Here is a 131,747-nt window from a genome sequence, read left to right on the forward strand (position 1 = left end):
CAGACCAGACCAGGTCTACAGACCTGGACGGACGGGTGATCACAGTAGATGGTTTTTCATGATATTCTCTTAGATGCCTTGTACGACTCCTGCGGAAAGACCAGTGCACTCTGATCTGCCATCACCACACGGCACAGATCGACATGTAGTGTGCATTTTTCCGGAATAAAAAATAATTTGTAAATAAATATACTACGACAATACACATCGCCATCTAATCCCAAATAAGCGTAGCTTGTGTTATGGGTACTAAGATAGCTGATGAATATTTTTATGAATATTTATTTATTTATTCCCATCTTACATTTTTGTCATTACAGGAAAAAGTTATCCTAATACGACAATGCAGCATGTTATGTAAATTATAATACAGATAAACACCCAGACACTGAAAAACATTCATGTTCATCACACAAACATTTTCCAGTTGTGGGAATCGAACCCACGGCGTTGGACTCAGAAAGCAGGGTCGCTGCCCACCGCGCCATCCGGCTGTCGACGAAAAGAAGCCTATGTTTCTCTCTGACCCATTAAATATCTTTAGCAATAGCAGAGCTTTTTGTGACAGAGCTCATCCGTGGAAGTACGACCGCCATGCTTATTTCTGCCGCTAAGCAGCATTGTTGCAATGCTGTGTTCCGGTCTGAAGGGTGCGGTTGCCGGTGTAATTACAGCTACATGAGGCGCTGGCGCTTAGGTTGATGGGCGGCGTGTTGCAGGACTTAGACTCGGAAAGTAGGGTCGCTGCCCACTGCGCCAATCGGCCGCCAACATTTTATTTAAGATGGACCCGTAGTGATAGTTCAGCGGGCGATGGAAAGAGAGGATTATTGTATATAACTAAATGACTTTATATAATTTATTGATACCTTGATACGGGCAGTTACCTTGGCCAACGAATTAGTTTGGCCATCCAAAGGGGCAATGCTGCCAGCATCTTATTATTAAATTAAGTTTTTAATAATTAATATTTTATAACGATTTTGATTTTATTTGACATAAAATTAATACCGAATTAAATTGAATTGTGTTAAATTTTAAGTAATTAATTTATTTAATAATGATTTTTGTTATCATTTGAAAATCTGTCATATTTTGCTACTGTTTATAAACAAAATAAAAATAAACTAAGTTAATCGCCTCGTACGATGACCGCAGGGGGAGGGGTGTTGACAACTGTTCCGGTCTGAAGGGTGAGGTTGCCGGTGTAATTGCAGGCAACTGAAGCTTAACACCTTAGGTTGATGGACGGCGCGTTGCAGGACGTGTGCATAGCAAGCGGTGTGTGCAGTGTTGCTCTGTATTTAGGCGAATATTGTCCACTTACCATAAGGTTGGTCATCTGCATGATACGTCTATATATATATATATATATATATCTATAATATAAAAGAAAGTTGTGTTAGTTACACCATTTATAACTCAAGAACGGCTTGACCAATTTTTATGATATTAGATTTTTGGGATTATTCTTAGTCCGGAATAGGATAAAAAGTATTAAAATTTAGTATTCATAAAAAAAAATGTTTGGCGGTACGAAGTTCGCCGGGACAGCTTGTATTTTATAAATGCTAAAGTTTGCGAGGATGGATGTATGGATGGATGGATATATCAACGTAATCGTATCAACTAAAATAATCACAACTTACTAACTCTGTATACCACGTACAATAATAGTACCTACAAAGCTAGCCGCGATGATTATGATGTTAGCATAAGATCTATTCTAGCTTTTCGATTGACTCATACGCGGACGAAGTCGTGAGGGTCCGCTAGTATATATATAAAAGAGAAAGTGTGTGGGTATGTTACGTATAGGCTCCGAAACGGCTGGACCGATTTCAATGAAACTTTCAGGGAATCTCCGGATTGACCTGGCGAGTAATCCTGTAAAGTTTGGTGACGATCGGAGCACTCCTATTTTTGGTGTACATGTGTGTGTAGATAATGATCTTCACCCGCTCGAGAAGAGAATAGAAGAGAATGAATACGGAGAGAAATAAATGATTTAATATATTATGAGACTTAAATTAAAAATTTAATGATGTAAGTTTATTGTTTAAATAAAATAAAGCAAAATCTAGCCCGGCGAAGCGGGTTGGGTACGCTATTACTACTATAAAACCCCATTAATAAAAAAAAATAGAAATAATAACATCAATCCATTACTCTATTCATGAAAGACAGAAAATAATTTAATATTAAGATAACTTTGTTTTCCTAATTCTAAGGTTGCCTGGCAGAGATCGCTACAAAGCGATAAGGCCGCCTTTTGTATTCTACTTCTATTTTTATGTTTCTTTTTTTCTTGTATAATTCTTAATGTGGTGTACAAATAAAGAGTTATAATAATAAAATAATAAACACCTTCCTTTTGACTACCTCCCGTTTATAATTTCTGAATCCAGTCTTTATCTTTTTTTTCTATTTTGGTGGGAGGCTTCGGCCATGGCTCATTAGATAGGGTAATCTACAAGAATTAAATAGTTGAAACAAACTAAAAAAACATGCTTGGTATAAAAAACTAAACTAATTTATACCTTTTAGTTTAGTTTTTTTATAAAAGCGTTTTTTTTTAATTTTTCTTGATCTATTCTTTTTATTAGAGCAAAATTAATCGGTAACCCATTCACCATCAAAGAGTTAATTAAAGCTCTAAGAGAGAAGTTAAAGATAATGGTTGGAAATTAAAATGAACATCATACCTACATTAGTGACTATGAAAATTGGAATAATCTTCTCAAATTAGTGTATTGTCATCGGTCCTCGATATGTCTACAAAGTTTGAAAGAAATCTGACCGTTTAAAGAGTGTCAAAATAGCGTCCAAAGAAGTCGGTTAAAAACATGCAAACATAAAAACATACAAGTGAAGCTAATATAAAGGGTGTAAAATATCCTCTTGCCTCTTGGTGTGCTTCCTTTTATAGCTATATCTGTTTGAGCATATCTTATAATGTACACAAACAATATTGAGCATTCATAGCTCGTTATAGCGCATTCAAACATAAACTGCATATTCATACTGCGTGTAACTAGCTACTTCATGTTATTTTACAAGTACGAGTAGATTACTTGCAGTACACGTGCCACGTGTTTGGAGTTATTAATTGACAGAGCCCTGTTTTTAATGAATGCTATTTAAAAAGATACCTTCCTAGATTTAAATAAATAAATAAATATTATTATAATTAAAGCCTCTTTATTTCCATAATACATTTTTATCAATTATTAATACATTATAATATGCGCATGCAGAAAAATGATGTCTATCTAATATCTATATATATATTAAATTCTTAGTAATAAATAATAAAATCAAGATTCAATATATACGGGTGAAGGCCTCCTCCATTTTTCCCCACGACTGTCTGTCCTTTAATTAACCAATATTCACCGGCTTTTCTTATTATTTCGTCAACCCATCTTTCTTTCGGCCTTTCGGTCGGTTCCTTTTGTTTGTTGGACCTTGCCAAGTTACTCTATTTGTCCATTTTTCCTTGTCCATACGTGCAATATGACCCGCCCATTTAGATTTTAGTTTTTGAGAATGTTCTAAAGCATCTATTATTATTGTTGTTTTTCTTATTTCCGTATTTATTATTCTGTGTATTCGTTTTATATTCAGCAAACTCCTTTCCATCGCTCTCTGGCATACTTGTATAAATAAATAAATATACTACGACAATACGCACATCGCCATCTAGCACCAAAGTAAGCGTAGCTCGTTTTATGGGAACTAAGATGACTGATTCATATTTTAATTAATAATATTCATAAATACATATAATATACAGATAAACACCCAGACACTGAAACACATTCATGTTCATCACACAAACATTTTCCAGCTTTGGGAATCGAGCCTTGGACTCGGAAAGCAGGTTCGCTGCCCACTGCGCTAATCAGCCGCTAACATTTTAATTAAGATGGATCCGTAGTGATAGTTCAGCGGGCGATGGAAAGAGAGGATTATTGTATATAACTAAATGACTTTATATAATTTATTGATACCTTGATACGGGCAGTTACCTTGGCCAACGAATTAGTTTGGCCATCCAAAGGGGCAATGCTGCCAGCATCTTAGGAACTGTGCCTCGCTGCGGTGGTTTCGAGGACGTTTTAGATTTTATTTAGTTTTAAATAGTTTAGTTTATTTTAGGTTATATTTGTTAAATTTATTTAATTAAATATTTACTTATCAATATTTTATAATGATTTTGCCATTTGACATAAAATTTTATTGACATATTAATATAAATACCGAACTACCGCAGGAGGGGGGGTGTTGTCAACTGTATTTTGATCTGAACTCAAAGAATGGTTAAAATAAGAACTTTTATACTGTTATGGATCTTTTACAACAAAATGACATTTTATGCATTATTTGTAATTTTGCACACTAAAACCTTTTTCAATATGTAACAGCTGTAAAACGTGTAATTTACAAATATATAAAGATACGATTATTTATCGCACACACATCATATAGCGTATAATAAATAGTCATAAAGTAGCTGGCCTATTTCACCGGCAAAATTTATTATAATTTCAAACAAAGAAATTTCCCTACAACACTTTTATGTGCCAAAAGTTTTACTTTCTACAGTTTGCAACAGTTGCTGTTCGCCCAACGCCGGTAAATGTAAATGCCCACAGGTGCGCGTAAGACAGGTGGCGATCGGATTTGCGACCGATTTCTATTTAGTCGATCGGCGCGATAACGCCACGCTTGTACGCGGAATGATTTATGGACTAGCCGCGGAATTGAAAGCGAGTTCACCTTGTTTCTTTAGCCCTAGTACAATATTTGCTGGCTCGCAATCGATAACTCGTTTTCGCGTATCGAACTTTGTACCGACGAAGTAAAATAAATAAATAAATATACTACGACAATACACACATCGCCACCTAGCCCCAAAGTAAGCGTAGCTTGTGTTTTAGGTACTAAGATAGCTGTTGAATATTTTTATATAATACATAAATACTTATAATATACATAGATATAAACACACAGACACTGAAAAACATTCATGCTCATCACACAAACATTTTTCCAGTTGTGGGAATCGAACCCACGGCCTTGGACTCAGAAAGCAGGTTCGCAGCAAACTGCGCCAATCGGCCGTCAATCTATGTGGATCAAAGTGGATCAAAATGGATCCAATGTGACTAGGTTTTGGAATCCCAAATCCTGTACTTCTGATTTATTGTTTTACATTCATTCTGTCAAAAGCCAGAGCTAGCCGCTTGTAGGCAAATCTGTTATAGCCATATTAATAAAATAAGACTCATTTAACTCTTATGTTCAAGTATTTCTTTACTCGAAAACGACTTCTCGATAGCAAGCTAACAAATCTACCGATTTCTGTTTTTCTAACGTGCTATCAACAGCCCGGGCTAAAGAATTGTAGGAAAATTTGAGCTTTTATCATCATCATGTCATCAAACCATTACCGGCTCACTAAAGAGCGCGGGTCTCCTCCCACAATGAGGGGCATAATGTGGTTAAGGCCTAACACGCTGACCCAGTGCGAATTGGTGGACTCCACACACCTTTGAGAACATTATGTAGAACTCTCAGGCATGCAGGATACTCACGAAGTTTAGCTTCACCGTTGAAGCAAAGAAAGGTTTTCCTAAGGTTGCCTGGCAGAATTCGCTACTTAGCGATAAGGCCGCCTTTTGCCTCCTGCTTCATTCTTCGTGTTTGTTCTTTTTTTTGTCTCTTTTGTCTGAGTGGTGTACAAATAAAGAGACAACCTGAAATCCCCAGCCAAATTCCCGAAGGTCCTGTAAAACCTGGGCGTCTAGGCTTCCGGAACGAGATTGGGTGGCTGCAGTAGCGAACAAATACAGCGGATAAATTCTAGATACAACAATTTTTGATCCAACCCTAATTCTCGAAAAACTCAGAACCTCGTTGTCTGTAATTAACATGTGAATCACTAGACCCTGGGAGGAAGAAATTCCTGCACAATTGGATTTCCTTTTTCTGAGAGGGATGTACTGAGGCAAGCAAGCCCGAGCTAAAATGTATGTATGTTAAAAGTTCTTAGGTTGTAAGGAAGTTACAAGGTAAGCACGGAGCAAGGAGGTTAAGGGTGTAAGCACGTATTGCAACTCCATTTAATTATTATATTCAAATTCAAATTCAAATTCAAATTCATTTATTTCAAGTAGGCCTACTTTATAAGCACTTTTGAAACGTCAAGTATGCATGTTTGTGTGACTCTACCACCGGTTCGGAAAGCAGATTCTACCGAGAAGAGCCGGCAAGAAACTCAGTAGTTGCTCTTTTCCAACATCAACATTTACAATCATTTTGCTATCTTGCGGGAGATGAGAGCGAGGCTGGCTGCTTCCATTCTACCTTGTCATTGAGGAATTCATCAAATGTATAGTAACCTCGCTGTACTAGATGCGTTTTTACACATTTTTTAAATGTATGCATTGGTAGGTCAAGAATTTCCTTAGGAATCATGTTGTAAAAGCGTATACTCAACCCCACAAAGGAGTTCTGCACCTTTCGCAGACGATATGCAGATATCACTAATTTATGACTGTTTCTGGTAAGTCGATTGTTAATTTCAGCTTTTGATTTATAAAGAGTAATATTTTGCCTCACAAAGACTATATTATTATAAATGTATTGCGAAGCTACTGTAAGAATACCTATTTGTTTAAATTTTTCACGAAGCGATTCGCGTGATCCAAGTTTATATATTGATCGTACGGCTCTTTTCTGTAGTATAAATATACTTTCAATTTCTGCAGCTTTTCCCCACAGCAAGATCCCATAGGACATAATACTGTGAAAGTATGCGAAATAAACAAGCCTAGCTGTTTCAACATCGGTAAGCTGTCTAATTTTCCTGATTGCATATGCAGCTGAGCTGATTAACATGATTTTGTATCAAATCATTCGTGATGGAATTTATACACAATCCCAATATTGTGTACTCCCTGTGACAGCCCAGGCTACCTAAGGAATCACCGGCAGTACTCGAAATAAAGGATATTAATGCGACCCACATATATAATAGATAGACCGTGTTTCACAAGCAGAGACGCGCCGTGTACAGTGTTATCGCACGCAGACGAACTATATATATAAGAAAGACCACATGTATCCATACTGAGTCATTTATAAACTAGATGTACCTAATGTTATTTAAGCTTAAAATAATAATTTAAATGTGTTACAAAAACAAAAGAAAGCCCTCTTATGTTACATTGTATAATGAAATTGACCTAAAATGTATTATCCTAAACATGCGAAAGTGTGTTAAGTTTGTTGTTTTTTGTCCTGCCTTCATGCCCTAACTACGCACCCGCTTGATTTTTCGCGTAGAGTTAGTTTAGACGGAGAGTAACACAATTTTTGTCTCATGAGAACGAACCGTTTAATTAATATCGACGAATCTATTGAGAAAATTAAAAACTCGAACTACGAAGTAATAAAAACCAGTCGCCTGCGGGCACTTAACATTTGCATCTCGCATACGATTCTTGCTCATAAATTATGAAGGGCGCAAGAACGCCACGTTTTATAGAGAAGAAAATAAATTGGTGATAATAGTATTAGTTACGTAAGCCTGGTATAGTCAAGGGCTTTTTAAAGATCCAATTTATATATTACTAGCTTCTGCCCGCGACTTCGTCTGCATGGACTTCAGAATTGGGTCTGATGCTTCGCTCGTAAACAATTTTTGATCCTACCACGGGAACTATTTGAGAGATCGGTATAGAAAGTACAAGTATTTTTCCATAGCATCAAATCTGTCTGCCCGCGGCTTAGCTCGTTAAACAATTTTTAATTTTCCCTGGGTAACTTCTTAAGGGATCGAGATAAAAGGTAGCCTATGTTCTATTCCTATGTCTACATGCATGCCAAATTTCATCCAAATCCGTTCAGCCGTTATTGCTTGACTGAGTAACAAACATCCACATTTTCACATTTATAACATTAGTAAAGTAACGTACCTAAATTGTACCTATACGTCAAACCTTTAAGGTAACAGCGCATAGACGTTTCTAGGCGACCAAACATGTGAAAATATAAGGAGAAGAAATTTCATACCCGACATTGGGAAAGTAAACTGCCGTGCAGGCATGACAAAAAGCCATTAACCCAAAGAAGAAGAAGAAGAAGGAATTTCATAAATACTTTTTTGATGTTTGTTTTGATAAAGGCGCTAGTGGCGCGTTTTAGGATCTTCGGCATATTATAAATGAATAATTCATCAAAATTTGTTTTGCTCCAAGCGGAACATTAAATATTTATGGATAAATAATTTAAAAAATATCGCAAACTCTAAACTTTTAGATACTTCCAATTAATTTTAACCTTCAACAAACGTATACTAACTGTTATAGCATATGCATTATCATCTGTGGCCATAATTTAAAAGAACTGGGATTTGAACCGCCAGAACCTCGTGATCTGTAAAACGCTAACTACTAAATTATAATATATTTTAAACCCGTTGTCCTAAGTGTCTACAAGAACAATACTTCCTTTTACAATCCCATCCTTCGCATGTGCCGCCTTTATAATGAATTAGCATCAAGTAATCGTAATATTGTCATTTTTAACAAAAGGATAAATATTTTTAAAAATCAAATTATTAAGCACTATTCCACATAATCTTCAGGGAAATTATTTTTAAGTGTTTATTTTTGTTTCAACTTTAATTTTATATTTGGAATCTTAAAAATTATCATAATATTCTTAGAAATTATCTTTTTGTTTAATTTAATTCCAAGTTGTCTACATACTTTGGGTTGTAGCTTAGAACAAAATTTATTATTACTTATATTTAGCTCTACTTTTAGTTTTTACCTGTTTTGTGTACTTAATAACAATAAACAACTAGACCAACGAGACAGTACGAGTATATAGTTTATATTTACTTAGCTGGATATATATTGGTAAGTGGCATATTTTTCTCGCAAAAACGCGCAAGCACCAAAGTAATTCAAAATAAATTAATTTCAAGTGTACCTTCTTTATGAGCTCCTCTGAAACATAAAGTCTGTCTGTTTGTAGTGACCTTGACCTTTACCATGTACCTGATGGTAAATGACTATGCAGCCTCAGGTGATGCGCGCTAGTCTAGAAGATTCATATTGGCTAATGAAGGTACTCATATCATGGTGATGGGGAAAATGGAAGCCGTAAGGTTATTTCATTTGTCGTGCCCCGTACACGTCTTCCCGCGGGTGCCGTACGAGGCGATTAAAAGAATATAACAGAGAGCGGGCAGCGGCGTCTTCCGGCTACTACTACTTACCGTCTACTGCGGTGAACAGCCCTTCCCCCCAGCACAGAGATTATGAACATACCCCCCTGTTGGGACGTTGCCTCGGGGGTCGGTGGTGAATAGGAGAGGGGAAAAGAAAATCAATACTTTTAAATAAAATAATCAGAAATGCAGCAACCAGCTTTCTTGCTACCATTCCACGCTATAATATATAGCATAATATTTTTTGCATAATGGGTCATTTCTAAACGTTCAAAGCATACAGCCGGCAGCAAGTCGCGGCCCGTGAAATTATCTCGACGCTTTCCTATATTATTTTTCTTATATTTTTATACTTTTTCATCCCTCAAAAGCATAATAAAGTGTGTGATGGGATGGGAAGGGAAGGGAGGGCTGACGGATTCGGTTAAAGGCTTGAGTTTAATGCATAAAATATTAAACGTGATGCTAGAATTAATTTGAGATTGTTTACTTGGTTATTTTTAGCTGTGACGTCACTCGGATGTAAAAATTAACTCATCCGCAGTATATACGTCCCACAGCTGGCAGAAAAGTTAAGCAGGCACAGGCCTCGTCTCTCATATTAGAGACGATTTTAGTGCGTAGACCCACCGTGCCGGTCCAATGAGGGTTGGTGGGCTCTAACAATTACTATCACAAGTTAGTGCTAATAGTGGAATAGCCACGGCTTAACTTGCTCTCGGCCTGAAAATTATTTTACAGAAAAAAACACTATACTCAACCTAACTTTTGGCCTGCCCTGGATTTCGAATCCTGGACTGGATTTAAACCGACGAGGCAGTTACTCACATTATGGTGAGTGCAGAGTTGTGTTACAGACGGACATCGTGTTTCGAAGTCAAAGTCAAATATTTCTTTATTCAAATAGGCACATAGATGGCACTAGTTACATATGAATGTAAAATACGACATAGGAGTGAGTTGATAGCGATAACCTAAATTTGTCTAATTAAAACTAAAGCTACGAGCGAACCAACGCGCCCTGGTCTAAGAAGAAGGCCATAAGAAACTTAGCCAGTTTTTTTTGTTATCACCATCTCACATTATCATTTAAAACTATTAAAGAAGCATCCTGGTTAGAGCAATAATTTACACCCAAGATTGTTTTTTTGACGTAGTCCTTAACTATAATAGGACTTTTGTAGAAGCTTATGTTTAATGCAAGCTTTGAAACGTTTCCGAAGTTTATTTATGTACTTAAATTTCACCTGTTAAAATTGAAATTGAAATTCAGAAATTCTTTATTCTATCCTGATGAAGCGATCATTCATATAAGTTTCCTTCATTATTGTGAGGTGATAACTACATTTATTAACTCAATCGAAAAGCTAGAATGGTTCCCGGCACGCCTTGGTTTAAGAAGAACCTACGACGAACCAAGCTGGCTTATTCGGTTCATCCAATTTCCTCGAAGAGACAGCTATGTACAGCGATAAGGCGAAATAGCTCTATTTACTCTATTGTGAAAGTAGATTTTGTTTGCCATTGCTTTACGTCCTAATTGAGCTACCCACCAACTTGATTTTTGGCATAGAGTTAGTTGGAAGGACGGAGAGTAACCTAAGTTAAATTTTATCCCAGAAAATAAACGGTGGACACAAAAGCACTCAGGGCTACTGAAGACAGCGCCACTCACGCATAAGTAGAAAGTAGAAGGAAAGTTAAGGCAGTTAAGGCAGGAAAGTTAAGCAGGCAGGCAGTTAAGTAGAAGGCAGTAACAGAAAAAAAAAAGCAATGTAGCTTAACCATATTACGACAATCGTGAGCTGGCACTTATTCAGGGCTAAAGCCGCATAAAGAAGGTCTCTGACAACATAACTGAGTGCGAAACAAAAAAAAAAAAAAGAATTGTTGACACAGTTTTTTTGCATCAACCTGTAATAAATTCGAAAATACCGCGGACAACCGCTAGTATAATTACATTATGTTGTTTGAACCTCTTTTTTGGAGACACAACATGTTAAGAGGTCGTCGAACTTTCGTCCTGAAAACAAGATGTGTTTGTCAACGTGAAGTACCAGGGATACGATGCCATCGTCACGTAGTATATTGCTGAGGCACGTGGATGAGTACGTTGGAGCGATGTAGAAGGGTTCTCAGCAATAACGCTTGTGCCAACGGATTGTGTCTTCGAAAATTTACATATGTAACGAGTAATATACATAAAGTTATAAACGTGACACTATACTGCATCCTTTATAATTTATATTTCAATGCACTTAAACACTGGCTTTAAACGGTGAAGTAAAACATTGTAAGAAAACCTGCATGCCTGAGAGTTCTCCATAACGTTCTCAAAGGCGTGTGCACTCTGCCTATCCGCACTTGGCCAGCGCGGTAGACTACGGCCCTTACCCTTCTCACTGTACTTAAACAATCATTCATTTATATTTTTTGTAAAGTGTGTTTTGAAAATATAAAATTTCAAGTGTAAGAGTTGAAAAACAAACAAAATAAAATTGATTCTATTTATGAGTGTTGTAATTTTCCTGTTAATTATTCTCTCTCTATGTGTTTATATGTACGAGTATATTCTAAATATTTTTGAATTTTATTCATACAAATATCCATTAGTTATCTTAGTACCCATAACACAAGCTATACAATTTGGGTCTAGACGGCGATGTGTTTCGTAGTATATTTATTTATTATTAATATTATTAATTATTACTATAAAAAAGAGCTTTTTGTGACTCGTGTGCTAAGTATTCTGCCGATATTGCATTGCTGTTTTACGGTCTCTGTGGTTGCGGGTGTGAATACAGACACAGCTACGCCACAGGTTGACGGTCATATAATAACCGCGTTATAGAGTGGCACAATATAGCATTATCATATTAATATAGCAAAAGGTTCTACCACTACTAAACTATATACTATAAACTATATAGTCAAACCTGGATAAGCGAGAGTTCAAGGGAGCACAATCTCATTCTCGCTTATAGAGGTTTCTCACTAACCCGAGTTTCTCGCTAATGCAGGTACATGGGTAGCGTTTCTCTCTTATAGAAGTACGCAGCAATAACAAGACATATTTATGCACTATGTAATTTTATTTTACTTAGAACTTATTTACATTTAAAAAAATCCGTGAATTTCTTTTGGGTTTCTGTTTTTGTATTTTTAATGTTTTTCTCTAACTCATAAATTTTGTCGAATATTGCTTGCTCGACTGTCGCTTATAGATAAGTAGCAGTCTCACTTACGGAGGTCCGTGAGGGAAAAACGAATCTCTCTTACAAAGGTTTCTGTTTCTCGCTAATAGAGGTTTTGGGAGCTTAAAATGACGGGTCCTGGCTATTACTCTCACTTATAGAGTTTTCTCACTTATTCAGTTCTCACTTACCCAGGTTTGACGTAGTAGAAAACACAGCGACACACAACTTATTAAATATACATACGTAATCTTCTTCTTAGTCGTGCACTCTTGGCAGAGTGGTCGTGGCTGCTGAGATGAATTTCATGGCGCTAGACATCACTGGATTGCACGCGCGAGTCTTCTCCACTTTTGGCGGTTGGTAGCATGTCGAAAACATTCTACCACAGTTGTCTGGGTCAACGATTTCACCGTATCTATCCAACGAGTAGGTGACCGCCCTCTTGCCCTTTTTCCTTCAACCTGTCCTTGCACCACCAATCGTTCAATCGACCCCTCATTCCTTGAGATGTGGCCAAAAAACTTGAATATGCGTAACTGCACCGTAGCCTACCTACATACGTAATACCGTCTACATTTAGTCGCGGGTGTAAATAAACTAAAATGATTAAACTGCCAACTGGGTGGAAAGTAGTTTGTGAGCTATAGCGTCACGAACAAACTCATATTTCGACGTTTACTGGTCGTTACGGGGTAAATAACTTTTAATTATAAGCTAACTGCACTCCGCCCCCGCGCGGGCGAATGAACTTTAATTCTGTCGTTGGGTTTCATTACTGTATTAATTATATAGAAGGAACTACTTCTATTACACGCAATTTCTAACGTATCTTCTATTGTAGTAGAATCACTCCAAACAGACCGACTTGGCATTTTAAAAGTGCTTATATTATGCCTACTTGAAATATATGAATTTTGAATTTTAAAGCGGTGATAGCCTAGTGGGTAAGGCTTTTGTCTCCTTTCGTGGTGACCGAGTTCGAGTCCCGGCATGCACCACTGACATCGGAGATATGTGCGTTTTTAATTAAAGCAATTTAAATTTCACTTGCTTTGAACAGTGAAGGAAAACATAGTGAGGAGACCTGCATGCCTGAGAGGACTCCATAACGCTTTCAAGGGCGTGTGAAGTCTACCAATCCTAACTTGGCCAGCGTGTTAGACTACGGCCTAACCCCTTCTCATTCTGAGAGAAATATGACCACGTTTCCGAGTTTCAACAAAAACTCAAGTGGCTCCATATTCGCCGTCGCCGGGATTTTCATGTACTTTGTCTCCTGTACTGTATATTATTTATTTATTAATAAGATTCGACAATAGATTATACACTGAAACTAGCTTAGGAACTACAGAATTGAGAAACATATAGTGTAAACCCAATTACTGGCAAACCGGCATGCGTACCTGAAAAAATACAAGTGCGGGTTCGCAATTTTACTGTGATAATATTGTTGTAACAAAAGAAACGAAAACAGAAACAAAAAACATAACTTAAGTTAAAACAAAACTGTTATTAATAGTTGTACTAATATATTGTTGCAATTCATTTCAAAAATTCTTACCTTACGGAGAAGTTTACATTTCTGGGAGTGCAATTCGATCTAAGATCGTGTCGTGCGCTGACTTTGAGAATGCCCTTTTTTTTTTTTTTTTTTTTTGTTGACGGGGGGGAAATCTTCTCAAAAGATGCCCAATTCTCTGTGGGAGAATTTGGGTTATGTGGGATTTCTACCCACTAAAACCCCCTCGGTTGCCAGCCTCAGTACATAATGGAAGGCTCCGGGATCTCCTAGGAACGCACCGGTGCCTCCCTTGCACAACGCTTATAGCTCGTCCCGGGAAGATTTATGATTCCCGATTACCTGTAGGGCGCTGTCTTCTACGAGCAGGATTGGCTCGCTCTCGATCTCGCTCAGCAGCCTCCTTCTTGACTAGTACAGTTTCGCAGAAGGAGACTACCGCCTTCCACGCTCTATCCTCCGCGAGCATTGCTGCTATCACTGCTGCAGGAGAAAGATCTCTTCCAACGTGGCTGATCAGTAGATGGCGCTCCTGGTCCCAGGCCGGGCACTCTTCGAGTGTATGCTGCGCGGTGTCCCGGTCTCCTCCGCAATGGTGGCATTTTGGTGTCGCCTCACGACCAATCCGACACAAGTACTCCCCGAAACAACCATGCCCGGTGAGTACCTGAGTCAGTCTAAAGGTTACACTTCCACTTTTCCTTGACAACCAGGCCTCGAGGTTTGGTAGTATGGCACCAACAGCGCGTTGGCGTACGTTTTTCTCCTCTTCAAGACGCGTACGCCAAAGAATAAGGGCTTGTCGGTGCGCTAGTTGCCTCAGCGCTTCGGGTTCTACGTCCATTTCTCTTCTTCTTTCATATATATTGGCGTCCACCTCCGCCAATATGTCAAAAGGCAGACAGCGGGCCAAAATGGTAGCCGCCTCAAAGGATATTGTGCGATATCCTCTCGCAACCCTAATGGCGATCTTGCGTTGCATGCTGTTGAGCTTCGCTCTGAGTCGCTTTACTCTTAATAGCCTTTGCGACCAAACAGGTGCCCCATAAAGGGCTATTGATCGCACAACACCTGCGTAAAGGCGGCGGACTTCTTCCTGAGGTCCCCCGAGATTGGGCAGCAAACCGTGCATTGCACCTGCTACTTTTTGAATTCGGGGGACCAGGCACTCGAAGTGTTCCTCGAAGCCCCATCGGCTGTTCAGGGTCAGGCCCAAGTACTTCAGGTGCCTGCCAACCTGCACATCAGCATCGCCAACCCGAATCGTCGAGCAGGGTGGTTCCAGCCGCCTGGGAAGCTTATGGAACCATAGTGCCTGGGTTTTCTTAGGCGCTACCCTGAGGCCCAGCTCCTGAATTTTGGCAACTACATTTGCCACGCTTATTTCTGCGAGCCTTGAGGTTGACTGGAAGGAGTCTCCTTCAGCAAGCACTACAGTATCGTCAGCGTAGCACACTATATGGGCACCAGGTAGGAGACTTACGCGAAGCACCGCATCGTATGCTAAATTCCACAAAAGTGGCCCCAGTACGGAGCCCTGTGGAACTCCGCAACTGACTTCCCTTATTTGCGTAAGGCCATCCCGCCCTATGTACTGTATGGACCTGTCATGCAAGTAGGCTGCTACTATGTTGCGCAGGTATGAAGGCACGTTGTGGTGAGTTAGGGCTTCCTTGATAGGCATCCAGGGTAGCGAGTTAAAGGCGTTCACAATATCTAAACTCACCGCCAACGCCACTCCACCCTCACGAACAACTCGTTGTGATATAGTGCGAACGCGGAGGATCGCATCCACTGTCGAGCGGCCCTGTCGAAAACCGAACTGACTTTCTGATAAGTCAGGACCCACATGGGTTAGATGGTCGCTAAGGCGGGAAGCAATAATGCGCTCAAACAGCTTGCCTACCTCATCCAGCAAGCATATTGGACGATAAGCGGAAGGGCAATCAGCAGCCTTGCCATCCTTCTTTAAAAGTACCAACCTGGATTTTTTCCAGCCGGATGGGAATACACCTAAATGGAGGCAACTGCTGAAAAGGCGCCGTAGCCTATTTCCCAAAGCCTCCACAGCAAGCACCCATGCGCGGCCCGGTATACCGTCCGGCCCCGGTGCGGTGTTCCTGTTTGCGAGACGTTTAACGGCTCGTTTTAGCTCATCCTCCGACACTTCAAACTCCTCAGACCAATCAGCGTGATCAAGTGGTGCTTTTAAGGTCAATGGGTTTTCTCGGAAGCTAGGAAAGAGTACATCAATCACCCTCTTCACCAAGTCAAGGTCCATGGTCTCAGTCAGTGGTGGTATCCACGGTCTAAGTTTGCCGAGTACGATTTTGTAAGGGCGCCCCCATGGATCTCTGTCAAGTCCTTCGAGCAGTTCTTTCCAGCTCTTCGCTTTGGCATTTGCTATTTCAGTCTGGAGCGCCCTAGTGGCTTCTCTGTAATTTGTGTATGCCAGAGTTATTTCTTCGTTTGTGGCTCTCCGTCTTCTTCTGGCCCTCGTGTACTGACGTCTGAACCTAAGGCAGGTATTGCGCAGATGCGCGATATTATCAGACCACCAGTAGACTGCCTTAGTTTTAGTTCGTCCGGCCCGAGGCATAGAGGTGTCACATATAGATGTCATTGTACACTGAAACCAGGCCGCTTCCTCTTCTGGATTGGGTAGGGAATCCTGGAACCCCACTGCCCAGTCCGCAACATATGCAGCAGCAACCAGCAAGTCGCTGTCAAGTTTCTTAAGTGACCATCGTCGCATCTGGCCGCTACTTATATGCTCGGATGTGTGCAGAGGTCGATGTGCTACCGCAAAAATGATATGTCGGTGGTCTGAAAGTGTGACCACCTCCTCTGCAACTCTCCATCCTGACACCATGTGAGATGCAGAGGCAGTCGCCCACGAAAGATCGACGATCGACTCACCTTGCCACCGCACACAAGTGCTTACAGTGCCTTGGTTTAGAAGTTGGAGGTCAAGTTCAGCTGCCCACTCTTGAATGATTTCTCACCTTCGGTCATTTCGTTTGTCACCCCACACTCTAGAATGCGCGTTGAAATCACCCAGAATTAACATTGGGCGAGGTAGGCATCTGCGGATGCAAGCAGCCAACCCGTCCAAATATGACTCGTACGCGTTTTGACCGGAGTTGGGAGAAATGTAGCAGCCTATTACTGCCAGCAGACCCCACTCCACTGCCACATACCCTGGACCTCTCTCTAGGATGGAGCAGGAGGGATTACCTTGTACTCCTCCCCAATATATAGCTACGGTGTTCCCAAGGCTTCCAAACCAGCGTGGATGTTTGGGGACTTTGTAAGGCTCAGCCACCACTGCTAGGGCAACTGACCACTCCGCGAGGCATTGCTGTAACAGGTCTTGCGCCGCGCGGCAGTAATTAAGGTTGCCTTGAAGGACCCTTAGCTCGTTGAATTTTGCAACATTGTGACCTCCTCCATCAGCTGATTTGCTGACTGGGCTGTTTTGCTTTTTGTACACGACTCAGAGGGGTTCTGAATCCCACCTTTCGTAGTTTTCTTTTTCGGTGGGTTACATTTATCTCCGCCTAGCCTATGGTCTGCTGGTCGACCAAGATCCGCGCATAGGGGGCAATTTGGCGCTTGCGCTTTGCATTCGCGAGCTCTATGTCCCTGTTCACCACAATTATAGCAGCACAGACTTCTGTCTACTATATTTTGGCATTGCCTCCGGACATGCCCCGTTTCAAGGCATCTGAAGCATTGCATTTTTCTAGCTGCCAGGATTCGTACCCTTGCACTGACCCATCCCACAAGCACGTTCTTCTCTTCCGCGAGCTTGTGTACAACCGTGAGTGGGCATCGGACCCAGGCAGTTCCTAACCTGAAGTTGTTAAAGCGAATATCACCTACCTTCACTTGCTCTTCGAGACATCCTCCAGACCTAGCTATTGCCGCCGCTACATCCTGCTTTGTAATGGATTCGTCTAAGTCCATTACTCTAATCTCCCCTGTTTTAACGGGCCGTGCAATATGCACACCCAAATCGGCAAGAGCTACACGAAGTCGCTCTAATAGAGCGTCTGCTTTTTTGGCACTATCAGGCTCTGGGACCTCCAGTATCAACCCGCCTGTGATTGCCTTCTTTTGACGAATTTGTGAAATTCCACAATCCGCCAAATTTATCCGTTCTCTGGCAGCTGCCATGGCTGCAGCGTAATTGACTACAGAGTTGTCAGTCAATGTTATGGTAACTGCCGCGGTTTTAGGAGCAACAGATGGCTTTTCGGCCGTTTTATTGTAGTTGGAGGAAGTTGGTCTGACCTGAGCCGCGCCTTTCGTTGAAGTAGATGCTTTCTTCGCTTTTCGTCCCACAACTTTGCTCCAAGTTGCTGTAGCTGATTGCTCCAGCTCCGGATTATTCTGTAGTTTAGAAGGTTCCTCTGAAGCAACCGATTGTGATACTTGAGCCGCCTTAATTTTTTGTGTTTTCCTTGCATTTTTTTTTTTTCTTTTCCTGTATTTATCTGAGACTCAGTGCGTGTCTCTATCCTTATATCGGATAATACCTCGGCTCGAAAGTCGGCCAACTTTTGGTCAACTAGTTCAGCAATGTGATGCGCTAGTGGGTGTTCGACTATCTTTAGTCCAGATTCTTGTATCGGATATTCAGTCCGGCTGCCTTTTTGGTGTAGGCTGTTTACTTCCGTTGTCAGCCTGGTTAACTCAGATTTTAGATTGGTTAGTTCTGATCGGAGTTTGTCGTTTTCCATTTGAAGCTGCTGTATCTCTACGGTGGAAGTCCTCAGTGCCAGTTCCGAAGCAGCTGCTAACGCTGAACGAGCTGCTATGCGAAGGCTTTGTGCATGCGATCCCCTAAGGTTGCGGGAACTATCTACAACTTTCTCAATGGTGGACATAGACTCCACAATACGATTCCCTATGTCTGCAGGAGTGCAATTTTTGAGCTCTTGCTGTAAGTCCTCAACTGTGGGGAGGTCTTTTTTTGCCCTTGCCTTTGGCGCAATGTCGTAGGGGTCGAGAATGTCCACCTCGTCTACAGCTGGTTTCTTAGCCATTCCTGGCTTGCATAGATAGGGCTGCCGTCTTTTTCGCGCTTGAGCTCCTGATGCGGTCGACGCGCTTGATGCAAGTGAGCAGTCGGAACCGTCTGCCTCACTTTCCTTTTCCAATGGACGTGACAAAACGTACGTCATCTCCTCCTCATCTAGCGGGCCTTCTAACCCTCTCGTATTAATTTTTGTTTTTAAATTTGCCATTTTCGTCCCACGAGTACGGGGGATATACATGGTCCATCTGGGTGGTGCCCCCTGCACCCAGGTAAGCCTAACGTAACTCGCCACGGGGGTCGGCCGGTACCCTGGCGAGGTACGCACTAGCGACTGAACATCCCATCAGCCATGCATCCCTTCACGGTGCGCCGCCGCTTGGGATTCGGGGTAGTTTTTTATAGAGGTTTTCTTCCTCGTAGTCCGGCCGGTTAAGGCAAGACCATCGGTCCCACTAGAAGTCGCCAGACACGTAGGATTCGGGACCCTCCACAGTAGGATTACGAAGATGACAAGTGGTGTTTCTTTTTCCACTTGTGCCCGCCCGCGCAGCTGCAGAGTAATTGCAAGCTAAGCCCATTCTTGTTCTACTACAGTGTCCTCTACTAATCAAGGAAACACCAGGAGAAACTTCTCCTCCTCCCTCCCTGCCAGGTTTTTAGCCACCAGTCAGTAGCAAATCACTAGATGATGATAAGTTACTGACTGGTGCCCAGGATGCACCGCGTGGAGGTAACCTGGCACAGCACCCCGAGAGAATGCCCTACCATAGAACTAAGTTCTACAGGCAGTCCTTTACAGTGCAAGCCATTTAACTGGGGAATGAGCTCCTAATAGACATACGGCAGTCTAAATCACTAAGCTAAGCTATATTCAAACCAGCTGTTGAAAACCAATCATCATCATCATCACATTAACCGATAGACGTCCACTGCTGGACATAGGTTTTTGTAGGGAGTTCCAAATTCCACGGTTCTGTGCCGCTTGGATCCAGCAGCTACCTATGATGCGCTTAATGTCGTCTGTCCACCTCGTTTGGGGTCAATCAACGCTGCGCTTACCATTTCGGGACTGCCTTTCCAGCACCTTAGGACCCGTCCATCCTTTCTCCGAACTATGTGCCTGGCCCATTGCCACTTCAGCTTGTCGGTAACTCTCGTTCTTCTACGAATCTCCACATTTCTGATTCGATCGCGTAGAGATACTACGAGCATAGCACTCTCGATCGCACGCTGAGTGACTCTGAGCCTTCTTATGAGGCCCATAGTTAACGACCATGTTTCAGAACCATAGGTCATCACTGTAAATCCCAATAGTATACTACAATAAAGACAACGTATAACTGTTTTTACTGTTATTTATGTATTTATGGTATGTGCATTTACGATATGTTATATATATATATATTAGTTTTTGTAATATTTATTATATTATTTTCTACTTTATTAGTTTAATCTAGTTTAAATGTTAGTATTTAATTATTCGTTAGTATTTTTTTTCTTAATTATTATGCACCGCCTGTTTTTCTCATGTTTTCCTAACCCTAAAGTGCCTGGCAAAGATCGCTACTAAGCTATAAGGCCGCCTTTTGTATTCTGCTTCCGAAGTTCCGTGTTTGTTTTTCTATTCTTCTTTTGTTTTTCAACCGTAACCTACTCGTATTATTTACTGCCTTATCCCCACAAGTAAGGTACCTTTTGTGCTGAAACAAAGCTTAAACTAAGAATAGCCTCAAATATGACGTCAATATTACGTGGTTAAAAAGGTGTAAAGGTATAATAAAGGCATATTAAAACATTTGCATTCGTTACCCGGTGTAGGGCGGATCGCGTGCCGGGGAATAGTTTCCCAGTTTTACTGCTTCGAGAAAATTGACTCCGCACAATGGGCTAATGCACGCAAGTTATAAATGTACACGGCCTTATGTTTAACTTGACTTTCGATACTACTTGTAAGAGCTCTTGTATTATGCATGGGTAAAACAAAACAATTAACATTTCCCTTGTTTTAAGCAATTAAAATATCACTGGCTTCAACGAGGAAGGAAAACATCGTGAGGGAACCTACATGCCGGAGTTCTCTATAATGTTCCACCTGTCCGCACTGGGCCAGAGTGGTGGACTACGGTTTGTTAGAAGTAAAAAAAAACTCGTGCAATTTACTAGGCTACGTAAAAAAATACATTCAAGGGAAATTTTCGTTTTTTTTTTTATAACAAATTAAATATTCAATATTTTGAATTCAATTCAATGTTTGAGATGTCCCTCAACAAGTTCAAAGTTTATATAAAACGTAAACTTAATTAAAAATTCTATTATAATATCAAGGATTACTTGAACGATATTAGCTTGGAGCGAACTACATACTTCATAATGTTACAGTTATTTTAAGTGGATAAATAATTACACTTTTGATAACTATAAATTCATATTGGCCAGATATTTTATTAAATTGGTTAGGTTTTTTACAAATACGCTAATGATTATTATTTAAATAATCAATAGTTTTCAAGAAACAATTAAAATTATTTTTGATTTATGTTGTTCATGACGCTGAGTTGGTGGGTATTTCGATAAAAATACGACTGAATTATCGATACACTTCAGTCCTACATGGACTCGAACGATGCAAAGATACACCTCCCAGTGTCTTAGTCGTTATCACTAAATATTTATTGACTGTGAGATGGTGATAACGTTCAACGCTGCGCTTGTCAGTACACGATCTCCACTCAAAACACGTCTACCCCAAAGGTTAGATTTTTAATTAGATTAGTTAGATTAATAAACTTTTATAGTTCATCTACTGGGTCTCTACTCTTAAACCGTTAGAGTAAGTGAGAGAGGAGTTCCCAGCTGTGGGACACACCTCCACTGTAGACATAGGTACTTCAATATTCCACGGGTTGGCTGGTTGCTGGTTGGAGTCGGTCCGCCTAGTTGAGTAGTTTCTAGCACCTTGGGATTCCAGAGTCTATCCGTTATTGATTTAAAAAATCTACGTTAGATCCTATTTCAAAAAGTCCAAGTAGACGATATTTAATAAAACGGTTCATATTTGATAGAGGTATGAAGGCCACAGTAGTAAAAATCAAACGCGTAGAATGGATTTTGGAAATAGTTAAGTCCCAGTAAAATCATTATCTTTCCTCTTTTACTTTTACGGTTCCGTAAAAAATAACAAAAATATGAACCGAAAACCATTTTTGATATCATCGGAATCACACGCTATTACTTCCTATGACATCCTTTTACACCGAACCCCTTTTACGCTCAAAAATAACCATAAAACTATATCACGTCGTAGCTCAGAGAATGCGCAATTATTCCCGGCCCACTAGCGGAGTAAAATATAGGAATAATATTAGGATTTTATCGTCCCCCATATTGCGAGGGTAACTGTGTTGCCAGCTGGGGTATGTCTGAGTACCCTAGAAACATCACTTTTCCCTACCAAATGCTATAATCTAATTTCTAACTCTTAATACCCGAGACAACATACTCACAAATTTGCCTTGGCAAAGGCGTTTTAAATAGTCTATTTCTAAACTGGATAAATCAAAGTGACAAGAATTCTAAGGATATCAGACATTTTACTTAAATTTTCTTTCGAGTATTTTGCATTAATTCTATGTTTTAATGTAAGTAATGAAGCGTAATAACTAAATAATAGGTAGAGTCACCCTACTAGGAAAGTCTTTCACAACAAGTACCCTCAAAAATACTCTGATAGAAAAATAGAATCATGCAATATCATTGTTTTCAATTTAAGATACGTCGCTGAAGTATCTTAAGTACATCGCAGTTTTTCAGCATAAGTTGCTACCGCAGAACTATCCAGATTAGCATAATTCCATCAAACTTATCGCTTTAGATACTGACTAAGGCACCAGAATTTAAGAAGAGCATTTCGTGATCACATTTCTTCTCATTATTTATAAAGCAAATTAGATTCAGGTAGCTGTTATAGTTTAGACCTATACTTCGAAGATAATGTAAGTGCTTTAAAATCAATGCACTAATATTTTCTCGATAGCGAATTTGTAGCGATAGCCCAGTGGGTAGGTCTTTATCTTCACTCGCGGGGGACAGAGTTTGAATCGAATTTTAAGCAATTAAAATACCACTCGCTTTAATGGTAAAGAAAAACATCGTGAGTAAACCTATGCAAGTTTCCTCACGATGTTTTTCTAGTGCGTGGCCAGCGTTGTGGACAACGGCTATAAAACCTTTTAATTGTGGGAGGAGATCCGTGCCCTGAATCGGTTGACATCATGATGATGAAAAATTTCTCTGCGATCATGCGACATCCTTCCGGTATCTTTTGGTAAGTATTTTGTATTTATGTAGGTATATGTACGTTCATGCGCCACCTGTATATAAAATCCCACAGCTTTAGTAACATTATTATTTACTATAATAATAGTTGTTTACATTGTTAACAGCAATAATAATTTTACCTGAAACTAGGGTAATCACATGACACATGGTAACACTGGAGCGTAGGCAAATATGCACCGAAAACGTTAACTATGAAAGGAATATGCTTCCTCTGCGTAGCGAAGTTTTACTACGGGCGCACGGGCGTTATAGGATGAATAAATGTTGTATTGCCGCTTCTGCGGTGTTTATGGCGAATATTGTTGATTTACGGCGCACTTTGGGGTAGGTGTTGAGGAATGATACCTAATGTTTATGTAGTCCTAGTACTTGTTTGAGTTTTTGCATCATAATAAACCTCAGCCTATTTGCGTACCATTGTTGGATACCGGTTCTTTTTATGGAAGAGAGAGAGATTAGAACTTTGAGCCTCTACGCCTTTTTAAAACTAGTAATAAACACCGTTACCGTTCTAACGACCTCTTTGGCGCAGTGGTGCGTCGTTAGTGGAGGTTCGGGGTTCAATAACCGATCCGCGGCTAGTTTTATTAAGCGTAGAATCCGATTGGGGTCTCATAGCCATAACTATCCTAAACAGTTTAGCCCACTACTCACTACTTACTTACTTATCTTGGACTGCATAATCACTTAACATTGGTCAACTATAATATATAACGCGGTATAACTTGTGAGGGAATAAAAAAAGTACCTAAGGCCAAACATGCTCTCCGTTGCATGAAATTAGACCCAAAACTGAATAAATAGCTAATTAAAGTTTACACGAAACTTCTTCAAGCTATATATTGAGGTGGATGTAGAGTATCAGAACTATTAGGATAAATGTAAGGTTTAATATTTCCATGGTAAACAGAATAGGTAAAAAAATGTATAATGTTTTTTATCTCACTCTGTCTTTGTTGTACTATGTTTTTGTTTCTTTATCTAGATATTATTCGGTTTCCTTGGTAACTTAAATAGAAAACATTCATCTCATTCCCTCGCCGGTTGAATCTTATACATTTATATGTTTTTGTCTCCATGAACTTATTTTTTCGTTTCATCGAGTTTGAAATCACAAAGATTCTAAAGAAGTTTCACTTCAAAATAGTGCTGTAATTTTGGGTGCCTCAGAAATGATAAAGTCGTCGGAGCGTGACTGAAAATCGTGTCTCTCAAACAGGGGATAAACGTGGCGCGGTGGAATGGCGTCACTTTATTTGTTTTTCAGCCTTGAACGGCAAACGCCGATGGAATTTCATTAGAATATCTTTATTACGCTATCCGTGAACAAGACACCGCGATCGGAGCCTACACTTGCCTGGGCATCCTTTATCAATCTTCATTCATTGACCGAGCAAAGTTGTTAACATATTTCTTGGCAATCTCTTCAGCAATTTCCTTTGTTCCCAGTAGTTACGAGTATGTAGCCTTACTGTAATTTTTCGTTTAAACTCACGTCGAAACAACGTAAGCGTAAATGTGACATTTTATACATTCTTATTCTTCTTCATATGCTTTTCTGACAAGGCGGCCTTATCGCTTTGTAGCGATCTCTTCCAGGCAACCTTAGGAAAAGGAAAACAAAAAAAAGTAAGTTATGTGTAAGTTGCGTTTCAAGTAAATAAAATATCACTTGCTTCAACGGTGAAACATAACATCGTAAGGAAACCTGCATGCCTAAGAGGTCTACGTAATGTTCTTAAAAGTGTGTGGATTCCACCAATCCGCACTAGGCCAACGTGGTGGACTGCGGCTATAACCTCTTTTCATTGTGGAAAGTATTGTTCCGGTATTGGGTTGATGTGATGATGATGATGATGATTAAAGTCAATCGATATTGTTTTACTACAAGCTAGCACTTGGCTTCAATCTCTTCGACTGGGTCCCTCATCACCACGTGGCGGTGATGAGACTCTGAGTGATATTGCAGTATAAGAGGCTAACCAGTTATGGGCATAATACACCCAACGACTAATCAGTGTTTACACAGCATCGAAACACTAAGTCGATTTACACCACGTCTTTGTCGGTATGGTAATAAATGGTAAGCCACGACGGAAGCTTCTCACCCGACAAACTAGACCGAAATAAGTAAGGATTTAATTTTAAGATGATTACAGCCACACCAAAATGATATCTATTCCATTCCGAGATTCCCTCCCATCGCGTGACATAACCCATCTACCTACATTCCGAGATCAATTATTCAATAAAGCTGAAAGGGTTTCAAATCCGCCGCGCAAATTAATTGACGACCCTCGCCCCGGACATGCCGGGACATGTCCGGACAACCATCTATCAAGGTCCACTTTTGTTAAGGAATGTTTCACATTCACTTCCCTTAATTCGTAAATACACTGGCGCTGAAATGTTAGTCATAAATATTGGAACTGTCCTTTTAAAACGACTTTGAATTAAAGGAGGAAGTTCAGTTCATTTTTTATCTACGTTAATGGAATGTTTTTTTTTTATGTAATGTTTGGTCTGACCCGTATTGAACCCGGGATCTCGGGATTCGTATTTGAGCGTGTTAACGACTAGACTAACGCAGTTACAGGTAGTTTAGGTAAGTAATGAACATAATAAGTATTTATTGTATTGTATATTTATATAATATAACAGTTAGACGGCTTATGTTTATTGTAAATATTAATTTTAGTTTGTAATTATTATTTCCCTAGAAAAATATATATTTCGATGGTTTATTATCCCTACTAATGTTATAAATGTCAATGTACGTTTGTTTGTTACGCTTTCACGCAAAAACTATTTAACCGATCCTCATGAAACTTTGTACACGTATTCTTGTAAGTGTGAGAAGTAATATAGGATACTTTTTATCCCGACATTAAGCTCGGTTCCTTTCGATTCCCACAGCTAGAAAATATTTCTGTGTCTAATTTTCACATGCTTATTTTAATAGGTGTTATTTATAAATTTTAATGTTTGTTATTTATAACAATATTCATTATCTTAGTCATCTTAGTACCCATAACACAAGCCACGCTTACTTTGGGGCTAGGTGAGGATGTGTGTATTGTCATAGTATGTCTATTTATAAAATATCACTTGAATCCGATGAACGATCTAACGAACGATGAAGGATAAGATCGAGAGGAAAATGCATGCCTGAGAGTTCGCCGAAGTGTTCTCAAAGGTTTGCACAGTCCACCTATCCACATTGGGCCAGCGTTGTGGACAACGGCCTTCTCATTGTGGGAGAAGACCCGTGTCCTGTATTTGGCCGATAATGGGTTGATATGATGATAATGATGTAATATGGTGCAAGGATATTAAACCGTTGCTAAATACCACCTTACCGACATAGACGTGCCGCAAAGCGACTCAGCGTTACGGAGCGATGTCGCGTCGAAATTACCTGATTAGGGGAAATACCTTAACAGGTTAGCCCGCTAGCATCTTAGACTGCATTTTCACATACATCACATCAGATTGCAGTCCAGGGCTAACTTGTAATGGAATAAAAAACAGGATTTTATTTTATTGATACTGTAGAAAGTAATATACCTACCTTGTAAATAGATCATTTTGCAATTAAAAAGCGAGGGACAGAATCCAAAAGTGGAAGCAATCTCGCGCGATATGTAATTTATTTGGGGGACGAAACGCAATTTTTTTTAATGTTAGGGCCCCGCGGAGGCCCCCTTTGGACGCTTCATCTCGCACGTAATGTGACCTTTAAAACTGCAAACTCTAATTACCTTTTAGTGCGGAGTCAGGATTTTATTCCTTCCCTCACCGTTTCTCATATACATAACGCAATCATTGGTTAAAGTCTAAATTCTAATATCCTAATAGAGTCTTAGATGAGAAAATTGGTTAATTTGGTGGGAAAACATTGAAACGTGGACGGAGGAGTATGAAACTTTCTACACTTCCTATAGAGAATTAGTGCAGCATGCTAATATATAATAATATGTTTAATAGCCCTTAACACATACATTAAATCATTAAAAAAAGAAATTACGAACACTACCTGTGTGTAATGTTTTTTTTGTGTGTTTGACACATATAGGCATATTATAAACCAACAATTTTTAATATTTTTTGTATTAGTCAGTTAGGAAAACAAAGGCAAATTGACAGTAGGTATAGCCTTGACGAAATAAGTGATTAAAAATGTATATTCTTTGACAATAGAACATTAATAATGTTTTATCTCATGATTTAAATTAATTACTCGTATGTTCGACTTTCGACCGGTGGGGACCACTAGTGTAAAAAAATGCGTAAGTATGTATAAAATTGATAGAATTTTTAATGAAATATCTTATTAAATGTGAATGTCAAAACAATATTAGTGTAAAATGCTTGTCCGATGAGTGAATATTTTCATAATATAAGTCTTGAAGTAATTTTGACCTACTTTTTTCTAAAACACATTTATTGCAGCGAGGTTACTCTAAAATTGATGAATTCTTTATGGCAGAATGCTGGGAAGCACATTGCTTCGATTTATCTCACGCCTGACCCAATAACGGCTGTAAAACGGAAAAATGTTGATGTTTTAAAAGAGCAAATGCTGAGTTAATTGCCGGTTTCTTCTCGCAAGAATCTGCCTCTCGGACCAGTGGTTGAGTCACTAAAACAGACACATTTGAATTATCAGAAGTGCTTATGTTAAGCCGACTTGTAATAATTGAAATTTGAACTATAATTTGATGATGAAAAAATTTCACGCAACGTAAAACTTCTCAACGAAAACGTAAGATTTCACCGAACCTCTACAGCCATAAGCCCGTAAAAAAACCCAGCAAAGCGCCGGCTCCATCATGTTTTGAAAACAAACAACAAGTCGTTTGTCAAGTATATCCTTAACAATATCTCAATTAAAATTTCAAAATACTCACGAACTCGACATAACTCAATGAGGAAGTGAATTTATCAAAAGAATCTCTTTATAAAATAGATTCCTTTTTCCGGAGAGGCTGCCCCGGGCTATTTCTGAACTGGCCCTTTATCCCGGCCCTTTTGGGGCCTTTATCAATCTCTAAAAACCTTTTTCCCTTAACGAGAAACACTCGTCGCGTTCTTGCGATTTTTGCCTAAAATTATCGCCATTATTTATAGCCGTCATTCGTTTGTTTTTTTACGATGTTATAAGGTTTTAAAAAAAATCACACTGACTTTAGTTTCTTGTAAACTACTAAAGATTGGACTTTTTTTTTTCATTTTTAGACAGTTGATTTGTAGCTGTTTTTTTAATAACCTGAATTTTTGGTCCTTATCCGACGTATCCGACTTCTTAAGCCCGTAAAACCATTTTTCTTCTCGTAAAACAGTTTTTTCTGCGATAAAATATTCTTATCTATTAAAGGTGTTAGTTTGTTTGTTTGTCCTTCCTTGACCTTCCTAACCTAACTAAGCAACTTATCCAATTCATTTGTCTTTGGCTTTGCTTCTTATACCAGGAAAGCAAACAGTTCACACAGGATTTATAAAACACCGTAATAAACGCGGACGAAAAAGACGGGCATTAGACTGTTACTAAATAGTAATAGGCAGTAAGGGTAAACAGTATCGTACGATGATATTGAAAAAATGGCAGGAACAATTTGGAAGACGTCGACGGTGCAGTTACGAATATTCTAGTTTTTTGGCCACATCTTAAGGAATGAGGAGTCGATTGAACGATTGGTGGGGCAAAGACAGGTTGAAGGAAAAAGGACAAGAGGGCGGTCACCTACTCGTTGGACAGATACGGTGAAATCGTTAACCTAGACAACTGTGGTGGAAAGCTTCCGACACGCTACCAACCGCTAAAAGTAGAGGAGACTCGCGCGGGAAGCCGTGCGATTCAATGATGCCTAACGCCATGGATTTCATCTCAGCAGGCGCGACCACTCTGCCAAGAGTACACGACTAAGAAAAAGAAATTTAGAAGAGGAAAGAAAGGAATAGATCTCTTTGGAGAACACTTGGGGAGGCCTATGCTGGAAAGCAAGACAATCAAATAACCGGTGTCTATTATAAAACGTAATGTTTTACGTTGGAAATACTAAGTAGAAATAAGTTGGAATGTAATTTATAAGATTGTGAATAAAGGATTATGAAAACTAAGCCTAATTTGCTATACTCCGCGAAGAGCAGCAGAATCTGTATGGTGTAATTTATAATTACTTCAATCAATATACGGTTTAAAGTATAATTATAAATTACACCATACAAATTCTGCTGCTGTTCGCGGAGTATAGCAAATTAGGCTTAGTTTTCATAATATTTTATGGATTTCCGCAAAAAAACGCCTTCTTCTATCCAATATGTTAATAAAGGCTTTATTAAATAGCGGCATTTACAAACGACAGAGTTGCATGCCTTTTTTTGACTTATCTTATGAAAGTTCTCCACCAAACATGCGTTCGACGTTGCAACCACGTAGTAACACCAGAAGCTTCCACAGTCTTTACCCTGTAAAAACTTTAAAATCTGTAAGTACGTGTACTATCGCTTAGGCAAGCGACGGGCTCGCCATTTCATTACAATATCCACTTTATAGGTGCTTCGAATGCACATAATCATGGAAATCGCTCCTTTAATATATAATGCATACTCGTTGGTGGATGGTGCCGCCCATCAGTTATGTTTTATGTACCTACTTACATTTTTTCCAAAGACGCGACCATGTTTTTAAAATACGAAGCGATGCGACTGTTTTTATTATTTTCGGTTATTTTCCGATACAAACTTTTATTCACTATTTATTTATTTTAATACGGTGTACACCAATTACACTAATTATATACATAGTAGATTAAATTATACAGATTGAAACAAAAAAAGAATAATAAAACAAAAACCATAAATATAACAATTCAAATTACTTTGTAACCATTGTAGGTAATATACCACGACCCACTGCTTATCATCGCCCGCCCTCGCGATGACGTTGTTTGCTCGGTTTCTAAGGGTTATTGTGTAATGTTAATCCTACTCATATTATGAATGCGAAAGTTTGTGTGGGTGGATGGATGGATGTTTGTAACTCTTTCACGCAAAAACTACGTAACCAATTTTACTGCATTTCGGAATGAAGATAGATTATACCCTGGATTGCTTTTTATCACAGGACTATTTATGGTTCCCGCGGGATTCATGAAAAACAAAAAAACGCGGGCAGCAGCTGGTAACATATAACTTTCCTCACGAACAGGGCTATCATAAAAAAATAATTTTCAAATCCGACTGGTAGGTAGTTCTTGAGAGTTCAAACAAAAAAAACACTAGGCCCACAGTTGTGTGGTATAAAAAAATAATCCACTTTGCGCCTGAAATCTATTAATACGTGTGGTGAATTTAATATAATATTGCCCAAAGAAAAACCACCCAGCTTTCATAAAAATTCTCTACAGACAGATGGTGTAACGGCCGAGTTACATTACTTCAGACTGGCACATTCGATTTAGGCACATAGATGACACTTTTGATGCGTACATTACATGTAAAATATGAAATACAAGTGAGTTGATGGCGATAACTAAATTGGTCAACTTAAAACTAAAGCTACGAGGGTTCCAAACGCGCCCTGGTCTAAGAAGAAGCCCACAACAAACTTAGCCGGTTATAATTTTTTTTTGTTATCACCACCTCACATTGTCATTTAAAACTATTAAATGACACAATGCTAGGAACTGCATTAAGAAACATGTACTGGAATCAAAAGCTGTACACAATATTCAGATTGCTTTAGGTGCAGAAGACGTCTGAAGTTACTCGAGAACAATATGAACTAGCCATAAGTCACGGCGGTATGGAAACGGCATGAAATAAACGAAACGTGTCCAAATAGTCGGTGCGCGGCGTGTTATTCGAGCTTGGCGGAATATGCGAAGCCCGGGGCGAGCCAACGTGTTCAGGTATCTCGGCATTTTAGCTGCCGGAATAACTTGTGAGGTGACCAAGTTGTGGGACTTTAAAACATCCGGTTTTTTCTTTTTCCCTGCCCACTACAGGGCACGGGTCTCCCACTGATGACAAGGGCATAAGCCGTAGTCCGTCACGCTGGCCTAGTGTGGATTGATGGAGTTTTGAGAACATTATTGAGAACTCTCCGGCAGGTTTTCTCACGATGTTTTCCTTCACTAGTAGTTATATATTAATGTATAATTTACTAATCGTGCTTTATTATCGAATTAGGACAACTTTGCCCTGTATTTTTTTAAAGTTTTTATTCGTACACCACAAAAGGAAAGGGCACAATAAGAGAAAAGTAGGATACAAAAGGCGGCCTTATCGCTTATTAGCGATCACTTCCAGGCAACCTTAGGACTAGGAAAACCAAGCGAAACCGATTATTATTAAATACATAATTACGAATAATTACACACTAATACTTATCCAGATTACACAAATAAAATAATAATAATATTAATTAATATAAAAAATAAAAAGCTAACTAACTAATATATTCTATAACTTACGATATACTTAGATACGAAATTCAAAATTCATTTATTTCAAGTAGGCCTAATACAAGCACTTTTGAAACGTCAAGTCTGTCCGTGTGTAGTGACTCTACCACCGGTTCGGAAGGCAGATTCTACCGAGAAGAAGCCGGCAAGAAACTCAGCAGTTGCTCTATTCCAATATCGATAATTTACATTTTACATTTTAACATTCATTTTTCTATCTTGTGAGAGATGAAAGCGGAACCGGATGCTTCCAAGCAACTTTGTCATTAAGAAACTCATCAATTGTATAATAACCTCGCTGTAATAAATGTGTTTTAACACATTCTTTAAACTTATGCATTGGTAGGTCCAAAATTACCTTAGGAATCATATTATATATAAAGTGTATACTCAATCCCACAAATGACTTCTGCACCTTTCGCAGACGATATGCAGATGTCACTAATTTATGACCATTTCTTGTAAGTATAAATCGCCAAATCTGGTGTTTATTGCTTAAGATAATGGGCTTTAACAGCATATTTGAATATGTCTAGTGACCTTGACTGTTGTATGCTTATTGGGAGTGCATTCCAGAATGTTATGTCATATAAATGTAAGATTTGGGCAAACAAATAAAAAAACTTTGTAGGTATTGCTCGTTTGCTCGTCACTCTACAGTGACAACGTCACGTAACGTATTTATGTCCCATTTCAATATCCCTGATTCATATTCACCCCGCGCCCTCCGTTGTGATGACGCCGTGTTACGCCATCAACCCCGAACGTGAGTGAGTGCACTATCGTTTCATATCTGGCATTTTTTCTGCAGCAGATTTGTAGGTAATTTCAACGTAATATTGCTGTGCGACGTGATCGCTTACCATAGGTCTCATAAGAAGGCTCAGGGTCATTAAACGGGCGATTAAGAGAGCTATGCTTGGAGAATCTCTACGTCAGTGGCGAGCATACAAGGTATGCACAAGGTATGCAGATGATGTTAAATGGAGAAAATCTGAAGCACAGATTCATTAAAAACTTAATAGTAGGTACTGTACAAGATATAAATTGCCTACCCTTAAGTTTTTATAACTGGCTCTTTCTACCTTATATGATCTGCATACTCTTAATGCACACCACGGCTCTACGTGATACAGGAATTGGTAGCGCACATAGCTTGGAGAATCGATGGACGTCCCAAGGTGCTATAATGGCGACCTAGCACCGGCAATCGCAACGTTAGGACCCTGGACCCCCCACGAGGTTAACATCAAGTGAGTCGCAGGAAGCCGCTTGACCCAAGCGGCACGAGACTGTGATTTACCAACAAAAGTCCTATGTCTATCAGTGGACTTCCATTGGTTGACACGATGATGATTGCCGCCGTTGTAGATCAGAATACAGTTGTCACAACCGTTCCTTTTGCTGAGGTCGTCGTACGAGACGACTTAGGTGATACGAGAATAGCAGCAGAGTTCTCTGTGCTACTACTACTATCTATTATTTTTTATTTATTTTTAAATTATGTATTTATATTAGAGTATTCGTATGTTTATATATATGGAATATATTATACTAGCTGTTGCCCGCGACTTCGTCTGCGTTTGTTTTTGTTTTTTGAGACACATGGACATTAAAAGGTGTAGTCGTACTGAAATTTTAAAGTTGTGTATTCTTATAAAAAAAAATGAATTCGCTTAAACAATATCTGAAAAGAACTGTCTAACCATTCTCAGCTCCTCCTATCACTTCCGAAAAATGGCAATCGTTATAGGAAGAATCAAAATCGGTTAACGAAGAACATTTCTAACATTTTTTATATAGTCCTTGTGTAAAATCGTCAAACTTTTTCATCACCTCTCCCAAAGGAACCGAGCTTAATTTCGGGATAAAAAGTATCCTTTATTACTTCTATTACCTCCAAGAATATGTTTCCAAAGTTTCATGATGATCGGTTCAGTAGTTATTGCGTGAAAGCGTAACAAACAAACTTACATTCACATTTATAATATTAGTAGGGATTTTTGTGCATATCTTTAATTTATATGTTATGTTTAATATGTTCTATGTTATATGTTTATTTTATGTTAATTTAGTTTAAAATCCTAATATTTCACTAATGTTTGTTGCACCACCTACTAATTTCGTATAGCATTTTCTTGTATGCCTTTGGTTGCCTGGAAGAGATCACTGCTTAGCGATAAGGCCGCCAAATTGTACGTTCTATCTTATTGTGCTGTTGTATTTGTATCTCTGTAAATTTTCTCTGTGGTGTATTCATTCATTCATACATTCATCTACTGCGATCCACAACCCGTCTACACATCATGGTGATTATAGACAAAACCCCCATTGGTAGAGACCGTCAGTCCAGCAATGAACAGTGGATTTAATACTACAAAGTAGAGTTTTTTGCGACATATACAGTCCGGCGAAGTATACTGCTGTCATGATAGATACCGCCAAGCAGCATTTCTGTGTTCTGGTCTTAAATTCGTAGTTGCCGGTGCATAAGCACATCATCATCATCATCTCAACCAATTGACGTCCACTGCTGGACATAGGTCTTTTGTAGGGAGTTCCACAATGCACGGTCCTGGGCCGCTTGCCTCCAACGGCTCCCAGCTACTCGCCTGATGTCATCTGTCCACCTCGTTTGGGGCCGACCTACGCTGCGTTTACCGGTGCGGGGTCGCCATTCCAGCACCTTAAGACCCCAACGTCCATCGGTTCTCCGAGCTATGTGCCACGCCCATTGCCACTTCAGCTTCGCAACTCGCTGAGCTATGTCGGTAACTCTAGTTCTTCTACAGATCTCCTCATTTCTGATTTGATCACGTAGAGATACTCCTAACATAGCTCTCTCCATCGCCCGCTGAGTGACTCTGAGCCTTCTTATGAGGCCCATAGTTAGCACAACATGAGGTCAATACCTTAACACCTACACCAAAGGTAACACATAGAGCAGGACTTTGTAGGACGTGTTGCATGCCCAGCGAAGTGTTGCTGTTCATAAGCGAAGGATTACCACATGTTTTTAAACAATATGTTAAAATAAAGAAATGGTAAAGACCCGAGGCGATTCGTTATTTTTTAAGCAAAAATTTAACGTTAAATATCTTGCGAAAGCTCCACGTTTCATTACATGAGAGTGGAGATAGTCATATCGTAAAGAGAAGCAGAAAGAATACGCTTCTTTTGTCATTTTCATTTTTATTTAAACTTTATCGCTTTGTACGTAAACAATGAGCCATTCGTCGATCCAAGTTTTAAGAAAGTGATTCGGCCGGTCCTGCAAAACGTGGGATAAGGATGTAGTGATAAAGCTGCCACTTTGTATTGTGCCAGGTAATCGGACCCATGACCAAAACATGTTAATCACAACGCAAACGAGGGGTTCATACCGAATACCGATATAAGGTTTACCTACCCTATCTTTTTACCGCTTTATGAAGCCATTGTCTTTTATCCGGCCAAATATAAAAGCTGGAGAAATCGTAAAAACTTATAACATGATGAAAGAGGTTTTATTTGCATGATTATTTATGTGCATTCGGGGCCATAAAGTGAGGCATTATAATATCATGAGACGTCCCTTATACGTTATTCAAGCAAGAAAAAGTTGTCAGTTTTTAGACCTCAAAGAATTCGAGTGTTTAAACGGTCGATGTCGTGACCACGGTGTCGGTGGGACCACGGGCTCTTAACCCGTAATAAAACAAAATATTATTACGGTTAGAGGCTTCGGCCGTGGCTAGTTACCACCCCAACGACCAAAATGTTGCGTTCGGGTACGATATCGCGTATAAGCCGATTAGTAGTATGCGTTTAATAAAACTGCCATACCCCTAACAGGTTAGGCTGCATCATCACCTTCCAGTAGGTGAGATAACAGTTAAGGAATAATTTATAGTTGTTAAAAAAAAATACTAATGATAAAGCCAAAAAAGCAGTGATTTCTAATGGGTTATGGGTATGAAGTCGGCTTCCCTTTCATGCACGTCTACAGAGTTATGTGCGTTTCAAGCAAATGAATATCACTTCCTTTAACGATGAAAGCAAATATCGTGAGGGCTTTGCTTTCGGGTACGATTTCGCATAGAAACCGATTAGTAGTATGCGTTTAATATACCCCTAACAGGTTAGGCTGCATCACCGCCTTCCAGTAGGTGAGATTACTATTAAGGAATAATTTATTATTTTATTATGGCTTTATCATTAGTATTTTATATAGTATATATAATACTAATGATAAAGCCATAAAAGCAGTGATGTTATGGGTATTCAGTCGGCTTCCCTTTCATGCACGTCTACAGAGTTATGGGCGTTTCAAACAATTAAATATCACTTCCTTTAACGATGAAGGAAAATGTCGTGAGGAATCCTGCATGCCTGAAAGTTCTTCATAACGTTTTCAAAGGTGTGGACTCTACCAAAACGCCAGCGCGGTGGACTAAGACTTAAACGATAGTAGGCCGATGATGGGCTGCCAACGTTGATGATTAAAGCAAAATAGATAATTGGTTTTCGTTTGTTCACACAAACAAAACCTTAGCTCTAATAATCTCTGGAACATATTTTCGGAGTTGATAGCCCAATTTTCGAAAAAGCTTCCAAGCTTTTTAACGTAACGATGACATGATTACTACAAAATATAAATCAAATAAATATTTTGAAAACTAAGTTGAATTTGCTGTAATTCCCGAAATTCAGGAGAATCTGTTTGGTTTAATTTATAATTACTTCAATCTTTATACTCCACACCATTAATTGTTAGCAATAATTCATTGTAAAGTCAACATCACCTGAGCATGCTCCGGTTTCGGAGCGAAACGTGTGTAGAGGGTACATTGCCGAAGATATGTGTGGTATGGAGTATAAAGCTTGAATAAATTATAAATTACACCAAATAGATTCTCCTGCTCTTCGCGGAGTATAGCAAATTAAGCTTAATTTTCATTATAGGTAAATCATGGAATTCCCAGAGTAACGCCTGTTTCTCTCTAATAATTTAATTTAAAATTTTATTTTATATATTCATACAAAACACAAAGAAACTCATAATAATAGTGTATGATTTTCATTTTAACTATAAATTTTCATAGTCGATTAATTTAATAGAAAAAAATAAACATAATTTTAATACACATTCCCATTCAAGCTTTGTAGAATTAGACTATCAAAACTCATTTATTCCAAACTTCACTACCCCGGTAGATTTTTCAGCTTCCGTAAAGCTATGAAACCTTGAAGTAATTTCACTCGATGCAAACCCAATTTTTATGTTATTAATTACATTTGACAGATGACACTTCCACGAGCTCTGTCACAAAAAGCTTCACTATTACTTTACTGTAGGTACAGTACATACATATTGTCTGTGTTGATAGATAAAATGCTTATTAACATGTTTAATAGGGTGAAAACAATAATTAAATAAATAAATAAATATACTACGACATTACACGCATCGCCATCTAGCCCCAAAGTAAGCGTAGCGTAAGCAAATTTTTTATTAATATAATACACATAAATACTTATAATATACAGATAAACACCCAGACACTGAAAAACATTCATGTCCATCACACAAACATTTTCCAGTTATGGGAATCGAAACCACGACCTTGGACTCAGAAAGCAGGGTCGCTGCCCACTCGGCCGTCAAAAATTACTCGTTGGGTGAAAATGATTCGTTGGTTGAACATGACTCGTTGGATGAAAATGACTCGTTGTCTTAAAAAGACTCGGTAGGTGAAAATGACACGTTGGGTGAAAATTACTTGTTGGCTGATAATGACTCGTTTGGTGAAAATTACTCGTTGGATGAAAATTACGTTTTGTGTGAAAATGACTCGTTGAGTGAAAATGCCTCGTCTAGTGTATCGTCACTTCCGTTTGACTGGCTCCCCGGGCGGGGTATTGATTTTCTCCGAAGTTATCTCGTACTGCGTGTCCAATCTGTGAACAACAACCAAATGGCATCACTTATCGATAAGATAAAATGGTTTATCGATAATTTTTTGGTAGAGCATAAGTTTTTTTTTTTATATGTTGGATAGAAGAAGGGCTTTGTTTGCTGCGGAATTCCATGATCAATTCGTGTTAGAACTTTTAGTAACAGAGCTCGTCCGGGGAACTACTGCCGCTATGCTTATTTCTGCCGCCTAGCAGCATGGAGCTGGAGGGTGCATTGGCGTTTTGATTACAGGAAAATGAGGCTTAACACATAGGTGTTAAGGCATAGGCCTCAAGCTAATTTGTAGGACGCGCTCTTGCATGCTATGCGAAGTGTTACTCTGTTTAAAGGCAATGATTTTTCACTTACCATCAAGTAAACTAGCTTGGCCCGTCAATAATGACAAATAAAAACTATGAACAGAGAGCTTCTTAATTTGGTATAACCCTCGGAACGAACCCTCCCAGGAAACGAACGGAAAGGTAATGTTTAATTTTATTATTTCTTCAATCTTAATATTTCGTTTTTCATTAGACTGTATTATCATTAATCAAAGTCAAAAATATCTTTATTCAAGTAGGCCCACAGGTGGCACTTTTGATGCGTACATAAGAACCACACGGTAGTGAGATGATGGCGATAACCACATTCGTAAACTTAAAACTAAAGCTACGAGGGTTCCAAACGCGTCCTGGTCTAAGAAGAAGCCCACAACAAACTTAGCCGGATGTTTTTTTTTTTTTGTTATCACCATCTCACAATGTCATTTTAAATTATTAGAAGAGCAATAATTTACACCCAAGCTTTTTTATCGTTTACGTAGTCCTTTATACTATAATAGGACTTTTCTATAAGCTTACGTTTAATACAAACTTTGAACTTTTTAAGAGACATTCATTTTACATTATAGTTTATTGTCCGAGTACAGTTATCACTTACAGGTATACACAACATTGAAGTAAGTTTTCCGGTTAAAAATAATTAAATTAAGTCAAAAGCAAAAATAGTAAGAATAAAAGAATTAATATTAAACAAATGAAAATAATGATTCAAATTAAAATTTAAAACAATTAAAAAAAAATTGAAAATATTACTCTAAGTTTAATTTCGCCTTGAAGCCAATTAAAGTGTCATGAAAATATAATGGCTAATATTTAATAACTTGCTGCGACCCCCGGTATTTCCCGCAGTTTTCGTTGCATTATTAGGGCGTTAAGTAAGGACTTTTCAACCCATAGAAAAGTCCTATAATAGTGTAAAGAACTACGTAATCGATAAAAAAGCTAGGGTGTGAGTAATTGTTCGAACCAGGTTGTTCTTTTAAAAATTTTAAATGACAATGTGAGATGATGATAAAAAAACACCTGGCTAAGTTTGTTTTAGGCTTGTTCTTAGACCAGGACGCGTTTGGAACCTACGTAGCTAGCCACGTCACTACCGTGTAATTCTCATGTAATGTACGCATAAAAAGTGCAACCTATGGACGTATTTGAATTAAGATATTTTTGACTTCGTCTTTGGAGGATATTAGGTGTAAAAACACGAATGTTCCCGTAACCTATCCTAGGAACTGTGATAGTTTTCCAGAATTCAAAGTAACTTATGTTACTAAAGGATAGAGTCCTTTCAACTAACTCTATGTCAAAATCAGGTCGATTGGTTGTTTTTTTTTAATTATTTGTTGTCAACGCAAACAATAACGTGTATACAGCCATTTCTAGCGACCAACATTTGAAAACAACTGAGGTTGATATAAAAAAGACGTTGTTTAGAATTACATAATTAATTAAGTTCAAGTAGTGTTACATAAATCTAATATTAATGTCAGACTAAACATTAGACAAGAAAAGACAAGTAAAACCTTGATAAAACAATAATTGATTATTTTAGATTACAATATTTAAGTATACCTAAAATTTATTAAATGCCATATCTTAAAATAAAATTAGGTACCACTTAATAAACATGTTAGATCATCAAATCCTTAAATTGTGATTATAATCTGTTTTTATTTTATGCGTAAGGAATTCTGGGAGGGTTAGATATATAGTTAGTTAATAGGCGTCAACGAAACAAAAAAAACTATCGCATTAATAATGTTGGGAAAGATTGTTTTAAGTCGCTTCGGTAGGAAGACTGAATTCGGTACCACACTGCATTTATAAAAAATCTCCACCTGCAAATCACAGACTACGATAGGTATTAGTAAAAATATTCAGGACGCCGCTGTTACATAGAAATTCAAAACAAATTAATCAAACAACCCACAGTTCACCATCCTCGTGTTTCTAATCTATCACGGGCCCAGTAGTTTCCATCAAAAATCGAGCATCCATGCCGACAGGATAGTATCCCGAGTGATGGGAAGGTGGTAAGCGAGCACCGAATTAGTTTATCGTGCGTTGACACAACGACGGGGCCTTGGCGCGTTTAGAATTGCAAAGCGAACGCATTTTAAACGCGCCTGTCGCGGTGGACTTTTCATATCATGTCGATAGGACAAACTAAATATTTATTATCAAGAAATTCTTTATCAGCAGTGGCGTGCATACAGGGTATGCACTAAGCGGACAGATAAATTTTATAAAATTAAAAAAATCTCTAGTGGGAGTTATAAAAACTTAAAGATAGGCATTTGTAAGTGTTATAAAAAGCCTACCCTTAAGTTTTTATAACTCGTACTGGAGATTTTCTTCATTTTATATCATCTGCATACCCTGTGCGGTGTCTCGGTAGAATCTGCCTTCCGAACCGGTGGTAGAGTCACTACACTACTAGTTAGGCCTACTTGAAATAAATGAATTTTGTTTTTTTTTTTGTGCGTACTTGCTGATGATCAGTGGCGTGCATAGAGGATGCACGCCACTAATCATCAGCCAATGTGCGTCAATCATCAGCCTCTTTGAAGCGGCGCCAAGTTTCCCAATTTTCGGCTTTCTTCATCCAGTCGATGCCTGCCACTTTTCGGAGGTCGTCGCTCCATCACTCCGTTAATCGACACGCGGCCTCAACTCGAGGACGTTTCGACTCCGTCGTCCATCGGTCCTCCGACTGACGTGACCAGCCCACTGCCACTTTACTTGTGCTAACCCGAAGGGCTATGTCAGTTACTTTAGTTCTTTGGTGAATCTCTCCGTTACGGATCCTATCTCTCAAGAAATACTAAGTATAGCTCTTTCCATAGCACTGAGCGACTTGAAGCTTGTGAATCAGCCCCGCTGTCAGTGTCACTTTTCGGCACAGTAGGTCATGACTGGCAGAACGCACTGATTGAAAACTGATGTCTTCAATTATAAATTTCACCAAACAGATTCTCCTGCTTTTCGCAGAGTATAGCAAATTAAGCTTAATTTTCGTAACATATCATGGAATTCCGCAAAGTAACGCCTGCTTCTATCCAATAGATAAACTCCACATTTTGAAAGTCGGTTGTTTGTATGATAGGAATAAAAAAGGAAGTCCATCGTGTAGGAAGACTGCCCGGGGAGCGGTTGCTGACCGGTGAATTCGAAGGTGACTTGTAGATGCCGCCCATGCATAATGCTGTCGGAGCAGCGCATTGATAAGCAATATAAGCTCATTTCCAGCGCGCGCTGAATTCTATTGCCCATACAATGTTTCAACGGGCATCTAGTAGCTACCTACTGTACATACGTACAATCCATTTTTTCTAACTTGTCTTAATAGGTATACGATATTTTCATTATTTTTTAGTGTTAAGTATGTTTTTTAAATTTTAAAAAACTTTTTTAAAAATGACTAAAAAAAGCGGTGAGAGCCCAGTGGGTAGGAGCATGACTACACTTTTGGGGAAAAGTTAATATTTTCTACACTAGACTTTTATTTTACGAAAAATAATATTGCTCTAGAAGTATGGAAATAGGAGTATGGAAAATCCATCTATGCTATCGTTTTAGACATCGAAATCTGATGGGAAACGTTGATAACGATGAGGTGTACTTTGGAAGTCGGATGGAAGCAGGCGTTACTTTGCAGAATTCCCTTATATATAATGAAAAATAAGCTTATTTTGCTTTACTTAGCGAAAATCAGCAGAATCTGTACAGTGTAATTAATTTCTAAATTAAATAATTTCTTCAATCATTATACTCCACACCAAACCGATCTTCGGCAATGTATTTTCTTCCCCTTTTTTCGCTCCGAAACCGCAGCATCCTCAGGTGATGGTGACTTTGCAATGAATAATCGTTAAAATAACATTCAATCTTAACTTAACAATTATTCGTTGTAAAGTTAACATCTCCTAGGGATGCTCCGGTGCTCAACACTCCTGGACTAGGACCCTACGTTGTGATCTATCTATATACTCGTATATAAAAGAGAAAGTGTGTGGGTATGTTCCGTATAGGCTCCGAAACGGCTGGACCGATTTCAATGAAACTTTCAGGGAATCTCCGGATTGACCTGGCGAGTAATCCTGTAAAGTTTGGTGACGATCGGAGCACTCCTATTTTGAACTGTCAAATACAGCTTTTATTTACTATGATGATATTATATTGTTGGGTGTACATGGGTGTAGATAATGATCTTCGCCCGCTCGAGGAGAGAATAGAAGAGACTGAATACGGAGAGAAATAAATGATTTGATATATTATGAGACTTAAATTAAAAATTTAATGATGTAAGTTTATTGTTCAAATAAAATAAAGCAAAATCCACCCCGGCGAAGCGGGCTGGGTACGCTAGTGTTATGTAAGATCACAATTTTAATGTTTTACAGTAATAATTGACGGACAAAGCTGATCGCGCAGCAGATGGTAAGTGGAAAACCATCAGCTATAAACAGAGCTTAACTTCACAGAGCATGCGAGGAGCACGTCCTGCAACATGCCGTTCTGTGTCCATCAATTTGAGGCGTAGGTGATAAGCTTTATGTGGCTCAAATTACACCGGCAACCACACCAATGCTGCTTAGCGGCAGAAATACGCATGGTGATAGTACTTCCCCGGCCACGCTCTGTCACAAAGAGCTCTCCTACTACAATGCAGTTGTCACCGACCCTCTTCCCGCGGGAGTCGTACGAGGTGACTAAGGGAATACAACAGATAACGGGCAACAGAGTCCTCTGTGCCCGTGGTGTGCACAGGGTTTTTGACCTGGGTAAAATAAAAAGAATTCCCTCAAATACGAGTTTAAAGAAATAAACAATGGTAGGCAGTGCTTATGTGCATGTTGGTATACAGTACACGCCACTGCCTTGTGCTATTAAATAAAACCCACACCCGAGCTATTGGGTAGTATAGATACATTATGGATACAATAAGTATGTAAAATACAGTCACCACCCGAAATGTATAAGAAATTCCGAGGTTCCTGCTTAATTTGATCCCATGCACACGTTTGTATAATCCGCGTCGAATTATACAGTTCAAGTCAGGAGCCGAATCCGGGACGGTGAGGTGAGAGGGCGTTCACCTGATGGCATTGACTCGGGATCCTCTGGAGCCGGCCGTGCCATGACGTCACTAAATATGCCGTGACCTCAATGGACTCTACCTGGAGTTCACACTCACGGAGTCTCACATGGTCACAGGGACGGTCAGTTGACGTCATACAATATCATCTTTCGTTTATTATTTGACATTTTTGATATAAGGAAGAAGTATACCACTCTTCTGCAATTAGGGTTGGTGGTCTTAACTTAATAAAAAGGGGTTGGAGATAGGCGTCAAAATAACCGGCAAAGTATTGAATAAATAATCTGCGATACGCCAATGATACCGTGATTATCGCCTAATCAGAAAAGGAACTACAAACATTGGTAGACAGGGTCAAGAGGCGGGGATAAACATGAGCAAGACCAAGTTTCTGGTGGCATCTGGGGACAAGGATCTAAAGCCAAGGATTAGGTTGGAAGACAAAGATATAGAGAGCATTACGTACAACGTACAGTTTCAGCCCAACCAAGTGCAGAAATGGCCCAGAAACAGAATAAGGATCTAGAGCGGTTGCGAATGTACACCTGCCTCCGAGGCTTGGGTGAATGAAGAAGAGACAAAAAATCCTAACCCAAATTGAAATGGCCCTAGCCAGCCTTAAAATGATAAAGAAAATTTTGTGTAGCCGTAAATTGTCCATAGAGCTCAGAGTCCTGCTCTACTGCTACGTCTCACCGGTAGTTTTATATGACTCTGGCAATCAAAAACGTCTCGAAGCCTTCGAGATGTGTGACCACAGAATGTTCCGCATTAGCTGGACACATAAAAATTCCAACAAGAGTAGGTACTCCAGCACGTCTCCAGAAGCCGTGAAACCTTGAAGAAGAAAAAAGTCAGGCGACCTTCTGAGACATGAGTGTTATCAACTGCTTCAACTCATAATGATGGGCGAAGTAGATGGCAAACGACGCGTTGAAAGCAAGAAATAGTGGTTGCGCAACATCTGTGATTAGGCCAACATCGCTTGCGTGAGTAAATTATTTCGCTTGGCGCAAGACCACAAGAAGTTTGCTGAGCTGGCGGCCAACCTCCAGGAGAGCCACAAAAAGAATAAGAAGATGGTAAAGTATCAGATCTAATATGGTGGATAAAAGAAGGCATTATTTTGTGTAAGTATTTCGGGATACTTACAAGAATTTGAAAAGAAGCGTAACGGATTTTGCATGACAGACCTTGCATGTTGGTAGCCGATATTCTATACTAGCTGTTGCCCGCGACTTCGTCTGCGTTTTATTTTGTTTTTTGATGTTGTTGTAGTTCTAAAAAAAATGTAGTAGTATTCAGTATCGCTAAGCCTTAAATGAGGGGTTTGCTGTTGTCCGCTGAGGAGTTCTGTCCTCCATCTCCAACCACATTCATCAGATCTACACAAAGTTTGGGCAAAATTAAACACATATTATAACCTATATAGTACAAAAATATTTTTTTATATTGTTTATAATTTGTCGGAGTTATGGTGTAAAATCGTCAAACACTTTCATCCCCTCTTCTAAAGAAACCGAGCTTAATGTCGGGATAAAAAGTATCCTATATTACTTCTAACACTTTCAAGAACATGTGTACAAAGTTTCATGAGGATTGGTTAAGTTGTTTTTGCGTGAAAGCGTAACAAACAAACTTACATTGACATTTATAATAATAAGTAGGGAAGGGATAGGGATAGGCTTACAACACTTTTTAGCCCGGGAAATCAAAGATTTTCTTCGAGAACCTAGCTAGTCGTTTCTTTTTCGATTTCTAAATTCAGTAAATTTTAGTAGACTTAATTTATACGCACTTTAGGTAAGTCAGTCTATCTGTGTTATGGGCAATCTACCACTGGTTTGGTTGCAGATTTCACCGAAAGGAAACCGGTATCAAACTCAGCAGTTAGCTTTTTCCTACATAATCTTTCTAACTTGTGAGAGATGAAAGCGGAACCGGCTGCTTTCAAACAAACAACATCAATTCTATAGTACCTACCCTCGCTATAACGAATGTGTTTTCACACATTGTTTGAACTTTGCATAGCTTGTTTCAAAATTACCTCAGGAATCATATTATTTAAGCATATATTCAATCCCACAAATGATTCCTATATACGGTATCTTTGTCATAAAGGTTACTTAGTAACCGTCTTTGATGTAGGGGTAAAGTTTCTAAGTAGAAACTCCATCAATTAAATCAAATTAATGTTCGCGCTACAAACACATACCTACAATTCCATATGACGAAAACTTCTAAATAAATGAACTTTAGGTACAAACGGTTTCTGAATAACATCAATTATATAAATTGTATTAGTTTGTAGGTCTACGTTACTAATAATATAAATGCGAAAGTATGTTTGTTTGTTTGTCCTTACTTTACGTCTTAGCTTAGCAACCAAATTCTATTTTTAGCATTGAGTTAGTCGAAAGGAAGGATGAGTGATAGTTTTTATCCCAGAAAAACAAACGGATTAGATATCGGATAACGGATGAGATAGTTTTCCACTTACAATCAAAAATCAACTATTCTTATACAGCGTGTAACTGAATTACGAAGTACTGTTTAAGGGTGCATAAGTATATTTCATAAGGAATCACCCTGTAAAAATATTAAATTAAAAAAAGCATATTTATTATCCTATACAAACTAATTTAAAACATTCTAAGTGTTTACTTATGACTACTGAAGATAAAAGACCGACACGTGCATATTACCTACGATACGTTACGCGTATGATGATTTTAATTTTGCATGTGATCTGATTTCTTTCAGTAAAAACTATGGCAGTGGCGTACTCAAAAACTATTAGAGTTTCGGTTTCACAGATTAGTCTCAGAGACAGTAAATAATGCACCTCTAAAGCTACTAAAATATTAATTCGGTTTTCATGTACACGTTGTATAAAAACAAAAACAAACCAACTTCGAAATTGGTTTGTTTTTGTTTTGTTGTCTTCGGTTTTTTTCTTTTTTCACGAATCCCGCGGGAACCGTACACATATCCGGGACAAAAACGTATTTATCCAGGGTATAATATATCACAATTTTAAACTTTTTAGACAAATTAGTTCACTAGTTCATACGTTATGAGTAAAAATCATCCCTACGTTTGCATTTATAATATTAGTAGGAAGTAGGATGTGCGTATTAACAACGAGGATTCCAAATGTCTCTATTCCAAAGTAATTGCTAAAACTATGTTAACTTTGCAGTTCAAAAATGTAAACTTAACCCTTAAACGTACACCAGTAAGGTATATTTATGTGTATGCAAATGTAGGGAGTTTGAAATTAGGGCAGTGTGAATGGGATCACATAGGGTCTCTTCATCCCTATAGTTTCCTCTATGATTACGACGCATTTGTAGTCTGCGAGGCGATTGAATTGAGGGTTATATTGAACGGGCATCTCATTCGGCGGTCGTTCTTACCCCCGTGTCAGACGCATGCTCCTCCAACCCTCCGGTGCTCGCAACTTATTGACCATCACAAGATACGCACGGTGCGGTTTTTTACCTTAAATTCTCGGTAACAGGGGAAACCTTTCAAGATCCAACATCAAAAAGGGAACTTTGATGAAAATGCTTGTTACTTTCGTTCAACTTTTTCATATACTATCCCTTTTTAGAGTATTAACCCGGCAAACCGCATTGGAGTAAGTGGTTGGTCTAAAGGTGGGTGTAAGAGGAAAGTAAATAAATAAATATACAACGATAATACATACATCGCCATCGATCCCCAAAGTAAGCGTAGCTTGTGAGCTTGTGTTATAGGGACTAAGATGATTGATGAATATTTAGACAAATAATACTTATACTTACATACTAATAATAATACAGATAAACACCAAGACGCTGAAAAACATTCATTTTCAACAAACACATTTTCCATTATTAGGGAATCGAACCCACGGCCTTGGACTCAGAAAGCAGGGTCGCAGCCCACTGCGCCAATTTGCTCTCGAAGTACATTCAGGATTCTCAATACAAATGTATTTTCGTAATTCTCCGTGAATAATGCCTCTAGAGCAATCATATTGTATCAAATCAAAGCAATGTTGACAGCCGCAATCATTTATTTTTCTTAGAAAGCTAAATAGTCTAAAAACCTGGCCCTCTAAAATTACCAATAAAACACCTTTTTACCGCCACGTTCAAAGGATTCAAGGACGTTTATGAAAAAAGAAATAACATAAAAGAAAGAAGGAAATTCTTAAAATTTTATTTAGTGTTATGGGTACGAAGATAGCTGATCAATATTTTATGATTATAATACTCATAAATACTTATACTATACTATAATATACACACATAAATAATATAAATGTTTGTTTTTTCTTCTTTGGTTAGAACTTACCGTTGGATTACATAAATAGCTTCTTGAACGGACACTTCTTTAGTTATTTGAAACTCGATGAAACAATTTATGGTTATCACCATCACACAGTCAATTTATTTTGACAGTTAAAAATTAGCTATGAAGTTTGATCGATTCACACCCAACGTTTTTTATTGTTTATCGTTTAAGTATACTTACAACGTGTAAAAATCATCACAGGCTATAGAGGTACATTATGTAGTGTCTTTGAGAATTATCTGTGAAACCAAAAACCTAATAGTTTTTGAGTAAACCACTATAGTTTTAACTGAAAGAAATCAGATACAGCCCTAACATCACATGCAAAATTAAAATCTTCATACGCGTCACGTATCGTAGGTAATATGCACGTGTCGGTCTTTTATCCTCAATAGGGTCACCATAAGTAAACACTTAGAATGTTTTGAATTCGTTTGTATGGAAAATAATTATGCTTCTTTTGATTTAATATTTTTACAGAGTGATTCCTTATAATATATACTTATGCATCATTCAACATTATTTCGTAATTTGGATACACGTTGTGTATATTTCGTTATACTTTATTTTATTTTACCTCCGAACGATAACTCACAGGTAGACAGCTCAGCCGAAAGCCCACACCAAATAAGGCTATTATTCCGGCGCGTCGTTAATGTCGCCATTTCCCGACATCTATTATATCCAATACCAATAACATGTTACCTTGAGCTTGTACAAACACTCTTGTAAATGAAAACGTGGCCCATAATTCGCGAGCCATTCATCACGCTACGAACAAAAGCTTTTAGCGGTACAAAGGGCCGGCGACGCGACGCCACGATCCCGCGACAACGGTTACTGGCGACGGTAAACAAGTGTTAGTTGAACTATATTTTGTAGTGCGGATCAAAGTAATCTTACAAAAAACAGTATCTAAATTCTATCCCAATCTAAATTCTAACTAAATTATAATATAACGGTGAAGGAAAACATCGTGGGGAAACCTGAACGCCTGAGAGTTCTCCATAATTTTCTTAAAGGTGTGTGGAGTCCACAAATCTGCACTGGGCCAGCGTGGTGGACTACGGCCTTAACCCCTTCTCATTGTGGGAGGAGACTCGTGCCCTGTAGTGGGCCGGTAATGGTTTGGTATAATATATGATGATGATTATAAATTCGATAGTTTGCTTGATTGTTTGTCTTCCTTAGAAACTGATCAACTTGATTTTTGGCATAGAGCTAGTTAAAAGGACGGAGGATTACATCCTTCTTTTTATTCCAGAAAAACAAGCGGTTCCCAGGGGATTTGTAAAAAACTGTAATAGACGCGGTTGTAGAACACGGGCAACAGCCAGTGCATATAAAAGTTGATCTTCTCCCACAGCTTTATCAACTCGCTGAGCGCTGGCGCACTAGTGCAAATAATATATGTGTCATTTAATAACAAACGGGGGTAAACCGTACATGTTACCGTACTTTAGCAGGTTGGCACGTTAATTATATCCCCCGATTATATCCCCTGATAAGATATATAATTAACGTGTCCACCTACTAAAGCACAAGATTAAGAATAAGACAAGTTTACCCCCGTTTATTATTACACATATACTATTTGGATATACCTTCCACTTGTGCGCCAGTGCTCCGAGAGTCGATAAAGCTGTGGGAGAAGATACATTTTTATTTTTTCCCCGGGTATATAATTGTCTCCTGCCCATGCTAACCGTAATCGGGATATAATCGGGAGTAATAAAAAATAGTGCAATAAAATAAATGTAGATTCTCCTGCTTTTCCCTGAGCATAGCGAATTAAGCTCAGCTATCATTGGATTGGTTTTTCACAGAGCAAAAAAACGGTCGAAATCGGTAATCGGTCGGCGGGAGAGAGGTATCAACCTCTCTCCTATAGGCTATTAGGCCTAAGATTATGCTAAAATAAATATGAAGGGCTGTAATGTGAATTTGTTTGTCATCTGGTACCCTGGTAGCCGCGGAGCGCATCGGTCGCACTGACCCCGGTCGCTGACCCCGCACACCTGGGGTGTACAACCCAGGGATGTCAACATCTACTTAGCGGATTACACGACCACTTTGAAGAGGTCTTTTGAAGTGAAAGAAATGGTATTTGCATCAGCATGCCTTGGCAATAAAATCAACGAGGGCCGTCACGGAAAACGCCTTGACGCTCTCGCATGCCGTCATGCCATCGCTCTCGAATTCTGTGTTTGTGTATGTGCTTAACACAGAATACGATAGACAATATTCCGCTGTATATTGTAAAACAGTCTGTATTAAAAGTTATATATTAAAGTTAAAAAAATGTATCTACTTGTTATGTCTATTCTGAACTCTTGATTAGCATTCACATTCCTTTTGCATGAATAAAGCAGAAGTTTTAAGCGTAACCATTGATATTAACTAAACTTAGTGGAACATATAACTAAATGTCATCATCAAGAAAAGTGGCGCCTCGTACAAGCCAGATAGTTAGTTGCAATGGATTATATCTGAGACTTTAACACGGCTTCTTCACATTCGATTAAATTTTAGTGCCTAGGTGCGGTCTTGCTCTGACTTAAATCACAATGCGCATATCTCCCAATAAGCATACGACAGTAAAGGTCACTAGACATATTCAAAATGCGGTTAAAGCCCATTATCTTGAGCAATAAAGACGACAGTGATTAACTCTTACTCATATTTAAGTATGTTTTAGTTTATATTAGTTTATTATTTTTTATATTTATTATTATTAGTATTTTATGTGTGTAATCTTGATAAGTATTAGTGTGTAATTGTTTATAAGTATGTATATAATAATAATACACCCCACCAATCGGTTTCCCTTGGTTTTCCTAATCCTAAGGTTGCCTGGAAGAGATCGCTACTAAGCGATAAGGCCGCCCTTTGTATCCTACTTTTTAAGTTTATTTTTGTTGTGTCCATTGTTTTTTTTTCCTATCTGTGGTGTACAAATAAAGTGTATAAATAAATAAATAAAATGCGTGATAGAGTCGTACCGGAACGCTAAACTGGTAGATACCTCGAAGTTAAGATTAGGAAATCCATATACGTATAGAAAATTAGTATTGTCTATATTTTGTATTCGACTTTCTTGTTTTATCTATATACTTATAAAAAATCAATTGTCTACACCTCGTATTCCAGTGGTTAAAGTTATTTGGTTATTTTTGTTTACTTCTTTTTATATAAGCTCGTGTTAAAACACGTTCCCAGGATTGCCGATTGGAGCAGTGGGCAGCGACCGTGCTTTCTGTGTCCTAGGCCGTGGGTTCGATTCCCACAATTTTTCAGTGAAAGTTTTTTATGTATATTATTCATAACAATATTCGTCTGTCTTCTAGTACCCATAACAAAAGCTACGCTTACTTTGGGGCTAAATGGCGATGTGTGTATTGTGCAGTATATTTATTTATTTTATTATTCAATAAAAAAAATAAGAATAAATCAACTAGAGAAAAGTTTCAACTTTCACGAAGAGGCAACCCTGGCAAATTATTCCCAAGTGTCCACATTAAATGCATTCACAGTATAATACAATACATCGTATTGATAAAACACGTGTTTTTTTCCCTCCCTCCGATTTATACCTTCTCATATGATTACCGCGGGAGGTTGGGGGGTCAACGTACTCGCACGTAAACTTAACAAGTCACTTCTTTTGACGGGCCTTTTCTTTTGTCGGTTGCACGTGCGCGCTATTTAGTTTTCCCACGAAGTTTTTTATAGTTCCAAGTTCAATTATATTCAATATGCACCTTTTAAGAATCCTGTACCTCGTCAGGGAGGGCAACGCTCTAAAGTTTTGTCCTCCTCTAGCCTACATACAGTGGCGTGCACTTCATATATGCACAAAAGCACTGCATACCCAAACTATTTTATTTAGCTCGTATTGAAGGGGTTTTTTTTCATTTCATGCTATGTATCTGCTTTATGCATACCCTGGCCGAATCCCCCGTGCACGCCACTGCCTACATAGGCCATTTTTAAGGCTGAAGTTAGTAGGCAATTAAATAACTGCCTTCCGAACCGGTGGTAAAGTCAATAAAAACAGCCTTAGGCTTACTTGGAATAAAAGAATTTTGAATTTTCTTGAATTTGGAATGCATTTTGAATTTGATTTTTTTCAAGTCAAGTTGTCATTTGAGGGTAAACATAATGAGGGTGTCCTAATAACCATTGAGTTATATAAGCACAGCCTGGCCATAAATAGTGTTATACTAATAAAAAACAATAATATTATTTTGCATTTGGAACCTGTCATTTTCATACAAATATCTAGTTTTTTTTTCTTTTTATCTTTGGTTACATTCCTTGATTAAATAAAAAAATGTAACAAAAAACAACGCGAGAACCGCCAAAAGGTAGACTTTTAGAAGTACAGATAAAAAAAGCATACTAGACTACTTTCAACAACGAACAATTGTTCTACTGAATAGTCGACATACTTAGTTCTCACCTCAAATTCCGGAGCCGGCAGTCTGAGATGATACTCATCTTGGATCTGGAGTCTCCCGCAAGTGGCGGCAGCAATCCCTTGGATCTTCCGATCATGCTGAAGAATGTACCAATAAAAATACATAATAAGTCGACGAATTAAACAAAACTCGTTTGTGAAAATCCTAGAACGATTGCCAAGAAACGGTTAATACGCATGATGACAGTAACAAAGAATTCCTGAAAATGTTGTATTTATCCAATGATATAACATTCATGTACTCATTATGAATAAAGATTGGTATTTATTTTTAACTAGCTTTTGCCCGCGACTTCGTCTGCGTTTGATTTTGTTTTTAAAGTATTCAGTATCGCTAAGCCTTCAATGAGTATAGTAGTATATATATATATATATATATATATATATATATATAAATATGTAACATGTGACTGTCAATTAATTATAGACAAATAATTTGCAATAAAATAAAATTGCGACTATAATGAAATATCTAAGCTATCCTATCTCTTAAGTTGGACCAGACTGCTCACGGTGTGCCAATTTAATTTAAAATCGGTTAAGTAGTTTAGGAGTCCATCGCGGACAAACATCGTGACAGGAGATTTATATATATTAAGATAAGATAAATAATACTGCAAAATTGCGACACATGTGTTTGCGATTGACTTTTGTTCTTCCTTAATTACTTTACATTTTTTGTCGATCTCCCTGGCGCAATGGTGAGAGCTGTGAATTAAGTAGAAGGGCCCGGGTTCGATTCCCAGCAGGGGCAATTTGGCAATTTATAATTTCTGAATTTTCTCTGACAAAACGTGCCGCAGAGCGATTTAGTGTTCCGGCGCTATGTCTGGTAGAAACCGATTAGGGATATGACTAGGTATTATACTGCCTAACAGGTTAGCCCGCTAAGAGAGAGACTGCATTTACCACCGTGAGATTGCTGTCAAGGGCTAACTTGCAGTGGAATAATAAAAAAAAAGTTAAGTTTCACTTTTATAGTATGCAATTTGGGCATTTAAAGTCAAAGTCAAAGTCAAAAATATCTTTATTCAAGTAGGCCCATAGGTGGCACTTTTGTTGCATACATAAGAATTACACGGTAGTGAGATGATGGCGATAACCACATTCGTAAACTTAAAACTAAAGCTACGAGGGTTCCAAACGCGTCCTGGTCTAAGAAGAAGCCCACAACAAACTTAGCCGGGTGTTTTTTGTTTTTTTGTTATCACCATCTCACAATGTCATTTTAAATTATTAGAATTGCAACCTGGTTGGAGCAAAAATTTAAAAGACCTACTTCGATTTACTGAACACCTTGCTCTTCTCAGTCCTTCGCTTGGTCTTGGCTCGCTCGCCGGCCGAGTCGCCCGCGCCCCGCAGGGGGCCGTGCACCGGTGTGGTGTGCTTCAATTCGCTGCATGTTGACTCCTGCGAAAATACGTCATCATCAACATTATGCCGTTACTTTTACACACACACACACACACACAAAACACACACTAAATCTAGTGGAACATTTGTATAATTACTGTACTATAACTCGGAGGTGGGCGGTGGTACATGCAGCACAGTTTTTACTATTGCAGTGCCACACTTGCTAGTATTTTAAGTGCCATTGTAACTGTACCAAATAAAGATTTATTATTATTATACCCTCTATGCACGCCACTGCCTAAAATCCATGCGAAAAATGAAAAATATGAAAATACAAACGCGTTTCTGACCGGAACACAGCAGTACTGACTACTGTTAGGCCAAAGAAATCAACATGGTGGTAGAAGTTCTACCACCACGAACTGTCACAAAAACCTCTACTACAAGCAACAAACTGGTAAATTAAGGCCTAGGTGTTAAGGTTTATGTGCTTGTTGTTACATCGGTACCCCCTACCGCCTTTCAGACCAGAACACACCAATGCTGTTTGGCAGCAGAAATAAGCATATATTACTTGTATATAAGCATATAGTACTTGCACGGACGGAGTTTTGAAATAGAAAGCTCTGCTAATTCTCTCTGCTTTAACTACGTAGAAAACAAAAGTTACTTTAGCTGAAATCGCTTCCGAGGTATTGTAGTCGGTTACATTTTGTAGCACCTCGCTCTCTGCACACACGTTGCTCGACAAAGACTCCTCCTGTACAGACACACAGACGCACAAACTATATACACTGAATAGCCCCGGACCAGTTCACTCTCTATTCTCTCACTCTCATAGTCCGATGGAACGGGAGCTCCGACACGACCTAAGAGAGATAATGTGCAGGCCGATGCTCTCCGAGGCCCAACACAATACTATAATATACTATAATAATATTCATTGGCCGACCGGGGATTGAACCCCGGACTTTGGCTTAACCAACAAGGCAGTAGGGTGGCATCTAGCCACGGCCGAAACCTTTCGCCAGACGGCAACGCCACTCTTGCATTTATCTTAATATATATAAATCTCCTGTCACGATGTTTGTCCGCGATGGACTCCTAAACTGCTTAACCGATTTTAAATTAAATTGGCACACCGTGAGCAGTCTGGTCCAACTTAAGAGATAGGATAGCTTAGATCTTTAATTATAGTTGCAATTTTATTTTATTGCAAATTATTTGTCTATAATTAATTGGCAGTCACATGTTACATATTTATATATATATATATATATACTACTATACTCATTTAAGGCTTAGCGATACTGAATACTTTAAAAACAAAATCAAACGCAGACGAAGTCGCGGGCCACAGCTAGTAGTATTATAAATGCAAAAGTATACTGGTTTTTTGTAATTAAAATAAGTCAAATAAAATAATTTTCAAAACATACAATTAGTAGACACTTGGTCCTAGATTTTGCCCACCTATCAGAAAACTGGCCCATTGGTGCAGTGAAATATATATATTTTATACACCTTGTACTTGTTAAAGTTATTTGGTTATTTTTATTTACTTCTTTTTATATACGCTCGTGTTAAAATACGTTCCTAGGACGGCCGATTGGCACAGTGGGTAGCGACCCTGCTTTCTGAGTCCAAAGCCGTGGGTTCGATTCCCACAACTTGAAATCTTTTGTGTGATGAACATGAATGTTTTACAGTGTCTAGGTGTTTATCTGTATTTTATAAGTATTTAATATTCATGTGTATTGTTCATAAAAATATTCATCACTTATCTTAGTACCCATAACACAAGCTAGCTTACTTTGGGGCTATATGGCGATGTGTGTATTGTCGTAGTAGGTATATGTATATTAAAATGATAGTATCAACTAACGTATGATGTTGAAACTGATACTGAACTGATAACCGATGTCTCGGAGTACTCTGTTGGCAGGTTTACCTTACCGGGGAACCTAGAAATAATAAACACGTTTCTTTACGAAGATGGTAGCTGGCTAACTATCCGGCTAACTATCTTGCTAACCAGTTAAGGTATGGCAGTATATCGTACCGGAGCCCACTAGATGGTAATTAGAAAACCATAGCCTATAAACGCAGAGCAATTCTCCGCAGGGCACGCAAGATATACGCCCTACAAATTTCTGCTCTGTGTCCATCAACCGACGCGTAGGTGTTAAGCCTTATGAGCCTGCAATTACACACGCAACCGAGCCCTTCCGATCAAAACCTGGCCGCAGAAATAAACATGTTATTAAAACTTCCCCAGACGAGGGGAAAAAGGTCTACTTGATGCAACAAACAGGTAAACGAAAACATTAAAATAAATCACCAATATTCTTCCGGTATGTCTTCAACCAAAGGCATTTCAATAGAAGAACTGCTGGGCCATCTCTTCAATCCCTCCTCGGGGGATGCCTCCAGGATATTGAGCTCCTGCTTACACCAGGTGTCCTTGGGTGAGGGGTCCGGCAGCTGGTCGGGTTCCCAGGACTCCACGCGCTTGGGTATGAAACAAGATGGATAGGCGCTGGGATCTTCTCCTGGATCGTGACGGAAGAAATACCTAATGGGGGTAGATTTGTTGAAATAGCAGAAAGGGACTTCAGAAACACGGCTGAGCTTGAAATAATACGTTGTTACGAAGTTGGAAATTAAATGGACGCGTGCTTTACGATATAAATATTATGATTGTTAATTTGACCTACTTATTATATATTGACTAACCCAGATTGTTTTTAACCTATGGTTATAAACCATAGGTTATAAACAATCTGGGTTAGTCAATGGTTTTAATTTTTTGGTAGTTATTTCAATTTGTCTTAAGCGCAAACGTGTTAACATACAAGTATTTTAGTTTGGACTTTTTTTGAATTTAATTTCAGTTATTTGATTATGTACAATTAACTTAGTTAGTACTTTACCATCTTAGAGCGCACCAGATACAATCGTCCAATTGTATCTGGTGCGGATAGTATAATTTCTATTTGAAACCCTTTGCTAAGACGGTACATGAAGATGGTAATATAATGTACCAGTTCAGAAGTTTAAGCCAAGCTTCAGCGGCGCAGTGCACAGTGAAGAGAGAGTTCTGCCTCGCCATGTACTTCTGGTAGCAGATGTTGAAAGTATCTTCTAATATCTCCTCCCGGACGTCGAAGATCATCAAATCGATCTCTTCCTTATGCAGAATCTCTGCCCTGAGGATTTTTCGCCAGTAAATTGAGGTAGGACACATAGCTCGTTGATCTGATTGGACTATGCGTTCAGAAATGGCGGTAAAGGAACAGACAATATTTTTTATAGTAATCATATTTTTAGGACGAAGCATTCCACAAACAAACCAACACTTTGCAGGGTATGCGTGGAATATGTCCTGCAAAGTGCCGCCCTCGGTCCTGCGTACAACTAATATGCGTACAAATAAGCATAGTGGTAGTACTTCCCCGGACGAGTTCTGTCGACTAAACGAATCTTGCATGAGTGACGCTGGATACAAGTTGAATTTGGAACACCCACAAAATACTTACTCCAGCAATACACACACGTCAATCCGTTGAAATGATTTTTATCAGTTCGGTAGGCATCCATAATAATAGTTTGATAGTTGAAAAATGGTGAACAGGAGTAGTAAAAAATCAATAAACCAAATATTATATTCTGTTTCATTATTTTTACGCTCTGTTATTAGTGTAATTGTTGTGTTATTACCATGTTCGTTCAGGAACATCCCTTGGCAATGCTATCAATGTTCTTTGGTCATCGGAAATCTGCAGTTTCTTTCCGCGTCTAGACAATTTGTATTTTGCTATTATAGGTGATCCTCGCGCGCTACTCGTCATGATTTTATTAATTTATAATAAAAATCACTTAAATTAATAAAGAAAATTAGTTTAAACGTAGATAATTATTATGTATTTAAAAAAAAATACTTTTTCACTGTAAAATTGACATTAAAACCAAAGAGGATAAACACATAGGTTGTTTGAGTATTAGTTACATAAAGCTTGATTGCGGACGTCGTAATCGGTAGAGGTATAACATTTAAGTAGGTATCTATTAGGTTTTATAATTTATTAATCGTAACCCTGAAACAAGAAGTATGTTAATAGAGTACCTAATATATAGTAATATTTGCAAATCATCTATAACTAAGCTTAAACTTTACCAAACTTTACCTTTAACTAAAATTAAAGCGTTTTCCAATATTGCTTCATAACTAGCAGCTACCTAAAGCCAGATTGGTAGATTATACCAAAAACACACGGTAACTCTGTGGAAGAGATTAGGCAAAACCAAGCTCAATCAAGCGCGCCTATCAAAATAAAGGCAGATAAAGATTAATCACCTAGGCAATGACTAAGCTCCTTAAATAATAATGGAGTATTACGGAAAGTTAACAATCAAGTAAAACTACCAATATCATAAATCGTTTCGAAGCGAATATTAATAAATATAAATTGAATCGAGATAAAAATCGAGAACCGTTCTAAATAATCGGTTATAAGAGTTGTAACGGATAACAAAAGTAGCTACAATACCTGGCCACTTTTGTCTATGAGCTAACAAATTGACAGTTATTTGAAAAATAAAAGTGACAAAAACCGAACGAAAATATATAGGAAGGAAGAAAATGAAGAAAATTTAATATTGTTTAGAAAAGTGTACTTTGTAATGGACGCTAAATGATGAGTGTATATTTTTTTAACTCAGTGTTTATTATTATCGGTTAAAATGTATACTCTGAAGGGTATATTTCCTGAACCAAGTGAGTAACTCATTGCGATTAGCGAGTTTCAATTTGTAAACACGGTTTAGAGAAGGATAAATAATAAATAGAATATAGTTTTATTCTAATTATTATTCATTTATTTGGAGCAATTACAATTTTAAGGTCTTGTGATCATTATAATTATGTAAATAAAGCTTAAATTATAATTAAGTAAACTACTAAACGGTAATATTATTTCAGAAAAGGAACAAAAAAAAAATTTTATAAGGGAAAACATGAAGCAACTCAAACTAATACAGGGTAAATCTCCCAAGGAGTCCAAATTTGCTCTAAAATCAGTTAATCCACCGAGACTCGTCACCCCGAACGCCGTTGCAAACAACCTAGGTCAGGTTAAGTCTTCACCATCAAACAAAAGCGCCAAAGCAACTTTGGTCATTGGCAAAAACAACATGGCGAATACTCGGAAAAAGCACACTGATATACGGATTAAAAAAGGTGATATGGCAGAGTTCTTGAAAAGGAAAGAAACGCGGACAAAGCAGCAGGAGGAGTTAATTTATGATGATACTGAATCATCACATTCGTCTGGCCGGCTTAGAGATATAGCCTGCCAGACTATGGAGTCTAACTTATCCCAGAAGCTGGCTGACAGCACCAAATTAACAATGCTGTATCCCACTAGGGAAGATGACCAAGAAGCTAAGATGAAAGCCAGTGGAGACAATGTAGTGCACAGAAGTCCCCCACTCTCTGGTCAACATAGCCAACGAATAGGAGACGACTTGATGGATGAGAGAAACCGTAGTCGGCTAAATGCTATCTTAGAAAGAAAAGATAAAGACCCATACTTACCTTCAGGTAAAAATTTATTAAAAGTAGTTTCTGCTGTGATTGCATTCTGCTGAAAGCCTCAATTTCCTTGGGCATCAAAGAATTTTATGTTCTATCCCAGACTGTTCTAACTCCTTACAGAACCTTACTTTCTAAGTATAGCACACATAAAAAGTTCTATGCGCTTTATTGATGTTGTTACTTATTCATAGTACATGAGCAATGCATTAGAACAACTTCTTCTGCTTGCTTTCTTAGTTTTCTACAATAATAGGTTGTTGTTTATTCAGAAGTTACAGGACTTATAGATATAGCACCACCTGATCGATTAAAGGACATTATAACTGTTAATACATCCAGCCAGTAGTTTTAATCCCTAAGCACAATTACTATAGTTAATGCATTTAAATTAGGTGATATGTTATGCCAAGTACCGCCAGTGGCAGAAATTACCTTTTAAGAGAAAATTGTTCAAATTTCTCATGTCTGCCTACTTAATGAATACCACAATAGGTAGATCAATATTTATGGGTTATGCACAAAATCACTTTAATTTAAAATTCTGTTGCACTCCAGGTTATCAAAGAGGAGTAGTTCCAAAGTATCTGCGTGAAAGAAAAGAAACTGCAAAAGAAGTGGAAGAAGCGAAAGCAAGTGAAGACAATTCTCCGTGTCCCCCAGGGCATGTGGCTCTGCCTGACGTAGAGAGGAAGGAGACATTGCGCATGCTTAGGAATAGTAAGTGTTCATAATGACAATTTGCTTTATTTAGAGATAATTGTCAACCCAAGCCCAATCTTAAATCTCAATTACTTCATGATATTATTATTCTATTATCTGATGGTAAGTGGAGAACCATCACCTATAAACAACACTTTGCAGGGCGTGCAAGAAACACATACTCCAAATCCTGCCTTGAGTCTATCAACTAACTAGCCTCCTGTACCTGTAATTACAGCTGCCTAAGAATCGCCCTTGAGAGGGAAACACAGTAATGCCTTCATGGCGGAAGTGGGGTGCATAGAGGGTGTGAAGAAAATCTCCAGTATGAGTTATAAAAACTAAAGTATAGGCATTGTAAGGAGATTTTCTTCATTTTATATCATCTGCATACCCTGTGCATACCCTCTGTGCACGCCACTGCATGGCGGTAGTACTTCCCTGGACGAATTCTATCACAAAATGCTCTACTACTATTAAAGCTGTAGTTTACATACCTGCCAAACTAACATTGCTGCAATTTGGTGGGACTTCAGTTTGTTACCTTTGTTACCTTGTCTTAATTAAATCCTTTTCTTATTATATTTGGGACTGAAATAGCTCTGGTGACTTAAGCTCATAAGGTAGCCACCCGATTATTACTTGAAAAACAAAATCCCACTTCTGATGTTGACCTTTTTTATATGCAGGTTTTGCAGAGTTAGTTAGTGAATTGAACAAAATGCCAGTGAAGACTGACACACTTAGAATGAGGAATCGAAAAATGGAGCTAGAAAAACAGTTAGCCAAATTAGAAGAGGGCATCAAAGTATTTTCCAGACCTAAAGTTTTTGTAAAAATTGGAGAATGACATGCAAAAGGTGAGGTAGTTATATAAATTGCTTGTGTTTGCATACAATTTTTATATGTATCATTTGATAGGGAAAATAATGTCTTTTTAGGGTAGAACTAAATAAGTGCCTATACATTATTAACCAAAATTGTAATTGTGATCATTGTGTTAATTTTATTGACTAAATTTACAGTAATTTCGCTAAAACTGTATGCTAGACTGCTAATTTGTAGTAGAAAGGAGGCCAATCAATAATAATATTAATATAGCATCAATAATTAAAGCTTAGTGGTGGGCCAAAGTGGGCTTAACACTGAATTTGTGATTATTATGTTACGATTATCTTCTTGGAGAAATAGCTGTATAGGGCTTAAAATTCGAGAGACATTTCTTATCCACGATTATTATTACATTATACTTAACATCCACAAAGTCAAAGTCAGACGTAGAGAGGATTTGCCCATAATCATCACACTGGGCACTGGGTTGCTGAACACAGAAGATGGTAACAGTAGCACAGGACGCTACTGCCCCCATTACATTACATTTCCATTAGTGGCATCGTACGACATCTGCGCGAAGAGGAGGCGTGGTGTTGTATTGATTGTATCTGCTTTTTTTTTATATAACTTTTTAAAACTTAAGGTGTTAGTGATGATCATAACATTGTATCTGACAACATTCCAATTCTTGCCAAACCGTCAGGTTTTAGAAGACAACTATATTTTGTATGTATGTGTATTATTTATAGTGACTGTGTGTAATGTATATCATTATTTGATTAGTAAATTTATAGTTTTCTTAAAAATATGTACTTATTTAAATTCTTCAATGTAACCTATTCCGTCCTATAAAACTAAAAATATAATTATAAATATGTGTCAATATTGTTAAATTCTTGTGATAGAATTATTACAACTCGTGTAAGTTAATTACTTATTGTAATTTAATATTATAATTAATAATATGTTCCTTGTAATAATATATTTGTATTGTTTACTGTGATTGTATTACTTTTTGTAAATTTAAATACATAATATGTACTTTATTTTCTAATTAATTTGATTTTTAAAGAGATAAATGAAAATTAAATATAGTGCCTGCATTTGTAACCGTTTATAAGGTAGTGGCGTTCACAGGGTGTTAAGCCTGAGTAGGTTTTATAAAGGTAGGTGACATAAAATGGAAACTCAAAATCATTTTCTAAGATTGATAAATAAAAAACAATAGTTTTGAAAGTATAAGCGAAAATTCTACTTTTGAAACAGTCTAGAAGTATTCACAAATTAATTGTATTGATAAGCTACACTAACTTTGAGGCTGGATGGCGATGGGTGTATTGTTGTGGTAAAATTTTCAAAATTTAAAATTCAAAATTCATTTATTTCATGTAGGCCTTAACCCCTTCTCATTGTGGGAGACCCGTGCCCTGTAGTGGGCCGGTAATGGGATGATATGATGATGATGTGATATATTAAATATTCCCCATTGCTGTGTTGGCAGGTGGATAGTTAGATTTTATCCCCTGTCAGTAGATATATGTAGGGCATAAAGTTTGTCACCTGCCCGTGCTAGCCTTGCAGTACATTATATGATAAATAATATGTTACATATATGGTATCACTCATTATCTGCCTGCTTAGTGCTTATTCTGGTAGAACAACACTGTGTACCTCTACTGGCTAGAGGTATCAGTTAAAGGGACGGGAATTGATATATTCAAGAGCCTCAGCTCAGTCGGGCGTTTGTATGACATTATTTTAAATGTTTCTTTAGTTTTGAACAAAGTTAAAAGAAAGTTTAAAATTACTGAAATAAAATAAGCTTATTACTTTTACATTTTGTGTTTATAATTTAGATTTCCCCTCTAAAATGAAATAAAAATTCCACAATAATAATAATAATAATTTATTTATTAAATCTATATAATAACAATAATGTAAAATGTAACAAATTCCCAATTTTATAAATTGAGCAACAAAATCTAAGGCCTTTATTGCTTGTCTTCACACTCAACAATGCCTTCCTCACTCTAATATTCTTGCATTATTATGATTTAACTCTGTTGTGTTTTATTGCACTACAAGCCCTTGACTGCGTTCTTACATGGTGGTAGCAGTCTACCCTGTTAGGAGTGTGGCAGTTATATTAAACCCGCACCTATTATCGGTTGCTATATGGCATCATACCAGAGTCCAAACTACAAAATCGCTTGGCGGCTTAACTGTGTCAGTAGGTCGGTAACTAGCCACTGCCTAAATCTCCTACTATGAGGCTAGAAGTGAATTCATTCATTCGTTTATTCATACTCTTCCATATGAATGTTTTTATACAATTGAACATTAAATTTAATTTGCTATAATCTGCCTCAAACACCCAGTGTTAGCTGTTTTTTTTAAATGCAATACCATAACATAATGTTAAGTGAACAGATCTATATGTTAATACAAAAATATTAAATGCACTAGATACTATTGTACGGTGGTTGTGTCTATATAGATTAACATGAACTGCAAACAATTGATTTTGTACAAAACATATCACATAGAATACTCTTAATTCTGTATCAGATTGTATGCTATTGCACCTATTTCAACGAGCATTACAACTTTTAAGGATTTACATTAATTACTACAATTTCCTAACATGTTGAAACAGATGATTGTTAAATAATATAGGTCCCTTTCTATATCTGATCTCATCATTCGTGTACCAGTTGTAGAGAGAAAACTCTGGGAAAAAGAACTTAATTTCCCTCTCTGCTGAAGCCAATGAATCTGAAAGAGAAACAGTAAGCTTTATTTATTTTACAAACATTGTTGCAAGAAACACACTTAACTACAACATCAATAATGCCAGTCCCTAATCTGTTAATTAAACAAACATGAATATAAGTATTGCCAGTATATTGTATTGTCCCATGTTAATTGTGATAAACCATAGCAATATTTAGAGACAGAGAATTATGTTCAACTGAATTAACACTATCAGATTTGGTCACTTAATATAACAAATCAATTATTATTCTACTAATATTATAAAAACGCGATCGAATCAGAAATGTGGAGATTCGTAGAAGAACCAGAGTTCAACGATTAGCGACATAGCTCAACGATTCGCGAAGCTGAAGTGGCAATGGGCCGGGCAAATAGTTCGAAGAGGATGGACTTTGGGGTCCCAAGGTGCTGGAATGGCAGCCCCGAACTGGTAAGCGCAGCGTTGATCGACCCCCAACGAGGTGGACAGACTACATTCGATCCAAGCGGCACAGAACCGTGGAATTTGGAACTCCCTACAAAAGACCTATGTCCAGCCGTGGACGTCCATTGGTTGATATGATGATGATGATATTATAAATGTGATAGTGTGGATGTTTTGATGTTTGTTACTCCATGAACGGATGAACGTATTTGGATGAAATTTTACATGCATCTAGCTTAGGAAAAAAACATAGGCTACATTACATCCCGAATCCTTAAGTAGTTCCCGTCGCAAATTTGAAAATTTTTTAAGAGCTAAGCCACAGCTAGAAGTTATAAATTCCCAAATTGAATTGATTGATTGAATCCCGGGAATCAAAACCTCCTGTTTAAATTCATAGCTCTCACCGTAGCGGCAGGGAGGTCGTCAATTAATATAAATTATATGCGTCAAACAAATATATATATTTTACGACTCTTAAATACCTAATCGCTGTAACGCAAGACTGCACTATTAGTGCATTGCACGTATTTCTCTATTGCAGTGCAAGCGATAACACGGGTTGCAAATTTTATTCCATTTTCTATTACTTTCACATTTTTCATTTCTTTTTAGACCCAATTCTGAAGTCCATGCAGCAGTCGCGTGCAGAAGCTAGGATCAATCAGGTGGCAATTCTATCTACTTACTTCACATTTGTAGTCTTACATCTACAACATGTTCAAAGGAGCCCTCCCTGGCGCAAAGATGAGCGCTGTGAATTTAAGTAGGAGGTCCATGGTTCGATTCCCAGCAGAGGCAATTTGGGAATTTATAATCTCAGATTTTTTTCTGGTCTGGTCTTGTGGGAGGCTTTGGCCATGGATGGTTACCATCCTACTGACAAAGACTAATAAATTAAAAAGACTAAGATATTAGGGGTATGACTACCATTCCCCCTAACAGGTTAGCCCACTACCTTAGACAGCATCATCACTTACCACCAGGTGAGATTGCAGTCAAGAGCTAACTTGTAGTGTAATAAAAAAAATTAACAATTGTAACAGTAAATTTTTACTGTTACAATTTTTCTCAAAAACTACAATGCCAATTCGGACTGTGGTTTTGTTTTCCAAAGTTATATTTTATTCCTTATTAATTTAATAAAATATGAGGGTATACTTTACCTGAGCCATGAGCAACATTTCTAGTGTCTGATAAACCAAACATGCCTCGCAAACAATAGGGCTCTTGGAATTGTGCTTTGTACACTTTAGTAGGTCCTAATAACTTGCGCCACACCTCAACAGCATGTGTGTGTCCCATTATATGCAGGTCAATGCTGCCACTGAAATAACAATAAAAAGTATGTACCTATTAGAAATGCCTAAACGCTTTTGTCCCGTTCTATATGATACATTCAAAATAGTAGAAAATAGAAACTTGAGTAATAAACTAACTTAAGATTTTATTCATTAAACTCACTAACCAGATACTGCACAAGTAGTTTTTAAACAAAGAAAAAAATAAAGTTTTTTATCAGACCAATACTTATTAATATACCTACTATTCTTATTTTTGTTTAGTGCTTGCTGCTGCCTGCATTCTTAACCTTTTTGAAAATCCTGTGGAAACTGTTTGTTTTTTGGAATAAAAACACTATATTACTCTCCATCCTTGGAACAAACTGCCAAAAATTAACTTGATTGGTTGCTTAGTTACCCCAGTGACAAGAAGGTGAAGGAAGGACAAAGAAACAGACACACTTTTACATATATATATTGAAAGAAATAACTTGGCACAGACATAAAAACGTGTGAGCCGTCACAGGACACCTGGCAGATGTAAAAACAGCTGTGCCCAGCAGTGAAATTTTAATAGGTTGAGCTGGAAATTTTAATCATCCACTGATTGACTGATTGGCTTCTTAGCCACATCAGTCTAGACTTAGTAGCCAGTACCAACTTGGGTTGTAGTGGATAATCAACATTAAACCCAATCAGTGGATGATTGTTGGTCTAATTTTAGCTTTTCCTATGTACTTTGTATAACCTAGATGTACACTCAACACCAGTCTGGACACCAGGCATTATCCTGATGGAAATTGGTGGCACTGTACAGTAACAGTGTGGAGACTTTATGTTCCACGCTACTTTGTTCTCCTAGTGACTGTGTATGCCCTAGCATTGCGGCGTCTCTTACTCGGACGCTTTAGTTTAAAAAAAAAACAAAAATTGTATGTACGCGGCGTGCCTTCTTTTAGCTTATTAGATGAAAGAGTCATTGTTACTGAACTAGAAAACAATTTTCACTTGCACAATACACATACTAACCTAGCCATAAAAGTTACTAAACGGTTATAAAAGAACTTTTCTACATGCTCCTCATAAAAACTACCAGCTGCTTCAGCGTCCAAAATCATTCTTTTAGTTTTAAGAACTACAAAGTTGTTCTTTATAACATTTCGTATGTACGAGAGCGCGACCGGATTCTTGACTGCGTGTGGCTTTATAATAGCCAACGTTAATTGTAACTTTGGCATTTTTAGAAAACTGAACTAGTTTTATTTATTATATTCATATTTTTCTATTTAAAGGAACATTTTGTGAAAATTTGTATTTTAAATAATTCCGATTTTCGATTATTATGTTTATGACATTCGACTTTTTTAGGCACTTCATTTGCTCAGTTGACGGTTCTGAGTTCCAGCTTTTTTGACTTAAAATAGGCGATTTTGTTTGTAACAGGTGAAGTAACGTAGTATAGAGAGTGGTGCAAATTCCTGTTTGTACACAAAATGTAAATATTACATTTATTATTATTTAAACTAAATTAGCAACTTTAAAAGTGAGCACTGCTTTTAGAATAATTGCGAATAAATTAGATACGATACTTAATAAAACGCTTTAAAATGACGATAAGTTACTTTATAGCCCTGCATTGTTTAGTTTGTAGTTATTAAAGTTCTAGAACCATTTTCATTGATGACTAACTTCTCATCTGAGACCTGTGTCTCAACCTAAAAATATAGATTTTTATAAAAATGTGTACCTAATCTGACAGTCGATTTGGTTGATTCCGAGCTATGTAGATTGTAGTTTAGCTAGTCTGTGGTAATAAATTAAAAAAACAAAAAGTCAAAACAATTTTCGTATTATTGGTTTGCCCTGCAAATTTATTTTATTAGGATACATTGAATGATAATGCCTGAAATGGATATTAAAAGAAGAGGTGAAGAATATTCCGTTGTGCCGGCAAAGAAAATACGGCATGAAGTATCGGTTATCGGCACAAGGGAAAAGGCCGTGGTAACCTCGTCGGTAAGCAACGCATCTTTCTTCCTGTCCACAAGATCGGAATGCAAGACAACATTGTTTAAATTATATTAATAACGAGTGCTGTTATGCTATTACATACTTAATTTCACGTTGACTAAATAAATTGTTGTGTTCAACAAAAATATAAAGTTAGATCCATCATCATAAATTATTGTCGGTTTATCCTCCTCTAATAATGAGGAATTGAATCTGGTGGGTACTACATTTCTAGGAATAACGTTAGAGGCTAAACTTCAACGGGGCCCTCATGTAAATTTTTTAGTAAAGAAGATATGCCAGCCATAGAAACTGCTAGGCTAGTCTGATTTTGTTATTTTACAGTCATATGGAATTTTACTGCAGAAGAAGACTGTTCGTGTAATCTATTAAATGGGTCCAAGAGAGACTTTGAGATATCAATTTAACGATCCTAAAATAGTGACAGCCAATGCATATTTGAAAATTTAATGTATGATCACAAAAAGCATTGTAAATTTAGGAGAAAATGAAACTGCAATAATTAGAACGTTAGAAGCAAAAATTAAACATGCAGTGCAATATACTTGGCTACATAAAATATTTAATTTTAAGGGTTTTCATTGTATACAATTTTACAATAATTTACCGGTTGATATCTTGGAGATGTCTTCATAAAAGTTCAAAGTTAAGCAAAAGCTTGTAGAAAAGTCCTATTTACTTATAGCTATAAAAAAGCTTATGTGTGAATATTCTTGGGGATGAGGGGATAAGGGCACATATGGAAGTAAAATGTAGCTGTAGTTTTAAGTTTTACGAATGTAGTTATCACCATCAATACACACTACTATGTACATATTTTGTATGTAAGGACATAAAAAGTGCCATATATATGTGTATGTGTAGCAGTACCTTCTCAGTTCAGTTTGATCAAGATTTTATTATAACTCTATTCAATTGATCAAAATACATAATATCATAAACTGTTAAACTGGCAGGATTTGATACATTAAAGGATACTCATTAGACTTTCCTAAATCTCTATCCAAGTTTGTTAAGAAATTCTGAGACTGTTTAAAATGCACCCTGCATTTTAAACCGTTGTTGCATGAAATATGTTATACAAGAATTTACATATTTATTTTAGGTGCCGAGAACATCAAATCTCTATACTCCAATAATGTTGTTAGAAGGACATCAGGGCGAGATATTCACAGCTAAGTTCCACCCCGAGGGAAAACATTTAGCATCAGCTGGCTTCGACAGGCAAATATGTAAGTACTAATTACTTAGTCTTACAGAACTTAATTATGATGATTATCAAAGTTTTAGAGGTATATTGTGTTGGTCTATCAAACATAGTTTTATTCCATGTAATATTATAAGTATTTGAAACAAATAAACATTACTTATTGAAAGAATGTCATTGACACTTGTTTGTGGTAAATTGATAGTAATAGGTTTAGTACCTTTATAGCCTATTTTTTTTTAGCAGTAACTAAGGAGTAGAATTTGTCACTGTGTACTTTATACTATGTTATAAAGCTCACATTTCAAAGCATTACTTTGAATTGACAACACTTCATGCAACATACCAAATGTTGCATGAAGTGTTGCTTTGTTTATAGGTGATGGCTTTGATAGAGGGCCATCTGCTTGGACCATCAATTATGTCTTTAAAACTGTGAAGATCAAGTACTGATATAATGATTTTACATAATTCCCAGATCTTTGGACGGTATATGGACAATGTGACAATATAATGGTGCTAAAGGGCCACACAGGGGCCATCATGGAGTTGTGCTTCTCCCCCGATGGAGCGCACATGTACTCTGGCGCCACAGATAACACTGTGGCTGTGTGGGATGTGCCCACAGGACAGAGGATCAAGAAACTTAAAGGACATGCAAACTTTGTTAACTCTGTTTCAGGTAATCCTTATTATTACTAAAGCTCTTTATTTGTACACTTCTACACAGAATAAAGAAGGAATAGAGGGCAACACAAAGACTGGAGTAACAAAAGGTGGCCTTATTGCTTAGAACTAATCTCTGCCAGGCAACATTAGGGTTAGGACAGCAAGAGCGAAAACCTTCCTAACATTATGAATGCAAAAGTGTGCAATTTTCTCTCCCAACTGCTGTCCTTCCTACCTGTGAATTTGATGCTATATATCTCTGAAGATGGAACACCTAGGAAACCTGGGATTTAAAAAGAAGTTAGGCCTTCTGATGCACAACTTGACAGTTTAAACAATCTTATGTATCCAGGGGATCTAGAACATGCGATACTTTTAATCTCAAAAAACATACAGTTCCTGTATCCTACAGGTCATCTTTTAAAGAGCTAAAAAACTTAATCAATGTAATGAGCTAGTTAATAATGCTGGATAGAAGCAAGCATAACTTTAATACAACTCTGTGATATGAATTTTTGTAACTCCATATTCAATAATTTAAACATTGTGGGTTGTTACTACGTATTTCAGGAGCAAGGCGAGGCCCAGAACTAATTGTGTCAGCATCAGATGACAACACCATAAAACTATGGGATGCCAGGAAGAGAAACCCCGTAGCTTCGTTTGATAGTGGATTCCCAGTCACATCTGTACTATTCAATGACACAGCAGAGAAAATCATATCCGGTGGCATAGATAATATAATCAAAGTGTGGGACATTAGAAATAACCAAATATCTTATAAGATTAAAGGACATACAGATAGTATCACTGGTAAGAAAAATTTTAAATGTTGACACCTCTCCATCTGTGATTTTTCTCTTCACAAGTGTGCTACAATTTGATCATGACAAAAACCATTCATCTATATACAGTTGTTTATATTGATGTTGTATCCCACTTCTAAAGTTACAAATTACAAAGAGAGATTACTTTTTCTTGAACTTTTCTTGGGGTACCTAAGTGAGAAATTTCTTTTACAAAAGCTGCCAGAGCAACATTTATTTATGATCAAGATAGAAATGTAGCCCTTGGAGTGAAATGGACGGCCGATTGGCGTAGTAGGCAGCAACCCTGCTCTCTGAGTCCAAGGCTGTGGGTTTGATTCCCACAACAGAAAACTATTTGTATGATGTTTTTCAGTGTCTGGGTGTTTATATGTATATTATAAATATTCATGCATCATCGTCATAATCACATCAACCCATTACCGGCCCACAACAGAGCACGGGTCTCCTTCCACAGTGATAAGGGGTTAAGGCCGTAGTCCACCACTCTGGCCCAGTGCGGATTGGTGGACTCCACACACCTTTGAGAACATTATGTGGAACTCAGTTGAAGTGATATCTTAATTATTTAAAACGAACATAAATTTAAAAAGTTAGAAGTGCATGCTGGGATTCGAACTCGGCTCCCCGAAAGTGAAGTCGAGCTCCTACCCAATGCGCTATCACCGCTTTATGTATTTATATATATTTTTGACAAAAACATTCATCAGTCATCTTAGTACCCATTACGCAAGCGTCCCTTACTTTGGGGCTAGATAGCGATGTCGTAGTATATTATATTTAAAATGTATCTTATTTGTTCTGTATTGTTTGAATTTAGCTACAATTCTTTAGCTCTAACTTTTGTCAGAATGTTTGGAAATCAATAATTAGAAATACTTTAATCCTTTTAAATAGTTAGTAGAACTATTAATATTATAAATGTCAATGTAAGTTTGTTTGTTACGCTTTCACGCAAAAACGACTTAACCGATCCTCATGAAACTTAGTACACATATTTTTGAAAGTGGTAAAAGTAATATAGGATACTTTTTATCCCTACTTTAAGTTCGGTTCCATTGGGAGAGGGGATGAGTGTTTGACGATTTACACCATAACTCCGACAAATTACAACCGATTTAAATAATTATTTTTGTACCATAGAGGTTATAATATGTCAATTTTGCCCAAACTGTGGTTGGAAATAGAGGACAGACCTCCTCAGCGGACAGCAGAAAACCTTAAGGCTTAGCGATACTGAATACTTTAACTAAATTTGGATCTACAACTAAATTTAATGCCACATCAAAAACAAAATCAAACGCAGACAAAGTCGCGGGCAACAGCTAGTTCTCTATAAAGAGATTGATATGTGAAACCAACTTCTCAATTGTAAGCAAGTAAATCTCGTACTAAGGGTGCGGATTTAGATGAAATGCTATGCATGCAGTGGCATGCACTGTATACATGAGCACTGCCTACCCTTGTTTATTTTTATAAAAGTCGTATTTGAGGGGATTTTTTTATTTTTTGGCCGCTTTGTGCCTACCCTGGTCAAAAACTGTGCACGCCACTGTATGCATGTTATTTGTATTTTTATTGTGATTTTGTAAAGTCAAACTGAGTTATTGGATTTTTCCAGGCATGTCACTATCCTACGACGGATCTTATTTGCTATCAAATTCAATGGACAACACGTTGAGGATATGGGACGTTAGACCGTTCGCACCCTCCGAGAGATGTGTCAAATTAATGTCAGGCCACCAACACAACTTTGAGAAGAACCTTCTGCGCTGTGCTTGGTCACCTGATGGGTCTAAGGTAACAACCATACAAACATTCGAACCCACAGACAGATAACTTCTCATTTTAACTGTATGTTTAGTTAATGTATCTACTGTGTAGACCTCAGCAAAAGGGAACTTAGGCTTTGTTCAAACTGAATAATGCCCGTTTTCACTAACGACGAGCAAGGCATGCCTAAATAAGTAAAGCATCTTCTAAGCAAGCGCGCTCCACCTTAGGCTGCATCATCGCTTACCATGAAGTGTAATTGCAGTCAAGCGCTCGTCTATAAACATAAAAAAAGCGAATTATAATGCGAATTTATAATTTCTATCTCGGTGGGAATTTTTGACCGTGGCTAGTTACCACCTATCTACTAAGACGTGCCGCTAAGCGTTTTAGTGTTCCGGTGCGATGTCGCTTAGAAACCGATTAGGGGTATGACTACTCTCTAACAGGTTAGCCCGCTACCATCTTAGACTGCATCATCACTTACCACCAGGTGAGATTGCAGTCAAGCTAACTAGGAAAAAAAAAAATTAAGGCGATTGCCTAGGTTAAGTGTAAACTGCAATCTCACCACTTACCACCAGGTGAAATTGCAGTCATGCTGAGTACGAAAACAATGACCGCCTAAATCATTAGGCAAAAAATTCAAAATTCATTTATTTCAAGTAGGCCTAATATAAGCACTTTTGAAACGTCAAGTCTCTCTGTGTGTAGTGACTCTACCACCGGTTCGGAAGACAGATTCTACCGAGAAGAAGCCGGCAAGAAACTCAGCAGTTGCTCTTTTGCAACATCAACTATTTACATTTTACATTTTAAAATTCATTTTTCTATCTCGTGAGAGATGAAAGCGGAGCCGAATGCTTCCAAGCAACCTTGTCATTAAGAAATTCATCAATTGAGTAATAACCCGATGTAATAAATGTGTTTTAACACGTTCTTAAAACTTATGCATTGGTAGATCCAAAATTACCTTAGGAATCATATTATAAAAGCGTACCGCAAATGACTTCTGCACCTTTCGCAGACGATATGAAAACGTCAATAATTTATGACCATTTCTTGTAAGTAGACTGTTTATATCAACTTTTTGTTTATAATATAGGCATTCCATTAAGGCGATTAACCTAGTTAAGTATAAACTGGTGTAAGACAATTAAGAAAGAACAGGCATTAGTTTTAGTGGTTCTCGCGTGGTGGGCACGGACTCTAACAGTAATTTGTCCAGGTGGCGGCGGGCTCGTCGGACCGTTTCCTGTACATTTGGGACACCACGTCGCGGCGAGTGCTGTACAAGCTGCCCGGGCACAACGGCTCCGTCAACGACGTGCACTTCCACCGCTCCGAGCCCATCGTGCTGTCCGCCTCCAGCGACAAGCAGATCTACTTGGGCGAAATTGATAACTGAATACATTTTAACAGACAGAATATTGCTAATTAAAGATTGTAAACTAAGATTTTCGTGGTTTATCAACATTTCTTAAGTATAACATTTCAAAATATTGTCGTGGTCCCGTCAAAGTCAAAGTCAAAAATATCTTTATTCAAGTAGGCCCATAGGTGGCACATTTAATGCGTACATAAGAATTACACGGTAGTGAGATGATGGCGATAACCACATTCGTAAACTTAAAACTAAAGCTACGAGGGTTCCAAACGCGTCCTGGTCTAAGAAGAGGCCCACAACAAACTTAGCCGGGTGTTTTTTTTTTTTTGTTATCACGATCTCACAATGTCATTTTAAATTATTAGAAGAGCAACCTGATTAGAGCAATAATTTACACCCAAGCTTTTTTATCGTTTACGTAGTCCTTTATACTATAATAGGACTTTTCTATAAGCTTATGTTTAATACAAACTTTGAACTTTTTAAGAGACATCTCCAAGATGTCAATTGGTAGTTTGAACTATACTTAAGAATATTGCTAACTTTCACTCTATACTGGCTGTTGTTAGATTCAAAGACATTTATTCCCAAATAAAACAGTTTATGGGTAATTAAAATTAATACAAATATGTGATTATATAATACTAGCGGACCCGCGCGACGTCGTCCGCGGATGAGTCGACTTAAAAAATTGTCGTATGTTGTCGCGAACTGTTTTATAGAACTTTAAAAAAACAATTCCGATATACTTACTACATACTTCCGTCGTTTGGCGTAACGTTTACCGTTCACGCATCGCACGCATGAGAAACTCTCAAAAAGTTTTTTGCAGATTTTTTCTGAGATTCCAATATGAATGAATCCTAACTAGATCGATTTATCGCCCCCGAAACCCGCTGTACTAAATTTCACGAAAATCGTTGTAGCGGATTCAGAGATTCCAATTATATATATACAAGAATTGCTTGTTTATAGATATAAGATTATCTAGTTGGTGTGATACAAAACTAGCGGCTTAAACTAATAACAGCTTTTAGTAGTAAAATACAAAAACTTTTTTTTTTAAATTATTTTTTTGAGTGAATCAAAAGATTTCTCGCAAAAAATCTCTTTAAGTAGACTGTATAGTAGTGCTCCCTCAACCTGTATAGTTTTACTACCATACTTAGTTCTAGTCTTTAGTTGTTCGCGGGGTATAACGGGTTTTTTTTAATATATTGGATAGAAGCAGGCAGGCAAGAAATTTACTGTGCGAATTTCCATGATGTACAATGAAAATTATCCTTAACTATAAAAAAAGTATATGTAGGCTAATACATATACTTATTTTAACATGTACTTATTGTGACAGCCGATTGGCGCAGTGGGCACGACCCTGCTTTCTGAGGCCAAGACAATGGGTTCAATGCCCAAAACTGGAAAATGTTTGTGTGATGAACATGCTAGTTTTTAAGTGTCTCAGTGTTTATCTGTATATTATAAGTATTTATGTATATTATTCATACAAAATAATCATCAGTTATTTTAATATCCATAACACAAGCTACGCTTACTTTGGGGCTAGATGGCGATATGTGTATTGTCATAGTATATTTATTTATTTTAACATAATATGACACCCACGAAACTAACCAAATAATGTTCGTCCACTCAGCATCAGCTGCAACAAGCTGCAGCAATTAAAAATTGCTCACTGAATACCAGTCCAGTGAGTAATTTATAATTTCTTTAATCTTTATACTCCTCACCAAACAGGTCTTCGGCAATGTACTCTAATAAATAAATAAATATACTACGACAATACCCACATCGCCATCTAGCCCTAAGGTAAACGTAGCTTGTGTTATGGGTAATAAGATGACGAATTAATATTTTTATGTGTAAAATTCAACCTTTCGTATTAGAAATTTATCCGCATTTATAAATGTTGAAGATGCATTCTATCTGTGCACAATTAATGGTTTCAGACACATAAGGAATCCTATGTGCGTGCCAATTTTTTGCTGCATATATAGACTTAAATAAAACAACATTTTCAATATAAAACATAATTTTTTTATTTATACAATAGTTTTAATATTAAAAAACAGTTTCAGGAAATTCCCAAATGAAGTCGCACACTGAATACAGCAGATGCAGGTCATAAAAATGTTCACCACTGTTATAATTCCAATGCACAATTAGTTTACTTCCAGTTTATAATCCATTTAGTTGTTGTGTGTAAAACTTTTTAAGAATTCTTTCTATTGGAAGTTTTAAAGGATAAAGATTACATAGCACAGAGAAGCTTCGGCGGTGGTAACTCTGGTATAAAACCGAGTCTAAAGTTGTCACTTTCGAATGCATCTATATCACTTTGGGACAGTTCTCCAATTTTACTATAAATTTCATCATCATTTATTTGAATTTGTTCAGAAATATTATTTATACCAAACACATTTGAAGTAGGCTTATTGGATATTTGAAAAATGTCTCCACTTGCGATACTTGATGTAGAATTTTTTTGTTGGAAAACATCCGTATTAGGAGTTTGTTGTTGGCCAAATATACTTTGCGTTGCTTGGGCAAACACTGATTTAGCATTTGCAGATTGATTCTGTGAGTGGTAAGCATTTTGTGATTGGTTTTGCATTTGGAATACATTGGCAGATTGGTTATGTGTTTGGAATACATTAGAGGGTTGGTTATGAGTTTGGAATATGTTTTGAGTATGGTTATTAGTTTGAAACACATTTGAAGATTGGTTATGTGTTGGGAATACATTAGTTACTGGTTGTGGTTGACCAAACACACTTTGGTTAGCTTGGGCAAAAATTGATCTGGCTTGGTTGTTCTGCTGATTTTGATTGCTAAACACGCTACTTGGTTGTGGGCCTAATCTGTCAAACACAGATTGCCTAGCAGGTTGACTTGATGAAAATGCATGGCTAGATATGTTATCAAAAGCAGATGTATTTTGTACTGCATTCCGAAATAGTAATATTGCTGAACTGCTTTGTCCAGAAGATTTGCTGCTATTAACAGCAGTTTGACTATTTTTTGTTGTCTCCAACTGTGGTGCTGAAATTAAAACATAAACTAAAAACCCCAATGTTAAGGTAAAAAATATAAACGTATAATTGTGCAATTTATGTTTTATTCATTGTTTTATTCATTATCATTTTATTCATTCATTGTGAGATGTTGATAACAAAAAAAAAAAACACCCGGCTAAGTTTGTTGTGGGCTTCTTCTTAGACCAGGACGCGTTTGGAACCCTCGTAGCTTTAGTTTTAAGTTTACGAATGTGGTTATCGCCATCTTCTCACTACCGTGTGGTTCTTATGTACGCATCAAAAGTGCCACCTGTGGGCCTACTTGAATAAAGATATTTTTGACTTTGACTTTTGACTTTTGACTTTGACTATTCTTTTGGAAAGTCATTATGTTTTTATATACAGAGGAACATTTTTTATAATTTAATGTAATATCTGCCACATTGCTCGACTATAAAAAAAAAGTTTCCCAGATGCAACGGCGGGCATAAAGGTATGCCGAAGTTATAGGCTTCAGGGGAGGGTTTTTATACCTCTTACAATCCTATCCTTAACGTTTTTATAACTCGTACTGGAGATTTATTTCATTTTATATCATCTGTATACCCTCTTTGCACACCACTGCCCAGATGTTGTACTTTGATGCAGATAAAAATTCAAAGAACATGTAATATATCAATAAATTTATTTCTGATTTTATTGATACTATACTGTCTCCAATGGTTAGCATGTCTGCAGAACACAAAATCCTGAGATTGATTCCTATAGTCCAGTATGAAGAATAGTTGTATCAATATATTGCTGGTCGCTGCAGCTGCTCCAGCAATATATTGATAGTCCAACGGAGCCTTCCTTTAATTAAGAGTAGTATTACTACCCCTACTATTAGGAATTAGCAGTGATAGCCTAGTAGGTAAGACTTCAGCCTCCCATTCAGGGATCAAGCTCGGTTCGAACAATTAATTATAACTTGCTTCAAAGAGAGAGCTAGCCTGAGAGTTTATGGAAATATTCCCAAGCAAGAAAGCAAGTTAAAAGGTTCCCAACAGACTGATAGCTAATTGTGACGATAATTAATAGTATAACCAAAGTCGTTTTATTGTCAGGTAAAGATTAAATTGCGGCGGCAAACAAGCTGCAGCAATTGACTACATATAATTTCTATAATTTCTTCTTACAGTCAGATCAGTCAGTACTTTAACACCAAGGAACGCCTTGTGTTTTAAAAAACGATCTATAGCAACCAAAACAAACAAAGTATGTTTAGAACACTTACCCCGATAGGAATATTTTGAATCGTAAGTATGTTCGAATCTGCAAGAATTGCCATAGTAGCAGTTGCCTCGTTGGAAAAATTTACAAACTACCATTTTAAATGAATTTTAGAACCATCTGCATCAATAAGTCTCAGTATGTATAAAACATACAAAATGTTAGCACAAAATATACAAAATTAAAATTTAAAAACAAGAATAACCAATAACATATTTAGTACCACAGAAAAGAGATTAGTACCATAGGGCATAGACTTTAAAAAAAAAATTAACAACGTATGATAGATATATCTTTAAACAAATTGGGTAGCATTATTAAAAACTGCATATGTATTATGTTCCAAAGGTATTTAAAAATAATATGATACTAGCTGATCAGTGCCCACTTCGTTGGGCGGTAAACATTTTTACTTGTGAGAGAATGAATAATTGTTAATTAACAATGTTTGGTGTGGAGTATAAAGATTATATTCTTCTATTATTCGTAATTCCAGATCGCGCACTTGCAAATTGTGAAACAATCTCCTGATGTGTTCCCTCGAAACTAGAACAAACTGGCTGCTTTAAAAATAAAAACAAACGCGGACGAAGTCGCGGACAACAGACAGTAATCAATAGATTTGTAATCAGTTTTGTGTGAGGCAGTTTTTTTTATTAGATGAAGATTATGTATTGTAAAGTGTTCGTTCGTTCAAAGTATTTCTTTAACTTCACAACCAATACGCGTGACTGGCTGTTGATTATACATCCACTTTTCAACATGTTGAAACAGAGTTAGTACCATATAACAACAAACACAAAAATCGAGTCAAATCACTATGTTTAAATTAATGTCCAAAATAGAAGTGCCATAGTTAACGTAATAGTAAACAATATATTTCAAACTTAAACGAGCGCACAGTCAACTTTACAAGATGAGGAACGAAAAACTCAGACTCTTTATTTAAAACCCATTTTGAGAACCAAGCTCATTCTTTGCAGTAAAGATTACTACACAAAATTTATTTTCGATATTCAGTAAAAAAATGGTTACAGCTCTAGTAAAATAAATAATTAAATAGTTCAAACAAACTAAAAAAACACGCTTGGTATAAAAAACTAAACTAATTTATTTCTTTTAGTTTATTCATAATAGCGATTTTTTTTTAGTTTTTCTTGATCTATTATTTTTATCAGAGCAAAATTAATCGGTAACCCATCCACCATTAAAGATATAAAATATTTTTTTTTTATTCAGTGTGCCCGTCTCTCGAAATGAAAGTTCTAATTATTATTTAAAACAGGCCATTAAAAAGTAATAGCTAACGCCCTCTACCATCTAGTAGCTTAATGTTTTCTGTGGAATTTGTTAGGTACGCGAACGCCATAGGTTTTTTACATTTGGGTCTAGATGGCGCTGTAGTAATTAGTAAAAAATCTTATTTTTTATAGTGAAAATGGGAATAATCTTTTCAGATTAGTGTATTGTCATCATTCCTCGATATGTCTACAAAGTTTGAAAGAAATCTGACCGTTTAAAGTGGGTCAAAATCGCGCCCAAAGAAGTGGGTTACAAACAAACATACAAGTGAAGCTAATATAAAGCGTGTTAAAAGACTGAGAACGTAACCTTTTTTCGGAACGTTTCGCAACAATTATAAATTGCATGCTACTATAAAGTAAGCGCAAAAAGAATACTCGCGATATATTCTTACATATTATTTAATTTATTTAAAATAATTTACGTATTTTTTAAAACACCGTATGTAATTGATTTTTATTTTATTGTTTCTATCAGTTTCGTTCCAAGTTACATTCTATGGTCTTGCACAAATGTCAAAACGGGCCTATTACATTTTTACGACTATAGTGAAAAGTCAAAACAAACTATCGTCTGATTCAACACAGAGATTCAAATCAAAACATGAATTCATCGGAGTGTTTGTGGCTTTTCAGAATTTTGTTAGCTTTAAAGAAGTAAAAAGACGATTAATACTTTCGTTAAGAATTTTATATGAAACTCTACTTATTATCTAGTTTAATCAATGTAAGTACAAAAAAGCTTTTGAAGTTTTTTAGGTTAACAAAAATGTTTGATTCTTTCAACCAAATTACTGATTTGCCGGTACCTGACCAATTCTTTTGAATCTCAAATTAGTAATCACAGGAATCATTTTGATATCGTAGACTGAATAGTATCCTATGTCCCTCTAAAGGAAGCCAGTGTGTGGCAAATTTAATTACGATTGGTGAAGTTTTCGAAAGAGTTCAAATAAAAACCTTTTTTTATACTTTGGTACCTAAGACGTTTTAAGTCTTTCTAGTTAGGTTCGCCCCTTTTGCCCAAATGCAGAGGGTATCTCATGTATAACTTATTCTACACTTTATTTAGATACTATAATGGCACCTGGCATAGAGAGGCACCCACATTTATGTATATAAATGTGGCTCTAGAATTTCCAAGTAGCTCCTCGTGTGAAAGTAAAATTATTAGAACTTTTGCTACTTTGTAAACAATTTTTTTTAATTGCAATATAAAGTAATAGTTGCCTCTATTTATTCAATATATTTTAATAGTATAAAGCAATAAAAATATTTAGAAAGTTATAACTAAAACATCTTCGATACCACAGCAACCAGACCCATATTTTCAACAGACAATGTGAGATGGTGATAACATAAAGAACACTCGGCTAAGTTTGTTGTGGGCTTCTTCTTAGACCAAGGTACATTTGGAACCCTAATAGCTTTAGTTTTAAGTTATCGAATGTAGTTATCACCATCAATACTCACTACTGTGTACACCTTTTGTATGCAATCAACACATCAAAAGTACTACCTATGTGCCTATTTAAATAAAGAAATATTTGACTTTGACGCCATTGCCCTTTTGAATGGCCCTTCAGGTATTGATATGTTCTTATTTAGAATCTTTTGTGCAATGTTTCACCAAGATTGGTTTAGCTATTAGATGTTTTACACTCTGATGTGCAAACAAACAGAAAATTTGTTACACAGTATAGAGAATGTTAGCATGGATTAATAGGTACTTTATTAATTTCAGAATGAATAATAATAAAATATTTATCTATGGTATAGAAATTTTATTCGCCCTTGGGATATCTTTAGGTAAGTTTTAAATTTATTTCTTCTTAATTTTGACCCTTTTGTTGGGTGCCTTTATCTGTGCTATGTTTTCATGATGCAATTATGTCAAGAGTTAAAATAGAAAAAAAACATTAGGTAAATTGCATTCATTATTTGAGAATGGTTCTGTAGAAGATCACTGTTTACTGTTACATTTTTTTGTGGCACTTAATTAGATCAAAAGGGAAAGACTTACCCAGCTTACAGTACAAAAAATCTATCAAATACTTTATACTTTATAGGGCTAACTAAGTATTTTAGAAAAAATAAAACAATAGGTTATTGATTTTTTTCTATTTTCTGTGACCAACTGATCTTGTGCTGGTATAATCCCTATATTTTTATACATTATTTTTTTATTTACAAAACAAGAAAATGAAAATAGAATTAATTATTTTTAAGTCTATATTATATAATAAGCATCTGGTCGGTTGGGGAGATCCGCCATGACACGTGTGACGCCGAATTCAAATTTATTCATCACTCACGTCTATACAAACATTTATTTGTACCGCTTGAACTTCGAAAATCTCTGCGTATATTAATTAAAATATTACGACAAGTAATTCCAACTATCAGTTGCTAAGATTTTTGTAATCAATACTAAAATCAATAATTTTTAGCTATGGGACAATGACTTATATTACTAAAGCTGTAATTTGCCTATGACGTCACGAGTGAGGTGATGACAACCGAGCGTTTTCGTTTCGTAACGTACGCATCAAAAGTGCTATGTGCCTATTAAAATAAATAGACAACTATTACTTAGATTTTGGATGTTGTTGGACCTCTTTGCGATTGGACGTATGACGATATGTCCGTCTGCACATAAAAACACCAGCAGGGCTAGCACGGGCGATCAACTTATTATATCCGATTATATTCTCCGACAAGAGACATAATTATCGTGTCTGTCTGCTAAAGCACGGGAGCAGGGAATGGAGAAGCTTACCCCCGTTTATTATTACACATACCTATATTATTTGGATATCATTTCCACTTGTGCGCCAGTGTTTTGAGAGTTGATAAAGCTGTGGGAGAAGATAATTTTTTATCCTTTCCCCGGGGGTTAATTTTCTCCTGCCCACGCTAGCCGTGTTGGATAGTGGTGGTGTTGTGAGTGGTGCTGCGTTGCCCGTCGGATCCCGCACGGTATCTTTGTGTTGCCAGCGAATGTGTGCTGTGCCGGTGAATCGTGCTCGTCGCTTGAGTATAGTTCGCGGGCCTGCTTAGGAATGTAAACGATTCCGCTTTCCTTTCGCCCCCTCTGCCCAACGCGTGGACGCTTAAATTCTAAATTGTATAGGTTTTACATTCCGCGAGTAGACAAGAGTCTGGCGAAGGTGGACATGTCAATTACCTTCTTTCTAGCTTCCCGCTAAAAATCTCAGATTTTCAAAAATTGAGAAGTTATTGTTTTCACCCCGTTTTACAAAAATCGAGTTTTCATCAAATCTCGACGTTTGAAGGTCATAGGAAGCTTCTCTGACTATCCCCGCGAGGTTGTCACTATGTGTGTGTGCGTGTGTGTGTGGGTGTGCGTGCGTGTATGTGTGCGTGGGTGTGCGTGCGTGTGTGTGTGTGTGTGCGTGTGTGTGTAATGCTGAATGCCGAGTAAAAATCGATTCATTAATTCAAAAAATATTGTGGTTTGAAAATTTGAAAAATAGTGTTTTATCCAACTATCAGATAATGAGATCTCAAAAACGTCATAAGTGCATTTTCAAGCGTTTAGGTATAAAATTGGCGGGAAGTTGCAGGGATGGCCTTCAGGGTTAACCGTTTTCCTAATTTTTTTTTTTATTCCACTACAAGTTAGCCCTTAACTGCATTCTCACCTGGTGATAATTGATGATGCAGTCTAGGATGGTAGCGGGTTAACCTGTTAGGGAATACGGTAGTCATACCTCTAAATGGTTCTAAGAGACATCGCACCGGAACACTTAATCGCTTAGCGGCACGTCTTTGTCGGTAGGCCAAAGCCGCCCACCAGACCATACCAGGGAAAAATCAGAAATTATTAATTCCAAAATTGCCACTGTCGGGAATCGAACCCGGGACCTCCTAACTAAATTCATAGCGCACACCGTTCCGCCAGGGAGGTCGTCATCTCTGATGGTCTTCCAAAAAGAGTTAGTTAGAAGTTTACCTTCTATCCAATCGCAAGTCGGGGTAACAAATGAATCAGTCCTGGGACTTGTTCTTTACACAATCTACACAAAATGATTCAAAAGTCAAAGTCAAAAATATCTTTATTCAAGTAGATGTCTCTTAAAAAGTTCAAAGTTTGTATTAAACGTAAGCTTATAGAAAAGTCCTATTATAGTACAAAGGACTACGTAAACGATAAAAAAGCTTGGGTGTAAATTATTGCTCTAACCAGGTTGCTCTTCTAATAATTTAAAATGACATTGTGAGATGGTGATAACAAAAAAAAAACACCCGGCTAAGTTTGTTGTGGGCTTCTTCTTAGACAGGGACGCGTTTGGAACCCTCGTAGCTTTAGTTTTAAGTTTACGAATGTGGTTATCGCCATCATCTCACTACCGTGTAATTCTTATGTACGCATCAAAAGTGCCACCTGTGGGCCTACTTGAATAAAGATATTTTTGACTTTGACTTTGACTTTGACTTTAAACTAAGATTTTCGTGGTTAATCGAAATATCGACAAATGCAAAAATATTATCGTTGTATGTACCCGTTGAACTATATTTAAAAAATGAATGAATAAACATATAGAAAAATTATAAATAAAAATTTAACAAAAAGTATACAATTTGGCAGCCTTATCGCTACATAGCGATCAAATCATCATCTAATACTTTGCGGATTTTAATAAATTGAAAACCATGAAAACCACATCCATAGGTGAACACACGGCAGTGGACAAAGCCTTAATATAGGATTAATATAGGATGCTTTTTATACCGAAATTAAGCTCAGTTCTTTTGGGAGAGGGGTAGATGGTGTTTGACGATTTTACACCATAACGCTGTCAAATGATAACCGATTTATATAATTACTTTTGTAGTTTAGAGTTTATAATGTCTGTTAAATTTTGCTCAAATTTTGTGTAGCTCTGATGAATGTGATTGGAGATAGAGGACACAACTCCTCAGCGGACGGCAGCCAACCCGTCATTTAAAGGCTTAGCTATCCTAAATACATAAAGTGCGTAGAATTACACCTAAATCGAATGCCACATGATGTCTTTCGAAAAGCAAAAACGAACGCAGACGAAATCGCGGGCAACAGCTAGTATATTATAAAATCGATAGCGTATCTGTTTGTTTGTTTGTTTGTGTGTTAGATACCTATGATAGGCTCAACCATTACAGCTATTAAACTAAAAAATAAAATGTCATATAGAGCTTGTATCCTTGAGATGGATATAGGCTACTTTGTTATCCCGAAATAACGTAAGGGTTCTGGGGAATTAAAGAAAAAGTGCCTTTATCCCATTTTTGAAAGGCTTTTCTAGTATTGGATAAACTGTCCAAAAGATTTCGTCATTTCGCAACAGCCTTGTATTTTTAGACCCACTGGTCCTGTATTTGCGTGTAGCTTCTCTCCTGCCATATTGCGTCACGTTCTTCTTATAATAAACTATTTAAGTTACCCAATACCCTGTGGGTCAGTTTGAGTCAATTAGTTTGCAAGTATGGTCGAGATACTGATGGGCTACTTTGTGACCCACCTGTGGGGAAGGAGTTCTATGCTCTTAAGTGTTTGCCTTTTGTTTACAGGATCGCAAAGTTTAAATTTTGAGAATTTACACAAATGGGTGGTTATTATTGGTGAGTGAGGTTTTTTTTTTATTGAAAACTAGTGGTTGGCCACAGAGACGGCCAATCGGCGCAGTGGGCAGCGACCCTGTTTTCTGAGTCCAGGCCGTGGGTTCGATTCCCACTACTGGAATACACATGCTACGCTTACTTTGGGGCTAGATGGCGATGTGTGTATTGTCGGTGTATATTTATTATTTATATATTTATTTATGATAGTGGTTACCGCTACTTCGTGTACGTTTCACTTGAAATTTTGCATACAATTAATTTGCATCCTAGAGGCGGCCATTGGACACATTTGACGACCCTTGTGGCGCAGAGGTTAGCGCTGTGGATTTTAGTGGGTGGCTCAACGAAATTTGGGATTTTATTACTTTCGAATATTCTCTGGTCTGGTCTGGAGGAGGCTTCGGCCGTGGCTAGATACCACCCTACCGACAAAGACATGCCGCTAAGCGATTTATCGTTTTGGCATGATGTCGCGTAGAATAAAAAAAAACTTTAAATACCCAAAATATGCGAACAACAGCTGCTGCTAGTATATCCATGGCCGTTCGGTTACAAGAAGTAGTTGTCAAAAATTCAAAATTCATTTATTTCATGTAGGCCTAGTTTATAAGCACTTTTGAAACGTGAAGTCAGTCTGTTTGTAGTGACTCTACCACCGGTTCGGAAGGCAGGTTCTACTGAGAAGAGGCGGCAGGAAACTCAGCAGATTGCTCTATTCCAACATAATTTTATAGTTTAGCAATTCGGATTCGATTTTTTTTCGGATTGTGTGTGGCTGATGAACCCTAATGATTTTAAGAGCGTAACGCGGGCTTGTTGGCGAGCCTCCGAATGGGGCTCTGCCAGGAAGAGCTTTAACCCTAGGGCTCCAAGAAGCGAAGGGATCATCGGCCTGAGGGCGCCTCATGTGAGGGTCGGCTCGGCTCAGGCGAATGGGTTCAGGCCGTAGGCCAGCCAAGTGCGGATTTGTAGACTTTACACGCATTTGAAAACATTAGGGTGAACACTGAGGCATGCAGGTTTTCCTTCGCTACCCGTCACTAAAAGCTTTACTACTATGCATGGAGGGTACGCACAGGGTATGCACTATGCGAGCCGATTATAAAATAAATTATAATAAAGATAAAAAACTTAGGATAGGCATTGTAAGAGTTATAAAAAGCCTAACCTATAGTTTTTATAACTCGTTCTGGAGATTTTCTTCATTTTACATTATCCGCATAACCTCTATGCACGCCATTGCTGCTACGTGATTCTTTCGAAGATATATACCTAATACATTGATATATAATCACGTTTTTACTAGCTGCGTCCCGCAATGTTACCAGAGGTGATTAAGGACGTTGTTTGTTTAAAAAACACGAATGCTCCTGTAAACCACCTTTGGGAATTTCTTCCAGTACTAAAACTCGGAAGGAGAGTAACGAAGTCTATGCTAAAAAACAACTTGGGCCATAACCTGTTACATTCTGAGAGGATACCAATAATGGGTTGCTGATGATATTTTTATTCCAGCTCGCTACATAGCCTATATAGTTATCATAAAGGGCACGCACGAAGCTTGTGTTCTCGGCTACAGCGTGTTCCATACTCGCGACAAACTGGACGTCAAGGTTATATGGAAGCGATGCAAGACATACGCTATGGTGCTCGCCGCGGCAGTCGCCTGCGTGGCGTACCACAAGCAGAGGGTACTTGGCGAGGACTTCCTGTTGCTGTTTATTGCGCACTTAGTCACTAAGTACCCGGAAATGGTGAGAAGGAACATTGTCCCAAAATATCAGTCTTTACTAGAGACGGCCGAGTGGCGTAGTGGGCAGCGACGCTGCTTTCTGAGTCCAAGGTCGTGGGTTCGATTCCCACAACTGGAAAATGTTTGTGTGATGAACATGAATGTTTTTCAGTGTCTGGGTGTTTATCTCTACATTATAAGTATTTATGTGTAGTATATTCATAAAAAAATATTCATCAGCTAGCTCAGTACCCATAACACAAGCTAACGCTTACTTTGGGGCTAGATGGCGATGTGTGTATTGTCGTAGTAAATTTATTTATTATTTATTATTTACAAACAACAAGAGACTCTACCTTTTGGAAGGTAGATTCTACCAAGAAGCCCGCAATAGACACAACTGCTGCACTTTTAGAACATCAACAATGTCAGATATATTTAGTTGAACCTTTTGTTCGCAACTGGAAGCTATTATGAAAATAAAGCTTAATTTGCTATACTCCGCGAAAAGCAGGAGGAATCTGTATCGTGTAATTTATAATTTCTTCAATCCTTATACTCCTGAGGATGCTCCGGTTTCGGAGCAAAACGTGCGGAGAGGGTACATTTCCGAAGGTCTGTTTGGTGTGGAGTATACGGATTGAAGAAATTATAAATCACATTACTTTTCGCGGAGTATATAATTTACGCTTAATTTTCATAATATATCATGGCTTTCCGCAAAGTAACGCCTGCTTCTATCCCACTGGAAGCTAGTTGTAGCACACAGACGTTTAGTTAATGACATACAGCCATTATTGTCTGAAGTGCTATTGTGTCCAAAAACAGTGAAAACGCTCCGCATACGTCTCACTTAAAACCCGCGGAATGTTGCTAGCTCAAAATTAAAAAAATAACTAAATTAATTTATTTCAAGTAGGCCTAGTTTATAAGCTCTTGAAACGTCAAGCCAGTCTGTTTGTAGTGACTCTACCACCGGTACTTTTTAGTCTGCAAGCAAGCCGCTCCGCTTTCATCTCACACAAGATAGAACAAATATTGTTAAATTGTAAAACGATGTTGGAAAAGAGCAACTGCTGAGTTTCCTGCTGGCTTCTTCTCGGTAGAATCTGCCTTCCGAACCGGTGGTAGAGTCACTACAAACAGACATACTTGACGTTTCAAAAGTGCTTATATTAGGCCTACTTGATACAAATGAATTTAGAATTTTTGAATTCTGTATAATATTTATTTTAGAAGCTTTACTTTGTTGCGCAGTTCCGCAGTTCCGTCGGAGTCTGGTTTTTGAAACTTTATATAAAGAAAAAGAAATGTTTCCAGGAGCAAATATCCTGTGTAATAAACTACGGAATGGGAATGGCGTACAGTTTCTACGAGGGCTACCTCGCCCAGATCATCCCCAGCGACGGCGCTCGCTTCGTGGGCTTCGAGGAGAACATCAACACGTACGAGGCGAAGCAGGGTGTGGTGTTCCCGGTGAAGAGGCTGTTCATAGTGATCACCAAGTCACTCTACTGCCCGCCGGATTTGAAACACTTCAATAAGAGCAACCGGGATCTGCCGTATTTGGAAGCGTGCAAGGTTAGTGATCAGGTTAGTTTCCTTTTATCTTAATTAATTTACTAGCTGTCGCCCGAGATTTCGTCCGCGTTTGATTTTGTTTTTTGATGTGGCATTTGAGAATTATAGGCGCCAATTCGTTAACACAGGCGAAACTACATAGTCTCCAGCACCGGCGCATTGTTGCCTGTTTATCGGGTTTTTACCGGATATACTTCGGTGAGTGTGCTCAGGAACTTCACAATCTTGTTCCTCCTTCCCCGTTCTACCACAGAACGGCGAGACACCGTGAGCGGTGGCATCCTTATGTGGTTGATATTCCATGAACACGCACGAAACGTTTTTTATCCACGTTTCTGATACGTGCCGCTAAGATGTGGAACGCCCTCCCGGCAACTGTTTCCTGCCACGTATAATTTGAATACCTTCAAGGCTAGAGTGAATAGGCTTTTTCTAGGCAAGCGTGCTCCAACATAGACCTAGTCATTGCTTTCTAACATGATTGTCGTCAAGCGCTGGCCTATCGTTAATAAAAAAAAAAAAAGACTACTGCCTTCTGTATCCGACCCTTGATCCAACAACCAAGCGAAAGATTGTTCTTGCAGTCTCTGGAGGACGTGGAGAAGGACGTGGCTGGCGTCAAGAACCGCACGTACCGCAATTCCGCATACGTCATCTACCGGCAGGGCCGGCGGCCCGTGTACCTCTCCGTCGAGTGTGCAACCCCACTGCACACTCTGTACCGGGTGCTGCAGAAGAAGACCATCTACGAAGGTGAGGGGCTTCGGCCGCGGCTACTCGCCACACGCATGAAAATAATAATAAGATTCACTACTCACCACCACCGATACTTAGTGGCTTGCACTTCACACAAACACAAAAGCACTGCCTACCCCACACTTGGTATGTCAACCAAGCTAGCTTCAAAATCCAGGGTGTTGGTCCGCTTTGGTCCAGAGGATCCCTGCGACTAGTGGTGGGCCTACTAACGCTGCGTGTACCGGTGCGAGGTCGCCTTTCCAGTGCCTTTCGACAGACGGACAGCGGAAATTTATTAATAGGTTCCCGCTTTACCTTTTAGGAGTACGGGTAACCCTAAAAACCCTTCAGTAAATACTTTTATAGTCAAACGCCCACTGGTCTAGGAAGAGCTTATTTAAGGTTATTTTTTTTGTTATAACCATCTCACAGTAAATTAATATTAAACTATGAAGTTCGAGCAATTCAACCCAAGGTCTGTATCTGGGTATTTATCTGTATTATATATAAAGTTTATATAAAACGTAAGCTTATAGAGAAATCCAATTATAATATTAAGGATTATATGTTAGATAAAAAAGCTTGTGCATGAATTCCTCTAACTTCATAGCTCAACATTAACTCGACTGTGAGATGGTGGTAACAAAAAAAAACCTTCTTAGATTCCTCTTAGATCACGGCGCATTTGGAACTCTCCTAGCTTTAGTTTTAAGTTAACTAATGCAGTTATCACCATCACTAATATTAGTGTTACATGTTAAATGTATGAACGCTTCATAAGTGCCCGTGTTAAGGTCTACACGAATAAAACATTTTTGAATTTGAATTTATTTATGTATATTTACACCTTAGTGCCCATAACACAAGCTACGCTTACTTTGGGGCTAGATGGCGATGTGTGTATTGTCATGGTATATTTATTTATTTTTCATTAAACTGTTATTGTTAACCCTCAGAGCTCGCGCACGTGGAGCCCGCAGAGCTGGTGAACGACTTCTGTTCCACTCTGCGCTCCATCGTGCAGAAGAACCCGGAGAGCCGCGACAAGTGCGAGCTGGTGTTCTACGACGGTAAATTATTTAATTGGTGTCTAAGATGGTAGCGGACTGACCTGTTACTGGTACGGAAGTTATAACTGTCCACTGGTGGTCACCAAGCTGGGCAGACGGGAATTATTCTTTATTTATTTTCAATTCAATCAGTACGGTTAACAACAATTACACTTATTAATATATTAATCGCACTCACATTGCATGTTTTACCCGCATGTCAGAAATAAAATAAATAATAGTTTAAAAAAAGCTAAAAAACACGTTTTCTATAGAAAACCGAACTAAATAATAGAAAATAAATTTTAATAAATTTAAATTAAGAATAGTGTTAAAAATGTCAATAAATATAAATTAATAATAGTGTGATTAATAAAAAATATATATATTTTATTGTAAAAAAAGCGTGGGGTGCATGGTGTCAACAGTTATAAATATTTTATTGACAGATATGTGTAGAGTGATTATCATTTTGATAATATCTTAAAAAGCACCCCACGCTTTTTTTTAAATAAAATATTTTTTTATAAATAAAATAGGTTTTTCACATTTTGGTCTAGATGGCGATGTAGTAATTGTAATTAATAGTTCGAAAAAACTAAAAAAAATTAGTTTTATATTGAAAATTGGAATAATCTTCTCAAAATAGTGTATTGTCATCGGTCTTCGATATGTCTACAAAGTTTGAACGAAATCTGACCGTTAAGTGGGTCAAAATAGCGTCCAAAGAAGTCCGTTACAAATATACATACAAACATATAGGTGAGGCTAATAAAAGCGTGTTAAAAAAAAGTACTGTGTAAATAAATTGAAATAAAAATGTGTTTTGTAATGGAAGAGCGAGATCTTCTGGCACAGGTTTTAAACTTGGCAAAAGTTCTCCACCTTACTGCTATTGTTCTATATGAGCAAATTTAATTTTCATTTTCAATTGAATAGCATGCATCTGTAACTTTTCTAAGTTATGTGCATTTTAAGCAAATAAATAACACTTGCTTCAACGGTGAAGGAAAACATTTTGATGAAAACTGAATACCTGAGAGTTTTCCACAATGTTCTCAAAGGTGTGCGAAGTCCACCAATTCGCACTGGGCCACCGTGGCGGACAGCGGACTATGGCCTTCAGTCCTTCTCATTGTGGGAGGAGACCCGATGACAGCGTTATTTTCAAATATTCAAATTTCCAAATTATTCTATTCACGTGTTTGTTTACTCTTTGTATTCTTAATGGTGGTCTTATTGCAGATTTGGACCCGACTCAAAATCTGGCCGACATCCTTCTGGACAAGATCCGCGAACTGGAGCCCGATTTTGAAAACATTATCAACAGGAGAGAATGATACACTTATTTTTATAAAGAGCCTACAGATTTCACTGTAGCTGGCGCTAGATTTGCTGTTTTGTCGATCTACGCTCCTAATCGAAGGTCGATTGCGCCTTTCGATACCCTATAACGTCAGCCTAAAATGGTATTTATGCCGCATGTTTTAAAGCTCAAATTCGTCAAGCTAGTGCTCTTAGCCAAAAAGTAACAGGATTACACAATAATCAACTCTAAAACTACTTTGCTTAGGTTAATTTCACTTTGTCGTTACAATGTTTCTATTATAGAAAACGACTTCACGAACAAACATGCAAATCATTTACAAAGACTGGTGGACTGGTGGTGGAAAACCGCTTGGCGGTATGTGTTTCTTGGTAGTAACTAGCCACTGCCGAAACCTCCCACCGAGCCAATTTTGAAATATCGGTCGACAAAAATAATGTCGATCATAATATCTATAAATCTGTTGATAACTCAATTAATCGCGATGACGTGTCGATCGTTAAAAACCAAGCATATCTGTAGACACTTTTAGTTTTAAGTGAAATACTTCGTAAATTTTATGTTTCGGTTTCTATGAGAGACTACTTTTTTTTATATATTTGACATTTCTTTTATTTGTATGCGTTGCCCGTGACATAGTCATGGGTTTTAATAATTGCTTAAGTTGGGGCAGTATTTTTTTTGGGATACTCTATGTACTCTACTTTATGTAGATTTTATCTGTAATCAACCGGCGTGCTAAGTGAGATTTTACTACCTACGTTTACTTTAAAGTTTTGTACGATTACTATCGTAACGACAGAGCGTCATCTAGCGAAAATACTGTTTGCCAGTATTGTGTCTAGATGGCGCTCACACTGGTCACTCAGTTTGGTATTTTTGTACAATCATAGTTAACAACTCCTCCACTCGACGAGAAGTTCGCAAGACAAAATAAGTAGTTATATTTTTTGAATGACAAAGACAAGATTATTTTTCGAATTTCTTTTTATAATGATTTTTAATGTTTATTCCATGTCCAATTTTTGAAGTTAAACTTCTTAGACTATTTGTTATTTCTTTTTGGACTTCTTTTCGGAAAGAGAGAGTCTATTATATAATTCGTATACATACAATGTATACGATTTACAGACATTATTAATTTTAGAAAGGAGAACAGTGCCATCTCTTCTCATACGTATTAAGACCATGCTAGAACACTGAAATATTTACCTACCTTGTCTAATCATTTCAAGCGGCTTATAAAAATATATTATCTGTTCGTATTAATTTTATCAAGAAAAGAACCAACTTGGTTATAAAGTTTCAACTTGGTACCTAGAACCATTACCGAGGAAACGGCGAACTGAAACAGAGTGATTCCATGCGAGATTCGGATTTGATTCCTCTTGTGAAGAAACTGGCCAAGTGCGAGTCGGAATTCTGTTGACGTTTGTTAAATATACAGACGGACGGACAGCGGATGCTTAGCAATAGGGTCGCATTTTACTTTTTGGTACGGAACCCTCAAAACTGACAAGTGTGAGGCGATAGTTCTATGAGAGGAAACATAGTTATATATTGAGCGTACCGCTTCTTTAGTTAGATAGTAGATAAGCTATGATAAGTAAATAAGCTTATAGTAAACTTGCAGGAAAAGAGATAAAATATTTTAAGTAGTATTGTATTTTTATACCAAATATTACTTATATTTTAATAATAATTGAACATTGAAATTGAAATTGAAGTTATTGCTTTAAATATATCTAAAATATTTAAAGCAATAACGTTTAAAGAACGCGCTTGAAACAATGAATACATTTTAAAAGTAAGAAACGTGGGTTTCAAAATTTTCTACATTTACTTTTTTTTATTGGACTAAGCTAACTTTTAAGTATTTTCATTTAGGTAACAACTGATTGTAATTTGATTGTTTATTTTATGTTTCTGATATTATACAGAAAAACATGACTTCCAATGTGATAGTTATATTACATAATGTTGAAAAATAATGATGAAAGGATAAAATATTGAAATTGATGGTTTTTTTTGTACTTTTTCTAGCGTTCCCCAGAGACAGTGGCGGGCAGGTGGAGGAAGGGAGGGGCGATATCTTTCTATCTCATTCGCACGATAAACAAATGTCGTAGATTTAGGCCGACTTTTATAAACGCATTGTTTAATGGCTCGTTTATGTTAATTATGTGTGGATATCGTGACGCAGCTACCCTGCTTTCTGTGTCCGAGGCTGTGGGTTCGAGTCCCACAACTGGAAAATGTTTGTGCGATGAACACGAATGGTTTTCAGTGTCTGGGTGTTTGTCTGTATATTATAAGTATTTATGTGTATTATCCATAAAAAATATTCATCAGTGATCCTAGTGCCCATAACACAAGCTACACTTACTTTGGGGCTAAGTACCGATGTGTGTATTGTCATGGTTATATTTATTTATGGTGCTGTCTCATTCCCACAATAACACAATAGTGTAATGCGTGCTCTTTCGCACGCGATTTCGGCCACATTTTAAAAATGTATTCCTTAATGGTATATCTCTATCTCTGTAACTGAGTATATATATTTTTTAATTGGATTATTAAACTGGTAAACATCAATGACATCATCGTGAGAATAACAAAAATAAAAGGGAAAGACAGGCGATTGAATGTTATTATACGTTATTTTATATATTATATAATTAAATATAACAAGTTGTGTATTTAGGTGTAGTTTGTAAATACTGATGATTTCACATTTTTTATTTTACCCACCAATGCAAATAGGTTGGAATATAAATCAATTCTAACCTGTTTATTACGTGTATTATGTTAAAATATATGTAAAAGTTGTATGTTTGGAATTAAAAACATACAGAATCCTCATTCAGCCATTACTCTAGCATTGCATTGTGTCCAAAAACAGTGAAATGCCCCGCGGACGGTTAACTTTACACCTGTGAAATGTTGCTAGCTCACAAAATTTTCCCATTTTTTTATGGTGAACCTTTAGAACATTAGAGGTAAAATAATAACTGTCAACTACAATTCTGTTGTCGCATTGACATAGTACATGACCCTAAAATAGTCTTCTGACAAAAATACATAAATCGCTTACAATCAGTAAGTTCCTTATAAGAGTTTTATTTATAAGATGCTGAAATTTAAAATTATAATTAAAGTGTGAGTAAATAGGAGAGACGGTTTTAAGAGTATTGACACACCACGCTGCTCCAATGCTCGTTGGTGGGCTTTAACCACTATTGTCATCAGTAAGTGATAATAACCTACCGATAGCTTAACGTGCTCTTCAATGCAAGGAGTTGCCTCCGGAAAATTCTTTAACAGAAAAACGGACGGCGACCCAGGACCTCCTCACTAAACCCTCACTGATCGGATCAAACCGGACTCGAAAATTTTTGATATGAATGATTTATAAAATAAAACAATAAATTTTACAGAAGATATTCCATATAACTAATAAATATTGAAAAAGTCTTTTACGCTTCTTTGGACCATAGAGTACCAGTTTTCCGTCTGTAAAACTGGTACTCTATGGTCTATAATACGAAAAAGCTGTTATCTTTTATAGTTGTATAATGATTTTTGCTGGGTCAGCTTGGTGGCCATGTAACATCCCTGGCTGAGAGTAAATGTATATAATACCTGGTCAAAAGTTAATAAAAATAGGTACTTCTACAATTCAATTCAATTCTTGTTTATGGCTTTTGTCTGTGCCATACTTCTACAATACAGATCAATTGACAACTGACATGACTAGTATCTATTATCATATTAATCTGTGGACATGACATAGGCCCTCCGGCCACAGACCAGTAAATAAATATACCAGTATATAAATACCGGCCTTTAATAATCTGTGCCGACTTCCACCCTTTTCTTAAATGTCAAATACATGTGCGATCAATACTTGTTACATGTTTTAAAAATAATGCTTCTAGTCTAAAGAAAATAACTTAAAAATGGCTAAAAGAAAGTACGATGGTGAATCACAGGACAATAGAAAGAGAAGAAAAAGTGACGGTAATTCGGAGCATTCCGAAAACAACGATGTGCTTACCGGACAACCCCAAAATGATGTTGATTTGGAAAATGATAAGCCAAAAACATACAAACCGAATTTATTTGACATAAAACATTTTCGAAAGGAGCTAACAGCGAAGCAAGGTCTAACGATGGGTGAGTTTCACTTCAATTAATCAATTAACACTATAAATAATACTTTATTTAAGTATATCGAACATATACGGTCTATGTGGGATGAACGTACTGTGCTGTACTTACTGCATTATAGAAGCTTTCATTTTAATATTAGTACAGATAAATGTGTTATTTAATGTTGTTGACGGCCGATTGGCGCAGTGAGCAGCGACCCTGCTTTCTGAGTCCTAGGCTAGGTTCGATTCCCACAACTGGAAAATGTTTGTGTGATGAGCATGAATGTTTTTCAGTGTCTGGGTGTTTATATGTATATTCTAATTATTTATGTATATTATTCATAAAATTATTCATCAGTCATCTTAGTACCCATAACACAAGCTACGCTTACTTTGGGGCTAGATGGCGGTGTGTGTATTGTCGTAATATATTTATTTATTTATTCACCCAACAACGCTGTATTTACTGGAGCGACTATTTTTAGCATTTTGGGACAGTTTTATTCATCGGTTTTCTGATCGATGTGGTCAACCCATTACTGCTTGAGCTTTGTTGGGCTATGCTAATATTGAAACATCATCATTATCAACCCATTCAGGGCACAAGTCGCCCCTCAGAATGAGAAAGGTTTAGTCCACCAAGCAGGCCCAGTGCTGATTGAGAGAGTTGACATTTGACAGTCGATTGGCGTAGTGGTCAGTTCCTTGTCTTCTGAGACTAAGCCTGTGGGTTAGATTCCCACAACTGGAAAATGTTTGTGTGATGAATGTTTTTATTTTATGGGTGTTTATATGTATTTATGTATATTAATCATGAGTTATATTAGTATCTGTTACAGACGCCATGCTTACTTTGGGGCTATCTGGCCTAGTATGTTAATATAGATATAGATAAACTCTCAGGCATACAGGTTTCCTTGCTATGGTTTTGTTAAAGCAAGAGATTTTTTTATTGCTGCATTTAGAAATGCACGTAATTCCTTAAAGTTGAAAATGTGTGTGGGGTTAAACTCAGTCGGCCAAGAGAAAGACTGAAGCTCTAACGTATATACGTATATGTACGTAACATATACTGCAATATAGCAGTTTATATATTCAAAGCCCTTAAAACTTTCTTGACTAGAGTCTGTACCTAGTACCCTTGTAATCCCATTTGAGATTAAAACACAATACTTTTTTTAGAGCAGCAGTGTCTAAAGTAGACAAAACCCTAATGATTACCAACCTTTGTAACAAGATTGCACCCTAAGAAGAAAAAGACCTTATATAAATATAATTAGTGTAATAAGACTAATTTTATAATTTCAGCACTAAACCAGTTTCTGCAAGTGTGCCTGCAACCAGATAGTGATGTGGATTATTTGTTAGAATATTTGAACCTTGGTGGAAACTCTCATGAGATCTTGAGACAAATATCTCAAGACAATAAGAAAAACCTCACATTAGCGACACCAGCATTTCACATATTCCATTTAATCATACTGAAAGTGCAATCTTCTCTTCCTCACATGATTGCAATAACAGAGGAAGCTTGTCGTTATTTCCTTAACACATTTATACCAACAGTTGAAATAATGATAAGCGAAAATGCAGGCCCACGGCACAGGAAGATTATTCTCAACCTTTTGACATCAATGGTGACATTAAACGCAGATATAGGAGTAGAAGTCCTCAATCAAGTTCCATTAACACCTAAAGGTTTGCAATATATAATTGAAAAGCCAAATTATAAAGAAAAAGACAATGTTAGAACAGCATTTGTCCATTTCATGACGTCATTTCTTGTTGATGGACATTTACCTCTCATTAAAGCTTTGCTTGAAAAGCAAGGCCTGCTATCTTTAGTCATACCTGGTTTAATCCACGATGAGGGAAGTGCTGTTTTGATGTTCCTAAACACTCTTAAAAAGAATGTCATTGAAAACCCTTTGATTTCCAAAACATTGAAACTAAGAACTTTCAGCCACCAAGTATTACACAATATGTTTAAATTATTTACATGGAAAGGACCACCTGCGTCTGAACAATCATCTGAAGCTAAAGAAGATATAAAGACTTTACTATCAGACATAATACTTACTTTATTTACTTCTCACAAGGTTGGAATATATTTTCTAGATAATTCTTTAGGTACAAGTGATGCTAACAAAAATCAGAATCTATTTAAGGCTCTGCAAACCTTAAAAAGGCCTTGGGATAATGAAAATGAATGTGAAACTGTTCTTGAAATTGTTTATAGATGCCCTGATCTTCATAGAGCACTTATTAATGTTATTGAACAGAGCTTTCAACCTCAACACTCACCTATGTGGAAAAGTGTTGTTGAATTTGTTGTGAAGCTATTAGATAAATTAAAACCTGAAAATATGATTGCAAAGTTGACTGATCTTGATCCTGTGAACACCGCAAATCTGATTCGATTTATAACAATGCCTGTATCATTATTGAAACAAATTAAAACAGGAATTGAAATGGACCAAACAGTCTCATTGTACTGCATAAAATTGCTAGTCAAAATGTTGCAAACTTTAAAAAGATATATGGAATTACTGGAGCTAGAAGATACACCTGCGAGGATTAGGGAGCTGAAGAAAAAAATTAAATATTTTCTACCGAAACATATGCCCTCTCAAAATGCTATCGTCTTACTGATACATCAAGTTATACAAAATAACAATATTCCAGCTAGTGAAACACCAAACGGTTATAGATTACCCAAACCATCCAATTCTGATTCATTACTGTCACTTTTAGAAATACTGCTCTTAAATAACTATATTTACCCATCATCCTTTGAAACCCTTAGTGGGACATTTGATGTAAAAAAGATTCTTGATTTCTGTATGAAGTATGGCAGTATGCCTTTAAAATATAAGGCAGTATCGTTATGTCAAATGATGTACACGTCTACATTATTGATTAACAGACCAATGTTTAAGAGCCTATTTCTTATGATCCTTGAAGTCTATACTAGCGAAGAAGATGACACGTGGATAGAAGCCAAAGATATACTGCAGTTGTTCTTTAAAAGTACTAATATTTTTGAAAATGATGAAGATGAAATACACTTATTATTATATGCATTGAGAAATTGTAAATTCACCTCTATATCATTAATAGTGGAAATTGTAGAATTTATTTTAAATAATGCCGGTGATTTATCAGAATTGATACAATCTGAAGGCTCACAATCGAGTTTGGACGCATTATTCAATGATTTAATGCACAATAAAACTGAAGTAGGCAGCGCGTTTCTGGCGAAGAAAATACCTTCCACATTTATAATTGGTTGTATACATTATATTTACACTAACAAAGATGCCAAGAAGAACATGAAATCGTTCTTGAATCTCTATGTAACAAACTTGCTGCACTCGAATTATTCCCCAGAAATTACAGAAGATTTTATAGGTGACTATAAAATAGATACGAGGAGCTATATCGCCGATTGGACTGTTAAACCTGTGGCGATAACTGAAGGTACAACAACAGATAAAACTTTACAAAATATTTCAAAATCTATAATCGATAATGAAGATATACCATTAACAGCAATGTTTCCTTTAATAGAATCAACAGAAGATATTGATTTGAAAATAATTGATGACACTTATAAAATTGATCCAGCAGCCGTCATAATCAGCACCAATTTATTTGTTTGGGCAAAATATCTAATATTCTGCGTAGTGAGATTAACTGACATGAGTCTCTTTTCAATTCAACAGCAAAAGAAAGTTGTGATTTATTTTAAAACGATCATTGCATTAGGCAAGAAGCATCACATGTTAAATGTGTGCAGGGATATTATCCAGAATTTGCTTAGAAATGCTCACGTTCTGAATATATATCAACCCATTCATATCAGTAAATATCCATCAAAAGTATTGGCAACAGAATTTTTGTTGCAAGTCATCGATCAGACACAGGATATCGTAAATTATCTTAATAAAAAGAATTACATTCTAAGGTCATATCAGGAGAAGACATTTAAGGAAATAACAAAAGCTCTAATCAAAATTAACAAAAGGAAGGACATAAACTGTCAACATCATTTGGTTGTAGTGCTCGATGTAATAGGGTTATCTGCAGACGACGATTTGGTAATATTTGAAAGGATATTGGACACTAATATTGAAATATTGTGTTCTAAAGACAGTGAACCGTCTTTGGTTTTTGAGTTGCTCGGAGTACTAATTGAGAAGTATTCTAAATCTACAACATCGGAAATTTTAAATGATACACTAAAAAAAGTCATGAATTTGTATTTTGCTCTACTCACACATAAAGACGTAACTCCTAATTTGACAAATATTGAAGAGCCTTTGGTAGAGTATTTTGAAAATAAGCCACACCAGGTGCTACAAGTAACCGAAGAGGATTTTAAGAATTTCTTTTACGCAAATACCGTGAGAAAGTCAACATCGCAACTTGCTTTTGTTTTGTTAAAGTATAACAATAAGCTTTGTAATGAGTTTAAAAACGAGATCGACAGGGCTGAAGTATTAAGTCACAGAGAAATAACATTGCCTTTGGGTAACGCTCTCCTCAACCACGGCCAGTTTGTCCTAGATAACAAAGATATTTTAATAAAAATTTATGAAGAGTACAAACCTAACATCAAGAAGTTTCTGGAGAGGCCACACAAGGTTGGGCAAGTATATGTGAATTCTTCGAAATTTCTCACCAAACTAGTAGTTGAATGTATGGATTTACAAGATTGCGAAAAAATATTTTCTAAAAGCCACAAGTTTGAAACTGTCGAATTGAGTCACATAGAACTGTACCATGTTGTGTTTTTGAAATTATGCCTTTACGATGAGCTGAAAAAAAAGGAATATTTGATTAACTTCTTCTTGTCGATACTGAATTTAACTGTGATGACCATTAAAGAAAGCAAAATGCATATATTGGACATTCTATCGCAATATATAAGCAATGTTATACAAATAATTAAAGGAAACAACGCTATTCTGGAGAACAAAGAACACGAACTAAAACAGATAACAGACAGTGGTATTTGGCAGAATTTTTGTAAATGCGTACTCAAAGATTCTTTGAAAGTGAGAACTCGGCATAGTGACAATGTCATAGAAGCAAAACTATTGTCGCTTTTATCAAATTTAGTGAAACTATTTTATCCGTCGGACCACGAAGATATTGTAAATCTTTTTGATATGGTAACATCCCACTCGGAGTTTTTAAACGTAATGCTCAGCTACCATAGCCCGGACATAAAATTGTATCTCTTAGAGTTCCTTTTTGTCCTCATCTCCAAAAACAAATCTGTGATGAAGACTCAGCAGATTCCGGTGTACCTGAGCGCTTATCACGCTACAAGGAATCCTTGTGATCAATTGCTGTTATCTATACTCCAGTTTTACGAAGCCAATGACCTGCCGGTGAACGAATACAAGCCTTACATATGGGGTGAATCCGCAGCCAATCACTATGCAGTCAGGAAATCTAGAACATCGAGTTTGTGGGCTCATCCTACACCCAATCAGGTTTTGAATCTGTTCGAGAGAGATAAAATTCAAAAAACCGTCAAACTATTTCCTGTTCATCAGAAATTGGACTACAGTCATCAGGCATCCAATGCTTGTTTGAACGAAGTATCAGTTAAAAACTTTTTGGAAAGAATCATGCGCAATCGGAAGATTAAAACCAACGATATGGAAGGAGCTATAAAAACATTGGTTTCGCGGGATGAATCTCGCCGAATTTTGGCAATTATGAAAGAAGAAGACATTGTAACTCATTCTCACTTTGAGGAGGGTGACACAATTTATGATCCCGCTTTCTTATTTCCACTTTTGAGTCATCTTCTGGCTCCTGGATCGGTGGCGTCTTCGTTTAGGTTGCTGAGGTCTGGCCTCCTGTCCGTCCCAGTGATGGGTCTGAGCTCGCACTGCCCGCTCATGCGAGCCGCGGCGTACCACGTCCTGCATCGGTTCCATTTGCTGCTAGAAACTGAAACGTAAGCAAAACTTCCTTTCCTTGTTTATTTATTTTTGCTTTTCCAGCAAAACAAACAGTATTTACTTTTACACATATCTACGTATTCAGTTAACTACTATAAATCTTATAGCAATCTCTTTTTTTATAAAATAGCAAAATGCACAGATATTAGTATATCTGTGCATTTTGCTAAAATGGGGCTATAATTTAGTAATTTTTTTAAACGACCCTGCTTTTATAGTCAATGGCCGTGGGTTCGATTCCCACATCTGAAAAATAGTTGTGTGATAAAAAGTAATGTTTTTCAGTGTCTGGGTGTTTATATGTATATTATAAGTATTTATGTGTATTATATTCATAAATAAAATATTCATCAGCTATCTTCGGACCCATAACACAAGCTACGGTTACTTTGGCGCTAGATGGTGATGTGTGTATTGTCGTAGTATATTTATTTATATAAATATTATGTACAAATTATATATAATATTATAAATAATTAATATAACAAAGTTTAAAAATAAAAGGGGACTGTAACAATATTAATATTAGAAGTAAAAATAAACTTGTAGTGAAGTTTACTAGGCTGCATAAAGGGTGATGTGCCGATGTCTCTCAATAAGTTCAAAGTTTTTATAAAACGTAAGCTTATAGAAAAATCCTATTATAATATTAAGGACTATATTTATGATAATAAAGGCTTGGGTATGAATTGCTCTAACTTCATAGCTAAACATTAACTCGACGGTGAGATGGTGATAACAAAAAAAGCCTGGCCAAGTTTGGTGTGGGCTCTTATTAGACCAGGGCGCGTTTGGAAGTTTTTTAGTTTTAAGTTAACGAATGCAGTTATCACCATCACTAAGATTAGTGTTAACATGTTAAATGTATAAACGCTTCATAAGTGACTGTTATAAGGTCTACTTGAATAAAACATTTGAATTTGTATTTAAATAGACATTTCCAAGATATACGTAATAAATTAAACCTAGCTACATTTTTTTTTTATAAACTCTTATTTTCTTACAGGCGACACAAAAATGATAAACTCCTACTCACGGATTTCATATCGACGCTACGTCAGAGTTTATCAACAGCGATAAACACGCCTTCCGAAGGGGAATTAAAGAACCCGAGACTTCCAGCAATAGGAGCTTTGTATTTAGCTCGCGCTCTCATGGTGTGCACTTTGCCAACAGAGCCTCTGTACAAACCTGTGAACAACTTTTTGATTGCGAAACGATTCGTGGATTTGACCGTTGTACCAGACTTCCTCAGTCTATTCCACGACAGCGAAGTGGACGCGGTAAAAAGAAGACAATGGATCTTGGATGTAATAAAGGATGGAACTAAAACTATAGCCGACGTCAATGTGGTCTTTAAAACCATGTGCATAAAGATGCTAATGGATTTCTATGACACGATCATTTCCGATAGAAAGACCAAACTGAAAATATTAGGTGCACTCAATTCTATTATCGCTATACCGAGAGCGTGCGAAATTTTAGTCGAGGGTCACGGATTTATGTCGTGGCTGCATTTCGTAGTGCGAAGCACGGAAACCGGTTGTGCGGCCATCTTAAAGGGTGTACTCGTTATAATAGAAAATATTATTTACAGCACGACCTTTAATCTGTTCGCGCGACATTGCGGCAAATTCTATGCCGAGGGTAGTTTGAAAGCGGAGAGTCTGACAGAGTTTAAAATTAAACACGACATTGAATATGAAATATTAAGTATAATTTACGATTTATTGCCGCACGTTCAAGTCTTGGATGTTGAAGATGTAGTCGGTTACGTAAAGTTGTATAATTTAATTACTCCAAGGTGCATAAAGTTTATGCGCAAGGCACAAATATTCGATATTGTGAACAAATGCTGTGAGAAGATTCATAAAACGGAAAGTGCCAAATTCGTACGCCAAGCGCTCTTGTCTAACAAATGTGGAATGTTAAATAGTAAAACACTACGTAAGGAAATTTTTACAAATGAAGATAGGTTATGCATGGAACTTAAAAATTTAGTTCTGACTTATACTGGTAATAATGCTTAAACTCTGTCATATTAGGTAAGGGACCTTGAGTAATACGTAAGCAGATTTTTTTGTAATTATTAAACCACCCCCTCGTCAGCAAAAGTAAGCAAATCTCTTACCCCTTCTCCCCATGCTTACTAAAACATTGGTAGAATGGATTGATTTATGAGCAGCAGTTATAAGAAATAGGTTAGGAATAGATGACTGTAATTCCCCTACTCAGTTCTAAGCGAGTGCGTAAACATATTCATTATTTGTAGGAATCCCCATAAATGCATTTAGTTTTAAAAAGTAAATAATTACAGCTGACGTAATCACTATCTAGACCCCCCCCCCCCTGTCATTAAAATAAGCAAAGCAAAGACCCCCTCACTCCTCTATAGTGCCTACGCAATAAGGCCCCTAGGTCACTAGCCATACAAAAACAGACGTTTTTAAATCTGAATATAAAAAAAGCTATAATATAGAAAAAGTGTTTTCTGAATTTTGTAATAATATTTACATTCATAAAAAAAATTCGCAGATTTAATGAATAAGTTAGATGTAGGTTTAAAGACTTGAGAACAACTCCGGAAACTGATCACTTATAAGAGAACTGTAAACTAATTACACTGTTTTAAAAATATAAAACTTAAATGGGGCTTTTCTGCAATAATTTCTTGTTGTAAACCATTTCGTATATGCACTGAATGTTTTGCACCTAGGTCGGATCAGAGTGCATAGTGCGAGATTTTTAACCTACGCTGTATTCTTTCGTTAACTAGGATTTATATGGTATCAATATAATATTATTTGCTATTATTTGACGGCCGATTGGCGCAGAGGGCAGCGACCGTGCTTTTCAATCTACAGCTGTGGGTTCGATTCCCACAACTGGAAAACGTTTGTGTGATCAAAATGACAGTTTTTCAGTGCCTGGGTGTTTATATGTATATTATAAGTATTTCTGTATATTATACATAAATATAGCGGAGCGTTCTAAGCCCAGTAGGTTGGACTTAGACTTCTCTTCGGGGGTCCGAGTTCGAATCCCAGCATACACCTCTAACTTTTCTAAGTTATGAGCGTTTTAAGCAATTAAAGGCTTTAACGGTGGAAGAAAACATCGTGAGGAAACCTGCATGCTCTAATTCTCTATAATGCTCTCAAAGTCATGGGGAGTCCACCAATCCGCACTTAGCCAGCGTGGTGGACTACGGCCTTAAGCCCTTCTCATTGTGAGAGGAGACCCGTGCCCTGTTCATCAGTCACCTTAGTACCCATAACTCAAGTTACGCTTACTTTAAACGACGACTAAGACACCGGGAGGTATCTTTGCATCGTTCGAGTCCATGTAGGACTAAAGTGTGTCGAAAATGCACCCGTATTCATATCAAAATATCCACCAACTCAATGTCATGAACATTAGGGTATTTGTAAAATTCTAATAATTTTTTTTTATTCTGCAATCAGTCGCGAGACTATAATCAGATGTGCTGGGTGAGTTATTGGCATTTACAGACGAGGGAGCCATCGCTCGACCGTCCAATTGTCGAGCACCATCAGCTCGTTTTAGGCGTTTCATACGTGGAGCTACTAATAGTAAGCTAGCAAGACGGTTGGGGTGTTTAGCTAGGCGTTCTTTGTGTTTTTTTTACAGAACCTGCCGATTTCCTCAAATACCGTTGGCATTTCGAGATACTGATGAATCTCGTCGTTGCATGCGAACCAGGGATTCTAATCAATTTAATAAAATATCTGGCAAATATGAATTTATAGTTATGAAAAGGTTGGATATTTAGCCACTTTATAAAATTACTGTAACACGATGCTATTGTCGTAGTATAGTATTTATTTATGTTTTACAGTATTATAACTAGATGGCGGTCTATCCATTCCATACAAATCCTAGTTAACTCTCACGCGATCGAATAGGTACACGTAGTTTAAAAATTTCACTTTAATCACCCTGATCTTATTTATTCTGAACTCTTAAAAAAAATTTAAGATTTAAAGTAACTTGTGTGTCCATTGATTGTAAGATTATTTTCCTGACTAGCAGGCATACATTTAAGTATGCATATATTATTATATCGATGAAAGTCGGTAGTTTAAATTAATGTATAATTTTTAATTTAGTTTTTAGTTAGATACCTGAAAATTTTAAATATAAGTTTGTAAAAAGATATTCTGTATAAACTAAACTATGTGTATATTATTATACATTCTCTACATTAAAATAAATAAATGTTCGTAGTGTATTGTCTGTGTGATTTTCAAATTAATTTTATAAATCCCGCTTTGTCTTTCATCGTCCCACTGCTGGGCCAAGGCCTCCTCTTTCATCGGACTTAGGAGAAAGGTTTACAGATTATATACTCACCATGTTGCTCCAATGCTGGTCGGTGGGCTGTAACCACTATTATAACAAGATAATGGTAATAACCGTGACCGAAGGGTTTAACGTGCTCTCTGAGGCACACGTCTATCAGGGACACCGCCTATTTCCTAACCCACTGACTCCACTGCTGGGCAAAGTTGTTTTATAGGAAGTTGCAAAATCCATGGTACTGGTCCGTGTGATTCCAGCAGTTCCCGGCGACCTGTTTGGTGTCTGACCACCACGTGGGGGGCGACCAACGCTGCGTTCATGGTTGCTAATCCAGCACCTTGGTACCCCAACTGCCATCGGTTCTCCGAGCTATGTGCCCGCCCACATCAGCTTTGGCACGCGAATACAATACCAATGATACTATCTACTTTGACAAATATTTTAAGTGAACGTAACGCCTGTCGCCAAATCATGAGTACATGTACAATGGAATCGAATCAAATTCAAAATCTGTGAAATCAAACTATAATCTATAGATAATCATTTATTTATTTATTAAGAGCACTAACAACATGCATACAACACGTTCGTTTTTAGATATAGCACACACAAAAACATAGACTGATATGCACAATAATTACAAGTGCACATATCATTTACAAAGCGTGATGTAAACTTAATTTGACGAAAGATTAAACTCACCGATAAGTGTTCAGTGAGTTTTTCCTAAAAGCTGTGGGTGAGTCATGTAAGATTTCGATGCCAGGTACTTTTTTAGATAACTCGTTGTATTTCGCACATATACGTATAATTTTCTTATTCTTGCGGCGCCTCTCCGACTAGCGAAGGTTGGCAGTAAGTTTCGTAAATTCTTGTCTATCTTTCGCGGGGCGAAATAATTCTGCTGCACTCGCGATTCCAGTCCACTCTCTGATGTTACGAAGCCAGGACTTTTTTCATAATAAGTAGAAGGAGCTCATATCTCTCGTGCCGTAGCACGTAACCCAAATATGTAACTTTTCTGACCTTGATGGTGTGCAAAAGTTCACGCCGTTGGTTGTCCACTTTGCGAGTCCAACTAATAGCTAACATACGTATAACAGGCGCTACGTATCTCGTGTTATATTATAACACGCGAGATTCGTTTTCACAATCTCCACAGGAAGGATAGTAAGAAGTCCATACGTGATGTCTTTAAAAATATTTAACCATCTGCCAGATTTTATTAGGAATACTGAAAATGAAAATGAATTGGATAAAACCTTACAAAAACACCCCCTAGAGCTTTTATTCCGTAAATGTTAATTTTTCCCCAATAAAATCCTTAATAATTGTTAAGATTACTTAACAATTAAGTATTCATTGTAAAGTCAACATCTCCTGAGGATGCTCCGGTTCCGGTTCATGCCGAGGGTCTGTTTCGTGTGGAGTATACGGATTGAAGTAAACATAAATTACACCATACAGATTCTCCTACTATTCGCGGAGTATAGCAAATTAATATCATAATATACAATGGCTGCGCCCAAAGTGTACATACGTTACATTTTATAATTAAATTTATTTTAAATATTGTCTTACGAATGTAACATTATGTATTGTGCTGAATAAATTGAAATTGAAATTTAATAGCGGCCAATATCGTGCTTGTCTTTCTTACAATACAAGGGCGTGAATATTTTACCTCTTATTGAAAACGAGACGAGACGAATAGCAATTTAGTTAACAAAAGATGTATTGAATATCAAACTCATTATGCCTCCATTATCATGGTAAATTCGCTTTACGCATTAAGTAATGGTTAGGTAATTCACGTTATACAAATGGTCAACCGCGGGCCATATGTTCCCACGAATCGAGGGATTCTGGCCTTGTGGTGTGTATGCACCTAGTGTTCCTTTGTAAGTAACAATAATAGTAAATAAAAGTGATAATAATGATAATATATAAAATAATATACCTAGTCGTTTCAGACTTCGGTCTTCTCGCGAAAAGCTTCAACCAACATCTAAAGAAGCTTTCGCTTACAGAAAGTCGGACACGGAAGGTAGTCCTTGAAATGGCGCGTATTGTGAGGAGGTTTCTCACTCTGACCGTCGTGGTTGCTTGGGCATTCAAAAGCCCTGCAAGCGGAGACGTGGATGTTTTTTTTAAATTTTTTATAGTGTTCTAATTATTTATATAAGTTTAGAATAAAAAAAAATGAAAATCAATAAATGATATATATATAATAATATAGGTACTACGACCACACACTCATCGCCCCATCTAGCCCCAAAGTAAGCGTAGCTTGTATTATGGATACTAAGATGACTGATGAATATTTCTAAATTCATATTCAAATTAAAAATTTCGGTATTCATGTAGGCCTATCACAGGCACTTATGAAGCGTTCATACAATATATGTTACCATAATTGTAAGGAGATGGTGATAAATTCGTTCGCCAACTTAAACCTAAAGCTACGAGGGTTCCAAACAAGGTTCTATGAATAATATACATAAATACTTATAATATGCATATAAACACCCAGCCACTGAAAAACATTCATGTTCATCTGACAAACATTATCCAGTAGGTAGTGGGAATCGAACACTGCACTGCGCCAATCGGACGTAATATTATAGCAATTCTGCTAGAACTAGGAAATAGTCATTATTTTCTAGTTCTAGCAGAATTGCTGTGTTCCGGTCTGAAGGGTGTGGGTGCGGAGTAATTTCGGGCATATGAGACGTAAGTCCTAGCATCCACGCCTCGGTTTGATGGCGGCAGTTGGTAGGACGTTAGGACGGACCTACCGTGCCCGACGGAGAGTGTTGCTCTGTTCAGGTGGTCATCAGCATTGGCGTGCACGGGGTTTTTGACCAGGGTATGCATAAGGAAGGAGAATGGCATAAAATGTAAAAATCCTTCCCCTTTATGAGTAATACAAAATTTTTAGGGTATGCAGTGCTTTTGCGCATGTATGAAGTGCACGCCACTGGTCATCAGGTAGGCTATCTCCTTAACCCATCAATTATTATTACCAACTATAAAAAAAATGCGTGTTGCCAGTGAAGACTTACGGATCGGAAACGTGGTCGCGTACTATGCTCATAAGAAGGCTCAGAGTCACTCAGCGGGCGATGGATTGAGCAAAGATCTCTACGAGATCAAATCTGGAATGAGGAGATCCGTAGAAGAACCTGAGTTACCGACACAGCTCCTCAAGTCGCAAAGCTGAAGTGGAAATGGGCAGGCACATAGCTCGGAGAACCGACGGACTCTCCAAGGTGCTGGAATGGCGACCCCGCACAGGTAAACGCAGCGTTAGTCGGCCCCCAACGAGTAGGACAGACGACATCAAACGAGTCGCTGCAGCCACTAGAAACAAGAGGCCCAGGACCATGGATTTTGGAACTCTACAAAAGTCCAGCAGTGGACTTCAATCGGTTAAAGTAATAATGATGATGATGATGATAAGAAAAAAAACCTTTAGAGTAGCTAGGCAGCTTTATATCCTGTCCTTTGTGACTATGCCCAGCTGTGGGAAATAAATTCGGCTTATAATGTTGTAGCTTAGTTAATAAAAGCTCCATTACTTAAAAGAGAAACTAATTTATTTGATACTGTGTTATCGCAGAAGCAATTAAACTCGTTAGAAACGTTTTAACTGAAATGCCCGCAATGTTTAAGATTCAGATAACTACGTAGCTACTTAGTTAACTCGGTTAGTTAGTCGTACGTTTGTAGTTATCTAAAACGAAAGTTAATTTAATGTTTTTTTAAGTGAACTTTGACTGTCATTTATTTGTGTTACGGGGGTTAAATGCTTTATTTTATCCCTCTACAAGGTAGCCTTTGACTGAAATTTCACCTGGTGGTAGACAAGAGATGATCTAGTCATATATTGTATCACGATTAGTATAACGGTTATATTAATCTTTAATTGGTTTCTACCTGCCATCGTACCACAACGTTAAATTACTTGGCAGTACGTATTTGTTGGTTCTTAAACTAGCCACGTTTTTCCCAACCATACAGACAAGAAAGGGATTGTATACAAACGTCACTTTAACATATAATCCCTATCCCTACTTCCCTATCCCTATCCCTACTAATATTATAAATGTCAATGTAAGTTTGTTTGTTACGCTTTCACGCAAAAACTACTTAACCGATCCTCATGAAACTTAGTAAACATATTCTTGGAAGTGTTAGAAGTAATATAGGATACTTTTTATCTCGACATTAAGCTCGGTTCTTTTGCGAGAGGGGATGACTTTTTGACGATTTTACACCATAACTCCGACAAATATAACCGATTTAAATAATTATTTTTGTACTATAGATGTTATAATATGTGTTTAATTTAGCCCAAACTGTGGTTGGAGATAGAGGACAGAACTCCTCTCGGACGGCAGCTAACCCCTCATTTAGGACTTAGCGATACTGAATACTTTATTTTTTTTTAGACCTACAACTAAATTGAATGCCACATCAAGAAACACAATCAAACGCAGACGAAGTCGCGGGCAACAGCTAGTAACAAATTAACTTGGACTCGTAATTGTAGTCCGCGAATTTATAGCCAGCAACGTCGAATCTTCTATAAACCCGTATAAAAAGAATTCTCTGTTTTTTAATTTCAAATTATAATTTAATATTTTTTCTAAAAAAGGAGATATTGATATATTTATATTAGTAAATCCTTACTTTATGTTACAAATGCGAAACTGTGTTTGTTTGTTTGTTTGTCCTTCCTTCATGCCCTAACTAAGTGTTAGCGGTTGCCCACCTGGCTGTACCTACGCTACGAAAAAACATGTAGTGACGTCACCACAAGATTCATTAATATAGAATTGCTTTGATAGTAGAAATAACTTACCGGAAACTAATAACGTAAACGAACCAATAATAAATTGGTTCGTTTTTTTGTCAACATTGTAAACGGTACCTGAGCCGTATAAAAGTAGAAGCATTACCTTCTCCCATATTCATTTTGTATCCAGAAATTGTAGGGGGAAACCCTGCTCGATTATATGTCAAATGTAATAAGTGAAAACTTGAATTATTCCAAGTCCTATCCCCACGTTCTCCAGCATCAGCGACAAATCATTTTGATTTTTGGCATACAGTTTCTTGGAAGGACGGAGAGTAGCATAGGTTATTTATTTTATTCCAGGAAAGCAAACTATTCCCACAGGATTTGTAAAAAACCGCAATAAACGCGGACAAAGAATGCGGGCAACAGCTAGTATAGGTAATATATGTATACTATATACAAAATTAAAGAAGAGTATAAATAAGTAGATATTGCTTAAGCGAGTATTTTCTTATCTGTAAACTAAGAAGCTTTATGTCCGAACCTGACTAGAATTTTACCTTTATCTTTTAGATAGGAATTGTGTTATAACTTATAAACAAAGCCGATTGGTGAAGCGTATTTTCACTGCTTTTAAATCCCTCAGCCGGGAAGTCATAACGCAATTTCCGAGTTTGATGCCCGGTCGGCTAATTTCGGCAATAAGAGATAGAAATCTTTTATTAATAAAACCGGTAAGAATTCACTCTTAATATTATGAATTCGACTGTAATATAGATACATAATAATAAGAGATCGCAGTTATTGTGATAAATTCGCCACAATGTGGTATTATTATGGTTTACAAAAAATTTAAAATAAAAATACACAATATTACTCTCAGCAGTTGCCGCGTTTGACATTCAAATCAATTTTATATTGTACGAAGTTCACCAGGTTATCTAGTAAACAATAAACTGACGTACCTATTATATAATGCGAGGCTTAGGCTTGCAACGCACGTCAGACTATTTCCGACTTTCTGATCAGACTATCTGAGTGCCAAGTGTGAGATTTTCGACAATACGGTTTCCCAGTGTTCTAACTATTACTGTATTTGTTTTGGAGGTCCTTCTTGCACGGTCTTGAGATATGGCACAGGAAGAAAGCAGTCATATAGGCTCCCAAAGCCTGATAGCGCACATGCTCTCCAGTGACGAGGAATGGCAAAAATATGCACGAATGTCAAGAAGTATAATGGTGAGGAGTGAAGAACGAGAAAGAGATGAGAAGAATTAAAGAGAAATATTTTGAAGAAGGTCGGCATGAAGTAATGCTCAGCAGTTCCGTGCAGAGCTGGCAGTTGTTTTAGTCTATGCAAGTCAGACATGCCCTGCCATCAAGCAGAAATCAGAAGGGTTTTTTTATTATTATTATTATTAAATTCTTTATTGCACACACAAAAACAAAATACAAAGAGAAACACAAAAGTAAAAGTAAAAAAAAGAAAAATAATAATAAAAAACAAGTTTAGGTGTGCAAAGGCGGTCTTATCGCTAAAGCGATCTCTCCCAGAAAACCTTTGGCGAAAGTAGTATAGAAAACTCCTATTATAGTACTACGTAATAAAGGACTACGTAAACGATAAAAAAGCTTGGGTGTAAATTATTGCTCTAACCAGGTTGCTCTTCTAATAATTTAAAATGACATTGTGAGATGGTGATAACAAAAAAAAAAAAAAAACACCCGGCTAAGTTTGTTGTGGGCTTCTTCTTAGACCAGGACGCGTTTGGAACCCTCGTAGCTTTAGTTTTAAGTTTACGAATGTGGTTATCGCCATCATCTCATTACCGTGTGGTTCTTATGTACGCATCAAAAGTGCCTACTTGAATAAAGATATTTTTGACTTTGACTTTTTGACTTTAGTTGTTATAAGGAACCGGAGTAAAATTTATACCTAAATAAAAATATTGCAAACTATACTACATGTTATAAATTCTAATATTACACAGATAATTATTATAAAATTAAGTTAATTAAGTAATTTTTTCTCTTCAAACGAAAAAAAAAAGTATTATACCTAGATGGCGCACTTTCGATACCATATGAATAATGAATGAATTAATATACTTTTATTGCACACCACAAAAAGTACATAGAAAAAAAAAGTATAACAAAACAACGTATACAATTTGGCGGCCTTATCGCTTCATAGCGATTTCCTTCAGGCAACCAATGGCGAAGATAATAAACAGGTACAGAAAATAGTTAGGTGGTGCATATATACCCATAAAATAAATATTTCATTACTGAAATAAGTATATACATATAATATATAAAAAACAATATTTGTAACCGAAGACAAATAAATAAATAAGTAACTACAATTATATATATATAAAATATAAAAATGTAATTTACTTAAAAATAATATAATAGATTAATAAAATAAATATGAAATAAAATAAATAATTATTCTTATAAAAAATATCTTACCATATTATAAATCGTAGATAACTTTTACTCAATCGAACAAGTTAACGTGGGTAGAAAGTCTAGCACGCTGTTTGTACTTGATACACATTAGATTCTTGCGCCAGGCAAACTATACTCGGTCGTTCCCGAGCTTCCAACTTGTCGTTGATCATCCCAAAATAATCAACGACAAGTTGGAAGAAGGCTAAGGAGGAATAGGACGTCTGCTTTCCTCACAGAAAACAGAGAACTCGAGATATAAAGTAGGCCACGCCTTCAGACAATCAGATCGGCATAAAATCATAAACGCTTCACACCAGTTCCAAACCCTATCGAGTATCGGATCGGACGTGTATTGAATCGTCAAACAAAATAGTGAATCAAATGCTTTTCCTTTGCAATTCTAGGTTTTGAAAAATTTGAAAAATATGTATTTTGTTTTAATCTCATCCAGCGGAGTAATACACTTAGAGGTCTTTTTACGATACGCTGTACGCATACCTTCCTAACCTACCTAAGATAGGTTCGTGACCCAAACTCAGCACACCGGGTTAGATCGTGACGGAAGTGTGGTAACTGAGGTCGACACGGACGCCTGCGGGCACGAGAATGATACTAGCAGGGCCGCGCCGGATTGGTGCACTTCACACACCTTTGAGAACATTATGGAGAACTCAGGTATGCAGGTTCCTTCACTTTTGATGCGTTCATTATATGAGAATTACACGGTAGAATTACACGATAGTGAGATAATGACGATAACCATATTCGTAAGCTTGAAACTGAAGATACGAGGGTTCCAAACGCGTCCTGGTCTAAGAAGAAGCCCACAACAAACTTAGCTGGGTGTTTTTTTTGTTATCACCATCTCACATTGTCATTTAAAGACGACATTTGACGATGATCACGTCGGGGTTTTCAGTGAACGGGAGCTATGGTGGTACGCTCAACCTTACCAGTAGGAAGATCTTCCTCCGAGCGGGTGATCGTGCTTGGGGACCGAGGTCCGACCATTCGCTTTTTCGGAAGGACACTTGCCGATAACCACCTAAGGGGTTGCTACGGCGTCACCGGGGGAGTGGGGCGAGCGCGAAAGCTCGCCATGAGAAGAGCCCCAGGGCTCGACGACATCGGGGGGAGTATGGGAGACGTCGACCCGAGGGTGCCTCCTGCGAGGACTCGGACCTCGGCTCGGTTCGACGTTAATCTGACTGTTGGTGGTCTTTTGGACTAATCATTGTTTAGTCCGAACGCCCCCGTGACCGTGGTAAGGATCCACGTCCGGATGACGTCAGAAATCGGGGCCCTCGTCTTCGCCGGCGAAGACGCTGTGTATGTTGCGTGTGTGTGTGTTGTTGGGACACGTTGTCGGTAGTTATTTTGTCGTCAGGGTCGTCAAGGACATGCTTCGGACGTCGCCGCTTTGGTTCGACGTCGGGGACGGGGGTATAAGTGGACGCCTCGACCACTAGGGGGTTGGGGTGTCGGACTGCATTTTCAAAGTAGGTCTTTGATAATGTTTTCATGTACTGGGCTATGGTGGGAAGATCGAGGTCTCGGTGGAGATCTACGTTGCGCATGAACCACGGACTGTCCGTGGTCATACGCATAAATTTGTTCTGCAGGACTTGAAAGCTCCTGTAGGAGCTGTGAGGGCGATGGGCGAATACGACGCTGGCGTATGTCATAATGGGACGTATGCACGTTTTATACAAGGTTACCTTGTGACGGAGGGATAATTTGCTTTTGCGGCAAATCATCGGATAGAGACGACCCATCACATACGCAGCCTTGTCCCGACCATTCATATTTGGAAGTTGTATATATGGTTAGTTTTGTGAAAACTTCGTTAGCGCGATGCAGGATCTTTGTGGCGCCATCTAGTTTAGTAATGTGGAGACCGCCACAACTGCTTCGACTGTGGCTATTTACAACCTCACCAGCAACCGATTAGGGGTTTATAATTACTGATATATATCAGGTCAGCCCGTTATTATCTTGTAGTGGCAAGTGGCTAGCTTGTAATGGAACTAAACAAAATCCTGATCGTAAAATGTAATGAGAAATATCTCATTAAATTACGATTCAACACTTCACTGACGCTCAGTGTTATAATCCGCCGCGATACGCATAATCGTTGCGCTGTCAGGATCGGGTTGCTTTCGCGGCCGCCACCGATACTGCCGCCAACCTGATTTCATTTATACCAACCTGCCTGCGTGCGCTTTTTTGTAATCACTGAGACAGAAAGATCATGTTACAGTTATATAAAAAAGCTTGGGTGCGAATTGCTCTAGCTTCAAAGCTTAATATAAATTTACTGTGGGATGGTGATAACAAAAAAAATACCCGGTACAGTCAAAACAGGTACAGAAAACAGGTACAGTACAGTACATAGTTAGGTGGTGCATATATACAAAAATCAAAAAAAAACAAAAAATTAATAAATAAATTATTAAATAAATTCATATTGTTTTATTAGATTCATAATTATCTTCAAATTGGAGCAAGGAGGTCAGCCGGTGGAAAATCGTACGTTGATGTGCCATCTTCTTAAGTTGCGAATAGGTATGTCACTCTTAAATAGTCGAACTTCTTCTAACTCTGCTGCCAAATGCTCTTTAGTCGGTATTTTTGCCTCCGAGGATCAATCTTGGGAACTTGTACACAGGCCCTCTAGGTGACCGAAAACGCAACCTTTCGTTCTATGAGTATGACGGTTGTCCGTGCACAAGGATAACTTTAAAAAACTGACTGCTGATCTGCAGTAATGGAGGGGTATATAAAGAAGAAGGTATAGGTCCGGATTAGTATAAGATTTATCATTTACGTCGAAAATGTTTTAAGATTAATTGAGTTTCATAGTGTCATTTTGTCGCCGAATTTGACAAACGAGGGTCGCTGGAGCCTAACGAACGAACGAACGGCGAACTAATCTTATACTGTTTTTAGTAAATTAGTTATTCACATTTCAGTTCCTTGGATTCCAAATTTTCGAGCCAAAAAGGTGTCTATCAATTAGTCAATAAAAAAAATACTATTTAGTAATAAAAGCCAGTGCGTAATATACCTATTTTTTTTTTTTTTATTCTACTACAAGCTAGCCCTTAACTGCAATCTCACCTGGTGGTAAGTTCGGGGATCGGTTTCCACGCGACATCGTACCGGAACGCTAAATTGGTACGTCTATTTAGTAATTAGACGCAGCTGAACCAGACCAGACCAGAAAAACTGCAGAAATAAAAAAATTCCAAGTTGGCCCTGGCGGGAATCGAAACTGGGATCTCCAGCTTAAAACAGCGCTCACCGCTACGCCAGGAAGAATCGTCCGAAGCCATATTAACAAGATGTCAACCGACGTCGTGTGTACAAATACTACAAATAGTGGCATAATGTCTCGCTGTCACGCTACGCAGCGGTCCCTCATGACGGACAATTTATTGCAGCTCCGCACGTGATGCTTCGGTTCCTCATTAAATTACCCACCGATTTGATTACGTAATAGCATCTGCTCTTTGGAAAATAGCAACCAATAATAATAATTTGCTTTTTACCTATCTATATCTATTATTATTATTATTATTATTAAATTATTTATTGCACACACAAAAACAGAATACAAAGAAACACATTTACAAATAAAAAATAATAAAAAACTAGTTTAGGTGTTATTAGGCGGTCTTATCGCTAAAGCCACATCTCCCAGACAACCATTGGCGATAGTAGTTTTTGTAAGGAACGGGTTGGGGCGGCAATAAAAATTTCTACCTACATAAAAATATTGCAAACTAAACTACAAACATGGTATAAATTCTAATACTACACGTATAATTATTATATATAATATATATTGTTCATACATATAATTATAATAAACTACATACTATAACGCTACATAAATAAAAAATAGTATTTCAAACGACTTTTAAAAAGAGGCAAGGATTTTGCCTGACGTATGTCATCAGGTAGGGAATTCCAGAGTCTGACACAATTAACTGTAAAAGAATTAGTTTAATATTTCGTGCGACTGCAGTCTCTTTGTCTGTATCTACTAAGTCAAAGTAAAAGCCAAACATATCTTTATTCAAGTAGGCCTATAGGTGGCACTTTTGATGTGTACATTACACTTGGCGTCCTCAATAAGGTCAAGGGGTACCTCACGCCAAGACAGCGTGCCTTGTACCAAACTGTTGCAAGGAGTACTGCTCCCAGTTATGGAATGGCCCGGCCAAGTATCAGCTTGATGCCTTGGATTCAGTGGATCGCCGATAAAAAACTTCAGAGTTTTGAGCATCGGCGCAAGGTTGCCTTTCGGTGTTCTATAAGACATATTTCGGAGAGTGTTGTTTATTGTTTATTGTTTATTGTTATTAGGTACACAAAACAGGTAATAACTAAAAGTAGATCTAAATATAAGTAATAACAAGTTTTGTTCTAAGCTACAACCCAAAGTATTTGTACACAACTTGGAATGAAATTAAACAGAAAGTAAAGATAAAATTAAAGTTGAAACAAAAAAGAAACACTTAAATAATAATATATATATTATTTTCCTAAAGATTATGTGGAATAGTGCTTAATAATTTGATATATTTATATAGTGTGCTCAAGAACGGTTTGATCTTGTTTCCCCCTCACCTTTTTACCATAGAACCGCGAGGCAGCGTAAGGATCTCCTTCGTGGTCGATATACCGCGGACGCGTACGAAGCGCCTTGCAACTTCGTTTCTGATCCGCACCGCTAGGATCTGGAATGCCCATCCAGCTTCCATTTTCCCCAGTATCTACAATATGAGTAGGTACCTTCAAATCAAGAGTGAATAAGCATCTTCTAGGCAAGCGCGCTCCACCTTAGGCTGCATCATCGCTTACCATCAGGTGTGATTGCAGTCAAGCGTTCGTCTATAAACATTAACAAAATAAATGGGTTTTTTAGTGACTTATAGTTTTGAAGTTCCGTCGTTAATTTGACGAATCTAACTCGCTAACACTCTGTAATCTGAAACCAATTGTATTTGTTAACTTTAAAATGTACTCTTGGTTTGCTGTTTACATTCATTGAAGCAAGTTTGAGCTTATAAATATGACCGACTTCCCGATATCAGCTGGTTTGGTTATTCTCGTAACAGCAATACAAAACCAGCATCTGTTATAGAGGTTGGTCGTTTATTTATTTAATTATAATTCCATTACAATGCCATATAGATTACATAATTTATATTCTCAAAAGAGAATGCCAATCTAATGTATACATTTGAAATGGAACGCTGTGATGGCGCTGTAACCAGATTGAAATATTCTCATTTAAAAAGTCGTCTTCTTTTCCGCCCATGGTATACCATAGTATTCCGTAATGGAGGCTCAACATGGATGAATAATGGGTCAATAAAATTATGTGGCACAGGTTGCTTTCTCCCAAAAGGGAGAAAGGAAGGAATAAGGCCCTCAAGGCCCTTAATGTAGTTGAAGTGCTGCAAAACAAACTGCTCTGTTAATGACACGTCAATATTAAATTTGTCCAATAACTCAGCGAGAAAAATGTTTCAATATCGATAAATAAATATCGATTTACGGCTAATCGGCGAATCGATCCATCGCTCGTGATGCGCCTTTTACGGAGACGTGGTCTGCGAGCGTTGAACCCTTATATCGTGGCTTTACAATGTAACAATTAAATTGCACCTTTACTATTTGCTCTTCATAATTATTCAAATTCAAAATTCATTTATTTCAAGTAGGCCTAATATAAGCACTTTCAAACATCAATTATGTCTGTTAGAAGTGACTCTAGCGTCTGGAAAGCATATTCTACCGAGAAGAATCCGGCAATAAACTCTGCAGTTGAGTTTTTCCAACATCATTTTACTATTTAGTAACCTCGATGTATTAAATGTGTTTTATGTCCGTCATAATAAATAACTAAATACCTAACTTTTGGATATGAACAATCGTCTGCGAAAAGTGCAGAAGTTCTTCGCTATGCAACGCTTTTATACTATGATTCCGAAATAAATTTTGATCCCAAAAACTTTAAACTAAGTGTGTGTTAAATACATTTATTAAAGAAAGATTACTATACAATTTGACGGCCTGTGGGCAGTGGGCAGCGGCCCTGCTTTCTGAGCCCAACAAGACTGTGGGTTCGATTCCCACAAATGGAAAATGTTTGTGTGATAAACATGATTGGTTTTCAGTGTCTGGGTGTTTACCAGTCATCTTAGTACCCATAACACCTGTTACGCTTACTTTGGGGCTGTCGGAGCATATTTATTTATTTCATTGAATTATGTTAATTACAAGATTGCTTGAAAGCAGTCGGCTCCACTCTTATCTACCACACGATATAATTGTTAAATTGCAAAATGTTGATGTTGGAAAAAGCTAAGTTTCTTGTCGGCTTCTTCCCGGTAGAATCTGCCGTCTGCCGGTGCTAGAGTCTCTACAACAGTCAAACTTAATTTTGATTTAAAATGTTGTTCAAACTAATTATTTCTTGCTTTTGCCATGTTGTTTCAAAAAGTCGGTCTAATTTTGTCATTTTCTTTTTAATTTTAATTCGTGAATTTAGTACTTTAAAGAGAATAGAAGATAAATTAGAGGCATTCTAATGGATGCTTTTTTAAAAACTTTATTGATTAGTATTCATGCGTCCTAACTACTACACAGCTCTAGTTAGTAAAATAAGACGGCACTTGCTATGAAGCCAAAGTAATTTTTGAATATTATATATCAGCTTGAAGAGGGTTAAAGGATTACAACCCCCTTGAGTGGGGATGCAATCGGCTCTAGCTTGGAGTTAGTCGAGTGTCTATCTATCGTATGGATTTTGGAGGTTTTAAGGCTTCGGGGGTATAGTTACATGGAGTAGGTATTAACTTCGTCGATCTCCCTTGCACAGTGGCGAGCGCTTAGGTGTTATAAGGAAGTCCCGAGTTCGAGCCCCGGCAGTGAGATTTTTTGTTGACGATAGGCCAGCGCTTGACGACAATCATGCCTGTTAGAAAGCAATGATGAGTTCTAGGTTGGAGCATGGTTGGTTGGAGAGTTCTATAATGACTCTATAATGTTTTCAAGGGCGTGTGAAGTTTGGTCTTAAATTAAAACCCAACTTATTCTTTGAGGAGATCCCTGTCCCTGCCCTGTAGTGGACCGCTTATGATAATGTAATTGATATGTGGATAATATGTTATTCATCACACTTGCTCGTAACTTGGACCTTATGACATCGAAATAAGGTTCATAATCCAATATATTAGACACTATTTTGTTTAAAATTACCGAACTTACGCTTTATTTATGATGTCCCAATTAAGTTAGGTTTGTACCTCACTATACACTCACGGTTTTCTTAGCGCGTTCGGTTTTAGTACACGCTCTCAGTGGCGTGCATAGAGGGTATGCACAGGGTATAAAGATGATATAAAATGAAGAAAATCTCCAGTACGAGTTATAAAAAATCCTACCCTTAATTATTTACAACTCGTACTGGAGATTTTTTCATTTTATATCATCTGCATACCCTGTGCGTACCCTCTATGCACGCCACACGCCACTGCACGATCCTAATATCGCCTCGACTGTAAAATTTTATGTAACCATACTTTATATATAAAGTACTTATGTTTTATATCGTAGTCATGTTTAAGATTGGCTTTACAAATTGCATGCATCCAAGTTACCCTAAAAGGATTTTCTCAATAAATTAATCAAAAGATAAGATTTAATAATAATTGCTCTCACTTGTAGCAAATTGAATAGCCAATGGAAATATCGCCGTCGATTAATTGCTTAATCGTCGAGTCGAGTTGTTAATTAGTTCATTAATACCTTTCGTTTAGATATCGGCTCGTTGGGCAGGATTTATGTCACGTGTTCGGACCTACATGGCTGAGAAAGTAATACTAAAGAAGGAAGTGCAGGGAAAGAGTGAAATATTTTAGACTTGATAAGGTAGAAGGTATTTTAACAAGGTGGGATTAGGTGATTTATTTAAGCAGGTAATTAGGTACCCACTCAACTGGCTGATGCGCCTCCGTCGTAAAGCTTTATTAGTAGAAATAGCATTTATTCTAAAGCCGTAATTACATTATAAAATCGAAATGGACATAAGTTAGTCACATCTGTATATCGTTTTCGAAAGGTACATAAGTCATTTGTCGGGTATTTTTTTAACATGATTCGAAAGTTAATTTTGGACCTACCAATGCCTAAGTTTAAACAATGTTGAAAAACACATTAAATAAATCGTATAGTTATCACGATTATAAATTTCTTAACGACAAGGCTGCTTGGAAGCAGTCCGCTCCACTCCATCCCTCACAAGATAGTAAAATTCCAAATATTGCAAACTGAAAAAATTATGTTGAAAAAGAGCAATTTGCTGAGTTTCTTGCCGGCTTTTCTCGGTAGAATCTGCCTTCCGAACCGGTGGTAGAGTCACTACAAACAGACCGATTTGACTCTTCAAAAATGCTAGGCCTACTTGAAATAAATGAATTTTGAATTTGAATTTAAAACAAAAATAAAAAAAGCTTTTATTAACTAGATGGCGATGCGTGTATTGTCGTAGTATATTTATTATTATTATTATTATTTATTATTATTTATTTATTTTTAATTCAATCTATATTTTTATTTTATAGTAAATTGTGACGAATGTTAGTTAATTACAATAGCACTAGATTGGGTAAACGCCTGTTCCTAAGATGTAAATTTTTCTCTGTTTTGCTATTTGAGCCCAATTCGGGCCGGCTATTTTTTGATCTCGTCCTCCCATGGTGTCATGGCCTCCAGTGGTCTCCCTCTGGCTCTTTTGCATCGTGGGTCTTTTCACAGAATTGCTCTTACGTTCCACCTCTGGTCTGTAAGCCTCAATACATGTCCTGCCCATTTCCACTTCGGTTTTAGTGCGTAGCTCAAGGCATTAGTTCTTATTTTTGTATGACATGCTTTATCGAGTATATTATATTATATATTGAGCATGCTGCGTTCTAGTCCTCGCTGGCAGGTGTTGATTTATTGTTTTGTTATGGCCGTAAATTTCCATGTCTAGCATCCGTATATCAAAAGGAGTAGGAAGGTAAGGAAGCTAGGAGTTCATGATCTTTGTTTAAATTTTTGTTGGCATGTTACTTTTAAAAGTTTCTTACAGGTTGTTGAACTCTTCACTTTTATCTTTCTGTCTTTATTTGTTTTTTGGAAACTAATTGTTTTTCCCAAGGATTAACATTAGTGTATCGTTATAAAAAGCGGTGGCTTTTAAGACTTATGTGCCTGTGATTACACCGGCAACCACGCCCTTCAGACCGGAACACAACAATTCTGCTTGGCCGCAGAAATAAACATGTAGTACTTCCCCGGACGAGCCACTAAGCTATGCTACTACTAAACCTTTCCAGTTCTCCAACATACACAAAGATGCCAAAACCTTAATTATTTGTAGGTACCTATAGCGAGCAAGCTGCGCAGGCGACGAATCGCGGGTCATCGGCCGAGCCCCATTGAAATGTTTCTTGCCGGCGTCGGTGGCATGCCCGCGTGTCATTCTTTATGGCCACTTAATTACGGCGTTATGTCACCAGATGCAACTTGTTTTGACATATCAAACAATAACGATCTGATGACGCGGGTACTTAATTATGGCTTTGTTTCCGATGTTTTCTCGTTTTTGGTTTTCGTAACTAATCCGTCCACCAATCCGTACTGGGCCAGCGTGGTGGACGACGGACTTTACCCCTTCTCATTGTGGGAGGAGACCCGTGCCCTGCAGTGGGCTGGTAATAAATGGGTTGATATGATGGTGATGATGGAGTATTCCGTACCCATTGCGTTGCGGTAATAGCATAGTGGGTCCAGCCACCCTTTTGTTAAATTTACAAGCATACATTGAATTGAGGAAGAGCAGTATAAGAAACGTAAAACGAAGTTATGTACTTATTCTTAAGGCGATCGCCACTCAGTCTACTAGCACGGCAATCCGAATGCTAACTACGTCTTAAGCTGATAATTGGCAGAGCTGTCCTTAAATGGGAACAGTCATCCATGCACGATAGAACCTCGGCTCGGTACAAGTAAGAAGCTGTCCTGTCTTGAAGTACCGTCTGACATTATTAAGGATGTCAGCTTTTATACCTTGGATTTAACGCATTTCCAAAGTGAAAGTTGGACGATGTGCTCACATTTATATGCATTATCAGTCATCGCAATACATACTCTTCTGAAAGTCACGGTCAGGCGAAATGGACTTGGCTTATTGAGGAACTCTAGTGGAAACGTAAAAACAGAATGAGAGGAATACTAGTTATTAATTTAGACAAAAATTATATTAAAAAAAAGTCAAAATTAATTTTCATTTTATATATATAAAATCGACGGTGAAGGAGAACATCGCGAAGAAACGTGTATGCCTGAGAGTTCTCATACTGTTCTCAAAGTTTTGTGGAGTCCACCAATCCGCACTGGGCCAGCGTGGTGGACTACGGCCTTTACCCCTTCTCATTGTGGGAGGAGACCCGTGCCCTTTAGTGGGCCGGTAATGCGTCGAGATGATGATATTTAAATTATAAAGGGACAACCTTTAGTGGGATGATAAAATATCCACTTCTTAGTGAAAAGGCAATAAAGTTTATTTCAGAGCCCATAATGTCTCAACATTGTTTTTAACAAAGTAAGTATTAAGGTGCCCACTTGCCTCTCAACTGTAATTACAAAGTGGAAAAACTTGTAGCAATATTTCAAGGAACCAATAAGTTGTAAACGTGTCGAGTTCTTGGACGCATCGCGTGTAGCGACAGATTTAAACTTAATTATGCAATACATTCAAGCAAGCTTGATACAATAACCGTGATTAACCTACTATATTTAAAAATACTTAAAATCTAAACGTTAGAAGTCGACTACTTATAAACTTAACGGCCGACTGTCACAGTGGGCAGCGACCCTCTTTTCTGAGTCCATGGCCGTGGTTTCGTTTCCCACAACTGGAACATGTTTGTATGTTGAACATGAATGTTTTTCAGTGCGTGTTTATCTGTATATTATAAGTATTTATGTATATCATTCATAAAAATATTCATCTGTCATATTAGTACCTATAACTCAAGCTACGCGATGTGTGTATTGTGTGTGTATCACAATAGGTGATGTGTGTAACTATTAGTGCAGTTTACAAGCCCACAACCCCCTGGAGCAGCGTGGTGGGCCTATGCTATAAAAACCTCTCTTCTATAAGAGAGGAGGCTTTCACTGCTGGATTAAAGGGTTCTTCCAATGGGATAATTTGCCTATAATCACAACGCTGGGCAGACGGGTTGATGATCACAGTAGATAATAGTAGTAGTACAGAGGACACTGCTGCCCGCTCTCCGTTATATTCCCTTCCCTTTTATTTAAGCTCTTTATTTGTACACCACCACACAGCTAGCGAAATAAAGGTCGAATAGAGAGAAACGCAAAGACTCGAGTAGAATACTTAACGAATCTTATCACGGAGCTATAATGACATTAAGTTCTGAGCTTTAAGAGAATATCTATTGTGACATAAAGAATTTCATTAACTGGATATAAAATCATTATTCCTTCAACAAGGTCGCTGGTACAGAGCTTTAACGGACACTAAAATGGTGATAAAAAGATAATAGAAAGAAAAAAATAAGGAAATTTTATATTTACTTACGTAATTGCTTACAATTGTATACCAAAATATAACTAACGAAAATACGAGCAGTAGGCATGTGGACAAATAGGGTTCCGCCTCAGCATGAAGCCGCAGCGAGCTGGTTTTCAAGGGGCCCTGTGTGCTCACAGACTTGTTTGCGACTGCTTCATCCATGCCAAAACCTTAAACCTATACATAATAAACATAAAAATAAAATACTGTATGCCCGACTAATTTTGTTGGGTTGTTATCTTTTTAGATCTGGGTATGTTAATCTATTATCTCATTGAAAATTTGTACGTAAGTATGTATAGGTAAAAAAGAGTTCTACAATCTACTCATAGAATTCTATATTTCAGTCAAAGCACTATTGACTTTTTTCGTAAATTTTTCACTAAGGTTAAGTTTCAAGATGAAGGATTAAAAATTGAATGAATGAATACACTATTATTGTACACCACATAAACATACAGAAATATTGGAAATAAAAATTTAATACCAAGTATAAAATTTGGCGGCCTTATCGTTACATAGCGATCTCTTCCAGGCAACCAATGGCGTAAAACACAGCTCAAGAAAAGAGAAATTGCAGCTATTTATGCACGGATAAGTGACACAATTCAACAAAATATAACTACGAAAGATACGAAAAATAAACTAAAAAACTCACACTGCAAGTATTCTATTTAATTGCCTTGTTCTATATGCATTAAATATGTGTCGGTTTTTAAAGCGTGCTGTCTCGAATTCACAGATAGATACATCAATTGCCAGATGAATAAAACCGATTTGTCACCGCTAACACATAGGCAGTGATGTTATACAACGATAACAGGTAATTGGAAGTTGGAACTTAAAAATAAGTGAGGAATTAAGTGCTGCGGGGCCCGAGGCGAGCTTTCTTGGATTCAAGTCGGCGGCCAGAGTACAGGTAGCGCATATCAGAAGCGGACCGCGGGCTTGAAGCTGAAACAGTCTACGCACCGTTACCAGTCCAGCCAGCTGTATATCTTTTTTATCGTAATAATTGACTTCCAAACTAGATGGCGCCACAAGATCCTACATCGCGCTATCGAAGTTTTCACAAGTGATATGTCACATTATACTTACTAGCTGTGATCTGCGGTTTCATCCGCATTAATAACGTTCTTCTACAAAATCTACAATCTTCATTAAATCAGTATCTAGTGCAGATGCTATACCTACATAACAATGCAACTTATTTCGACAAATGAATGAGCTGTACGCCAATTATTTCTTTATCTATTCGTGCTTTTAAAGCTTTAATGACCCACTATTAGACATCTTCAGTCAGGTAAATAAATAAATAAATAAAAATAGTTTATTTCGGTATGAAACAAAGTGGCATCAATATATCGCTGAAGCCTTCTTTTAAGAGTAGTATTACTACCCCTGTGTCAGAAGACTCCGCTCTTCCATTACAATTAAAATAAACTTAACAAAATACATTAAAATGAAGGTAGGTAAACAAACAAAATAAGAGATACAATGATATACAAAAGGACAGACATGTTATAAAGAAATTTAAATGATAATAAAAAAGAAAAAAAATAACAATATACAAAATAAGTATGCGTGTTTCTGTGTATATTTGTGTGTGTATGTTTGAGTGTGTGTGTATGTATGTTTGTGTGTGCGTGATCAAAGTTTGTGTAAGACAGAATTTGTGAAAATTCACGATTGATAAATTCAATTTTATATAAAACGTTCTAATAAAGATTCCACCTCATCATAATTTAGTGATAAAAGGTACTTATTTAAATTTTTTTTGCATTTATGTAATCCTAGTGGGTATATTTTAAGTTTCCTGTTAATAACGTTATACAGATAGTTTGATTGCGACAAGTATTGTTTCCGCGCAAAGGCAGTTTTGGTTTTAAATGAATTAGCTGCACAATATCTATTTCGTTTACTGGTAGTTATAAACGGTAAAGTTTTGTGCCTTCTAAGAACTATGCTTGAAATATAAAGCTTTCTTACAGTAAGCAACCCAGTGATGGAATAAAGTTGTGAAGTAGAAAACAAATAAGGTTTAAAGAGCATTACTTTTAAAAGAGATCTTTGGGCTCTCTCTAGCTCCAGAAATTTAGTTTTGGCTGCACCACCCCATACAGTAATGCAATAAGATACAACTGATTGGGCAAGAGTTAAATAAACAGTGTTGAGAATTTTTTTTGAAGCTATATGCCTGAGATATTTGAATACCCATATTAATTTTCTAATTCTATTGGATACTAAATCTATATGAGCATACCAAGTCATACGGTAATCTAGCATCACACCGAGGTACTTGATTGTTGAAACTTGATTTAAAGTTGGGCAATCACAATTGGCATCACTATCAAACCTTGCACAAGTATGTATTTTTATTTCAAAATTTTGAGCCGGTTGTGTACGTTTACAAATACTAGAGCACATGAAATTTGTTTTTACGGTATTTAGCGTCAAAAGATTCGAACTAAGCCACTTCGAAATGTTCATGAGCCCTTTTTCAGCATGATTGCGAACATCTTCCCAAGAATTTCCAGTGAAAACAATAGCAGTATCATCTGCGTAGGAAAATACGTGGCCATTTTGTAATTTCAGGTTGCATAGTTCATTAATGTAAAGCAAAAATAAGGTTGGCCCAAGAACACTACCCTGAGGGACTCCATAACAAATATCTATCTCTTTACTAGTACATTTATCAATTCTCACCATTTGGGTACGCTCGCACAGATAGTTCCGAAATAGGGACAATGGCGTACCTCTTATACCAATGGATTCCAGTTTTTGCATAAGTATGGGCACTGAGACGGTATCAAATGCTTTTTGAAGGTCAAGAAAAACTGTGATACATTTATTATTGCTATCCAACTGATTCACGATTAGAGCACTAAGAGCTGAGACAGCGTCTTCGGTAGATTTACCTCGTCTGAAACCGTATTGCGAGCTGGATATAATGTTAAATTGTTTAAAATAATTTTGCAGTCGAATATTAATTAATTTTTCTAAAATTTTTGAAATAACTGGTAATACTGCGATCGGTCTATAATTATTAATATCATCAGTACTTCCCCCCTTATGGACCGGTGTTATAACGGATTTTTTTAAGATTTTAGGAAAACAACCCAAACCAAAGCAAAGATTGACAAAGTGCACAAGTATGGGAGTAATTATGCTGCTTGCAAGTTTTATAAATTTAGTTGGAATATTATCCCAACCTGGTGCACTTTCCGTTTTTAGACTCATTAGAATATTCCCTACTTCATTAGAATCCGTGTCAAGGAGACCAAATGATGAATAGTGTGAATAAGGCAATGTTACTGAGTCAGTTGCTAGATATTGACGACTATCCAGAGGAACGCTTTCCGCAAGTTTTTTTCCAATACTCGCAAAATAGGCATTAACATGATTAACAGATTCGATAGGGGTGGACTTAATATTTAGTAGATTTATACTTTCATTGTTTTGGTTTTTTAAGTATGTAAATTTTTTTATATTTTTCCACAGATCTCTATAATTTTTAGTTGATTTAGCCAACTGCTCTTTTTCAAAGTTTCGTTTTAGTTTTTTAATCAAATTATTGCAATAATTCCGATATCTTTTATAAGTATTCTTTAAATTATTATTTGTGGGGTCAGAACGAAGATCTTTCTGCAATTTGTTTCGGTGCCTTATACAGCGCAAGATGCCTGGAGTTATCCACGGTTTAATTATTCGCTTACTTTTCGGAATCAGTATATTTTTTGTGTTTTCATCTAGAGAATCTTTAATTTTATTTGTTAACTGTTCAATAACTATCTCAGGTCTATTACAAGATAGAAGCACCGTTATGTTTTTATTAGCAAGACTCTTAACAGCTTCATTGAAATCTATAATTGTTTTTATTTTAGAGCATCTTGTTTCTGTATTTATGTTTGATAAGTTTAAAAGTATCATAGAGTGATCAGTAATAGTGGTATTCAGTACAGCTATAAATGCACTTAGTTTAGTGTTGTCCATTTTTAGAAGGAAATGATCAAGGCAATTATTTTCTCTTGTTGGTAATGAATGCCCCGGAAGTAGTCCATGGAGGGTGCTCATGTTTAGGTAATTTATTCTATTATTGCGTTCATGGCCATGTTCTATAAGTTTTGGAATAATATTTATATTGATATCACCTGTAATTAATATATTTTTATACGATTTTATCTTTTCCAAATGTACGTTAAGAGATTCAATAAAGTCATCAGCGTTGGTCTTAGATGGTGAACGGTATATACCTAGAATTATGTAGTTATTATTTAAAGTTATTTGTAAGCAAGTGGCATGTAATAGTTGTATTTCATTAACTTTAGCTTTATGTACTTTTCTAATATAGGCAACCACACCATCATTTTGATTTGAGTTCAGAGTAGTTTCATAGCTAGTGTAATTAGGAAGTTGTGGTAAGGGTTTGCCTTGGTTCAGCCAGCATTCAGTTAAGATTACAACATCAGATTCAAAATGTAGCTGGGATAAAGACACCTGCAAATCGTCCAAATTTGAGTAAATACTTCTAATGTTTTGTGTAATAACCGTAATATCTTTCTTTTTTATGCAAATATGTTTAGAAATATCTACAATATCACATTGCACTGAGTGTGCAATTTCTGCATGGTCTAAATCTGTTTGTGTTAATAGTGTACTATTCATTATTAAGATAAAATCTAGGTCTGAAGGAAGTAGCTATACTTGAGAAATGTTTAATGGAATACAATTTGTCAAATTGCAGTTCTTTTAAGTTTGATGATTGAATATTGTTTATGTGATGGTACGTGGATAGTATTTTGATTGAATGAGGTGTCGTTTTTGCGTTATTTTGTATGAATTTGTTTGATGTGTTAGAGTAAGTTTTGTCGTTCTGAGAGTAGTTATAATAAAAAATGAAATCTAGTATCATTGGATGAAATACATTCTTAATTTGTTGTTTACTTAGGAAAAACATAAAAAGCACTAGCAGGCATAGTCAAATTTTTTTCAGAAGGTATGATATTTGAGTTTCATTTTTTATTGTTATGATAGGAGAATTTTCATCCTTTCTCACGAACACTTTGCCATAGGCTGTCCAACAAAATCGGTATGCTTTTGTTCTCACCAATTCGCGGGCAAGAAAGTAAAGGCGGGCCCCTTTAGGGGTGAGTTGTTCAGAAACAAATATGGGTGTATCTTCTGAGGTGCGAAAACCTAAATGTTTGGCACACAGCTTCGATTTATGTTTCACGTTATAGTTTTTACACATCTTCAATAAATCAGTTTTAAATATAGCGGACGAAGTCTCTACAACAATAGGTGTATTGCTTATATCCTCTCTCTTGCCACGCACTCTGTATATATCTTTAATATCAGATACCGCAATACTCGTACCAACGGACTTCGAAAGACAGTTCACCATTTCAATTAAATCTTCTTTGGTCTCGTTTACCTTTTTTGGCACATTTTTTATTTCAAAGTTGGCTTTCCGGTTTCCCCTTTGAAGATCTTCTAACTTCTCTTCCAGAACATCAATGTATTTTCGGTCTTCCTTAGCTTGAGATTCCAATTGCTCAATTTTTGCCTTAAATTCCTCACACTGCGAAGTCAGAAATGCGATCGTATTCTCAATGTTATGATTCGATTGTTGAATATCCTTAAGGGTGGGTGCAATTTTCTTTAATTCTTGTTCTTGCACTGAGAATAGTGATTTAATCATATTTTTCATTTCTTCGCGGAAAATCGAAAATTCGGAAGTTAAATCCTCATCGCGTTTCCTTTTGTTTCGAAGGGAAACAAAATTAGGCGGCGTGATATCCCTATGGCCGATATCTTCAATATTGGTTTCTGAGAACGATTTGTCCATCATATTAATTATTTTGAATATAAAATAAAAGCAGAAAAAAGTAAAATAAAAATAATAATAATAATAATTGAAATAGAATAGTTTAAGTTGAAATTCAATTGTTAATTGCAGCACTGAGTGTTCATAATTGTAGTTAGTTCAGTTACATATCCATTCTTTTGTGTATCAGTGACACTGAGGTACCAGGACGGCAGGCTGGCTCATTAAGAGCTGTGTCACTAGCCGGTAGAGATCAATGGAGGACTTCGGTTGTATAATGGCGGACAGTGCGTTTGTTGGCGCTCGCGCACCTTCAACGCCTCTAAACAAGATGGCTTCACCAGTGGGCGGAGTATATCTGTAATAACGCCAGTGCTGTGATGGCTGCGCTGTTTAGGGGCGGCTTCTCGCTTACCAATGTCTGCTTCAGTACAGCTCGTCTCTTCACTATTTTTGATCTCCTAATATTTTGATGTCAATTTTGAGTTTATTATAATTTTAAATAAATTAATTAAATTTACTAGCGCTACTTTAGACACGTCTGCTCGTGAACGAGATCCGAGGGAAGAAGGCCAATCGCATATGACCGTCCCGCGTATCTACTCCAGTTTCACGTTTAATATAAATCTTTTAATTCCCTATCACAAATTACTGAAGATAATGTGAAGTTTTAGTATAAGTAAGCAACGTTGACCCAATTCATAAATTGATGGGTTGCTTTGGAAATTTCAAAGATAATTAGGCATAGATCAGTCTCAGCAAAATAATAGAAAACTTTAAAGGAAGAGTCAAAATTGTTAGTTAAATATTAAAGATAAATAGAATAGAATAGAAAAAGTTTATTGCAACACATCACAATAGGAAAAACACAAGGAAAAGAGTAATAGTACTTAGTGCTAGGGTGCAAATGGCCTTATCACTAAAAGATATCTCTTAATGGCAACCTGAGCGTGCGAAGCCGATAAAAAAGTGGAAAGTGGATGGTCCATAAAGAATGTTACAAAAATTAAATAAACTTACATGAACATCCATACTACATTTACATAATAACTACAAAAATACCGACATAAATTTATATATACTATAATAGATATTTATAATATATATTTATGCTATTATAAACTTACATAATACTCAATTACACAGATAAGTAATAATTTTTTAAGCAATGCTAAACAGGTGAATACATTCGGAATGACGTATTTCCCATAAATGTGGTTTTTTTTACGTTAAAACGGTTAAAGAATAGGATAAAGTCGAAGATTTCTTATAACTTGGACCTATCAATAATTGCCCATTAAGTCCGTTCCAAAGATATTCGCCGATGGACACAAGGCGGGAGAGGGCAGGGAGGGGCCGGCAAGGAATGTGATTATTGTGTACCCCTCCTTACCCGTCACTTGGTTCTACTTGTTGTTTTATTTATAAAGCCTTCACTCTAATAGAGATATCGCAAGGGGCTTGTACAGGTCGCGTTGGAGAAAACTAGAGTACGACTAATACGTGGAAACTGCACAGTGGTGGCCAATAATAATAGCTTTAATTCAAACTTTCAGAGGCATATAGAAAACGGTTTTCGACAAAATATAATTCTTCATACTAAATAAATCAATGGAAATAAAATTAGTGCCTACTAAAATTATATTATTAGTTTATCGGGCAATGACAATATGATTACAAAAATAATGTTAGACCTAACAACGCCTTTGTTTTACTACAGCGAGGTTTCTATACAATTCTGAATGGCAAGGTTGCCCGATTCGCTTTCATCTCTCGCAAGATATAATGATGATTGTAAAATTGCACCATGTTTGCATTGAAAATGAGCAATTGCTGAATTTTTTGCTGGCTTCGTCTGGGTAAATGTGTTTCAAAAAGCAGGTAAACTTGACGTTTTAAAAGGCTAACTATTACTGTTTTGAGCGCGGCACGATGTCTTTCTAACCTACGATGCAATAACGGATTGTTATAGGTTTGACGTGTCTTTTTTTTTTGTTTTTG

General features: G+C 37.2%; 7 protein-coding genes across 10 annotated transcripts; 4 read left to right on the forward strand and 3 right to left on the reverse strand.

Annotated features, from left to right (window-relative positions):
* Positions 1–37,419: 37,419 nt before the first annotated feature.
* On the reverse strand, positions 37,420–57,223 carry LOC120631069. The gene is made up of 8 exons (XM_039900485.1): positions 57,091–57,223; positions 56,415–56,579; positions 55,712–55,945; positions 55,256–55,334; positions 54,041–54,130; positions 53,294–53,424; positions 51,997–52,092; positions 37,420–37,753 (listed from the first exon to the last, which is right to left on the reverse strand). The coding sequence occupies exons 1-8, from the start codon at positions 57,219–57,221 to the stop codon at positions 37,681–37,683; spliced, it is 999 nt and encodes a 332-aa protein (XP_039756419.1). The 5' UTR covers positions 57,222–57,223; the 3' UTR covers positions 37,420–37,680.
* A 738-nt stretch (positions 57,224–57,961) lies between these two features.
* LOC120631146 lies at positions 57,962–61,428 on the forward strand. Its single transcript, XM_039900593.1, has 4 exons — positions 57,962–58,147; positions 58,352–58,972; positions 59,522–59,683; positions 60,355–61,428. Exons 1-4 carry the CDS (start codon positions 58,114–58,116, stop codon positions 60,513–60,515), a joined length of 978 nt encoding a protein of 325 aa, XP_039756527.1. The 5' UTR covers positions 57,962–58,113; the 3' UTR covers positions 60,516–61,428.
* Positions 61,429–62,439: 1,011 nt separating this feature from the next.
* On the reverse strand, positions 62,440–66,330 carry LOC120631290 (nucleoside diphosphate kinase 6-like). The gene is made up of 3 exons (XM_039900775.1): positions 66,011–66,330; positions 64,865–65,025; positions 62,440–63,274 (listed from the first exon to the last, which is right to left on the reverse strand). The coding sequence occupies exons 1-3, from the start codon at positions 66,217–66,219 to the stop codon at positions 63,129–63,131; spliced, it is 516 nt and encodes a 171-aa protein (XP_039756709.1). The 5' UTR covers positions 66,220–66,330; the 3' UTR covers positions 62,440–63,128.
* A 453-nt stretch (positions 66,331–66,783) lies between these two features.
* On the forward strand, positions 66,784–72,945 carry LOC120630907 (U5 small nuclear ribonucleoprotein 40 kDa protein). The gene is made up of 6 exons (XM_039900248.1): positions 66,784–66,997; positions 68,118–68,244; positions 68,698–68,901; positions 69,459–69,701; positions 71,337–71,515; positions 72,717–72,945. The coding sequence occupies exons 1-6, from the start codon at positions 66,875–66,877 to the stop codon at positions 72,894–72,896; spliced, it is 1,056 nt and encodes a 351-aa protein (XP_039756182.1). The 5' UTR covers positions 66,784–66,874; the 3' UTR covers positions 72,897–72,945.
* A 1,917-nt stretch (positions 72,946–74,862) lies between these two features.
* LOC120631152 (nucleoporin-like protein amo1) lies at positions 74,863–77,409 on the reverse strand. Its single transcript, XM_039900604.1, has 2 exons — positions 77,187–77,409; positions 74,863–75,935 (listed from the first exon to the last, which is right to left on the reverse strand). The coding sequence occupies exons 1-2, from the start codon at positions 77,278–77,280 to the stop codon at positions 75,145–75,147; spliced, it is 885 nt and encodes a 294-aa protein (XP_039756538.1). The 5' UTR covers positions 77,281–77,409; the 3' UTR covers positions 74,863–75,144.
* A 1,617-nt stretch (positions 77,410–79,026) lies between these two features.
* On the forward strand, positions 79,027–92,700 carry LOC120631123 (stimulator of interferon genes protein-like). Of its 4 annotated transcripts, XM_039900568.1 has the most exons (9): positions 79,027–79,210; positions 79,797–79,889; positions 80,228–80,292; positions 84,058–84,108; positions 85,624–85,862; positions 87,161–87,433; positions 88,006–88,174; positions 89,116–89,229; positions 90,454–92,700. In XM_039900568.1, exons 3-9 carry the CDS (start codon positions 80,229–80,231, stop codon positions 90,546–90,548), a joined length of 1,005 nt encoding a protein of 334 aa, XP_039756502.1. In that variant the 5' UTR covers positions 79,027–79,210; positions 79,797–79,889; position 80,228; the 3' UTR covers positions 90,549–92,700. The 4 variants fall into 4 exon arrangements, with proteins under 4 accessions (XP_039756502.1, XP_039756501.1, XP_039756503.1 ...); XM_039900567.1 differs by lacking the exon at positions 79,797–79,889; XM_039900569.1 differs by lacking the exon at positions 79,797–79,889 and having other exon boundaries at positions 87,161–87,421.
* A 1,712-nt stretch (positions 92,701–94,412) lies between these two features.
* On the forward strand, positions 94,413–103,146 carry LOC120630851 (nucleolar pre-ribosomal-associated protein 1). The gene is made up of 3 exons (XM_039900152.1): positions 94,413–94,711; positions 95,998–100,666; positions 101,677–103,146. The coding sequence occupies exons 1-3, from the start codon at positions 94,495–94,497 to the stop codon at positions 102,698–102,700; spliced, it is 5,910 nt and encodes a 1,969-aa protein (XP_039756086.1). The 5' UTR covers positions 94,413–94,494; the 3' UTR covers positions 102,701–103,146.
* The last annotated feature ends 28,601 nt before the right edge of the window (positions 103,147–131,747 follow it).

The sequence above is a fragment of the Pararge aegeria genome, chromosome 17 (genome assembly GCF_905163445.1).
Source record: "Pararge aegeria chromosome 17, ilParAegt1.1, whole genome shotgun sequence".
NCBI classification, from domain to species: domain Eukaryota; kingdom Metazoa; phylum Arthropoda; class Insecta; order Lepidoptera; family Nymphalidae; genus Pararge; species Pararge aegeria.

Coding starts and splice junctions, on each gene's coding strand:
- LOC120631069 (XM_039900485.1), bottom strand. CDS start 57,221: ATGACGAGTAGCGCGCGAGGATCACCTATAATAGCAAAATACAAATTG. Junction 52,093..53,293: donor AAGGTGTTCAGTAAATCGAA/GTAGGTCTTTTA, acceptor TACATTCTTCAG/CATGATCGGAAGATCCAAGG. Junction 37,754..51,996: donor TGCCGGCTCCGGAATTTGAG/GTGAGAACTAAG, acceptor TGTTGTTCACAG/ATTGGACACGCAGTACGAGA.
- LOC120631146 (XM_039900593.1), top strand. CDS start 58,114: ATGTATACTCTGAAGGGTATATTTCCTGAACCAA. Junction 58,148..58,351: donor GGGTATATTTCCTGAACCAA/GTGAGTAACTCA, acceptor ATATTATTTCAG/AAAAGGAACAAAAAAAAAAT. Junction 59,684..60,354: donor ATTGCGCATGCTTAGGAATA/GTAAGTGTTCAT, acceptor TTTTATATGCAG/GTTTTGCAGAGTTAGTTAGT.
- LOC120631290 (XM_039900775.1), bottom strand. CDS start 66,219: ATGCCAAAGTTACAATTAACGTTGGCTATTATAAAGCCACACGCAGTC. Junction 65,026..66,010: donor TTAGTAACTTTTATGGCTAG/GTTAGTATGTGT, acceptor TTGTTATTTCAG/TGGCAGCATTGACCTGCATA. Junction 63,275..64,864: donor AAATGTTGCTCATGGCTCAG/GTAAAGTATACC, acceptor TTTCTCTTTCAG/ATTCATTGGCTTCAGCAGAG.
- LOC120630907 (XM_039900248.1), top strand. CDS start 66,875: ATGATAATGCCTGAAATGGATATTAAAAGAAGAGGTGAAGAATATTCC. Junction 66,998..68,117: donor AGGCCGTGGTAACCTCGTCG/GTAAGCAACGCA, acceptor TATTTATTTTAG/GTGCCGAGAACATCAAATCT. Junction 68,245..68,697: donor TGGCTTCGACAGGCAAATAT/GTAAGTACTAAT, acceptor CATAATTCCCAG/ATCTTTGGACGGTATATGGA.
- LOC120631152 (XM_039900604.1), bottom strand. CDS start 77,280: ATGGTAGTTTGTAAATTTTTCCAACGAGGCAACTGCTACTATGGCAAT. Junction 75,936..77,186: donor TTCAAAATATTCCTATCGGG/GTAAGTGTTCTA, acceptor TTTTAATTTCAG/CACCACAGTTGGAGACAACA.
- LOC120631123 (XM_039900568.1), top strand. CDS start 80,229: ATGAATAATAATAAAATATTTATCTATGGTATAGAAATTTTATTCGCC. Junction 84,109..85,623: donor CAAATGGGTGGTTATTATTG/GTGAGTGAGGTT, acceptor TTTTTATTCCAG/CTCGCTACATAGCCTATATA. Junction 85,863..87,160: donor TCACTAAGTACCCGGAAATG/GTGAGAAGGAAC, acceptor AAATGTTTCCAG/GAGCAAATATCCTGTGTAAT.
- LOC120630851 (XM_039900152.1), top strand. CDS start 94,495: ATGGCTAAAAGAAAGTACGATGGTGAATCACAGGACAATAGAAAGAGA. Junction 94,712..95,997: donor GAAGCAAGGTCTAACGATGG/GTGAGTTTCACT, acceptor TTATAATTTCAG/CACTAAACCAGTTTCTGCAA. Junction 100,667..101,676: donor TTGCTGCTAGAAACTGAAAC/GTAAGCAAAACT, acceptor ATTTTCTTACAG/GCGACACAAAAATGATAAAC.